Source organism: Eucalyptus grandis, chromosome 1 (assembly GCF_016545825.1).
Source record: "Eucalyptus grandis isolate ANBG69807.140 chromosome 1, ASM1654582v1, whole genome shotgun sequence".
Lineage (NCBI taxonomy): Eukaryota > Viridiplantae > Streptophyta > Magnoliopsida > Myrtales > Myrtaceae > Eucalyptus > Eucalyptus grandis.
The window spans coordinates 22205239-22349417 of NC_052612.1; the positions used below are offsets into that span (position 1 = coordinate 22205239).

Sequence of the window (144179 nt, forward strand, 5' to 3'; positions counted from 1 at the left end):
GAGAGTTGGAATCTCGACAAGGCCGCCAAGGACCTAAGCATTGGCACCAAGGTCTTGGGCCTAGCCTTGAGGAACCTTGCTCAATCTTTGTGGACCTAGCCTAGGTCCATTGCCTTGGACGCGGTAGTCACTTACCCTAGCATGAGCATCGAGATCCTGACCTTAGCCTCAAAACACTTGAGCTCACCCTATGTGGACCGAGGCACGAGTGCTGTGACTTAGGTGCAATAGTTGAGTATAGCCACCAAGGAAGTGGACATAGGCATTAGGGTCTTGGGGGGAAAAGAACCAAAAATTTCTATATTTATTGCATTGGTACTAATTTAATCTTAAACCTTTCAATTGGATTAATTTAGTCCTAAACATTTTTACATTAGTACTAATTAGTCCATTTAGCCAATTTAGACTAGAAATTGTTGATATGGATGCAAGTCGTCCTACTGGCAATATCAGCTAACACTGACGTTGACAATTTAATTTTTTAATAATTTTTTTTAAAAAATATGTTATTTTTTCTTTTTCTTTTCATTATTCTCTTCTTCTTCTTCTTTTACCTTTCCCTTTCTTCTTTTTCCCTTCACTAGCCTCTGTGATGACCAAAGAAGGTTGTCAATCACTTGGGAGAGGGCTTGCTAGCCACTGGCAAGGCCGGCCCTTACTAACCTTTGGCAAGGGCCAATAAGGGTTGGCATGAAGTAGGCCGAAAATGCTACCTCTCGCTTTGCCTCATGCCATCTAGGTGAGGCTATCGCTCGCCAAATCCAATGTGGGTACCCTCGTCCAACCCTTGCCGAGGCTAACAAGGGCTAAGACACCTTCGCCATCCCTAGAGGCTTGCTTGCCTAAATAGGACCGCCCTTCACCAAGCCCTTGCCAAAGGTCGGTGGGGAGCAACCTAGTGTAGATGGCATGAGACCTCGCTAGGTTTGGGGGCGCACTTGCCTAGCCCTCGTTGGCCCTCATCAAAGGCTAGTAAGGGTTGCGAGGGCTGGCCCTCACCCTAGCCACACGCCCTCGTCGGTGGCTGGCAACCTTTGTTGGCCATCATAAAGGCTGGTGGATGGAAAAGAAGAAAGAAAAAAAGGCAAAAAAAAAAAAAGGAAGGAAAAGAAAAAAAATTAATAAAAAGTTCATGTAATTGTCAATGTCAGTGTCAACTGTGTTATATAGGATGGCCAATATCCACTTTAGCAATTTTTAGCTTAAATTGACCCGATGGATTGAATTGGTAGGAATGTGAAATGATTTTGGACTAAATTGATCCAATTGAAGATTTATGACTGAATTGATGCCAATATAATATGAACTTTTTGGTAATTTTCTTGGGTCTAAGGCCTAGGTTTTTCCTACTTGGCCTCAATAAACGTGGACTTGAGTGCTTGTAACTTGAAGATGGGAGCCAGGTATCCCAACATGGCCATGGAGACTTGGTCATGAAACTAGAGTTCCGAGATCAACCTCTGAAGAATCGAGCCCAACCTCAACGGCCTCTATATGGGCACTAGTGACTAATGCGTGAGAACCGAATATTGAGAGACGGCCTCCTAAGACTTTGGCATGAGCATTAAAGGTCTTGGGCTTGGCCTCGAGGGACTTGAGTCTCCAACCTTTGTGGACTTAGGCCCAACTAATGGTGACTTGGGTGTAAGTGCCAAGTAGCAGGTGTGGTTGCCATGGACCGAAGCATGGCATTGAGTTTCCAAGCATGATCACTGAGGACCCAGGCATAAGCACCGAGGTCTTTGGCCCAACCTTTTGTGGGCCGAGGCCTAATCATTGGTGACATGGATGAAAGAGCCAAGTACAACCATTAGGAATTTGAGCACAAGCATTAGGGTCTTGGGCCCAACCTTTATAGACTCTGAGTTGGTGTTGATGGACCTAACTAAGGCGCAAGTGACTTAAAGACAGAGGCAAGAGCCAAGTACTCAGGCATGGCCTTAAAGGCCTAAGTTTAGTCTCTATGCACTCGAGCTGTAACATCCTAGTATATGACCTCACTAACGTGAGTTATTTAATCTTTTCACTTATTGCACAAATGGAGCAAGCATAAGAATCAAACCAACATGACAACAACAATGGATGAACACAAAAGCAAAACAGGAAATAAGCTTTCATTTCATTATCATATTTATAAATATGGGCGATTAACGGAATTACATCGGGAGGTCAAAAGGCTGTCTACTCCCATTAGCTATCCATACAAACGACATAATGAGCCCATGGCTATCAACATCATCCATTACCAACTACATGATCTAATCCCACAAAGTGACAACCGTGTCTCAAAAAATGGTTCCCTACCTCCAACCTATCTCCTCTACTCCATACCACCCGCACAGGCATGGCTAAGGATCTGTAAAAAAAATAGGAGTGAGTACACAATATACCGCGAACCATTTCCAATCACACAAGTAGTGCCAGTATGCATACAAGACCTATGATATCACTTTAATCCAAATATAAGATACATATACATGACCATGATTGCTACACACATCATTTCATGTGTAATCCAATCACTGAACAATAAACAAAGTAAGTCATATACCATTAATTTAGCAAAGGCAGCAACACTCATACATTATCAATAAGGCATAGCACACCTTATCAATTGATCAAGGCAAAATGCATTCATGCACTTTTGGCACCACACATAGGAATTCACAATGCAATTACCACACAAAACTATACATTTACACACTAACTCATATGCCATATAAGTTATTTAGTAATCTCATGTGATCACATTGTCCACTTTCGAGTCGGATTTACACTGGGTTGCTGGGCGATTTGCTTAAGTCACTTCCGGAATTTCCATAGGAATTGGCCTTAGGTATCTTACTTCGAGGCATCTCAATATCAAACGGTTGAGGCATCTAAGGGTCACTAACCTTAGGCATCTTGACTCTCCCAGGGCATCTCGGTTTATTATCCAAGCATCTAAGGGTTGCTCGTCTTGGCCATTCTAACTTCTCTAGGGCATCATTCAAGTCACTGGCTGATGGATACTTTTATATTCATTTCATTTCACATAGTTCGCACTTCCACACCTTGAATTAATCACATCACACTAATATATCGAACACTCATGGAATTCACAATCACAAATGGAGCTAATTCTCACAACATTCACAAGATAGCAAGTCACTAGTCGACTTTCACATCACACAAGGCTCAAATTCCAGAATGTGTGCTCACACTATACTTTAAATTTCCACAAGTAAATGATATTTTATTAAAACCAAATACACTAGCCAAATTAATGTAATTTCTACCATCAGTAGACCACAATTTAAGATTCCATCATCTTCCTATAAAATTTAACTAAAGTTGGACCAAATGACGAAATCGACCACAATTACATAGTAGCAGAAATTGAAGCCACAACCATAGTAAATAAACTTGAAAAATTCTAAAATTTTAGTATATTATAGAAAAGACCTTAAAAAATTTTAATGTAAGAGACTAAGTCTAAAACAATATGTGTAAAGAGCAGCAAATTGCACAAAGTCACTCAAAATCTAGTGCATTGGAACATAGTGAGCAATCCTCAAATTATACGCATCTCATCGCCTTAAACATTTCAAAACATCTTGAATTTTGGATATGTTATAGATCAAAATGTCCTCTACAACTTTTATGAGGAAGTGATCCAAAATCTAAAAGGAAAATTTCATAAAAATTCAGAAAGGCAAATGGGGTCACTAGTCCTGCTACGTTGGACAAATCAAGCACGATAAAAGAGAAGTCCATTGTACCATCCATATCATCTCAGAAAATTCCAAAATTAAAATATGTTATACTTCAAGATATTATGTATAACTTTAATGAAGGAAATCTCCTCAAATTCGAATGACATGAAACTCCACAAAATTAACAAACCTAAGAGGTTTAGCAACTCCAATTTCTAGAAAGCCAAACTGAAGCTCCAAATAGCTTATTATTACGAATGCATAAGTACACAGCCCAAGAATACAACAAGACCGGACATTATAGACAACATGCAACAGAGGTCTTCAATCATAGATCATTAAAAAACTTTTACAAGTTGAGTACAAGCATTGAAGCTTACATGCAGCACAATTTGAGCTATAACAACAACATGCATGTCCCTCATTCCTTTAAATCCTACTACTGCAGCATCTCAACAACCATTTCTTACCATCACTGAACACATGCAAGGCCATAAACACAAACAAACACCAAGAATAGCAACAATCTTCCATATTCTACAAAATTAAGCCTCAAAGATATTAAAGGGTTTCGAAGAATGTCATTTCTCCTTGCCTCACTTCCTTGATCAAGTTGGTCGTGTCTCTTTAGCTCGCTGGCCAATTGTCCAAGCCAAATAGAATCACAACTTGGAGAAGATGAAGAGAGGTGTGGCTGGGAAAGAGAGAGTGAAAGAGAGCTCGGTGAGAGTGAAAGAGAGCTCGGTGAGAGAGAAGGTCAGGCGATAGGGAGACATTCAGGAGAAAGATGAAAGAAAGAGAGCCAAGAGAAATTGAAAGAGATGGAAGGGGAAAATGAGGGCCAAGGAAATAAGAGGGAAGAGAGAGAGAGAGAGATAAGTCAAGATGAGTAGTCTGGGGGATGTGACCTTGCATAAAATAGGATTGGTGGGAGAAGATGGTGCCATTTGGCCCATCTTTGTTGCCACTTGGCAAGGGAGAAGGAGAAGAGGGGGAGACAAAGGGTGGTGGTCTAGCATGAGGAGGAAGGAAGGAGGAAGAGAGAGACAGTTGTAGCCATAGAGGAATGTTTGGACCGATTGTCATTAATTTTTGCGTAGAATAAATATCTATGAACGAGTACCACGCTCTCGACTCTTTTAAAAATAAAATAAAATAAAATTTATTTACTAATATAAGGGGCAAGACCATTATTCTAAAATTTATAATTAATTAAATTATAATTTGTGCCTATTGGCATAACCTAATTATTGATACTTAAATTATTAATCTGGCGAACGGAAATCTAGATGTCACAAATATTCCCCTCTTAAGAAATTCTGTTCTTGATATTTAAGTTCGTATATGTTCATTCAAAGAGATAAGGATAATGATTTTTCATGTTGTCCTCACTTTTCCACGTCGTTTCTTCCATTTCTTGACGTTGCCATAATACTTTGACGAGAGGAACAACCTTATTCCTAAGAATTCATTTGCTTTAATTCGTTATTTGCACTGGGCCCCCCTCAACAAACTTTACTTGCTCATCTACCTCAATTGTTTCGAAGTCCAAAACATAGATAAGGTCGGGTTGACATTTTCTCAACATTGACATGTAAGAGACGTTATGCACCTTAGACAACTTTGTTGGTAATGCCAACCTATATGCCAATTCTCCTATTCTTTCTAGCATCTCAAAAGGTTTGATGAATGTTGGGTTCAATTTTCCTTTCCTTCCAATCCTTAATGTACCCTTCATTGGTGATACTTTCAGAAACATGTGGTCTACCACGTTAAATTCAAAGGGTCTACATCATCTATCAACATAACTTTTCTTCAGTTTTGGGTAGTTCTTGTGATGGGGTGAATAGGTGATTTTACAAAAATAAAAAATTTAAATAAATATTGCAACAAGACAACTTCTGATGAAGTGGTAAGGTCTTACCGGTGTACAATTCTTTCACAATTAATAAATTGAGTGAGGGATAGAGAATTGTACACTCAAGATTATAGTGGTTCGGCTTTTGCAAGCATACATCCACTCTCCCGCACTACACCTAATTGGCTAAAATCCACTAATAAGAACCGATTCGAGGTTACAAGATTTGAGCTTTGAACACTCAAGCTCGTGTATAACTCCTCACACACTCTCAACCTTTAAATGATTACTTTATGATGCCAACAGAGACGAATGTATAATTAAGACACTCTTTAGACTTTGGAATTAAAAACTTCAATTCTAGTGAATGCTAATTCTGATTCCTTTAGCTTCGAGATCTTCTCTTATACTCCTCCTAGTCCAAGTTAACTGTTGGACATATCTCTAGGAGGACTTATCTAGCCAATCTACCCTTTGGCCTGGATCTGGTTGAGAAGATTTGATCGCTTTAGGATCGCAGAAGTTGATACTTCCCATAATTTCTGCCACCCATACAATAGTTTGGGTTTCTATAAATCAAGTGCTTATGAATGGAAAGAATGTTTCACCTCAAATAAGTCGTTCCAAGAAATCCAAATCTTTGAGAGACACTTTCCTTTGGAACTCCTTATATATAAGGCAGGAAATCCAACCAATTGCTACTAGCCGTTGCATGAGGAGATTATCTTCTTTTTAGCCATTTGACAGAACACATAAGGAATGAAATAATTAAATCACAACCCTAGTTCTGATTGATAGCGTTTGATCACATCGCATCAGACTTTCAATCGTTGTCCTTGATTATCATAACATAACAAAATATTAATCATAGGCAACCAAAACGTCTTGATAAGTCTTTGAGTCTGGTTCTTTGAGTCTGATGAGTAATTTTTGATGATACATATCAGAGTTTCCATCATAACTTCTTGATCGACCAAATTGCTCCAAGAATATCACCAGGAAATTATTTCATCAGAATCATTGAACACTTATGGAAATGTTTTGTTAATCTTCAAAATCAATTTGGGAAATTTCCTCAACAGTTCTAAGTCTATCTTTAATAAGCTTCATTGTATCTAATGTTAGTTGTACCAATTCAGGCCTAGTCAACTTTCTTTCACCTACTTCCTTCCAACATATAGGAGTCCTATAGGCTCGTCCATATAGTGCCTTAAATGGAGCCATCACTGTACTCGGAAGTTGTTGTACGCAAATTGCAAGTTTTTTGTCCCAACTACCCTTGAAATCAATTGCACATGTTCCTAACATGTTTTCTAATGTTTGAATTACTCTTTCTGATTGTCCATCTGTTTGTGAGTGAAAAGTTATGCCGAAATGAAGTTTGGGGCCTAATGCTTCCTAAAGACTTCGCCAAAAAGTTAGATATGAATCTCGAGTCTCGATCTGAAGTTACCGTCAATCGGACTCCATGTTATCTTACTACATGCCGTACGTACAATTCTGCACACTTGTCAAGTGAGTAATCTACTCATACGGCCGGAAAATTGGCAGACTTGGTCAAACAATTTACTATTATCCAAATAGTGTCGTAACTACTTGATGTCCTAGGTGATCCTTGGATAGAATCCATAATTATGTGCTCCCATTTCCTTTCAGGAATTTCCTAGGTCTTAACATTCCTGCTACTTATGATGTTCAACTTTTACCTATTGACAACTTAAACATTGCGCTATATGCTTCGCGATATCTGCTTTTATCCCATTCCACCAGAAATGTTGACAAAGGTTCCGATGCATTTTTTCGTATTTTTGGGGTGGATACCATACTTACTTTTATGTGCTTCTGACAAACTTTCCTTCTTTGACTCTTCATCATTAGGTACACATATGAGTTCATGAAATCTTACAATTCCTTCGCCCATAACTTAAAAATCTAACTTTTTCCCTTCTAATGCTTTAATTCTTTATATAATTTCAAGTTCTATCCAAAGTGTAGCCATCACACAAATTTGAGCCCAATGATTCCACCTCTGAACTTAACCAAACACACAATCTAGCCGAATTATCCCTACACCTTCGTCGCCACAAATTCAAGGCTAAAACCATCAAAATGGATACCACTAACAACTCATCTGGCTTAGTCCAATCAAGACATTTACTACGCCTTTGCCGCAACATAGATTCAAGCCTAAAATCTGATACCATTCATTTGGTTCAAAGATCAACAATCCACCAAGACTTATTCGACTCAAAGATCAACAATCCACCAATATAAGAATTTATCTAGTTTGCACCAAGTACTCCTGAAGTTCCCAACATGAAGGATCATCACTTAGACTAATCATTCGACGTGCGGACCCCTCAAATCATCACTTAGACTAATCATTCGACGTGCGGACCCCTCAAGTGCCATAACTTTGCACAAAGGGACACTTAAGTGCCATAACTTACGAAAAGTACATTTAAGTGCCAAAATCAGAGTAAAATGGATCACTTAAGTACCAATCCAGCCAAAGTTCGGCCAAAATGCCGACGTTTCATTTTTCGAGCAAACCGAGCCCAAAACGACGCCGTTTTGCACGTTGACATGGCCAAATAATGCAAAAATGGCGTCATTTTGGGCTAACATGGTAAAATAATAATAAATTATTAATTAATTAAATTTAGTTAAATTTTTTTTTTTTTTTAATGGAATGGAGGGGAGGCGGCTGCGGGAGGAGGGTCGCGGCCCTTGCTCGGCCGGGCCAAGGGCCGCCGCCCGTTGGAGAAAGTTCCGATAAATAATAATGTCTAAAAATTCCGATAAAAGTACAAAACATACACCACACGACAAAAAATAACTTTCATGAAGGAAAGTTCCTCCAGAAATCAACACAGGAAGCTACGCAAAAATAACAAAAATAGAAGGCAGAATATGAACATAATTGAAAATTATCCTAAATTACTATAATAACACTCATCTTTGGAGGTGTTTTTCAAAGGTCAAATGTTGTTCGATCGGGGCGTGTGACCTATCAATTCAAAAATTGTAACATGTATTATGAAAGTCAAGAGGGACTTGAACTCAAATAAAGTCGGTTCATACCTCATTTTGATCAAAACAGTAAGCCTATTACAAAACCAAGAAAATGTAGATTAAGGCCAAATCAAGTTTAATCATCAATATCATTCAAGAACAATCAAGCATGCAAATCAACATCCAAATTCTTCAATCTAACATCTAAACATAGTATATTTTCCTAAAATTGAGCTTTTAGCCCCAACCGATTTTCTGGTTTTGCTTCCTGAGGTTGGAGAACGAGATTGTTACATTTGGATGCATTTTTGTTGATTTTGATTGCAATCGATCGAAAATTTCGCCGAAACTTCGATCAAACTCCAAGGATCAAATCTGTATAGCAAGGATCAACTTCAAACTAGTTGGATCGCCGACTTGGATCAATATCGAACCGATCCAAATGGACCGGTTTGTATCACCAAGAGAGTTTATTTTGATTGGAAAAGTTCCGATCAAAACCAAGCTGATCATTGACTTGCAATGGCTAGGACAAGAAGGTGTGGTCGTCGAGGGCTGAATTAGTGACCAGTAGCTCGTCGGCATGAGGTTGGCGGTAATAGATTGATAAGAATTGGTTCGGCATAGAGAGAAAAGAGAGGAGAGAGAGAGGCGGTTAGCTTGGAAAATAGAGAGAAGTGAGAGAGAGAGAGGTCTGGTAGAGAGAAGAAATTTCATGCACAATGAGCCCCTCTCCAAAATGGATGGAAAATTGGACTTATATATTATCCCAAGTTATGTAATTTCATTAGTCGATTCAATCTGACATTCGAAATTTCGATCCAACAATTAAAATTTGGTTTCGAAGGTTGGATTATGATCTTTAGGTGTCATATAATCTATCCAATGAGTTTGATTTGCAAAAACCTAAGCCAAAATTGAGAATTGCGTCGAAATGTTCAATTAGGGGTTAATTTGCAATTTAATGAAATTCGAGAAATAATCTATAAAATTTCGAGAAATAGAAGATGCAGAAGTGAAATTGACATTGACAGGATCCCGGAACCGATCGTTGGGGGTTAGGATCTAGCTAACAAGGGGCTAAATCGGCCATCCCCGCTGGTGACTAGTCAGACTAGTCAGACCGGTTTGGTCTAGTTTGGCCAGTTTTTTATCGATTTAGTCTGATTCTGACCATTTTGCACATTTGGGACCCCTGTGATTTCAAAATTTATGTAATTTGATCCACAGAGGAGACATTTATCCCATTTAAGAAGAAATTGGCCGATTAAGATTTAATTAAGCTAATCAAACCTTATGAATGTGATCTAGAGGTCTTTTATTGACCTAATCGAATGATTATTGTGAAATATAATAGGTCAAAACTATATGTGCTTTGAATTGAGCCTAAAGCACTAAAATAGTCTAATTTACAATTCAATGGGCAAAATTGCAAATTAACTAAAATAGAATTCAATTAATATCACAATTGCCCTATCTAATGACTTGCCCATGTGTAAGCTCACTTATCGCATTCAAATTGACATTGAATTAAAGCGCTCGAGCTTATGTCAAGAATGAATCTAGGCTCAATATTAAAATTGGACCTAGATTTATGAAATTAAACCATAACCATGAATGGGTCAATTGAAACTTAATTGCTTGACTTTCTTATGTTTAGGAGGATAAAATTCTTCAAATTAATAATTTTTTATGTGAATTTCTAAAAATTGATTTTGAATTTGGACTTATATTAAGAAAACGAGTGAAGAACAATCATTTCTTCGCAATTCATGAATAATCGATTTTGGTTCCCTAATTAGGGCTCAAAATGGCAATTCGCATTTCAACTTAGGAATTCGCAAAATTGAATGCACAAGTGGATTTATAATAGTCTCTAAACCAAATGTCGAAGAAGGAACTATGCCTAATTATGACTAAAATAAAACTAATTTTATTTTTGGTTGATTTAGAACTTAAAATCTAAAAATTTGAAAATCAAGGTTCTTAATCAAATTTTGTGAAATTTTTGACACGAAAGTCAAATTGACATTAAAAAACATATATTTGTGAATTTTTATTTTTTATTTTTTTGGTCAAAGGTTTGACCAAAAATCAACCATTTAAATTTTATTTTTTTGGTAAAGAAAGTCAACCATTTAGTTGACTTTTCCTAAAATGCTAATTTTTTTATCAAATTTTTGAATTTTTGAGAAATTGATTTGATAAAAGTAAAATTAAAGTTAAAGTGCATCTTTTTGGGTAAAAAATCAAGTTTTGACCTGGGGTTGACTTTTGGTCAAAATGTACCATTTGACTTTTCGGGTTTTCCTTGAAAATGAATGAGAAATGGCTTTAAAATGATCAAGTAAAAGAAAGAAATGAGAAATGACATTTTTTGGTCGAAAATGGGTTCCATCATAATCGGAAACTCTAATCTCAATTTTTTAACCTTTTAATGATATGTCGACTAAAAATCAAGTGTCAACAATAACCATGATTGCTACACACGCAATCCAATCATACAACCATGAATAAAGTAAGTCATATACCATTAATTTAGCAAAGGCAATAACACTCATACATTATCAATAAGGCCGGCACACCTTATCAATTGATCAAGGCATAATGCATTCATGCATTTTCGACACCACACATAGGAATTCACATATGCAATTACCACACAAAACTATACATTCATACACAAACTCACATGTCATATAAGTTATTTAGTGATCTCATGTAATCATATGGTCCACCTCCGAGTCAAATTTACATCGAGTTCCTAGTCGATCCACACGAGTCATTTCTGGGTCGCTAGCTAGACTTTCATGGGAAGCTGGCCATGAACATCTCATTTTGAGGCATCTTAGTATCACAAAGCCAAGGCATCCAAGGGTTGCTGGCCTTAGGCATCCCAACTCCCACGGGACATCATCTGATCACTAGCCGATGGATATCTTTTATGTTCATTTCATTCAAATAGTTCACACTTCCATACCTTGAATTAATCACACCATACTAGTATATCCAGCACTTGTAGAATTCACAATTACACATGGAGCCAATTCTCACAGCATTCACAAGTATAGCAAGTCACCAGTCAACTTTCATGCCACATAAGGTTCAAATTTCAAAATATGTGTTTACACTATACCTTAGATTTCCACAAATAAGTGATATTAGATTAAAATCAAATATACACCAGTGGGTAGCCAAATAAATGTAATTTCTACCATCAATAGACCATAATTTAAGATTCCATCATCTTCCTATAAATATATTCGGACAAAAGGATAGAACCGACCAAAATTGCATAGTCGTGGAAATCGAAGCCAAAACCATAGTTAATGAACTCGAAAAGTTCTAAAATTTTAATATGTTATTAAAAAGACCTTAAAAAAATTTCATGAGAAAAATAAGTATAAAAAAAAATTGTAAAGAGCAGCAAATTGCACGTAGTCAAGCAAAATCTGGTGCATTAGAACAGAGTAAACAATCCTAAACTTATACTCATCTCACAACCCTAAACATGTCAAAACATCTTGAATTTTGGACATGTTATATATCAGAATGTCCTCTACAACTTTTATGAAGTGAGAAAGTCCACAATCTAAAAGAAAACTTTTATAAAAATTCAAAAAGTTAAATGGGGTCACTATTCCTACTGCCCTGGACAGATCAAGCACAATAAAGGAGAATTCCATTGTACTGTTCATATCATCTTAGAAATTTCCAAAATTAAAATATGTTATACTTCAAGTTATCTAGTACAACTTTCATGAAGGAAGTCTCCCCAAATCCGAACCACACGAAACTCAACAAAATTAAAAACCCGAGAATTCCAACAACTCTAGTTTCTGGAAATCCAAACTAAGGCTCCAAATGGCTTATTATTTTGAACCACACACGTACACAGCCCAAGAATACACCAAGACTAGACATTATAGATCACATGCAACATAGGTCTTCAATCATAGATCGTAGAAAACTTCAACAAGTTGAGTACAAGCACCAAAACTCACATGCAACACAATTCGGGCTACAACAACAACCTGCATGTCCCTCATTCCTTTAAATCCTACTACCACAGCATCTCAGCAACCATTCTTACCATCACAGCACACATGCAAGGCCATAAACATAACAAACACCAAGAATAGTAACAATCCTTTCTATTATACAAAATCAAGCCTTAAAGAGATTAAAGGGCTTAGGAGAATGTTGTTCTCCTTGCCTTGCTCCCTTGATCAAGCTAGCTGTGTCTCTTTAGCTCGTCGACTATTCGCCCAAGCTAAACCAAAGTTCACAGCTTGGAGAAGATGAGGAGAGGTGTGGCTAGGAAAAAGAGAGTGAGAGAGAACTTGATGAGAGTGAGAGGGAGACATTTAGGAGAGAGATGAGAGAAATTGAGACGGAAATGAGAGAGATGGAGGGAAAAATGGGGTGTCGGCCAAGGAAATAAGAGGAAAGAGAGAGAGAGAAGTCGTGATGAGTAGTCTTAGGGAGGTAAACTTGCATGAGATAGGATTGCGCGTGGCTGGGGAGAAAAGAGAAGAGGGGGAGAGGAGGGGCGGCAGTCTGGCATGAGAAGGAAGGATGGAGGAAGAGAGAGAGAGAGAGAGAGAGAGAGTCACGGCCATAGGGGAACATTTGGATCGACTGTGTCTAATTTTTGCATAGAATAAATATCTATGATCGAGTACTGTGCTCGTGACTCTTTTTAAAAAAATAGAATTAAATTTCTTAGCTATTATACGGTTCAAGACCATTGTTCTAAAGTTCTATAGTTAACTAAATTCTAATTTGTGCCCATCGGCATCACTTCATTATCATACTTAAATTACTGATTTGGTGAACGGAAATTAGGATGTCACACAAGCTAGCCTCAATGGAATCGGGCCCAAATGCTAGTGAGTTGGGCACGAGAGCAAGGAATCAAGGCATGGCCTTGGAGTACTCAAGCATGGGCATTAGAGTCTTGGATTCAGGCTCGAACTCGATGAACCCGAACTTGAATGCCAGTTAAATTGGGTTTGGGAACCATGTACTTGGTCGTGGTTGCCACAAACCTAGGCAAGGGCGTCGAGGTCCTAGACATGGCCACCAAGACTTGGGCACATGTATTGGGGTCTCAAGCCTAGGCTCAAAAGAGTCTAGCCTCTTTGCACCTAGGCTTGGCCATGATGGCCTCTATTGCAAAAGACAAGGGCAAATAATTAAATAAACAGAAAATTAGACATCATAGTTACGTGGTTTGATTGGTAAAACCTAATACATGAGAAGAGCATATTGAATTCTCAAGTGATATAATAGATATTATGTCATGGTTGAGTCATTCATATACTCTCAGTATTTCATAAATCCCAATTATACTCAATAACTCACACAATATTTTGCCTTCATGATGACTTTCAAAATAATCTCTCAATCATATAAAAAATAATCATAAATTTTACCACAAGATTCATTAGTTGCAATACTTTGGATTGCTTCATGATGTAATTCATGAAGAAGCGGCCTCTTGAATGCTCTTCACAACAAAGAGACTTATATAGAAAATAATTGGATCAAAAATATGAAATCTCTATTAAGAATCCTAGGCAAGCTAGGAAATCACTCTAATTTGGAGACCTACTTGAATGAAGAAAATTCCCTTTCCAGACTCAAATTCAAGACATATCTCAACACTGGGCAGGGCATTGGTATTCCCATACCTAAGGGTAAAGTCCTCATGCCCAAGTGTCGAGGTCTTTGATTTAAGTGCCAATGTATGGTCATATCTTGGGAATTTTTCTGATTCTTAGAAGAGCAAAGTATTTTTCTGAATTTTTGCATAAGTTTTTGGTTGGCTCATTTTTCTTAATAATTCAAATGCCAAAAAATGAGGAAAATTTCCATCCAACAGACAGCTTGAATATTAACCAAGGAGCGACAAATGGAAAATCATTTGTATGGCTATACTCTGTACTAGTCCTTCCCATGTGCCTTGTACCTTGATGGGCTTGACAGGTTGGTTGGTGTGAAGACCAATTTTGATGGGCTTAAGAAATGATGCTAATCTATGAAAGTCCAACCCAATGTCCTTTCTAATAAATTTTGAAGAATAAGGTCTTGTTTCAATACAAAAATTTATAAAAATTGGAGTTTATTTTACGATTGATTTGCAACCCAAGATCACTTTTCAAAGACCTGGCAAAGCTCATTGGGTGTCCAATCATTTGCTCCTGCCAATCTACTACACAAGCAAGCTTCGTTTCCTTCCCGTACATCGCCACTTTCAATGCCACCTCAACCTCTTCTTTCCTACCGGGTTATTGTAGTGGAAGATATTAAAATTTACAGTTCGGCTTTCAATCACTTACAAAATTACAACCAAGGTGGACGCAAGACATTCTTCATTTCTCTTCCTCTCTTATTATGTTGTTACATAAATAGATGGGAAACGGGTAGGCTTTCAGATATATAAAAGACCAGAAATCATCAGCCAAAGGCGGTGGCGGGGTGAATTAAGGGATGTAATTTGAATCAAAGGTTGGGAAATTGGCATCGTCGAAGGAATGAAGCTACGGACAACCGTGCATCACAGTGGGTTTGCATGAAGAAAGAATGGAAAAATTAAACTCAATACATAACAAATAGACAAAGCGTGCTCCACTTCACCAAAAAAAAAAAAACAAAGACAAAGCGTGCCCCAAGTACTTTCGGTCCTAACACTGAGGCAGATCAGGAGGAGGTGGAGGCAACGTCGACGATGGAGTCGGCCCGTTCTCGACAACAAAAGCCGTCGCCAGCCCCAGCGGCAAGTGGGCGTCCAGGTGGCAGTGCAATATCCATACACCTGTATAATGTACAAAAAAAAAAAAGAGATACAATAACCTTTTTGTTCGGAGTGATAAAATATAATTATATTCAGTATGTTATATTTTGAATTCATCATTGAAATGGTCTAGAGGATTTGTTGCACTGTCACTATCATTCAACTCGTTCCATCTAATGTACCCAACACATTCCTTTACCTACTTCCTCCCCTGAGAAACATCCATGCTTGCAAACACAAAAATGTAGAAGTTCAAGCCACATGATATCATATGTTACATGTGATTGTAGAATGCATATGGTTCACGAGTTAACTTAAAGATAATAATTAGATTGCCTGATGTTTCGGGGACTTTGTCCCTTCTATCTTGCTTAATTGATGTGTGTTGGTTACACTTGCAAGTGATCGTTGATCATGTTTGGACTAAATCCTATATAATTATTCAATAAAGATTGCTATTTCTAGTTTCTTTTTTTTTTCCGAAGTCAATCATACTCTTAAGAAACAATAAATTCTACTCAATATGGTATTTACTTTTCTTTTTTTTTTGACAATATGGTATTTACTCTTCTTCTTTTTTGACAATATGGTATTTACTCTCTTTTTTTTTTGACAATATGGTATTTACTTTCATAGTTCATAATATGGAAGAGAGAGAATAAAATTACCCGGATTATTTGCTCGGAATCTGATGGCAGCCCAACCTCCCACAGGCACGGCGACCGTGTTACGGATCACCGGGTTGAAGAGATTGTACTTTTTCGGATCCTTGACCGGGTCGAAATTCCCGAACCCTTGTCCCACCACATGAAAATTGAAGCCGTGCAAGTGCATGGGGTGGTTCTCTGCGCCGATGACGGTCGTGTCCTGGAACACGATCTCGACCGTCGCGTTGTACTTCACTTGCTTCACACTCGTGCTCTTGAGCGCGAACAACAATGCCGAGTTGTTGCTGTTGGCAGGGTTCGTGTAATCGAATTTCAGCGGCGGCTGGTCGGGGAAATCGGTGGTGTAGATCCCTTTCACGTTGGAGAAATGCGCTTGCAAGAGGGACAGGCTCTTGGGGAATTGGAACGACGCGTTGTTCATGTTTGCGGACAACCGGAGGGTAGGGACGTTGGGGACGGCCCTGCAAGTGGCGTTGGGTCCGCACGGGGAGACGCTCAATCCGATGGTCACGAGCATCTGCTCGTCCAGCTTGGTCGGCACCGGAATCCAACTCGGGCTGCCCACGAGGCTGGTCAAGGAGGAGTAGAACTTGTGGGCCGTGGGGGTGTCGTTGAGGGCCGGCAAGAGAGGCATGATCGGGCTCGTGTAGGGCAGCTTGTCATACATGAGGATCCCGGTCGTGGTGGTGTTGTCTGGCGGTGGAGCATTCTGGGCGCTAACGTACGGGCGGGCCGCCATGTAGTAGGCCCCCGGGGTCTGGTCTGTGGTGAGGAGCACATCGACCGTGTGGCCTGGGGCGAGGACGACAACGTCGGTGATGTAGGGTTTAGTGTATGAGGCGTCGACAGCGACCACAGTGAACTTGTGATTGGCTATCTTGAAGAAAAGTTGGCTATTGAGTGCAGCATTGATGATGCGAAGCATGTAGGTCTTTCCATGCACCACCTTTAGCTTGTAGGGATCTGCGCCGAGAAAAAAGAAAGTATCGAATATCAACAAACCAACAATAACCAAAGCAATAAAAAATATCGAATTTCCTCTGATTCAAGTTGAACTAATTCATTAAAAGAAAGCCATCGTTGTAATATGAAGGAAAAATCGCAGTATGTTGTTGTAATTGCTTACGCTTTTTGGAGCAAGGATAGAGATCTCCGGGCCGTCCATTGATGGTGAATGCATCTGAATTGTTAGTCGGCACGCCGAGCGCTTCTGCCTGCGTCTCCATATCGATCACATTTCCGTTCCACCACTCTCCTGCAGTACCCTCGTAAATCATTTTACAGCTTAAAGAGTATCTACAGTAAATGGTTTTACCGGTTCTTGTAGATCCATTTAATGATATAGGAAGGCATTACTTAGATAAAAACTACTTTTTGGGATATACATTAGAAATTTGGAGAAGAGGGATACCTAAGATGATAGGAAACTGTTTGTGAGGCGTGGGAAATGGGTAGCGACCCGACTTGGGGAGGATGATGAGAGCACCATGGACGGTGGCGCGGAGCAAGGAGAAGTGAGCATGCCACCAAAGCGTGCCTTCCTGCTTAGTGATAGTAAATCTATAGGTATAACTATGTCCGGGACGTATGGGGCACTGCGTAATGTAGCTCGGCCCATCTGCCCAACCGCTCAATAGTTGAAATATCCCATGCCTACATGAATTGAGCTAAGTATCATCATTAGCAACTTTAGAAAGGGAGGGGGACATATAATGAAAATAAACGACATTTCGCAAAGTAGCACTTGGCAAATTCATCAAGACAAAGTTTCTTTTTTCTTCCCATTTTTGTAATTTTCGTTTAATTTAAGCACATGTAGTTGACAAATTCGTTGGCGAGGTGAGGTCTCATAGTCGCATGCCATCATCAATAATTGGTCAAACAGCAATTGCTAATTGCATCTTGTTTAACTATTTAAAACAGCTTGGATGGGCATGTAAGAAAACAACGAAGGAAAGAAAATGTCGCCGTTGTACCATGTAAAAGTCAAACTTCCTATGCGAATTTTTTTTTTTTTTTTTATGCAGTTCAATGGTCAGGATTAATCACCAGTGAATAGTGACGTTGTATGGGGAATTGTTGAGGACATGAACAACGAGGGTGTCGCCCTCCGTGACTCGAATCATCGGGCCTGGCAGAGTTCCGTTCACTGCCGTGATCACATGCTTCTCGCAAAATTTACTCACCGTCACGTTTTCCACCTGAAACAGATCACGTTTTCCATGAAAACCACCGGACAAGACAGGAACATAAAACGGGCCCCTACGCCTAAAACCATCGTACGTTAAAGCACAAGTTGCGTACGGTCGGAAAAGCAGCACTAGAAGGAGGAAAGCACGTTACATTGAATGTGTGTTCCACAGTTGCAGCTGCAGCCATGGCAGACGTAGCTACAAGGGCAAAAGCCCACACGAGCAGAATCCACGCTTGTCGTCGCCCCATCGCTTGGCGCAAGCTTTTCGAAGGTCTTGGAATTTGCTTCGACGGTGCACGAAACACAGACGACACGCCCGTATTTAAACCGCAGTTCTGTTGTTAGGTTTCTTCCAGGGGGCGGGAAGCGCGCGTCCTTATTTTATATCAATCGGACTGTGGTGTGATCGTGAAGCTTCGTTGGCGATTTTCTCTCTACTTCTTTTTTCGGGAAGTATGATGTAATGCGGGTCGTAGGACTTATTCTCAATCCCTCGCACGATTGCGTGAGGGACATTATATTAAAGGAAGAAAGGGTCCCTGAGGGTAGGTTTTGCAAAGCGACAGCGCAAGCTTCGCTGTCTAGCGGTTTAAATGGCTTCTATCACTTGATAATAAATTAGAATATAGAAATATAAGCAAAGAAGATAGATGAATAAATGGATAAGGAGAGAAGCAAGGAACTCATGTTATGATTTCTTGGCATAGCCGGCCCTTTGAATTGTTTAATTCAACTACGACTAAAGAACCTCCGAGTTCCAATTTTGTCATTCTGTTTTAGTTCATTCGAAGGGTCGGATGCAATAATTTGGTTAAATAAGCTGTTTCCTTTTCTTCTTTTTTTCTTCTTTTTTTTATTTTTTTTTATCGATTTTCTTGAATGGAGGATGAGATCTCATAGTGGCGTGGTGGATGTACAGATGTGGGAGCCATGTTGGAGTTGGAGATTTCAATACGAGGATGATCATGACTATTGACAACCATTTTAAGGAAGAAATTATTTTGAAGGGATAATGATATGGGGTTCCTCAACTTTTTGTAATTTGGGACAATGTCGTTCCTTCAATTTTTCTTTTCTATATGTGCAATTGGTTTATTGAACTGTATGTTTGTTCATGTTGGCCCCCCTTGAAAATCCAATGGATAATAGGGTCATAGTCCTTTAGTGTCACAAAGCCCACATGGTAGAAACATAGCGCGTACATAGCAATCAAAAACTCAAATGGCACCACTTGATCAACGGCAAGGGTTGTGGACCCTTGCCACTCAACTAAAGATGGCCTCGACCCTCCTCTGCCGTCAATTGAGACAATGGCGGTGACGGCAGGTAATTGTCAAGCTAGCGAAACTGGCGATGGCTGGAGGCAAGCCAGGAGGCGACGGTATTAGAGCTTGATAGCATTTGAAGAGAATGGAGAAGAAGAGGAAAAACAAGGAAAAGAAAGGGAAAAATAGACCCCATCTATCCAAAATCATTGGTGCTTATGTTTTCATTAAATTTCGAAGTATCTCGTTTCAACTAACCTATTAGGGAAAAAGGATGCTAGAGGGGCTTCATTTTTGGCTTTTTCCTTCTTTACTTTTTGACTTTTTCTTTTCCTTTTTCCCTTTTGGCCTTTCTCCAAATGTGGCCTCAAGCCACATCGGCATCACATGTGCTTGAAATATATTTAATAATGGGGCTTTATATTGCAATCCTTAGACTAATATAGGTAACAGTTTCTTATGGGCCACAAGTTATTGAAAGAATAAACTCACAATAATTTATAATTATTTGTTATTTGATTTTTATGGTCCAAAAACACTATTATTTTCATAGACTATTAAAAAATGTCACATAATCATTTATCTTAAAAATGCAAGTTAGTATTTTTTTTTTTTCCTCTTTAGCATACTTGTCTCTCTAAAAACCAAATGTTGTATTTTAAAAAAAAATCGAATATTAATGATAAAGAACAGAGACGATAAATTAAAAAAAAACATTAATATAATATCTATTTCCCCTCTCCCTTCTCTTTGTGATTTCGTCTCTTAGAAATGTCATCCAAGACCACCACAAGGGACCAATTGCCCCGCCGCTGACGCGGTCGTTCGCCATGGCACAGACGCGTGATCATCAAGCTCCATCAAGAGATGTAAGTCATAGGCCCACAAAAAGGATGGCAACCTAAATAAATATGTATTTTATAGTTGGTAGGAGGCTGTCATAGTAAGTTGCATTGAAAGCTCATGTAGATCATTGACCTTCGGTTAAATAAGAATAATGGAATACAGTTGTTCATTCATGCATTGAAAGCACGCATGTATAAAAAAATATAGTGATGGATACTTCGAATGGTCAATCAAAAGTTTAGCTAGGGAGTATCTTTCACTAATCTTGGCCCCAACCGAAAATATCTTCTACAAGTCCTCAAGCAAAAAAAAGAAGAAAAAAAAAAGAGGGGAAAGAATTGAAAAAGAGAAGAAGAGAAAATACTTTTTTTTTTTGTGAAGCCAAGCCGATCAAACACAAGAAGTTTTGAAGGTGAAATCACACAAAAGATTTACGTTGTTTACAAGTTGATACAACATTTTTACGTTATTTATGATTGATGTAATTTATGTTCTTGGAAAGAGACTTTTCAAATTTCGTTAACGATTAATAATTTCACATGCAAGTTATTATTATAATTTTTTTTTTTTGAATCTCACAAAATTCAGACAATACTCATATTGTATAGAACCGCCGCTGTAGACCAAGTCAGACTCAAACTTACCTTTATGGTCTTTGCACGCTTTACCGATGTGTCATTCTTTACCAAATCAAATCACAACTAGGCTTGCTAAAGAAAAGAAGCTGAATATTCACAAGTTGACTAATACCTCGATTGAAAATGACTCTTTGAATTATAAAACATCTTCTCAGCGGGGTGAAAACCGTGGGGAGCGAGTCAAATTCGGTTCATTTTTATCAAGATTTGACCAAGACATTGGATGGCAACATCTTCTCAGCGGGGTGAAAACTGTGGGGAGCGAGTCAAATTCAGTTAATTTTTATCAATATTTGACCAAGACATTGGATGGCAAGGATAAATAGTTGGAAATGATGAAAGATCCAAGCAAGGTAGGTTGATGGAGAATGCAAAAAGCTTAGCATAGTCCTGTTGAATCCATTGGTGAGGTGTTGACTTAAGTGATCAAAGAGAAAGATGTTGCAAGATTGTGGGCAAAATTTGAGTCGGCCTATACGATGGAGGGTTTGAATAATCACTTGTATATGCTGAAAAAGATCTTTAAATTCAGACTTGTTGAAGATACATCTATCAAAGCTCATTTAGATGAGTTCAGCAAATTCACTGTAGGTTTGAAGAATGTCAATGAAGCCTTTCTTGATGAGGAAAAAGGCACGATGTTGGCGGAATCTTTATCAAATTCTTTTGAGTACTCTATTGATTCATTGATATAGGGACTCCCTACAATTAAGAGATACAGCCGGCCTGGTTCTCTTAGCATAGACCAAAGATACCTAGCGGAGAATATGGCATAGACTTTGCTTATCCAAAGTAGAGACAAATGTCAAGGATCTAGAGTTAGCCAATGGAAGAGCTACCCTAAATGGAAGTCCAATTTAGGAATCATGGATGTTATCACCGCAAAGAAGTAGGGCATTATTGGAGAGCTTGTTTGAAGTACAAGGGTAAATGAGTTAAGGTGAAGTCTACAAGTGATTATAGTGTAGTTACCACAAAATTCAAACGTGACATGTTGGTTTAAACTTGCACAAAACTAATCTACCGGCATAGTAGCCTATATCTAATCAATCAAAATGAAATCTTTAGGAGAAATTAATGAAAGGATATCTGTTCAAATCCTAGATTTTCTTATATTCATAGACACAATTCAATTCCATGTGATCTTTTATTCACATTTTGTTTCCACTAAGACGTTTTCTAAATCTCTTAGACCCCTGAATTTGGAGTATCCTACTTCAATGCAATTCACAGGGTTGATATTTCATGATCAAGAGTGTAGTGTTACTTGTGATAGCAGTCCTTATATATCATATTAACAATCGAAATATGATTGAAAGAAGAAATCTCTATTTGATAGGACTTCTTCTTATACCTATGAATTCTATTGAACCCATAAATGATACATTGGAAGAATCTTTTAGAAGATTCTTCCAATATCAATAAATTGATTGTTTTGCTCCTTTATTTTCCAAAAGGAAAAAAGATCTCCGCAAGCTTTTTCCTCAGGGATCAAAGGCATGCGCGAAATCCAACAAACAAATTCAAAAATCGATTTTGTTTCACAATCACCGTGCGGACCGCGCGAGCTTCATAGCTCTGACCGAAAGGAGTCACTTTTTTGTGATTGCGTGCACTTCATTGCATTCGCGTCAAGCTTTTCATGCGATTTCAGGTACAAGTGTAGAGAATCTAGATGATTAAATTATTGGTGATGCGTCCTTTTAAGGTTGAAACCTTCAAGAGGAACTGTTTTAAGGCTTTCCTAGTATTTTTCACGAAATTAGGTACCCGAAAAGAAAAGACAACCAGTTGACTAGAAATAATCTTTGTTTGCTACGACATTTGCGTATACATTTAAACATGAACTTTTCCCCTTGCCTTGCCTTGGGCTCGAAGGTTTACTTCTAATCTTGCATGGACCCGGTTAACGATATATCTTTTGGGTCTGCATTCATAGGTGGGACATTGAGTAATCACCAAGATAATAAGAAAAACGAGTTATCAAGAGCGTCACTTGTTTTTTTCTTCGAGACTTCATGACTTCCTCTTAGTCTTATTTTTTTTTTTTTTTTGTATATATACCACAAAAGACCCTAAACTATAACCATCATGACATAAGTATCCGGAACTCTTTTTGTGTCATTAAAAACCTCAAACTTGTCTATTGTGACATAAATACCTCAATTTTTTTGGTATCATAAAAAGCTCCAAATTTATACCAATGTGACTAGTATGCCTTGGATAAAACTGAAATAAATGGTATACAATGTGCAAAAGTTGGGGATATTTATATTAGAGTGAGCAAATTTAGGGCTTTTGGCGACACAAAATAAAGTTTTGGATAGTTATATCACAATGGATGTAATTTTGGTTTTTTGTGATAGATATTTTTCTTTTTAATTGCTTGACTTTGTTCACTTTTTTTGGGACCTTCGTGATTTCGGTACACATTAATAAATAAACTCCCTACTTACTCACACCGCATTCATCCCCACTCTTTTCCTTCTTAGTTTGTGATCTTCAGCTAATTAATGTTATTCTCCGGCCAAGGTCAGAATGAGTTTGACTTTTGAGTGCCCCCTACTTTATATCAGCTAAGAGAGCAATATGGAGGTAATTCATCGTAAAGAGATGTATATGCCTCCATGTCTCCATGGTCTTTACAAGCAAATGGTGAATTCCCAGGGGATCCTTCGGTCGCGTATACACACAACAATTATCACGACAAATCAGGTTTGTAATTTTTATGGTGTCCCTCGTAAAAGTACGTCGTCGTGATTTTTGAACCCGAAACCTCGACCAAGAAAGGCAGGCACGCCTGCCCCTCGAACTAAGTCCTTTCGCGGATTTTGTATCTGACATTAAATGATGCTGTTAAGGTGCATTAGATTTGGTGCAGAGTCAGAACTTATCACTCTCTGCCCGGGTATGAAGTTGGCTTGGTGCATTCGGACAGAAACTGCTTGCGAGCAAAAGCCACTTTTTGCGCAATTGCACTCGTTTCTTCTCTTCCCCCGTTCTCCGGCATGATAAGTCAAAGCGTATTGGTTGGCTCTGGACGGACTAAACTATATTACGGCCTAAAATCTCGCAGATCCATCTAATCTAAATCTTCAGTGTGGACCAAAAAAAAACGCAGATTTGACATGAAGTTGCATTACCATTGATTTCTTGAAACCCGCTTCTGCAATTAATAGGATAATACCGTACAAGAGTCGAATATAAAATGGAAAAACTATTTAATGAATCGGTACATATACTAAACTGAATCCGAACTGTCAAATATTATAATATCCTATAAAGAAATCTACATAAAATCCACAAAGGGTTCATCATTTCCATTGGTTTAAATCCAGTTTAGTATATATACTACACCCATTTAACAATCTTTCTATGAAATGAGTAAAACGAAAGAAATTGTTCGATGTGAAGACGCCAGGTATGAGTTGTTCATTTCATACCGAACCTAAATAACTTAACCCCCGGAGCACTCACGAATGCAGGAGGGCCGGGGGAGGCCTGGTCCCTCTGCAGAAAAAGGTAAAAGCAAAGCCCACCTATATAGTTTGGGTATAAGGTATTATTACAAGCCCATATGAACTTTCCTAACGTGACTTCGGCCCTCCAAGCCACTCTCTCGCTCCTCCGGTCTCTCCCAACTCTCTTCTTTTCCATCTTTTATAAGTTCAAAGGGAAGGAGGATCGATAAGCGCGAGGGACACCCGTCGAGCATTGTCATAATGGTATCACACCCGTTATCGTACATTTGGTTTGAGCCGTTATTACTTCTTCACCACTCACAAAAGTTCCAAGATGAGCAAGCTTATCACCACAGCCCACTAGAATACTAGCGATCAGAAAATGTATGCAAGCAAGGTATGACGCGGTTGAACCAACATAACATGAGCCATCCAAAGATTTGCTAACAATGTAGATTGAATTCTTGATCTTGTAAACAATAGGTGACCATTTTAACTTGTGGCCAATCCTATTTTGTCTCTCTCTCTTACTATTTAGGTTACATTTGATTGTTTGAAAATAGATTTTTTTTTCTTTACCAAGGATGGTTGCAATACATATGGATTAACTCATTCAAGGTATTATTCTCTTTGATCCATCACATTCCAAGTCTCATAGTTTTACCTTTGGCGTTTATGGTACTTTTCCAAGAGATCGCCTATCTCATTAGTAATCTCACCCGTGAACGCTTCCAATGTTAAGCATCATCACTACATCAAAAGGTGCATTCCATTAATTAATTTCAGTTTTACATGTATATTTTAAGAGTGCACTCCTCTTTTAAGTGAATAATTCGGTTCATTCATACCTTTTTTTCGTCATCTTAAAAATCTATCAAGATCCATTTTTTTGTCCGGGCCCCCTATCTCAACAAACACTCCCCACCCTCTTGGACCAAATCATTACAATGGCAATGTTGCCTCAACTCATAGGGCCAGCTCTGTCCTACTCCAATTAAGGCAATCTTGAGACGGGGAATATGATATAATTGCACGAGGGGTGAGCGAGGGATGGGGCAGGTTGTTGGGGTGCAAGGGACAAGCTTGGGGTCATTGATCCCGGCCCCAACTTGGCATCCGTATTCTACTAAACTTATGGAAATATTCAACTTTTGGTTTGTTTGTCTCACAAAAAAAAAAAAAAAAATCGGAGAAAACATTTTCATCGTTTTCAGCATTTAATTCGTTTAAGAAAATGAGTAAACGGATAATGAAAAAAAAATTCATACCAAAATTTAAATTTGGGAAAATAATTTCCCCTTGAAAAGAATCGGAAAATATTTTCAAAAATATAACTATGTGTGGTGCTTGGACTCAACACTTTACCAAACCCAAAAGTTCCAAACCTAGACTATGGCTGCTCTAATCCAATATGTAAGTCGTGAAGACAACACCCCAAAATCTCCATAACTAGAATTTAGAACACATTAATGTAATAAAAAGATATTTACGCATCTAATTTGGAATTCATCATTCTTGATACAAAATAGCGATGATTTAGAGCTCAAGTGCATCTCCTGTATTGCGTTTTGTATCACTAGGCTCAATGAGATTGCCCATCATGAATTATATTAAGTAATTGCTCTTTATGTGAGGTTATTTGTGCATCAGGATTAGAGAAAAAAAATTAAACACTATTTATAGATTTTTTAGCTATAGACCCTCTCATTATAGGCTGAACTTTACTTAGCCCACATAAGCCAGTCTCATATTAAACTAATTAAGAATCTTTATATCTTACCTTATTAGACCAATTCCGTACAACAATCAATTTTAAACTCAATTAATGTGGCCTACATTGGAAAAGCTCTAATGCAGACTACAAATGTTATTCCTAAATTAGTCTTCAGCTTGCATGTTTTGTTAGAAAAATTCAGTTTCTTTCCATTATCTTAACTTCATTGTAATTCCTTTAATTACTTGTTTCCTTGTTCACTTTTTTCCTTCTTTGGTACCACATATGAACCCACTTAAGGACCTAAGCAGGTCTTTAAAAGGCTCATGGAAGAAACAGATGGGAAAATCGCCCTAGGGTGAGAGACTCCACGCTGTCCTCCTATTCTCTCTTTGTCGGGAAGATAAAGATAGACAGGGAATTAGAAGGTCTCATGGTGGTGAAAGTAGACACCACATCAAAGTTTCGATTCTGACTGCTACCGAGTAGGCAGGTATAATAGCCTCCCGCACCTAGAGTGAGTGGGCTTAGGTTATTGTATTGCAAGATATTGAAACATACATTTGCTAAGTCACAACAAAGGTGGACACAAGAGACTCTTCTCTTTATTTCTTCTTTTATTATGCTTATACATAAACAGGTGTAAACAGGTAGACATTCAGATATATTAAAGACATGAAATTGCCGGCCAAAGGCGGGGGATGTATGTGAACCGAAGGACCGGAAAACATGAACTCTCTCCATTGAATCGGCATTGTCGAAGGAATGAAGCAATGGATAACTGAGTATTATAATGGGGTTGCATCCAGAAAGAATAAATAGACAAAGCGCGTTTCGTGTGCTGTCTGTCCTAACACTGAGGCAGATCAGGAGGAGGTGGAGGCAACGTCGATGACGGGGTCGGCCCATTATCGACGACGATGACCGTCGCTAGTCCCATCGTCAAGTGGGCGTCCAGGTGACAGTGCAGTATCCATGCACCTGTAAAATGTATATTAAAAAACAATGAGATGCGATAATCTTTTTGTTTGGGGTGATATACTGATCGTCTATTTCCGAAATGTCATATTTTGAGTTCATCATCGAAATGATCTAAAGGATTTGTTGCCCTGTCGCTATCCTTCAATTCGTTCCATCTAAATTCCAAATCCATTCCTGTACCTAACTCCCTCCCCTGAGAAATTCACGCTTGCAAATTCAAAAATGTGATTTCAAGCCACATGATAACAACGACAAAAAGTAATGGGGATTATAGAATGCATATGGTTGACGAGTTTGCTTAAAGATAATGATCAGATTTCCCGATGATTTGTGGACTTAGTCCCATTTATCTTGCTTAAATAATCACAAGAAATGGGTCTGCGTGTTTGCTACGCTTGCAAGTGATCGTTGATCGTACTTAGATTATCTTCTTTTTTTACTAGACTTCAACAGAAGAATCGCCTACTCATGTATTGTTTTTTTGTAAAAAGATAATCATATCTAGTCTTTTCTCCAAACCCTAGTCAATCATATTTTAAGAAACAATAAACCCCACTTGAGACTTCAATAATAATATTCTAACATTATGATTGGTTTTGTTTCCCCATATCTTGATGTTAGGATGCAATAGATTGATTCTCTATAATATTAACTATCATAATATATGATATGAAACAGAGACAAGGCTGGCTTGTTTGTAGGGATAGACTACCGCCAACAAAAGCCATATGGCGGTGGATGCTTCTAGTTGATATTTAGTGTAATATTTGTATGGCCGATATCGAAGACAAAACTCATTTGTTCATCCAGTGCAACTGGACTAGAAGTATATGGCGTAATAGCTTTGCACAACATGGGATCTGGCATTCTTTAAGAGGCTAGACTGATGAACTTCAATAGTTGATTGAGGCTACTAAAGGGCAAAGACACGGCGGTAAGGCTCCTCAAGATATCTTTCCTAATGACTATATAATCTATTTGGATAGAGCACAAATGTGGACAATTCAATATAAGTCAACTGATAACCACATTATTTTGGCTAAGGGCCGTAAAATCATAAGAGATAGAACTTCACTTTACTAAAATTGTAGACTTTCCTAAGCAAATGTTGTATTGGCTACTATATGGAGATTTTTTTATTTCCTATTTCTTGCATTATTAATTTTATTTGTAATGCTGAGATACCCCAACGCTTCTGTACTTCATCTGATTAATAATACTAGCAAAAAAAAAAAAAACAATATTACCTGGATTATTTGCTTGGAACCTGATGGTAGCCCAACCTCCCACGGGCACACCGATCGTGTTGCGTATCACCGGGTTGACTAGATTGTATTTCTTCGGATCATTGACAGGATCGAAGTTCCCGAACCCTTGTCCCACCACGTGGAAGTTGTAGCCGTGCAAGTGCATAGGGTGATTCTCTGCACCGATGATGGTCGTGTCCTGGAACACGATCTCGACGGTCGCGTTGTACTTCACTTGCTTAACCCTCGTGCTCTTGAACGCGAACGCCAATGCTGAGTTGTTGCTGTTGGCGGGGTTCGTGTAATCGAATTTCAGCGGTGGCTGGTCGGGGAGATCGGCGGTGTAGATCCCTGTCACGTTGAAGAAGTGTGCTTGCAAGATGGACAGGCTCGTGGGGAATTGGAACGAAGCGTTATTTATGCTCGCGGACAGCCGGAGCGTAGGGATATTGGGTACGCCCGTACAGGCGTTGGGGGGGCCGCATGGGGCTACACTCAATCCGACGGTCCAGAGCAGTTGCTCGTCCAGCTGAGTCGGCACCGGCCTCCAATTCGGGCTCCCCACGAGGCTGGTCAAGGAGGAGGAGAACGTGTGGGCTGTCGGGGTGTCGTTGAGGGCTGGCAAGAGCGGCATGATTGGGCTCGTGTAGGGCAGCTCGTCGTAAATGAGGATACCAGTCGTGGTGGTGTTGTCGGGCGGCGGAGCATTCTGGGCGCTAACGTACGGGCGGGCTAACATGTAGTAGGCCCCTGGAGTTTGGTCGGTGGTGAGGAGCACGTCAACCGTTTGGCCTGGGGCGAGGACAGCAACGTCGGTGACATAGGGATTGGTGTATGAGGCGTCGACGGCGACGACAGTAAACTTGTGATTGGCTATTTTGAAGAAAAGTTGGTTATTGAGTGCAGCGTTAATTAAGCGAAGCATGTAGGTCTGTCCGTGCACCGCATTTAGCTTGTAGGTACCTGCGTGGAGAAAAAAAAAAGCCTAAGTATCGAATATCATCAAACCACCCATTGAAATTTCTCTGAACTTCGTTCAAGTTGAAATTATTCTTTAGAAACCAAATCATCGAGGTGATATGAAGGAGAAAGGCGCAGTATGTCGCTGGTGGTTGCTTACAGTTTTTTGAACAAGGATAGAGATCTCCGGGTCTTCCATTAATGGTGAATGCATCTGAATTGTTAGGCCCCGTGCCGAGCGCTTGCGCCTGGGTCTGTAAATCGATCACATTTGCGTTCCACCACTCTCCTGCAGTACAACGTAAATCATTTAACAGTTTGGTCGAATTTCTGTTAAGAGAGATTAATTGCGGGATAATTGAATCTAGCGAACTTAAATTTGATTAGCATGTTGACAAATCATTGGGTCATGGAATTCGGGTTCCATGATTAGTCTGGGCTGGTTGATTAATGACTCACGTATCCATTCAAAGATATAGAAAGAGATTTACTAAGATTGGGATATATACGTTAGAAATTGGGTGAAGAGTGATACCTAGAATAATGGGAAATTCTTCGTAAGGTGTAGGAAATGGGTAGTGACCCGACTTAGGGAGGATGATGAGAGCACCGTAGACGGTGGCACGGAGAAATGAAACATGAGCATGCCACCAGAGTGTGCCTTCCTGTGTAGTGATAGTAAAGTTGTAGGTATAATTGCCTCCAGGAGGTATTGGGCATTGCGTAATATAACTTGGTCCATCTGCCCAACTACTCAATAGTTGAAACACCCCATGCCTACATGAAATCAATTGAGTGTCATCTTTAGTGACTATAGGGGAAAGAAACAAATAACGAGGAAAAAAAAAATTCCCAAAGTTGGCACTTGAGAAGTTCACCAAAGTCAACGTATTTTTCTCCCTTTTTTAAAATTTTCGTTTGTTGTAAGCAAACGTAGTTGACAAGCTCATGGGGGAGGTGAGGTCTCATGATCGCATGCCATCATCAATCTTGGGTCAAAAAGCAATTGTTCATTCCATCTTTCCTTCTTTTGTTTAAAAAAAAAAAAAAAAAAAAAAAAAAAACAGCTGGAAGGTCATGGAAAAATAAAACAACAAAATGGAAAAACCTAACGTTGTCCTAATCAAAGTCGAACTTCCTATGCGTATGTCAGTCTTTTGATGTAGTTATTGTTAATTACCAGTGAATAGTTACGTTGTATGGAGACTTGTTGAAGACGTGAACGACGAGGGTGTCTCCCTCCGTAACTTGAATCGTCGGGCCAGGAAGAGCTCCGTTCACTGCAGTGATCACATGGTCGTGGCATAATTTTCTCACTGTCACATTCTCTACCTGAAACAAAACATTGCATCCACCCTTAAGTGAATAAACGAGAGGAAAGCTAATTCTAGATAAAGGAGCATTAATGTGATGAACAAAATCGATCATTAAAAGGAAGCGGATTAATCCCATGCCGTGCATCCAAGTTTAATCCTTGTTTTTTTGCAGTTTAATCAATGAAAAATGAGACTACACAGACTCCGAATGCTACTTCAATATAGTTCATTCCCGGAGATCTAAGAGATAGATAAATGAGAATCACATTGTGCACGACTAGCATTGGATCGAACAAGAACAAAAAATGGGTCGGTGCATAAAACCTTTGTATGGTATGTACATGGTTGGAAAAGAAGCTTTCAGAGGAGGAGAGCAAAGCACGTTACATTGAATACGTGTTCCACGATTGCGGCTGAAGCCATTGAAGACATAACTCCAACTCCAAGAGCAAGAGCCCATGCAAGCAGAAACACGGCTTGTTGTCGCGCCATTGTCCGGCGCAAGCTGTTCGCAGGTCGTGGAGTGTCTCGATGATGTGCTCGTATTTAAATCGCAAACCCTCCTACATTTCTTCTAGGGAACGAGAAGTGCACATCCATAATTTATTTTGATAAGACTTTGTCGTGATTGCGATGCTTCGATAGTGACATGTTTTTCGGTGTCCTGTCTAGAATAATAATAATGCAGATCGTGGACTTATTCTCAGCCTCTCGCTCGATGACTATTTGTTGGTTTGCTCATATTGGCGCTACTTTAAAATCAGCGAAAAATGGTGTCAGGGTTGTTAAGGGTCACAGCACCCTGCGTGGCCAAAAATCAGTCTATTTGGTTATTCAATTTTCTTGAACTCAGTTTGATCGTCCAATGTTCTTCGAGAAATACACGTCAATTTTCGCCAATTTCCTCTTAAACACAAATTAATATACGATTTACCTTTGCATACTTCCATTAATCTAACTGCCTTGCAACCGAATTCTCGGTGGCCTACTAATTATCTTGTCATTCTCCTCCTCTAATGTGAGTGGCTAAGTACACTAGGGCAGGAGTGCTTTAGTCTGATGGCCATACCTCTCTCTTTAGAGTCTTGCCATCCCTGAGTAAAGGGACAACCAATTCTTGATAGCACAAGCAAATTAATTTCGTTTCCGATTCACGGCATGTTTTGTGGGGAATAAAGAGAATTAGTGGTTCTTGCCACGTTACTACCAATTTAATATTTTAAACATTAATAACTTGTTTAATGAAATATTTCCTAGGCATGCTAAATTAGAAATCCATATTCTTGGAAGATAGGAACAAGCTAACGCGAAGATGTAAGGAATGGGTCCACAATACAGATAGCGACCTAAATACATGTTGTACAGTTGGTGGGAGGCTATCATGCAAAGTTGCTTTCGGTGCTCATTCATGCATGAAACCGAGGTAGTAATGGACTCGTGAAATTGTCAGTCAAAAGGGGTTAGTTAGGGAAAATCTTTCCCTAATCCTCAAGCTAAACAAGAAAAAAAGGAGGAAAGCAAGGAAAAGAAATGATAGAGTGCATTTCTGTTGTCAAGTCAATCCTACCAAACACCATAAGTCATGAAACTAAAATCCCACAGTATATTCATGAAGAGAGGCTTTCCAAATCTCGATTGCATATAATGAATTCATACGCAATCTTGTTATTTTAATATGATCTCACAGAAAGTAGACCTAAAATACTCATATTTTACATAGAATCCTCGCTATTTGATCAAATCATGGGTCAAACGTGGGACACAGTTTGAATAGCTTTTACGCTCTTTTGCACGCTTTACTGATGTCATTCATTACGAAATCAAATCACATATAAGCTTACTAAAGAAAAGAAGCCGAATTTTCACAAGTTAGCTTATAACTCGATTGAAAATGACTCTCTTTCTACTATAGAACATCTTGGCCGGGTGAAGACCGTGGGGAGTGAGCCCCATCTGGTTCGTTCTCCTATTATAATTATGACTTCAATACTAGCCATTGTTCAACATTTTTTACTTTACAAATATTTCAATAGCTTCCACTGAATTTCCCCGGCTGTGACTTAGTAGAAATTCAAACTCAAAAGGAGTATTACTCTACGACAAAAAAATTGAGTAATACTTTAATAGCCCCCTCATGCGCCCCCCCCCCACCCCCAACACCATATAAATTGGGTAAAACCTGATTCTGATGCTATTGTTGAAAGGTCAAACCTAAATTTGTAAGTGTATAATTACAAGAAGACAATGTGGATATAAAGAATATATAAACCTCATAGACGATACAAAATACTTTAATATTATGGATAAATTGAAATGAGTTGATATCATGTGAATCGATGATTTAATTTATGTGCACATATTGATGGTCAATTGATCTCATGATCTTTCCAATAACAAACAAGAAAAATTGACATTTTGGAAAAATCTATGGAGCCTTAAAAGCTTGAAAGTTTTTCAAATTCCATTTTGAAAAAAATATAAAGCATCCGAACGAGGTGTTTGTTTTATGAAAAAGATTATTCATGAAATGACTATTCAAATTTTCATGTGGTTGGTTCCCCGAAAGTAGATAATCAAGGGAAATTCAGAGTCATGGAAATAATCATATTTAAATTGAGGAAAATAATTTCTCCATCATTAATAGAAAAAATCATTTTAACAAACCCCTTTTCCACGCGCATGCTGACACAGACTTTCATGACAGAGAAATTAAACTTTTCAATTGCTTTCATTTTCTGTTTTTGGTGTCTTTTTTTTTTTTTGGGGGGGGCGCCTGGGGTGGTTGCTTTACTTTGAAATAAAAAAAATGTACAATTTCATACTTCGTATATTAGTAATATCTTATACAAGCGTTTGATATTATTTGAGTATCTTATATTAGGAACATTATATAATAATAACAGACAACAATTTTTTAAGTAAATCCAAACATCGAACCTTTTTCCATCTCAATTGGCAATGCACCATAGGTTGGTGAGCTTGAGCTCATCGACCTGTGGCAAGGCTCGAGCTCGTCAATTTGGCCAAACCTTGAGCCTCGCCAACCTATGGCGAACTCAAAGCTTGCCGATCTAGTAAAGCTCAAGCTCACATGTGATTGGTTGCTCACCCTCACCATGGTTGGTGATTGGATAAGGAAGAAGCAAATATAAAATAAAGAAAAGAATACATATAAAAATAAAAATAATTTTAAAAATACAATTCTTATATAATTTTCCCCATCAAATTATTGTACTAAACAATGGAAAGTACTTTTTGATTCTTTTTTAGGTTTTAGCTAAATATTGAGAAATAAAGTCATTTTCCTGCTAGAAATAGAACATTTTCTACAAAACAAAATCGACCGTTAATTTAAAAATAAGTCATTGTTTAACCCAGAAAAAAAGTAACTTTTCCTTGTAAATGAATGTCGTTCTTGCTACATTAAATTTTTCAGTTTATTGTTTCTTAATTTTTTTTTTTCGCTTAATTTTTGCTCTTTTTTTCCTTTATCTACTTTGGTTAGTTGCAAAAACAATTTCTATTCCCTGAACAACTATTTCTGTTTTTTTATTCCAAAAATAAAAACAAAAAAATAGAAATGTGTTTGGTAAAATTTTTGTTCACAAGAACAAAAAATCTGTTTTTTTGTTCCCTATAATAAATTTAAAACAAAAATAAGAAATAGAAAAAAGTAACTTCTTGTTCCCGAGAACAATTTTTTTTTCTCTTCTTTTCTCTTCTCTTTTCTTTTCTTTTCTCTTTTTCTCTTTCCTTTCTTTCTTCTTCCTTTTGGCCGCCGTTGGCCTCGGCGATGTATGGCGACCTTGCCGGAACATCACTAGCCCCCGGCAACACTGAGCCATTGCAAGGCTTATCGGCCCGAGCCTTGCCGTGGCGAGGCGAGGTTCAGCCTTGTTGGGCCACCGCTAGGTCAGCGTCACCCAGCGGTGGCTTGGCAAGGCCAACCTCGTGTAGGCCTAGCAAGGCCGAGCCTCGCAGTGGCCAGGCAAACTCATCGGCTCTCACCCAGCTGATCATCGGCCGCCGCCATGGCCGGTGACCGACCACAAAGGAGGAAGAATGATAGAAAAGAAAAAAAGGAAAAGGAAAAAGGAAAAATATAATGAAAATATTTTTAAAAATTAAAAGGAACAACAAAATTATATAAATTTACCAAATGCATTTCTATTCCAATAATAGAAATTTTATGCGAGTTACCAAGCACGTTCTTTTATTTAGAAATTGTTCCCGGGAATAGAAACAGAAAAAACCATTTCTGACCAGAAATTGTTCTCGGAAATAGAATCGTTATCAAACGCGTCCTTGATGTGTGATTTGAAGGCGTTTAACAGTCACGAGCTTGTTTTACAAGTTCTTGTAACGTATATAAGATATAATTTTCTATATAAGTGGGTAGCTTGTTTAAGAGATGGAGAAAATGGATATTTTTCTTTTTATTTTATGGTTGGCGTGAGATCTAATGTCATCATGAGGTCATCATATAGATTAAACATTCCACAAGTTTCCTTTATCTCTATCCAAAGTCAAGTCTCTTAAAGTAATTTATTAAGGAAAACGGTGGAGTCGCATGTGATATATTTGTAAAGGGACAATTCCCAAAAAAAAATAAAAATCTTTTGTCAATTCAATCTTCAATTTTTTTTTTTTTGCCAGTTCAATTTTTAAACCTTTTGTAATTATACTAATTCAGTCTATCTAGCCGAACTTGGCTGGCTGGCACCAGTCATCCAGCAAAAAGTAAAGTGAACAATTTTTTTTTAATTTTTAATTTAAAAAAAAATTAATTGTTTTTTTCTTCTTCTTTTTCCTTCTTCTTTCTTCCTCTGACCAATCGCTAGAGTGAGGCAACCGGCCAAAGGCAAGGGCTAATTGCCAATCTTGCCTCACCACTGGCCAATGCCCTTGCTTACCCTTGGCGAGGCTCGACCTTGCCTAACCATTGGCAAGGCAAGCCCTTGCTAGATCCGATAAGGGCTAACAAATGTTAGAATATTTATTAAATCACGCATTTATTTAACATCTTGATCTTCTTTAAAATAGTTAGTAATGATATCGCAAGATTTAACATATTGAATCATCAAGATTTTGACACACATACGAGCTTTATCTGGGACCAATCTTAGTCATGTAAACTAACCAGGCGATTAAATAAATGGCGATGAGTCCTTCCTTGGTTGAAACTTTTAAGACGCTTTCCTAATACTTGTCACGAAATAGGTGCCCAAATAGAAAAGGAAAAAAAAAAGTTGACTAGAACATCCGCGTTTACGTATTTATATGAACTTGGCCACCTACCTTGGCTTAAAGTTTGACTTCCAATCTTGCGCGGCCCCTGGCCTCTGTGTCTTTATCATTGAGTAATCACCAGCATTATAAAAATAAAAGTGATCAAGAGCCTCACTTGCTTTCTTTTCTTCAAGATAGTTTGAGGTAATATCAATTATCGCCGGCCGTTGTACATGACTTCATCATCCGTCTGATTATGAAGTTTGGTTAGTTAAGTTTGAAATTTTAATTAATTGGTTAAAAAGGGTTGTGATACCTGAACTCTTATCTTTAGAGTAGTTAGAACCAAATCTCCAATTATGATAATTGCCATCTTGGCAATAGATAATGATAGTAACTACGTAGGACAAAACCCAATTCCTAAGTGGGAATTGACCAAACGCCTGACCGGTTTTGGACAAGGACTGCCTGAGGGCCGAAGCAGCTGTTTGCACAATTGCACTCTTTTTCAGTTTTTTTCTATCTTCCTTATGCTCATGCATGATGTATTAACGCGAATACTTTGGCTCTATTTGGTGACAGACCAAACTAAATTACGAGGTACGATCTCACAAATCCATCTTATTAAAATTATCTTTAGTGTGGACGCAAAAAGCGCAGATTTAATTTGAAGTTACATTTTCATCGGTTTCTTTTAAACGCGCTTCCGCGATTTATAGAAGGAAAAAGAGTAGATAATGACCCCGTCAATCTCCGTAGAGTGACCGAGCCTTAGCCACCACTCATTTTATGCAGAAAACTGGACGACACCTGTGTCCAGCTTTTAGCTTGCAGCGTCAAAAGCCACTTGCGTGGGATGGCACACATTAACCAAATCCCACTATTTTATTATTTTCAACAAGTAGACAAGAAAAAAGAGGACATGTAAAAAATCAAGCATCGGACACCTTAAATACCAAAACTTGGTACAAATGGACACGTAAGTACTGAAACCTCCAAAAAGTATACTTAAGTGTCAAAATCAAAAAAGAAATAAACACTTAAGTGCTAACGACAAGAATTTCCCACCAAATTATTGACGTGACTTTTTTTTATTAGATTTTTTTATTAATGTGGCAATTCTTTAAAAAAAATTATCCACATGTCTAGAAGCGTAAAACGATGTCATTTTGCCCTCGAATTTGACTTTTAGTACACATATTAATTAAATTAAATTAACAAAACTAAATTAAAAATAAGTAAAAAACAAGGCAGCATCCAACAAGGGATTCCATAACACTCACCGCCACTACCTCCCTAATCGTTGGAAAGGGCCGACGATAGTAGGGCGAGGGTTGACCGAGGTCACCAATGTGACGACCCCAGCATGTTATGGTTATCATGACGCCCCATGGTTATTATTATTTTTACATGGAAGCATATAATGACAACTCAATTATACTTTAAATCGATGCAAACCAAAATTATAGGACCATGCACTTTTATTTATTTATAGATTATAGACAACCTAGGTCGGTACATTAGGGTCAAAAAAGTTCATTCTTCTGGCTACATCCAAAATACTGCCCCGACCATCCTACTGCCTATTTACACGGCCACCTGTGTAACATGTCCTAGTCTTGCCAAAAATGCTACCCCCATCCCCCAAGCCCTCCTTCTACTCGACCCCGCTGTCGCCATCGTTGTCATCGTCTGGAAGTGGGAGTGGTCCCATCGTATGCCCATTGACCGGGGCATAGAGTGCGACAAACCCCATCAGTACGAGGCCCAATGGAAGATCAACGTCCACAGTCAAGATCACAGTGATCTGAATGAATGTAACCTCAGGAAAATCGGGGTCGACTTGCTCCACTTGGTCCCACATGAGATTGATGGGGACGCTGTAGAGCATCATGGAGGACACAGGTTGCAGATGCATATTTACGTGTCTGAAAAAATATAGTCCACAAAGGGTGAGTACAACCACTTAGCAAGTAAAAGCCTATTAGACTCTACATGAGTCTACCACTACCCATCCAACGAAATTTTAAATATAAAATATACGAGATTGAAACAACTCAATTTGCAATGACTCTAAAGGAACTTCACAGAGACAATACACCAGGGAGTAAACAGATATTTGGAGAATTTCAATAATCATATCTAGTCTAGATCTAGCTGTCACCATCTTCTAAAGGGAACCGCATTGCACCCCTCCAAGCATCTCGCACCCCAACTGGCATCACGAGGACCTCCGGGTTCCTTATTTCCCAGGCATCCGAAGAGCATCATGTTACGCCCCTCCAGGCATCTCGCATCCCAACTGGCATCGCGAGGACCTGGGGGCCCACCATAGCCCCCCAGCCAAGCATCTAGAGGGCACTATGTCACACCCCTCCAGGCATCCCGACACCTGGGGCATCGTCGCCACGGTGGACCGACGGTATCCATCAACTCAAACCATGGAGCAACAATCTAAGAATTCTATTTGAAGTCATCGAAGCATAACTAGATCGACCATCCACTCCTTAAGAAAATAGTGATCTCTTCTAGTCTCAACCCCACTGAGCATAAGTCTATGGCCATCAATCAATCCATACCCACACTATTCTGAAATCGACTTAGTTTTATTGATTTGTCTAAGGAGTTCTAACACACGAAACACTAGACAAAACATGTAGAGTTGTCCTAGCACAACAGTACACGTCTAATACAACTTGAACCTTGCATGGCCACGTCTCACTAAATCGACCATGGCCTTGACTAATCCAGTACCACATCAATGCAAATCTCCTCGGGTCCGAAAAGGATCTGCACCTAGACCAGACCGACCCACAACATTACGTCCTATTGAAGACCGATGCTGACTTCTCTAACTGTCGTCGCAGCTCATCGCCTTACAACTCGAAACCAACATTGACCATGCCGATGGTCATTGCGACACACAACTATATGAGTCAAGATTGAACTCAGCTTAATCGACAAGAAGTAAACCATGATACAACAGCAACTTGACGCATTCGAGTCCAAATTCGTAGATTTCTATAATGGAAACTCAAGTAACGGCAACACCACATAATATAGAAGAATAGGACTTCCAGTTGCCTTGAATCCTCGGTGGTGTGGGCTGGTGGCAAAGCAGCGAGACGAAGCGAGTAGAATGAAGGCGAAGCTGTGAGGTTTCTGGTTAGAGGCAAGAATAAATTCAAATGGTGGTGCGGCGAGGCGGTGCAAGTGGCCGGCGTCGAGTAGCAAGAAAGGAACGCAGCTGTGAGAGTCTTGATGAAGATGATTCTTCGTTGAAGACGTTGATGAACGAAGGAAATTGTGAGGTGAGGGGAAAGAGAGAACGGTCTTCTTCTATGCTTCGGCTTCTCCGCCTGCTTTGACTATCTTGGTCAACATTTCTTAGTTCTGTGGCAGTCCAAAGGAGAGACGCGTGGAGTGGACGTGGCCATTAACAATAATCCTCATTGCCACTTTGAGAAAATCACAAAAACGTGGCTGAATTCTGTGGTCAAAGTCTTCATTTGTGGCAAGCTGAGGAGGAAGCGGATGGGGGTGGACGTAGGTGATGGTGGGAGTTCTCTGCTCCTCTCTTTGACAAGTTGCACGGATACGTGGGGATGAAGGAGAATTTGCATGAGAGAACCAGCTTGGCAACGTAATGAAGAAAGTAACATTGGTGGGAGAGGAGATGTGGCCGATCTGGAATTAATTCTTTTTGAACATCTCATGGTCGTGATCAATCTTTGAGGTCACATTAATCTCGCTCGTGGCATTTCATGAAGAAGAAATTTAGTGAGGTAGTGGACTAGGTGGCGGTCAAGTTGTCATGGTGTGACGGAGATGTGGTGATGGGGTGGTGTCGTGGGTACGTGATGAGGCGCAATGGTTCGGTGAGATAACGATGGTGACGACATGGTAGCCATGAGTGGCGCCAACAGCATAGTATGATGACAAGCTTGTCGACACGGCATGGACCGTTAAATATTCGAGTTTCGAGCAAGGTCCAGATATCACAACCAAGCCTTGGTTAGTGGCCAACAACCCTGGCCGACTGCAAGCAAGGGCCTACAGGCCTCACCCAGATCTTGGGTGAAGGGTCGTCGGCCCTTACCCAATCAGGCCAAGGGTCGCCTAGCCCCCGCCACAGCTAGTGACAAAGAATGCAACATATTGATAAAGGCTTATCTAACCAATAGAAATCTTCAAACCATTGAGTTTAATTAAAACATCTCAAAGCACTCTACAATCTGCTATGGAGCATTCCCATCTCGATAAAACATAAACAAATCTTTTGTCACGTGAACAACTCCCAACACATTGGTTGTTGTCGCAGCCTCTCTATTTCAAGTATCTTGGTTTATTAACCTCCAGAACATAAACCCAAATATATGTGTCATCGAATGCTCCTAAGCAACCCTAGAAACTTGAAATTATTGAAATAACCTTATCTTTAAAGCATTAAATTAATCCATGTAATAGCATAGCAAACATACTTTAAGCCATTTCTATCTCTCATCAATATATTCCTTTGGAACTAATTCAGGTGAGACAAGAAGCACACTATGTTTTTGTATCACTGCACCAAAAACTAGGTTAAAATACGTACTTATTGTCTCCCCAAACCTCATAAATTTGAACTTGATGACACGATATTTGACATGATGGGCAAGTACGTGTAGGAACATTGCTACACCTAACTCGCACAGTAGAGCTGTTGATACCTGATAGGGTTCCAATCACGACGAAGCCCATTTCTCAAATAAAATGTATTTTTTTTCATTTATTTCTTTTATCTTGCATTGTTAAGCAATTTCCCATTCATTTTTATTAAAAACCTCAAAAATTCAAACGATTGACTTTTGAGTTGACTTTTTTTATCAATCATTTGACAAAAAGTCAACCCTAGGTTAAGAATTGACTTTTTGCATAAAAAGATCCTTTTTAATCTTAATAACGCTTAAGTCACATTAGTTTTCAATAATTGTAAAGATTTGATCATAAAATCAACATTTTAGGACTTTTGGTCAAACATTTGATTAAAAAATTAGAATACACAAAAATCCATAAATGATTTTTCCAATCAAGTGAAGAACCTCACTCCCATAGCCCCTGTTGCTTCGACATCTACCCCTATTGCGCCTGCTGACGCACCGGTGGCGGACCCTACTGAAAAAGGGCCTGTTGAAGAGGTCCCTATTACCACCTCGACTGTTATCGATTTGGAGGCTCCACCCAAGGAATCTCTAATTACCTATCTGGATGAAGAGAGTGCATGATGCCTCACAAAAATGGAGGAATGCCTATGCATGCTGCAAGGCTACCAGCTCCAAAGTTTTGACAAGTTGTCTCCGTTTGTTAAGGTGAAAGTTTTTGAGTTCTATGAAGCGCCCAAGTTCTTAAGAAAGTACAATATGACTGGATGCCTGAAGGTCTACCTCAAATATTGTCTGGGCACGATGTTCCGCTATTTTGATAATCCCCCGCTACTAATCAACACGTTCCAAGGCAATTTCATTGGGCCTACCCTGACTTGATTCATCGAGCTCGACCTGGCGGACGAGTTTCTCCAACAATACGAATTTAATTTCGAGATTGCTCCAACTCGTGAAGAGCTGGTCTGAGTCGACGAAAGAAGAAACGAAACTTTTAAGGCATACATACAGAGATGGAGAGCTACTGTGTCCTAGGTGAAACCCTCGCTTACTGAGAAGAAGACTATGCAATTGTTTCTGCGAGCCCTGCCTCAGGAGTGTTTCGACAAAATGTTCAACAACATTTTCCTCATTTTCCCTACAATGATTGAGTTGGGAGAACATATAGAGGGAATTATTCAAGATGGTAGACTGTCCGAGACGACAACTCACAAATTTATCTCGAAGAAGGACAAAGAGTCAATGATGGAGGTTGCCAAGGCTGATGTCCTAGTTACTCCCTATGTTGATTAAGCACCGATTGGTGACAAAGGAGTTCCAAGAGATAATCCACAGAAGTTCGCTGGGTTCAATATTAATAAGACCTATGAGTACCACATGGGAGAAAAATGTCATAATGTCGATTATTTCTAAGAAGATGTTGTCTTTCAAAGACACCATGCCCAACATCCAACAAAATCCGCTCCCTAATCATGATGAGGCTATTAATGTGATTTTACAGGAAAACAAACGCCCGTTTCTTGTGGATACTCACAAACTGAATCAAATCATGGCTTTCACTAATTATCGAGAGAAAGGCGATAATATTTCCAATGAGGAGAAAATAGCTTGTTTAGCCAGGCTATGACACCTAGAACATCACCTAACACGTGTTTCTTATACTATTACTCTCTTTTAGTATGCGAAAGCATAATCAAATATTTACAAATATTCATTTAACAATTTAAACCTTGCAAATATAACCAACATACTTAAACTTTTTTTTTTATTTATACCACATATGAGTTCACAAGTTTATTATATCATGAGCAAAAAGACAAAAGTCTAAGTAGGAGTAGGGAGACCTATCTCCATACTATATTATACTTCCAAAAGTTTGCCTATACAAATGTCTAGACTGAAGTCACAGATTGGTAACTTCTCCATCTGTTGCATCTCCATCATCTAGATTGAAGCCACTCAACGAACCAACTAACTCATTGTCAAGGTTCTAGTACCAAGCAACAAACTGAAAAGAAACCCACTCCCCGAAACCTCCTCCATCAACCCATAGAATAGAACTATATTTGGTATATATTATTCCAAATTCTGATTCAAGTACACTTTCATAAAGAGTTTCATTATACACATGGACTCTATAGCACAAAGATTAAGGGGTGTCCATCCTACACATCTGAAAAATGAAAAGAATAAGCTGAAGCCCAGCAAATGAAATCTCTAATTTTAAGTTAGCAAGATCCTCTTACCACTTCACTTAATATACACAAAATGAATGTATAATCATCCAGTAAGTGTGATAAAACATAATTAGGTTTTACCTTTCCCATTTTATTTATTACATAAATTGGTAACCAACAAAACGTCTTTCCAACTTTACCAAAAAAAACAAAAACAAAACGTCTATCCAAACTCACGCATATGCACATCATATTTCACATAAACAAACAATTTAAGTCATATTTAATTCTACACATGGCAATACATTTTATTCATTAATGTTTCCTCTTCCCGAACTCTCCTAAGATATCTCAACTTACGAGGCATCCCAATTATTGGGGCATCTCAACTTTGAGGCATCCTGTAAACTTCCACTATATGGCATCCTCACCATAGGGGCATCTTAACTCACGAGGTATCTCGAAACATTCCCTAGAGCATCCCAACCATTAGGACGTCCCACAAACTTCCACCACAAGGCATCATCACTCACCACTATTAGGGTGACGAATCACATTAATCTCATTTGAGTCATAATATATGCATACTTACAAGCATAACACATATATTTCAACTTAATTTAATGCATTAGTCAAATAACCATATATCAATAACATATAATCATATTATGGGTGTCAAAGTATGGACATTCAATGAGTATATTATGAGTCTAAGGGTCCATTCATTTCACGGAAAATATCACATTTTCGGAAAATATTTTCTAGAAAGTCATTTTCTTGGAAAATAATTATATTTTCCGATATTCACTGAAACCTAAACTTTGAGAGGAAAATATAGTCCACCGTTCGTTAGCTAATTTAATTGTTTGGGAAAAATTATCAAAAATTGAATTTTAATATTTTTAATTGAGCAAAAATTAGTTTTATTTTTTTAATAATTTTTTTAAATGAAATTTTAATTATTTGTATTTTTAAAAAATCGATATTTTTATTTTATTTTTTATTTTTTCTTTCTTTTTCTTTTTTCCTTTTTATTTTCCTTCCTCCTTCCTCCTCCTTCTTCCTCCTCTTTCCTCTGCCGCCGCAGGCCTGACGATGGCATTTTAACAAAAAGGTTTTTTGATAGTAAGTAGCACAAAAACTTTAGCTTGTGGGAATAGTGGGATAAGGGGGTAAGTACACTATTAGTGCCAAAAGTTGTGTACGGCACTCACTTTCGTGCCAAAAGTTTATTTTGGATCACTTAAGTACCAACAAATTTGAAAAATGATTATTTTAGTGCCAACGCCGATCAAATTGGCCAAAAATCCGATGTGACACTTTTTTATTAATTTTTAAGCCGATGTGGCTCATCGGAGAGTATAGTCAGCATTTAAACAACAAAACGACGCCGTTTGGTGTTTTTCCCCCCAATTCAAAACCCTAATCCCCAAATTGAGAGAGAGAAGGCGTCGTCTTCTTCCCCGAAGAGTAGCACCAGCAACACCAGTAGCGCACTAGCACAAGACCAATAGTTTTCCAGAAAAGAAACCACGCGCTCGCCTCCGCCCTCCCCCAATGGTTTTCCCCCATTTTCAATCACCTTGTCAACCTTTCAAATCCCCAAATCTTAGCCCCACCGCTGCCTTTTCCCAAGGAATATCGTCGAGCACAGAGGAAGCGCAAGCTCGAAGAATCTCCAGAAGCACGAGCGATCCGACCAATGGTAGCCACGAAGATCTGGAACGCCATGGAGGTCGCTGGCGAAGCCAGCTGCGACGACGGCGGCGGTTGTGGCCTCGCCCTCCCCTCCTCCGCCCTCGTCGTCAACACCTCCCTCTCCCTCGGGATTTTCTATTCAATTTTTTTTTTCTTTTATCTTGCTGTAGCGAGCAACTACGATGGAGGCCGAGCGACGGTGGCCGAGCGACGGCAACCAAGCGATGGTGGCCGAGCGATGGCGGCCGAGCGATGACGGCCGAGTGAGCTAGGTCAGCGTTGGTCGAGGATCGGACAAAAAAAAACTCGAATTTCAATCTCCAAATAAAAAATAAATAAATAATCCTCCAATGAGTTGTGTGGCGTCGTTTTTGTGAGGCTCCACTTAGGACGGCAAAACAACGTCGTTTAAAAGCCATTTCAATTTTTTTTTAAATATAAAAGCCACGTAATCATTTTGGCTGGAATATCTTGTTAGTGGCACCAAAATGATCGTTTTTTCTCCGATTTGGTACTTAAGTGATCTAACGGAAACTTTTGGCACCAAAATGAGCATCGTACATAACTTTTGGCACTGATAGTGTACTTACCCTGTGGGATAAGTATACAAAAAGTGCCAGAAATTATGTAAAGTGCTCACTTGTTAGGTACAGTGCTCACTTTTGTGCCAAAAAATTTTTTTGATCATTTAAGTGTTAATTTTTTTGAAAAACAATCTTTTTAATGCCAACTCCAATTTGATTGGCCAGGAATCTAACATGGCATTTTTTTATTAATTTTTGAATCCGATATACACAACTTTTAATACTTCTAGTGTGCTAATCCCTAAGAATAGCAATCTCCATTCCGTTGTACAAACCACCCTATCTAGCATTTTCTTCACAAAATCATATTTTTCGATTGTTTGCTCCGGTGAATGTGCAACCCACTTATTGTCCAAGTCCATCTAGGAACTCGTCATCTTTAGGAACTCTACATACATAGTCGAGAGAGGAGCCGTTTTGCGACCCAAGGTCACTTTTCAAAGATCTGACAAAGTTCGGGGTGTCCAAACACTTTCTCCTATCAGGCCACCACACGAGCAAACTTCCATTCCTTACCGTACATCCCTACTTTCATTACCACCTCAACCTTTTCCTTCCTACCATAATAACTCACCAGATCCATTTAGTTTTGGTTCCTCCCGTCCAAACAACAAATGTCATTCCTAAAATTTCTTCAGCTTGCATGTTTTGTCAGAAAAATACGGTTTCTTTCCATTATATCTTAACTTCACTGTAATTCCTTTAATAACTTGTTTTTTTAATATGAAACCATTAGGTTATTTTATTGCAAGATATTGAAATATATATTTGCAAAGTCACAATTTAGGTGGACACAAGAGACTCTTCTATTTATATCCTTCCTTTTTATATTTTTACATAAATAGATGAAAATAGGTGGACATTCAGATATATTAAAGACACAAAATCACTGGCCAAAGGCGGAGGATGTATTTGAACCGAAGGACGGGAAAACATGAATTCTCTTTATTGTATCGGCATTGTCGAAGGAAGGAAGCAATGAATGGCTGTGCATCATAATGGGGTTGCATCCAGAAAGAACAAAAAGACGAAGAGTGTTTTTGTGCTCTCAGTCCTAACACTGAGGCAAATCAGGAGGAGGTGGAGGCAACATCGACGATGGGGTCGGCCCGTTCTCGACGATGATGACCGTCGCTAGTCCAAAAGTCAAGTGGGCGTCCAGGTGGCAGTGCAATATCCATGCACCTGCAAAATAAAATAATAAAAAATAAGTTAAGAGTTACATTAGTCTTTTTGTTTGGGGTTACAAACTAACCATCAATTTCCAATATGTTACATTTTGAATTCATCGGTCTGAAGGATTTGTTGCGGTGTCACTATCCTTCAACTCGGTCCATTTAAATACCTTTTTTTTTTTTTTACTTGACCATGCTCCCCTGAGAAACAGTCACTCTTGCAAATACAAAAATTCGAGTTCAAGCCACATGATATCGACATGTGAACCGCACGTAGGAATTGGTAAAGGACACGAACAATGGGATGATATGTTACATGTAATTCTAGAATGCATATGGTTGACAAGTTAACTTAAAGATAATGGTAAGATTGCCCGATGTTTCGTGGACTTCATCCCTCTTTTCTTGCTTAATTTATCACAAGAAATGGTTCTGTGTATTCGCTACACTTGCAAGTGATCATTGATCGCACATAGATTATCTTCTTTTTTGGCTAGGAAATAATCATGCTTAGATTAAACCCTATATAATTATCAATTACGATAATTATGTCAAGTCTTTTTTCTAAACTCTAGGCAATCATACTTCAAGAAGTAATAAATTCCATTTTAGAATACGATAGTATGATTGCTTTTGTCTCCCCGTATCTTGTTTAGAATACAACAGGATGATTCTATGTAGTTTATGCCCTCATAACTAACAATATGAAAGAGAGAATAATATTACCTGGATTGTTTGCTTGGAATCTGATGGCAGCCCAACCCCCCGCGGGCACGCCGACTGTGTTACGTATTACCGGGTTGAAGAGATTGAACTTCTTCCGATCCTCAACCGGATCGAAGTTCCCGAACCCTTGTCCCACCACGTGGAAGTCGTAACCGTGCAAGTGCATAGGGTGATTCTCTGCGCCCAGGACGGTTGTGTCCTGGAACACGATCTCGACCGTCGCGTTGTACTTCACTTGCTTCACCCTTGTGTTCTGGAGAGCGAATGACAACGCTCTGCTATTGACGTTGGCGGGGTTCGTGTAATTGAATTTCAGCGGCGGCTGGTCGGGGAAATCGGGGGTGTAGATTCCTTTCACGTTGAAGAAGTGTGCTTGCAAGATGGACGGGCTCTTGGGGAGTAGGAACGACGCGTTGTTCATGGTTGCTGACAGCCGGAGGGCAGGGTTGTTGGGGACGCCGGTACACGCGTTGGTGGGGCCACACGGGGAGACACTCAATCCGATGGTCACGAGCATTTCCTCGTCCAGCTTAGTCGGCACAGGCTTCCAATTCGGGCTCCAAGCGAGGCTGGTCAAGGAGGTGGAGAATTTGTAGGCCGTCGGGGTGTCGTTGAGGGCCGGCAAGCGAGGCATGACTGGGCTCGTGTAGGGCAGCTTGTCGTAAATGAGGATCCCGGTCGTGGTGGTGTTATCAGATGGCGGAGCGTTTTGGGCACTAACATACGGGCGGGCCGCCATGTAGTAGGCCCGTGGGATCTGGTCCGTGATGAGGAGCACGTCTGCCGTTTGGCCTGGGGCGAGAAGGACGACGTCGGTGACGTAGGGGTCAGTGTACGAGGCGTCGACTGCGACCACGGTGAACTTGTGTTTGGCTATTTTGAAGAAAAGTTGGCTATTGAGTGCAGCATTGATTATGCGAAGCATGTAGGTCTTTCCATGTACCACCTTTAGCTTGTAGGTATCTGCACGGAAAAAGAAAGTGCCTAAGTATCATCAATAAACCCAAAAATTAAAATTTCTCCGAAATTAGTTCCGGTTAAATTATTCATAAAATTAAATTCATGAAGGCGATATGAGGGAGAAAGATGCAGTACGTCGTTGGTGGTTGCTTACGCTTTTTGGAGCAAGGATAGAGATCTCCAGGCCTTCCATTAATGGTGAATGCATTTGAATTGTTAGGCGCCGTGCCAAGCTGCTGTGCCTGGTTCTGAATATCGATCACATTCCCGTTCCACCACTCTCCTGCAATATGACGTAATTCATTTAAGAGATTGTCAAGTTTCTACGCAGAGAGAGTAATTACGGCATAATTGAGTCTAGCAAACTTAATTTGATAACCATGTTGATAAATCATAGGTTCAAGGAATTTGCCTTCTGTAGATCCATTCAACAATGTAATAAGACATATACATTTGATATCAGGTGAAGAGTGATACCTAGAATGATAGGAAATTGTTTGTGGGGCATGGGAAATGGGTAGTGACCAGACTTGGGAAGGATGACAAGGGCACCATAAACGGTGGCACGGAGAAGGGAGACGTGAGCATGCCACCAGAGCGTGCCTTCCTGATTAGTGATAGTAAATTTATAGGTATAACTATGTCCAGGACGTATTGGACATTGCGTAATATAACTAGGTCCATCTGCCCAGCCACTCAATAGTTGGAACACTCCGTGCCTGCATGATCGAACTAAGTGTCAATCTTAGTTATTTCTAGGTAAAAAATAAACATTGAAGACAAAGAAACATCTCCCAAAGTAGGCACTTGGGATGGGAAGTTCATCAGGACAATGTTTATTTCCTTCCCAATTTTCAATTTTTTTGCTATATGCGAATGTGGTTGACAAATTCGTGGGTGAGGTGAGGCCTCAGAATCGCATGCCGTCATTAGTGAATGGTCAAAAAGCAATTCCTCTTTCCATCATTTTTTTTTCTTGTTAAAGATACAAAAAAAAAAAAAAAAATAACAACTGGATGGTCATGAAAAGGAAAACAACAAAAAGGAAAAACATAACGTTGGGACTTTGTCAAAATCAATCTTCCTATGCATATCAGTTGTTTGTTCTTTTATGTTAGTTCTACAGTTAAACTTAATTACCAGTGAATAGTGACGTTGTATGGGGACTTGTTGAAGACATGAACAACGAGGGTGTCTCCCTCCGTGACTTGAATCGTCGGGCCAGGAAGAGCTCCGTTCACTGCGGTGATCACACGCTTGTAGCATAATTTCCTCACCATCACGTTTTCCACCTGAAACAAAGCATCGCATTGTATATTAATAACACTTAAGTGGTTGATTGAAAGGAAAGCTAATTCTGAATAAAAGAGCATAATCGCGCAATCTCATTCAATTACTTCCATGTCGCCTATGTATCGTGATGAACAAAGTTAGTCGTGAATATGAGGGGGAGAATTATTCCCGTGCTGCTTTTCCTTTTTTTGCAAGTTAAATGCTTGGTAATCAAAAGTGAGACTATACGACAATAATATCCATCGCCTGAGAATGCTACTTCAATATAGTTCTTTCCCGGAGAACTAAAAGATAGATAAATGAGCAATCAAATAAGGTCTTGCATGTATGACAAAATCGCGTCGTGCCATGAAAACCATTGACAGAACAAGAACACAAAACGGGTCAACCCATAAACCCTAGTACAAGTTAAACAGAAGCACTAAAAGGAAGTGAGCATATCACATTGAATGTGTGTTCCACGACCGCAGCTGAAGCCATTGAGGACATAATTACAAGAGCAAAAGCCGATGCAAGCAGAAGGGCAACTTCTTGTCGCACCATCGTTCGGTGCAAGCTTTTTCGAAGGGCTTGGAGTGTTTCGAGGATGGATGAAACGGAGAGGAAGCGTTCGTATTTAAATCGCAAGCCATCGTTAGGTTTCATCTGGGGAACGAGAGAGGGCACATCCATATTTTATCTCGATAAAACTTTGCCGTGATTGCGAAACTTCAGCCGTGAGAATGAAAATGCAGATCGTGGACTTATTCTTAACCTCTCGCGCGACTGTGGTAGGACACCAAGTATATGGAGAATGAGTCCTGAGCGTGACTTCCCAATGGCGGCGGTAGGACAAGCTTCGCTGTCTTTCAGTTCAAAAAGCTTCTGTAAAATGATGACTTAGTAAACGGAAAACTAAACAAATAAAATAGATAAAGTAAGCGAATAAGGAGAAGAGAAGCATTGGATTTATGCTATAGTTCTCTAACTTTGAATTTGGTTTTGTTAATGGCTGATGAGATCTCACAGTGGCTTGGCGGGGTATAGATGAGTGAGCCATGTCAAAATGTTGATGCTTATCCTGACACATTTCTATTTGCCATTCGAGATCCCAATATGACGATTTTCCATTAATATTGACAACCATCGTTAAAAATATTTTGAGGGGTTACTAATAGGGGGTTCCCCAACTTTTTCAATTTTGACAACCTGATATTGAACTTTTTTTTTTCATTTTATGCAAACGATTTATTTGAAAGAAATGTTAATGGAACTGTCATTAATCTACTGTAAGATTTACGACATATTCTAGGCCACAAAAAAATAAATGACAAATAATTAGAAATTATCATAAGATCTACTTTCAATAAATTTATGGCTCGCGATACATTATTATTCTCATAGTAACCAAAAATTATTATGCTAGCAAAATCCTTTGTTAAACTATATGTACATCCGTTCATATTGGCCCTACTTGTCATGAAGTGTCACGACACCCGAATGGCAAAAAGTTCGATCATTTTGCTTATTCAATTTTCTTACGCTTTGTGTGATCATTCAAGTTTCTTCGTACGAGCAATGCGTGCTCCTTCAATGTCAATGGATAAGTACAATAGGGCAGGAATGCTCTTTTATCGTGTATGCGGATTGCTTGATCGATTACCTATATGCACCACTCTCATAGTTATAGCTATGTCTTTAGCTTCTTGCCATTACCAAAAGTAAAGGCACGACCTATTTGTGATAGCAAATTAATTTGGTTTACCATTCATGGCATGTTATGTGAGGAACTGAAAAAAAAAAAAAAAAGTGGTTTTTGCTGCGGCACTGCCAATTAAATGTTTTAAACATATTTTACACATGATAACTTGCTTAATGGAACATTTCCGCTGTATGCTAAACTACAAACGAGCTAAAGCGAAGATGCAAGCAATGGATCCCAAAAAATGAAAAAGTGGTACAGAAGAAAAGAATTGATAAAGTACATTTCTGATGTCGAGTCGCGAAACTATAATCACACAACATATTCACTTTGTTTATAGGTTGGTATAACCTGAGTCTATGGAGATAGACTTTTCAAATCCCGCTTACATTTAATAGATTCATTGACATGTTTATTATTTTTATATAATCTCATAGAAATCAGACCTAAAGTACTCGTATTTCACATGGAATCCTCGCCATAGAACAAGTCAAGAGTCAAACTCGAAACATAGCGTGAATAGCTTCTGTGCTCTTAGCACGCTTCACTGAAGTCATTCATTACGAAGTCAAATCACTTACGAGATTTCTAAAGAAAAGAAGCTGAATGTTCCCAAGTTAACTAATAACTCGATTGAAGGTGACTCTTTTAACGGAAAAATTATACAAAAAATCTTAAATCAATTATATGGCGACCCATTCAATCATAAACCTTTCAATTTTGCCAATTTATCAAACATTTTAACAACTTTCTCATTCAATCCTAAATATTTCAATTGTACAAATTTCGTGTAAACCTTTTGAGAATTTACCAATTTAGTCTTGAACATTTTTCGATTGGAAATTATTGACGTTGCGGTTTAGTCAGCATTGAACGTCCTATGTAGCTCGGCCGATGCTAATGTTGACAATTTATAATTTCTTTAAAAGAATTCCAATTTTTTTTATTTTTTTCTTTTTCTTTCCTTTTCTATCTTTTCCTTTTTTTTAGTTTTTTTTTTTCATAGGGCCCCCCGCTGGCCACTAGGCGAGGGCCATGAAGCCCTAGAAAAATTGCAATTCCAATGATATAAAATTACACAAATGAAGTAGCAAACCTCTATTGCAAGTTTCAATTATTAATTTTGCCCCAAATCCACGATTTTAAGGTTAGGTCTGAGTAAGAGGATGAAGTTTTCCCCATATCATTGTGAGGTTAGGGTTTGAAGAACAATTGAATTTAGGGCAATTGTGTGTTAAATAGCGTCGTTTAGGGCTATTAATGCTAACTAGACATGCTAGCAAGCCATGTCAAGTTGGTAGAAATGTTAGAATATTGCCACATTAGATTGATAACATTCCAAATCAAAGTTGTCACTTAAGTTATAGAAAAAGTAACAATTAATTGATCTGATCTAAAATTTTGGCACCAAAATGAGTATTGTGCAAAATTTATGACACTTCTAATATCCTTTTTTTCTATTTCTAGATGATTGATGTTCTTATTTAAAATTAATTTCAAATGCTAAAGACAAAGTTCTTAACTTTCTAGTTTGTCATTTCAAGTAAACATAGCTTCAATTTTTTTACTCAATAAAATTGAGTCATCATTAGAAATGTTAAATTATATTTTGTGAGAAACAAGAAGAAGAACAATTATATTTACCAAGTACAAGTTAATTTTACCACAAACACCTCATTCTTTACGAAGAACAAGTTGAATTTGTCAACAATAAATAAGGTCTACAACTATTTAATGTAAAAGTAACTCATTGTTCACCCAAGCAAAAGTAACTTTTCCTTGGTAAATGCATGTTCTTCTCAGTGAACGCAAATTGTTCTTGGTCAGTACGAGTTATTCTTGGTAAACATAAGTTGTATGTACATACAAGATGTTTGTGGTAAACATAGCTTGTACTTATTAAATATGAGATTTTCTTTTTCTGATTTGATACGAAAAAAATAACTTAATATCATTGACTATGATGACCTTGATTAAACAATCAAAAAACTTATTTTAAGTTTTATTTGAATATTTACCATGAATGAATGAAATTTGCCATATATATGTTACCATGGATAAATTAATTCATCACTATTGCAAAAATGACTTGTTCTCCGTGATAGCAAGCTATTCATGGTAAATGAAGGTCGTTCTTGATATATGATATTTTTTCAATAAATGTTTTTAATTTTATTTTATTTTGGTGTTTCTTAATCTTTTCGTTTAATTTTTTCCTCAGTTTTAGATTTTGTTTTTATTGACTTTGGTCAATCGGTGTGTGATTTGGAGGCGTTTAATTCAGGATTGCTGCAACTCATGCGTTCGATTACCGTAAATGAGACTTTGTACCAGTCACAAGCTTGTTTACCACAAATGAAGCTTTTCACAATAAACAAAGGCACCATTTGTTTCGTGGTAAATAATTTAAAATATTTTCTTAAAAATAATTACTTATATCGCTTGAATAATTGATCGATGAAATATGTTTTATTATTGATAAAAATTTATGTCTAAATATTTTTGCAGATAATATAATCATTTTTAGAAAAATATTTTACAGATCATATATTTTTCATAAAACAAATGGAGCTAAATAGCATTTGACAGATACTTATAACAAATACAAGATATCTTTCTATAAGATTGGGTAACTTGTCTAACAGATGGAAAAAATGGACATCTTTCTTTTTTATTTCATGGTTGGTGAGAGATCTTTTCTTGTGGTGAGGTCACCGCCTCATCAGAAGCCAGAGAGAGTCAATACAATTAACATTTCACAAGCGCCACCTTGTCTCTGTCGAAAGTCACGTTTCTCAAAGAAACTTAATTAAAGAAAACACAGGAATTTGAAGCGAGCAGGGCTAAAGATCATCACAGCTTTTTAATTCAGAGTAGCTTATCGTGATAGCGTCCATTGCATTGAATTTGCGTCCGATATCGATTATGTAAATGTAGAGTACCTTATATTAAAGTACGTCTTAATCTAATTACTTAAGTTTTTTTAATAGTTGACAGTGATTCAACGGAATCTCATATAGTATCAGAGTAGGAAGTCCTTAGGCAAAAATTTAGTCTAAAATGTGGAGGAATATTAGAATATTTAAATATTAAATTATGTTTTCATATAACAGCTTAAATTTTTTATACAATTACCAGTAGCTTCACATATTCTCACATCTTAAATCCTTGAAATTTTGATAAATATCTAGCAGGGACCAACCTTAGTCATGTAACCTAGCTAGAAGATTATATTAATGGCGATGAGTCCTTCCTAGGTTGAAATTTTAAAGTGGGGAAGTGTGTCATTGCTTTCCTAATATTTTTCACTAATTTAAGCAACCCAAATAAAAAAGTAAAAGAAAAAAGCAGTTGACTAGAATTCGTCTTTGTTTGCTACAAAGACTATTTGACTTCTTCCCAGCCCTTTTTTCAGGGGCCTTCGTGACTTCATCGGTGCTGAGAGCATAAGAGGCCGCCTCCTAATCCTCACTTGGTTGTCACTTTCCAAGCCTCTACCGTACAACTAGCCCTAACCAAGTCAATAGGCATTGATATTTAAATTTCCCCTATATTCACATCGCATGCTCTTCTATCTTTTCCTCCTGATTTTTGTAGCATTCAGTTAATTAATGACATTCTCTGGCCAAGGTTAGAATGATTTGACTTTTCAGTTGCACTATCAAAAAAAAAAAAAAAAAGATATCACAAATATCATAACTTTTATACGGCACTTATTTAAGTACTCAAAGTGCCATAATTTCTAATAAATAAATAAAAGCCTTCACTTGAATGTTATAAGTTTCAATCAATCACTTAAATGCCAAAAAAATTGAAAAATGTTCACCTAAGTACTGGAAATCTTACGTTACATAACACTTATGATAGACATTTTTAAAATATTATAGCACTCAAGGAATCAATTAAAAAGTTATATGACACTCAATTAATCGGAAAAAATATTCTTGGACTCATATGAGCACCGTATATAAGTTTTGATACTCAAGTGAACACTGTATAAAAAATTTGTCCTCTCCCTTGCCCCCTTTAATATTAGCTAAGAGCAACATAGAGATGATGAACATCCCGTGAATCCTTAACTCGCCTTTGCACTCGGCAATTATCACAACAAGAAGTTTTGTATTTTGTCTGGTTTCCTTGGGAAATTGCTTCATTGTGATTCTTTGAGCTTAGAGCCTTCAGCGAGAAAGGCGAACAGGTACACCTCTCGTGCATAATCCTTCGGTAATTGTATATATATATATATAGCTGACATTCTATACGAGCATGTGGTATTAAACAGTGTCGTTTAGAAGCATTAGACTCGGTCCAGGGTCAGAATTATCACTATCTGTATGACTATGAAATTGACTTGGTTCATTTGGGTTAGTTGAAGGTGAAATATAAATCACTTGGTTAAAGAAGAGTTGACACCTAAACCCTGTCTTAGGAGTAGTTAGAACCAAATCCACAAGTATCATCATTGCAACTTCAGCAAAAAAATAATGAGAATGATCACATAGGACAAAACCAAATTACCAAGCAGGAATGGGCCAACCGTTTGACCGGTTTAGGACAAGGCCTCCTTGAGAGCAAAAGCCACTGTTTGCACGATTGCACTCCTTCTTCTCTCTTCTCCATGCTCGTGCATAATGCATGAACGTGCATTGGTTGGCTCTATTAGGTGACGGACCAAACTAAATTACAAGATAAAATCTCACAGATTCATCTAATCTTAATTATCTTTAGTGTGGACATAAGTAACGTGGATTTGACTTGAAGTTGCATTTTCATTTACTTTTTTGAAGCTAGTACAGTAACGCTATACAACAACCGAATATAAAACAGAAGTTCAACGGACCTAGTATACGTACAAAAGTAAACTTGAACGGTTGGATATGATCGAAACCATGTGGGGTTCACATAAGACTTACAGGCTTTAACAGTCAAATTTTAGTTTAGTACATATATTACACCAATGTAAGAATTCTTTCTCTCTCCTTTTGTCTCACCCTCATTTTTAGTCCTTTTGTTAGTTCAAAGGGAAACAGGGGGATTAGCACTAGTAATCTCCATTAAGTGTTGCCCTAGGGGCATCACACTTGCTACAATATGTTGTATTTGAGTCATCGCTACTTCGTATAACTCATGACTCAAAATCTCAAAGTTGGCAAGCTTGTCATCCCAGCCTAATAAGACACTAGTAGTCAAAAAGTCTTTCAATATGACTTAATTAGGGGGCATAGCACAAGCTGTTCAGAGGTTTCCTTAATGCATGAATCGAACTTGTGATGTTTTGACTTTGGTGACCACTTTAACTTGTGGCCAACCAATTTCCATCTCTCCATCTTATTATTCAGTGGAGATAAGTATATTAGGAGTCCTAAAATTCATTATAAAAGTGCAATTTAATCCTAAAACTTAACAAAAGTACAATTTATTCCCAAAACTTATCAAATTGTTGTGAGCGAGTCATTTCATTAACTCTGTCTAATAAGACTAATAGATAATGCTAACATAATTTTTTATTATTTTCTCTCCAATGAGGCATTGACCATAGTAAAACATAAATTATAAGACAAACCGTTTTTTTTTTTTTTTTTTTTTGCCTAAATCCTAATTTTTTAACCGAAATTTTAATTATATTAGATTAAAAAAGGCAATTTAAATAAATAAAAAAAGGCAAGGGCAACAGGTCATTGCCACCACCACTGCCCCACCAGCGTTGGAAAAGGTTAGTGAGCACTCAACAAGGGCTAGCGACCCTTGCCAATCACAAACAAGGACCCAACGACTTCTACCTAGATATGGGCAAGGGTTGTCAAGCCCTCACCTACGATCAGCGAGGGTCATTGACCCTCTTTGAGCCCCTGTCAACCCTTTATGATGATAGTGGGCTGATAGCAAGCCCTCACCACCCTGGCATTTCTTTTTTCTCTTTATTTTTTCCTTTATGAGTTCTTTTTTAAAAAGAACAATTATCTTTCAAATTTTCTTTTCTAACTTAATTAATATTTTGGTTAAAAATTAGGATTTGGGCATAAACAATGTTGTTTTACTCTTATATTTCATGCTTTCATAAGGTCAATGCAACACATAGGAGAGAGAAAATAATTATAAAAAAAATCCACATTAGTATTTTATATTAGTCTAATTGGACAAAATCAACAAAAAGACTCTATTGTGCCAACCTGACAAGTTTTAAGACTTATGTATATTTGTTTTGTAACTTTTAAAACTCATTTACACGTACAATAAGTTTTAGAACTTTCAGTAGATTTATTCCTTACTCAATCCATCCTTTTTCTGATTTTACAAAAACTGACTTCATCATTTACCGAATGACGGCGGCTGGCCTGGGATCACTGGTTCCCACCCCTCTGGCATTCTCCACTCTTTGCTAAACTTGTAAAACTGAACTTCATCTCCATTGCGAGCAGGATTGAGTAAGAATCTTAAATTACTGTTTTTGAAATGTTGTCGATAGGTAAGCGTTTCCTTGAGAATTTGCTACTAGAAGAAGCCCCATCCACCAGAGCGCATTCTGCATGCAATGGAAGCGGGTAAGGCTTTTCATTTTCTGGATAGGTTACATGTATCAATTACATAATCCGCGTGGTGTAATTGATCAATGTCACTGCTTGCATAACGAGGCATGTCAAATAAGTTTTGCCTTTGGAATTTAAGCACTTTTTCTTATGAATTTGCTTTTCCACACGTCATTTTTAGGTGGTGCGTTCGGTACATATAACGACTTTCCAAGAGACTAGAACCACCTATAATCTAATTTGCATCAATTTAGCTTATAACAATCACATTCCCCCTTGCATAATATGAACTTGCCACATAAACTAAGTTATTGTGATGTATCATTAAGCTCAGCAATTTCATGATTAAATTTGATAAAAGTTAATGAAGAGTAAATAAATTATAAGTGCACCAATTTGAGATTTTTAATAACCCAAAAATTATTTTTAGATAAATTTATTACGGAAATATAGGAGTTTGAAGTTATTTGTGTTATTAATCCTAGGTAGATTTATTACGGATATATCAATTTGAAGTTTTTTATGTTATTAATCCTAAATCATATGTGAATCCATGTCTCAATAATCATATATTATGAAAATTGCAAGTGTTTAAGAATATAAAAAGGTTTAAAAGTCCGGACGCCGCAGCCAAAATACTTTCCTAGAGAATCTCGAAATGCGTGCTGGGCTGTTGTTATGACTCTTGAATCTTCACTCCTGACCAATCAGTCCTTCATGCATTGAATATGATGGTGGCCTAGTGTTGGGGACCTGACCGATTTAAGGACAAACGTTTAACGGTTCATCAAGTGATGGATTGTCCTTGTTGATATTGTGCTTATATATTGCATACGAATCGCTCACACCTAGCTTGGGGAGAATACGGTTGAGCATGAGATTGACTAATAATATGTGCAGTAAATGAAGCTGATTCCGAGTAAAACCCCTCATTATTCAACCACCAACTCATCATCTGGGGTCCGCATGCCCTAAACGAAATATTTTGCCAGTTCAAATCTGGAGATGATTTTCTTGAAAGCACAGAGGTTGCCAGCAGATTTAGGAGAATTCAATGCACCCACAATAAGAGCAGGACCTGTATGACTAATGGATTCACGGTTGGAATGGAATGTTACCATGGCGTGCCACGACTTGCACCTTGCAGCTGTCTCTTATAATTGATCACATGCTCAAGCACGCTCAAAAATAGGAGAGAACAAATTTCCACTCTCCAAAACAATGATCTCTAACTTGGCACTCAGAATTCAAAACAATGATCTCTAACTCCGCACTCAGAATTCAAATCAGGCAATTGTTCTCTTTGCATATAACTCTAGCTTGGTTTGTTCGTTTTAGTAGGCTAAAGAATCCCAAAAACAACGTACCTGAGCTATTTTCAATGCAGTACCATACTTGATCCTCACTGGACCTCTTCAGAACAGCAAGACTTATTTTAGGCAATGGCGCTCAGGAACAGCTACCGTATCCAATCAAGTCAGCAGAGGGGTGACAGGGAGACATTATCTCAACGACATAAGCATATTATGCTCCACATAAAGCTTCACATATACATAGAAAACTCAGACACGGCAACTGTGATATGAAGACAGTCATGTTCATACAATCACAGTGCTTCAGTCTCATTCAGCAGCAGAAAAGGGTGATTTTCCGAGTGAAGTTCTGCAAAATCAAAGGGCTCCCTAGACTACAAAAAGCCAGACAATTGAACCATGATCCAATAACAAGTTACCAATTGGAAGAAGATAATTTAGATGATAATCATTGTCTACAAAGTGATAGCTAACCGAGCTTATACTTCAGCATCATAAAAGTACCCCTATAATCCAAAGGGCACCCATTGGACGCAGCATGAACACAAATCCTTTTTCAAGAATATACTTGTAAATACCCTGTCAAACCAGAAATGAAATCAGAAAGGACCCCCACATGCAGGGAAATGGAATTGAGGATCGCAACATGTGGTAATATCTAATTAGCATTCCAATTCCAATGAATTCTCAGACTATGCCATGCAAGACAAATTCCAATCAATTCAAGAACCATGCCCGCTATGGTTGAGGTACATTTATCCACTAGCAGTTTATTATTGATGTTCATTGGAGGAAGAGTGGCTAAGTACTCTCACTTAAGACAACCTTAAACTTGGAGGTAAGAGTACTGAAAATTTGCACGAATCACTGCTCCTAGACATGGCAAATTTGATCATTCTTTTCATCTACAGGGATGAAATGGGGTCATGGCAGGTATGATGAGCAAGAGTGGGCTAGCCAAACCACATAAGTCTTATTCTATAAGAGAGAGTCTATATATTCATATAGTGGCAACTTCACAAATAGAGGAAAAGAAGGCTTTTGAAGACAAAAATTATCTGTGTTCTATTGACAAATTTAGAGACATATATGTTTGAAAACTAAATACTTTTGAAATACCAGAAAGATGTTTAAAGAAGCAAATCTTTGCTAGTCATTGCAAAATCTCTCTTGTAGATGAGCTCTTTAAGGTTTGAACTAATTTTCTGTGTATCCAACCCCTCTATTATTTGAGACACTCAGGTATTCATCCCACATTCAGAAACTTCATTCATACAAGAATGAACCACCTATAGTGCAATTATAATAGATGATATAGCCTAAAGAATAATAAAAGATATCTTTCTTTACTATCAAAAAGAAAAACTGCAATTTAAGAACGAAAAATACATACCAGAGCAAAACTAATGATTAGCATCAGGAGCTTTAGCATTAGCATTAAAATTGTCAAAGCCTCCACTAGTCGGTCCTGCTGGATTCATTTGATAGGCAGGAGGTGGAACCATTGAGGGGGCACTACCAGAAGAGGTTAGATTCAGTGCACTTCCAGGACCTGAAGGAGGGACATTCAATGTAGGAGGCCTTGGCATGCCATTCATCTGAGGCATAGAGGGAGCACCAGGGGCTGGTGCCATTGCTGGCATCCCTGGAGGAGGAATGTAGCCTGCCAAAAAAATTTCAACCAATAAAATTAGGTCCATGTTTCTACTCTGATAGCCATCTTAAAATAGAAAGTACTATGTGAGGAAATAAAAGACATCAGTAGAAGGCAGCAGGCTCTCTCAATAAATAGATGAGAATATACATGAAACATACTGCGCGCTAGATTTACAACGTCCAAAAGAAAAAGTCGGTCCCCTTTCGTGCACTATCACAAATCTGAAGGGAAAAGAACAGGAGAAAAGCAAACCATAACTCAAGCTTATAAAAGAAACATGGCACTGTATGAAATACGTGAAGTTTGTGCCTAGAATAAGGACTAATTAAGTATGACAGAATGTCTTTTCCCACCAAATAATGACTATGATTTGACAACTGTCACCATTAGAAACAATTCAGAGTGAATTAACTTTATGCTTATTTGTCGTTGCCTCTCAGAAGTAACGGTTTACAAGGTTGAGTTAAAGAAATAACAAAAGAGAAAACACAAGAAGTCAGCATCATGTATCCATCTATGCCATTACATAGCATGCAGCATTTATCCTACCACGACTTCTACACCCTGTCTTATCCATGTTAACAAGAACACTTCCACAAGGACATTTACTCAACTCATAGCAACATCCACACTGTCAATGTCCAATCAAACTAACTTTAAAAGATCTTTACCTGATTTATTTTTTCATATGGGAGCATGAAAATACTGAAAAATTGACAGTAGACCAAAGGAATGAAAGAAAAATTTCAGTGTCCAAGATGGTACGTGTTTCATTTGGAAGATCTAACAAGAGAATTAGGCAATCCAGTGAACAATACTAACAATTTCATGAAATGCTGTGTTATCCACAATGGATGTTAACCATTTACTACATTATCTGCCAATCTATGTTCAGACAAAGTGTCTGTAAAAGATAGGCTTTCTTATACCATTCACAAAATGAGATGATGAAGCATAGAAACTAAGTGGATAGGCATTCTTTCAGTAAGGCTTTTCTTGGGAATGGCTGTAAAGCTTTGATATGGAGAAAGATAGTTTGTGAAGGAGTGTATAGTTCCAAAATTGGTTTTGGAAGATGTATAGTGAAGAACAATGTCTAATCGAGCGGCACACAAGATTTGGCTTTCAAAGCAAAAAATGAAAGGATGAGATAACTTCAGTAGCAGAAATTTAAAGCAGGCAATTATAGGAAAACGGTGTCATTGGATGACAGATGGTGGGGAGATGATGCCTTAAACAATATATTTTCCAATTGGTTTGCATTACAAGGATCATGACAGTTCGTGCAGGTTCATTGGCAGAGATATAGTAGACATATGGGGTGGAAGGTGGAATTTTTACATGGGACTCAAAATAAGCAGCTCAATGCTTTCTCTTAACTTTTTTGAGCTACTAGCTTAGATGGCGCCAGGTGTGGGAGAGGACGATAGTCTATGGTTGAAAGTTTTGTGCATGTAGAAACTAATCTATCAAATTCTACTACTCTAATCTCATCTCTAGACAACTGCAAGTACAACGGAACACATTCTCCACTTGGCAAAGTAAAGGTTTCTTTTTCTCTATGGAAGCAGCTCAGAGACATAATCTCGATTGAGATAATCTTCAAAGAAAGGAAAACATTGGTAATAGATGTTTTAATGCAAGACTGAAAAAGAGAGTGTGAATCACTTATTGCTACATCGTCACTGGAGAAGATAAGTTAGGACTATGAATTTTGCAGTTTCGGAAGCAAAGTGAATCACTTTAGGCAAAGTGCAAAGTGAATGTTGGGCTTGGAGAGGGACCATTAAATTCTCCGTTGGAAAGAAGAAAGTAACTCAGATAGTTCCTCTCTTCATATTTCAGCTCATTCCAAAGAAACAATAGGCACATCATAGGTAGCTTTTTGTTCTTGGAGGCATTCTTTGGAACTGTTGTATCTTTGAAGTTTTGTATCAGAGTTTTGTGTCTCGTCTGATCTAAGAGTTTTGTTTCTTGTCTGGGTTGTAGAGCTATACCAACTGTTACTGCAGTTTGCTTGTGTATTTGATGATGGAGGATTATGGCAACAACCAGACTTGCAAAAGGTGTGCCAAATGAAGACTTAGTGTTAGATAGTAATCTGCTTAATTTGCCTCATTAGATTAAGAATCTCTATTAAGTGTTTAGAATCGTTGAGCAAATGGAACTTTAAGTTTCTAGTTTCTAGGATATTATCTGTCCTTTTCTATTTCTAATTTAGAATAGAGACTATATGAGTCTTTTAAAATGGTCTTCCTTTGGCTTACGATGTATCTGTCTGTGTATCTATCCAATGAGTAAATACAATTTCAGCATTTCTTTGCTGAGACTTGTGCAGTGCAATTCTCCCCTAGGTGTGAGCTTAGGCACTTTGGAAGTAAAGCCTAAAGCATTTTTTTTCTCTCCTAACCTTTCTTACAACATCACCCAAACTCTTACCAATTTCTCTATCATTCACTTATCGGCCGATAAAAACCCTGCATTGTTCACTGCCTTAAAACAGTACTTCTAGATCTGATTCAACCAATCAGATTGTCCTACATCATTTGAGCTGTAGGTTTGCTAGTTCATTGGGGTTGTACACATATTTCACTTGTATTTGTTCATGATTAGCAAAGCTGGCTGATGATTATCAATGACGGCAAAAAAGAAAAAGAAAGAATAGGCATTTCAAAAAGTAGATCCCCCAGGATTCTTTTAGGGATAACTAATTATATACCTCTCACTTTTGGTATTGTAGGAAACTTCGATTTTCATACTTATCTTTTGCTGGAAATGTTCAAAACAATCGTATTGGCATAACTTTTGGCTTCCCTTGTAAAGCCATTCTGCATGGGGGCAACACCCCACAGCACCTTTTTAAATAGAACTTTCTTTATCGTTCAAAGAAAGTGCAAGTAACATCCAGATCTCAGTTCTGCATATACACAAGTAAACTCTCATTGCTCACTATGGGTACAGAGCATCCATATCATTTAGAAAAATCTACAACAAACTCACGCCAAAAATTTCCATCATAAAATTCAATACTTTAACGAAGCCCAGACACAGAAATGACAAATTGCAGCCCCTAGTCAATCAATATAGCAAAACGCATGGAAGCTATTTGCTCAAAGTATGTATCAGAAATCATGTATTAGCCAGTTTGGATATCAACATAATACCTGGTGCACCGGGCGGTGGCCTTGGCAAGACAGGTGGCCGCATTCCAGGAGCCAATTGCATATTTGGTCCCATGGGCATCATAGGCGTTGGTAGTATAGGTAACCGAGGCCTCTGAGCCATAAGATGTTGATTATATGCGGCACCAACTTGTTGGAAAGCTGCTGCTTGCCCCAAATGTTCCTTGATCCTTTGATCAATTAAACTTTGAGTTTGCTGCTCCTCAAATTGCTGATAGTAAATACGCACATTTGCCTAAAACCAGTTGCCAATTCAAGTTCAAACCCGTAATTAAGAACATGGCTTCTTCAAAAAACCAAAGATAAATGCACCGAAAGGCAACGTGGTAAAAACTTGGAGCCCATTCAAAATGTTACAATCAAGAATGGAAAGAAAGGAACACGAAGCAGGTGCCGGTAAGATAAAGTACCTTGTGCTTGTACCCTGCATTGTGCTGCTTTCTGACTGACGGCTGAAGTGTCAAAAGACATAATTAGGGACAAAAATCTTTCAACATTCTAAGCCTCTAAGGGATTAAAAGTCTAGTACATGCTAATCACGATTATAGTTTACCAAGAAAGTTAATAAAATTAAACAAGGCATGTAGTTATCTCAAGCGAAATGAACCCCATCTCATGAATAGAGGGTCAAAAGGCAGATGTCATTTTACACACCTTCAACAAGATAGCAACTTGGAGAAGCAGGCAGCATTATAGCATATCATTTCAAAGCCCTTTCTTTCTTGTCCCCAAGTACTTAACACTCCCAACCAAACTCATACACCAGTCGAGATTGCAAATTACATACAGCAAAAAAACCAAAAGAAAAGACCCCAACGCCACCAACACCACTCGCCAATCGTAAAGAACCGAAGCTTTGCTAACGAAAGGAGCGAAATTGGCGAAGCAAGCAGGCTTACAGAGTCGTGCGTCAAGTAGGTATCGCAGTAGTCACAGTAATACCTGCCAATTATCACCAAGAAAAAGACAGAGGTCAGCAGAAAAACTAAGCAATGCGCGACGTCGGAGACGAGAAGGCCCGAGCGAATGGGACGCGTCGGACGTACCGAGGCATGGCGGCGGCGGCGGCGGCGGACGGACGGCGAGCGCGGTCGCCGATGCGTGAGACAGAGAGAGAGAGAGAGTTGAGCCGCGCGGGCCTGACGTTGTGTTTGGGTTTGGGCGATTTTTGAGTTATTTCACAAGAAAATACGGGCGAATCACCAAGTTTGGAGAATTTTTTCTTACATTTTTTTTATACTAAGAATAATAACACCAAAAATTTCAAATTACTAATCGTGTATTACCTTTTATCAAACAGATTTTCATGTCACAAGAGTTCCAAACTAATGTATTTGTAGTAGATTACCAAAATATTAGGAATTTTAGGAGATTTTTGAGACATAGAAAGCTCTTAGAGCCAAAAAAGCAAATTCTCCCATCTCCTTTCTTTTTTTTTCTTTTTTTCAGATCTAGTTTCTCAAAACAAGGTCCTTTTCTTTTCTTTTTCTTTTTTGGGAAAACAACGTTGTTAAAAAGACGCATTTATATTAAACTTTCATGTTGGAGCCATGTCACATTCTGATCATTCGAGCCGTGTGTCAAGTGTATTTCCCTATTAGCAATTTACATAATATTGTATGAGAAGTAACGGATGGTAAATTTGTTACCAGTTATCGATACAGGATTTTTTTGTGACACAAAAATCAATTTGAGGCTAATGATGCGAGGGTAAATTAGTTTGGAAGTTTAAGTAGTACGAACCCAATTTAATTACCATACCTCGAGAAGCGTGATGCCTTTTAATTCCTTTTAATAGTATGTAACCCTATAAATCATAGGGCCTCTAATTGTCATGTCATTTTTTGTGTCAACGTTCTTCATTTATGTGCCCAACATTTGTCATTTGTTCTCATAAATCTTTATAAGCATGCGATTATTTCAATTTTAAAATTCTCTATAAATTCATTGATTTCTTACCTTGATCCTAATCATATTTGCTATTAGTGTCTTGTACATGTAAAGATGGTGATTCTAATCAAAATAAGTAATGTCATAATTTGTTAGGTAATTTTATTTGAGCATTCTTTTTTGGAAAATTTCAACTGAATTATTATGTGATGTCTAGAATGTCACCCGTAACGTGTGTTTCTTATAATATTATTCTCTTTTAGCACGCAAAAGCATAATCAAATGTTTACAAATAGTCCTTTTACAAAGAAAGTCGTACAAGTATAGATAACGTATTTATACTTCTTTTATTTATATCATATTTTAAATTTGCAATTTTACTACATTACAAAGAAAATACAAAAGTCTAACTAGGGGTTAGAGAGAACTACCTCCATATCACACTATACTTCAAAAGTCTGCATGTACAAACGTTTAGACAAAAGTCATGGATTGATAATTTCTCCCTCTACTGCATCATCGCCATCATCAAGGTCATAGCTGTAAGTGCTAGTATGAACACCTAAAGAAGAGTGAATAGGTGTGAAGACAATTTTTCGCAAGGAACAGTAGAAATATTTCGCTTTTAAAACCGAGTCTAGAAAACAATAAATTTTAAGTAAGTTCAAACTTTAGCAGTTAAATAGAATTACGAACAAAATAAAGAAGTTCGAGGAAGAAAATAAGAACACAGAAATTATAATGGTTCGGCTTAAATCAAGCCTACGTCCACTCTCCACACCGACAGCCTATTGGCTGGATTTCACTAAAAATCAAAAAAGATTTTATAGCCTTGCATTCTCGACTTCACAGTAAAGAGTCTCTACTGGTCTCTCACGAAGTATCACAATGAGTCTCTCTCTTTTAAATAAAACTTTGAGCTAAGTATATTGAATGACAAGAAAATGGTAAACTTTAGACTTTGAAATTTCTCTTTCACGCACTATATCGAACAGCTAGAGAATCTACCTTAAATACCCATTCATGCCTTCTCGACCGTTGGCACTTTCCTAAAAGAATTCTCCCAATCTACCCGTTGGACAGAATCAATCAAAGAGATCTCAAGTCGTTTGAAGATTGTGATGAAAGCCCGTCAATCATGTTCATCCATACAATCATAATCTTGGTCATAAGTAGATTCTTTCCATATTTACTTGCAATCCGAAAAGATTTGATTTATCCAAATTGATTCCAATAAAGATAATCAATCTCGTAGATGATATATCCATCTAGAAAGCCATCCATAAACCATATGAATCGAACTCCTGAAGAAATAAACAAAATCTCGCATCTGGATAAGTTTTCATTCTTCACTAACGTTCAGTCTGTAATTTGTCAGTATAAGCATACTTTAACACAAAGTTTGGGAGTCTTCAGACTTTGACATAAAATCTGGTCATCTTCAAACTTTGACATAGAAATATGAAAATCTTTATAATAGACTTTGAATAAGTTTTGTCAACTTCAAAACATTCAAGGAGTTTTCTCCAACAATCTCTCCCTTTTTTATGGTGACAAAACTTCCATGTAGAACTTATATTCTACAAAACAATACTTTAGCAGTACATGATATCTATAAGAGAAATAGATAAGGATCTATGGATGGCATCAATTCTGCAATCATAGAAAACATGTTAATCTTGAAAAATAATCAAACACCAAGATTAAAACATCCACAACCATCCACATCCATAATCAAACACCACAAAAGTTTTTGTAGAACAGTCAAACAGAATAATCAAATTTGCAATGAACATGAACAAAGGTCAAGGTTCAAATCAAAAAGTTTAAAGTTTAAATATGCACACTCTCCTCCTTTTCGTCAGCAACAAAAAGTGGAGAAAAACAAAATTGAAAAGAGATAGAATAAAATCAGGTTTGTCTTGGAATCCAAACGAGCTAGAAATCCCCCATAGATTGAACTATCTCCTCTAGCTTTCGCACGTGTATCCTTCAGCTTCTCAATATCTTCGATATCTTCAATCTTGGCAGTCTTTGAAATTTGTTGTTGTAAAGCTTGAACTTGTAAGTTTAGAGATTGTACCTTCTCATTGAGAGAATATGAAATAGATTGCAAAGCAAAGTGAAGCTTCTGCATCTCAAACTCCATTCCATATTGTTGTGCTTTTAACTCCAGAAGGAGCTTGAGCAACCTTTGAAAGTCTGCATTGGGTTTTGTTTGTGCACTAGCCTCGGCACGTTGAATTCGTGGAAGTGTTGAGTGATGAGGGAACATCAACTCCTCTACTTCCAAGACTTGGAGTAGATTCTCCAATATCAGCTTCAGGAAAATGAGAAGCATGGACTTCTTCTGAATCAGCAGGAGATCTACTGACATCATGACTTGCAAAAAGAGGAGAAGAAGTACCTATTTTCTAAAGAACTCCCCATGTTTTCTTGCCTATAGGTGGAGAAAAGAAAAGTTCTTGTTCTTTCTCAATTCCAGCACGGAAGTGATGTTCTTATTCTATTCTTTCTCCCACTTGAATACTCCTTGGACAATCTCATTCAAAGCTTTCTCAACCTCTTCAAAAAGTCTTCTGTGATGCTCCCCTTTCTACTTCTTTGAAAAATAAATATAACATATAAGAAATCAAAATATATAAAACAAAAAGTCTACAACAGGACTACTGATCCGAATAGGTGTGCGCTTACAAAGGAGAGACATTGTTCTTGCAACAAATGCATAATAAAAAGGGATTACTTATAATCCATAGGGACTTAACTGAAAAAGAAACACATTCTTCGTTTTTTTTTTTTTTTTTTGTCAAAGGTCAACAGTCAATGGAGATTGAGTCGGGTTAGAAAGGGTTGGGTCGAGTCAAACTGATCAACATGGCTAGGTGACGTCATCGTGACGTCACCGGCACGTGCCCTGTGCGTGCGCGGGCAACCGCCAGGCTGACATCACGATGACGTCAGTTGGCGCATGTGGTGCACACGAGGGGCAGTTACCCCCGCATGTGGCTTGCACATGCTAGCGGTTGCCTAGGCACGTGGGGCTCATGCACCTGCACAAACCTTCAATGCACACGCCGACGAGACCGTTTCTTATGGCCGTGCATGGCTGCGCATCTAGCAACCCTTGGCAACAGGCCACCTGTTCTTTTTCTCATCTCAACGAGAACTACGACCTTGCACTATCATAAAACAAGTTTTGATTCACCAAAAAACAAAAGGTGGAGGTGGAGGGGGGAATAGTAGGGGTGTCAAGATTTCCGTCCGATGGCGGTGTTTCTCGAAATTTCAACAGATTGCCACATTAATTACCGTCACATTTTTAGGAATTCTTTGAAACCCTGGTTCCATTTCATCGAGAGAGTGCATACTATTTCAAAAAAGGAAAAATAGAAAAACGTATTTCTCTTCTAAAGATGCAATTGTACTTCTTATTTTCCCCATTTTTATTGTTTATTTTATATATTACAATGACTACACTCTTTTGTGGGCCCTTCACTTACGGGCCGGGTTTTGGCCCAACATAGGCAAACGGGCTTAAGTTGACCCATCTAACATAAAAGAAACCATCAGTTCCTATGGCGGTCCCATTCCCCAAAATTATCACAAGAGATTCATCAACTCTCGCAACTAAGTTGCGAGTATCAACTCGTGAAATTATATGGAGAAGATTTTCATTTCAGCATAAGAGTAGATTTCTTTTTCCGTTTTCATCCGAGATTCCAACGTTTCTTTTATTAAAAAAAAAAAAAAAAAAAAAGAACAAAACTAGGCAAAATGCAGTAGGAATAAAAGAAATAGTAGTATTAATAGGATAGCAATAAGAGGGTTCGACCAAAGAAAGGAAAATAAAAAAAATAAACAGTGGGACTACTGGTCCTAGTAGACTAGAGTGAGAGGGTACCGTAGGGCACTAATCGAACGAGTAAAACTATAAAAATAAAATAAACTACTGCCCAGTAGCCAGTAGTAATTGCAGTAGCGGTAGACTACTCACTAGTACTAATAGTAGTACTAGCTGTAGCTGCATTTGCATTACCAGCTAGCGGAGCAAGTGGGGTAAAACGATAAATCGTATTTGTTAAGTACAAATTCGCACCTAAAACCTTGTGCATGGACTTCTTGATTGACGGGGCCAACTCCGCAAACACCTCAACTTGTTCTAATTGTCTACGGTTATGAAAATATGCCGGCATCATTTTCATAAATGCCTTGGCATCCTCCACATTATGGAGAACCTGGGCACATTGATTTTTCACTTCTTGGACAGTCTCATTCATAGCCTTCTCGCCTTTCTACTTCTCTGAAAAATAAATATAAACATATCATAAATCATTAAAAAAATAAATATAAACAAAAAATCTACCGCAGGACCACTAGTCCTAGTAGACTAGAGTGAGAGGGTACCATAGGGTGCCGATCGAACGAGTAAAACTAAAAAAATAAAATAAATTAATGCCCAATAGCTAGTAGTAATTGCAGTAGCGGCAAACTACTCAATAATATGAATAGTAGTACTAGCCGTAGCTACATTTGCATTACCAGCTAGCGGAGCAAGTGGGGTAAAATGATAAACCGTATTTGTTAAGTACAAATTTGCACCTAAAACCTTGTGCATTGAGGTCTTGATTGATGGGGCCAACTCGACAAACACCTCGACTTGTTCCAATTGGCTACGGTTATGAAAATATGCCGGCATCATTTTCATAAATGCCTTGGCATCCTCCACATTTTAGAGAACCAGGCACGTTGATTTTTCACTTCTTAGACAATCTCATTCAAAGCCTTCTCAGCATCTTCAAAAAGTCTTATGTGATGCTCCCTTTCTTCTTCTCTGAAAAATAAATATAAACATATAAGAAATCATTAAAAAAATAAATATAAACAAAAAGTCTACAACAGGATTACTAATTCAAATAGGTGTGCGCTTATGAAGGGGAGACATTGTTCCTACAACAAATGCAGAACAAAAAAGATTACTTATAATCCATAGGGACTTAATTGAAAAAGAAACACGTTCTTCATTTTTTTTTTTCAATGGTCAATGCGATCAATAGTCAACGGAGATCGAGTTGGGTTAGAAGGGTTGGGTCGAGTCAAACTGACCGACCTGGCTAGGAGACGTCATCAGCACATGCCCTGTGCGGGCTACCACCCGCTGACATCACGATGATGTCAGCTGGTGCGTGTGGCGCACACGAGGGCCAGTTACCCACGCACGTGGCTCGCATGTGCTAGCGGTTACCAAGGCACGTGGGGTGCACGCGCCTACACAAACCTTCAACGCACGTGCCGACAAGACCATTTCTTATGGCTGTGAGTGGCAGCATGTTTGGCAACCCTTGGTGGCGGGCCACCCGTTGATTTTCTTGTCTCAATGAGAACTACCTGCACTATCATAAAAACGAGTTTTGATTCACCAAAAATAAAAAAGGGGGTGAATAGTAGGGGTGTCAGGATTTCCATCCCCGAGCGTCCAATGGCGGTGTTTCTCAAAATTTCAACCAAAAGCAATTTATAAATATCAACAATGATCGGAAAACATGAACAACATCGTTCTAATACCAATGTTGGGAAACAAATTCCTAAAAATCAATCGAACCGATATCCAAACGATTGAACAACAAAAACGAAAATGTGCTCGAAAACATGTTATACCAATCAAAGGCATGTCATGGAGTCGAACATACCTTAATTGCCATGGATTAAGTACCGTCACATTTTTGAGGAATTCTTTGAAGCCCTGCTTCCATTCGTCGAGATAGGTGGATACTATTTCAAAGGGGGAAAAATAGAAAAACGTATTTCTATTCTAAAGATGCAACTGTACTTCTTATTTTCCCTATTTTTATTTTTTATTTTATATATATTACAATAACTACACTATTTTGTGGGCCCTTCAATTATGGGTCAGGTTTTGGCCCAACATGGGTGGATGGGCTAAAGTTGGCCCATCTAATATAAAAGAAACCATAAGTTCCTATGGCGGTTCCATTCCCCAAAATTATCACAAGAGATTCATCAACTCTTGCAACTAAGTTGCAAGTATCAACTCGTGAAATTATATGGAGAAGATTTTCATTTCGGCACAAGAGTAGATTTCTTTTTCCATTTTCATCTGAGATTCTAGCGTTTCTTTTATTTAAAAAAAAAAAACAGAATTAGGCAAAATGCAGTAGGAAGAAAAGAAATAATAGTATTAATAGGACTAGAACTAGAGTAATAGCAAGCAGAGGGTTCGACCAAAGAAAGGAAAAAAAAATAAAAATAAACAGCAGGACTACTGGTCCTAGTAGACTAGAATGAGAGGGTACTGTAGGACACCAATCGAACAAGTAAAACTATAAAAATAAAATAACTACTTGCCCAGTAGTCAGTAGTTATTGCAGTAGCAGTAGACTACTCACTAGTACGAATAGTAGTACTAGTTGTAGTTGCATCTGCATTACTAGCTAGTCGAGCAGGTGGGGTAAAATGATAAGCAATATTTGTTAAGTACAAATTCGCACCTAAAACCTTGTGCATGGACTTGATTGACTAGTTGCTCGACAAACACCTCAACTTGTTCCATTATTTTCAAAAATGCCATTATTTTCATAAATGCCTTGGCATCCTCCACATTATGGAGAACCAAGGCACGTTGATTTTTCACTTCTTGGACAGTCTCATTCATAGCCTTCTCAGCCTCTTCAAAGAGTCTTATGTGATGCTCCCTTTCTGCTTCTCTAAAAAATAAATATAAACAAAAAGTCTACCGTAGGACTACTAGTCCTAATAGATTAGAGTGAGAGGGTACCGTAGGGCGCCGATCAAACGAGTAGTTATAAAAATAAAATAAATTAATGCCCAATAGCCGGTAGTAATTGTAGTAGCAGCAAACTACTCAATAGTATGAACAGTAGTACTAGTTGTCTGCATTTGCATTACTAGTTAGCGGAGTAGGTGGGATAAAATGATAAACCGTATTTGTTAAGGACAAATTTGCACCTAAAACCTTGTGCATTGAGGTCTTGATTGACGGGGCCAACTCGACAAACACCTCGACTTGTTCCAATTGGCTACGGTTATGAAAATATGCTAGCATCATTTTCATAAATGCCTTGGCATCCTCCACATTTTGGAGAACCAGGCACGTTGATTTTTCACTTCTTGGACAGTCTCATTCAAAGCCTTCTCAACCTCTTCAAAAAGTCTTCTATGATGCTCCATTTCTTCTTCTCTAAAAATAAATATAAACATATAAGAAATCATTAAAAAATAAATATAAACAAAAAGTCTACAACAAGACTACTAGTCTGAATAGGCATGCGCTTACGAAAGGGAGGCATTGTTCCTAAAACAAATGCAAAACAAAAATGGATTACTTATAATCCATAGAGACTTAATTGAAAAAGAAACATATTCTTCGTTTTTTTTTTTGTCAACGGTTAACGTGGTTAACAATCAACGGAGATCGAGTCGGGTTAGAAGGGTCAAACTGAGTCAAACCAACCTAGCTAGTTGACGTCATCGTGACGTCACCAGCATGTGCCTTACGCATTTGTGGGCTACCGCCCACTGACATCACGATGATGTCAGCCGGTGCATGTGGCGCACATGTGGGGCTATTACCCACACATGTGGCTTGCATGCGCTAGTGATTGCCAGGGCACTTGGGGTGCAAGTGCCTGCACAAACCTTCAACGCATGCGCCGATGAGACCGTTTCTTCTGGTCGTGCGTGGCAGGCATGTCTAGCAACCCTTAGCGGTAGGCCACCCGTTGTTTTTGTCGTCTCAACGAGAACTACGACCCTACACTATCATAAAAACGAGTTTTGATTCACCAAAAATCAAAAGGGGGGCGAATAGTAGGGGTGTCAAGATTTCCATCCCTAAGCGTCCGATGGCAGTGTTTTTCAAAATTTCAACCAAAAGCAATTTATAAACATCAACAATGATCAGAAAACATGAACAACATCGTTCTAATACCAATGTTGGGAAACAAATTCCTAAAAATCAATCGAACCGATATCCAAACGATCGAACAACAAAAACAAAAATGTGCTCAAAACATGTTATACCAATCAAAGGCATATCACGGAGTCGGACATACCTTGATTGCCATGGATTAAGTACCGTCACATTTTTGAGGTATTCTTTGAAGCCCTGCTTCCGTTCATTGAGATAGGTGTGTACTATTTCAAAGGAGGAAAATTAGAAAAACGTATTTCTATTCTAAAGATGCAACTATACTTCTTATTTTCCCTATTTTCTATTTTTTATTTTATATATATTACAATAACTACACTTTTTGTGGGCCCTTCACTTACGGGCCAAGTTTTGGCCCAACATGGGTGGATGGGCTAAAGTTGGCCCATCTAATATAAAAGAAACCAGTTCCTATGGCGATTCCATTCCCCAAAATTATCACAAGAGATTTGTCAACTCTCGCAACTAAGTTGCGAGTATCGACTTGTGAAATTATATGGAGAAGATTTTCATTTCGGCGCAAGAGTAGATTTCTTTTTCCGTTTTCGTCCGAGATTCCAGCATTTCTTTTATTTAAAAAAAAAAGAACAGAACTAGGCAAAATGTAGTAGGAAGAAAAGAAATAATAGTATTAATAGGACTAGGACTAGAGTAATAGCAAGAAGAGGTTCGACCAAAGAAAGGAAAAGGAAAAAATAAACAGCATTACTATTGGTCCTAGTAGGGTACAGATCAAATGAGTAAAACTAAGCTATGTGCAACGCGGAGACGAGAAGGCATGGGCGAATGGGACGCGTCGGATGTACCGAGGCATGGAGGTGGCAGCGGCGGCAACGGAGGCGGATAGGCGGCAAGCGCGGCCGCCACTGCATGAAAGAGAGAGAGAGAGAGAGAGAGAGAGAGATATATATATATATATATATATATATATATATATATATATATATATATATATATATATATATATATATATATGAGAGATTTTTGAATTGTTTCACAAGAAAATACAGGCGAATCACCTAAGTTTGGATAATCTTTTTCTTACATTTTTTTTATACTAAGATTAATGTCACCAAAAATTTCAAATTGCTAAACATGTATTACATTTTATCAAAAAGATTTTCATGTCGCAAAAGTCTCAAACTAAACTAATGTATTCGTAATAAATTTACCAAAATATTGAGAAAAATTGGGGGAAATAGGAATTTTAGCAGATTTTGGGATAGGATGAAGCTCTTAGAGCCAAAAAAGCAAATTTTCCCATCTCAATTCTTTTTCTTTTTTTTCGAATCTAGTTTCTCAAAACAAGGCCATTTTCTTTTTCTTTTTTTTTGGGAAACAACGTCATTTAAAATATGCATTTATATTAAACTTCCGTGCCAGAGCTATGTCACATACTGATCATTTGAGTCATTTGTCAAGTGTATTTCCTATCAGCAATTTACATAATATTGTACAAGAAGTAACGGATGGTAGGTTTGTTACCAATATATTGATATAGGTTCTTTTGTGACACGAAGATCAATTTGAGGCTAATGATGTGAGGGTAATTTAGTTAGGAAGTTTCAGTAGTATGAACCCAATTTAATTACCATAGCTCGAGAAGCGTGATGCCTTTCAATTCCTTTCAATAGTATGTAACCTTATAAATCATAGGGCCTCTAATTGTCATGTGATTTTTTGTGTCAACGTTTTTCATTTATGTGCCCAACATTTGTTATTTGTTCTCATAAATCTTTATAAGCATGCGATTATTTTAATTTTAAAATTCTCTATAAATTCATTGATTTCTTACCTTGATCCTAATCATATATGCTATCAGTGTCTAGTACATGTAAAGATGGTGATTCTAATCACAATAAGTAATGTCATAATTTGTTAGGTAATTTTATTTGAGCATTCCATTTCTCAGGGTCAATGTATTTTGTTGTGATAATAACTATCAGTTTTGTATAAAGTTGAAGACATGTATATTATTAAACTCGTGTGATTGTCTTATAATGGATGTTTGGAAAATTTGATTGTGCTTCCACATGCGTTTGAGTATAAATGGAAATGACACATATCTCGTGTGACATTCTGATGCATCACAACATTCCTTATAATAGAGTTTTCGTGTACAATAATAATTATTATAGCCCACAATAGTATTTTTGTGAACAAACTGTAGGTCCTTGTACATTTCTTAGAGAAGAATTCTTTTCGGATAAATTTTTGCATGTTAACAATTATGTGATTTATGGACATTTTTAGGTAATTTCCTCTTTTTTTTTTTTCAAATTACTGATTTTTTTTCCTGATAGAACCATGATTGAACAATAATTAACAATATGCTCCACCACTTGTACGGCCCCCATTTCAAATTTATAAACTTTAATGCTTTTATATTGATTCAGCCTTGTCAACTTTTTTTTATTCATAATGTAAGTTATAGCAATTTAGAGGTAGACTATAGTTGGGCCAAGCTTGTGAAATTCTTTGTCCTTTGTTCAATTATTTGTGTAGGTATACGAACATAGCTATGTGATTACTCATCAAAATTGGGAAAATTGTAAAAAAAAAAATCCTAAACTTATTGTATGGCGGTCAATTTAGTCTTAAACATTTTAATTATGTCAATTTAGTCCTAAATCATTTGATGATTTATTAATATAATCCTAAACATTTTGATGACTTGCTAATGTAATTCTTCAAGTCAATTATCCAAATAATACGTTTAGGGCTAAGGCTGCGTTTGTTTTCATTCTTTTTTTCTGTTTTTGAACAACTTTTCTGTTTTTTTGTTCCAAATAAAAAAGGAAACAATGTGTTTGTTTAGGGCTAAATTGAAGAAAAAAAAAAAAGTCTTTAAAAAATTCAAAAACACTTCTCTCTTTTTTCTTTCTTTTTCTTTGGCCGGTGCCGCCTCGGCCATGGCGGCGACCGCCGTCAAGGGTTGGCGACGCCGTCGAGGGCCGCCGACCTCGCCGGAGCGTCGCCGCCCCTGGCGAGGCTCAACCTCGCCTTGGCTAGGCGAGCTCGAGCTCGCCTAGATCCGGCGAGACCGACTTGGCCCGGCGGCCGAGGCGGGAGCTCGGCATCGCCGGAGCACCGCCGGGCGACGCCAACCTAGCGGTGGCTCGGCAAGGACCGAGCCTCGCCGGCGGCCGGGCGAGGTCGGCCTCATCGGATCTCGGTCGAGCTCGCCCGGCCAAGGCGAGGCGACCTCGCACTTAGGCTAGGTGAGGCCGCAAAAGAAGAAAAAAGAAAAAAAAAAAATAAGAAAAATAAGAAAGAAAATAGAAAAAATAAAATAAAATATTAAAAAAAAAAATTATACAAATTTACTAAACGTGTTTCTGTTCATTTTTATTCCCGGGACAAGTTTACCATATGTGTTTTTTTGTTCAAAAATTGTTCCTTGGAACAAACACTTTTTCTATTTTTGTTTCCTAGAACAATTTTTAAACAGAAATGTTACCAAACGCGCCTAAATTGGCAAATGATCAAAATGTTTACAATTAAATTGGTACAATTGAAAGATTTAGAACATAACTAACTATCATATAATAAGGTTAAGAACTTTTTGGTCAATTATCCCATTTGAAATTTTATAATTTTTTTTGGAGATTGTTGTGTACTATTATGGTGTTGAAAATAGAGAGTAGATTTTATGTGACATTGGGATGTAAGAATAACTTCTACGCATATATACAAAAAATGCCATTGTTATTCTTGACCAAAACTAATATTGAGGATAAATTACCCAAAATTTTCTTTTAAGCCAAAAGAGTAAAAGTATTCAACTTCAATTGAAGAAAAAGAAAATTTTACATTGCGGAAGTAAAGACGAAAGAGCAAAAAGAAGCTCCATCTTAAAATAAGCGAATCTAATTATTTCCGGCAACTTAATCAATTAAGTAAAAATTCTGAATTTATTTCACTGATTGTAGACTCCACCGGAACCGGAAGGATGATAGCCCTTCTTTTTAAACTAATCAAATGGAAAAATTAGGAGCAATTTAAAAGATTTTTCCAACGAAAGAAGACCAGAAACAGTGTATATTGCATTTATGCAACCAAAAAAAAAAAATAGTGTTAAGTGTTTTTGCAAAATCACTTTATTATGAAGAAAAATGGAAATAAGTTACTGAGGCAATATAGTATGGACATGTATATATACGTAGAGAGAAGATATTTTAAGATTTGACATTTATGGTGAGATTCTTAGAAGATAGAAAAGGTCAGATTTTGAAACTGAAGTAAGGAAATAGAATTATTAATTTATGCAGCTGCCCATAAACAGAAAATTCCTAAAATTAGCTGGCGGAAGGTATTAAGGGAAAGGAAAAAATGATTATGGTCCCTTAAAAATAGTGCACCCTTTATTTCCATTTATATGATAGTAGAGCATAACTGAAACATTCTACCACTAAGTTTTATTTTCTTTTTCGGGCCCCAATCCTACTATATACTTTTTCTTCGTAAATCAAACGTTCCCAATTCTTTTACTATTTCACATCACAACATAGCAAAAAGGGGGTAAAAAAAAAAGGGTCTTTAAGATCGTCCCAAAATTTGACCCCAAAAAAAAAAAAAAAAAAAAAAAAAGCCCAAAAAGATGGACGGCCTGTTAAAGTTGGTGAAAACCGCTTTGGATACCCAACCCAAGCATTGAGTTGATTCCTTTTAAAATCAAGTAAATTACTCGAGCAAATCCCATCCAATGCGACCCCTTATTTTATATCTCCCTCAAGACTGACTACCAAATGCATTCCAAGCACACAGGGTCACCGATTTGACCTCCCTGCCCCTCCCGCGCCACCTGGCGGAGCTCCTTTGGGGGGAAAAAGCCGGGGGGGTTCTCCCGTCCTTTCACCGAAAAAAGCAAGTCTTTTCTTTATGATAAAATAAAGGCAAAGACATGGAAAGCCAAAGGAAACGGACCGAGTAAATCCGTGTAAGAAATTCTGCCCCCATTGACCGATCTCAGTCCGGAGTCTACACGCCACCTCGACCCTCCTGGACGCCCGATCACGATCACGATCACGATCCATGTTCCACGTCTGAAAAGCGCACGGGAGGCCCGAGCCGCGTACCGTCCGACGCACGACAGATCGTCAATGATTCGGGGACTCTGCTGAACTGAACCGAACCGCGTCGCACAGTACGATCCCCGGTCCTCCTGTCAGGAATATAATAAACCAGGAATCGAGCTGGAATCCTCCGTGTGAAAACTCCTCCGAACGCGAGCGAGCGACGAACTGAACGAATCCGACCCGTGCAAGTTTCCTCGTTCCCCCCTGTGACTGTGACCGGGTCCTTGTCCCACTGCCAAAAAGCAAAAGCGGCCCCCCTTCTCAAAAGACAGTTTCTTTCCTTCCTTCTTCGTGTCGCTGTTCTTATTCTGTCTCTCTGTTTCTCTCTCTCTCTCTCTCCCTCTCTCTTTCTGACATTATTATTCTCCTCCTCCTCGTCAATCCCAAACCCCACTTAGATTTTACCAATTTTTTTCTTTTCATTTTCGCCGAATGCACTAATGGAGTTCGCAGCGGAGGAGTAGAGGGAATGCCACCTAATCCATCCAAACCCAACAGTCTCTTCCCCCCCTCCTCTTTAAATCGACGGGTTCAGTCGACGCTGCTTCTCAAGCTGTCCGGAACTCGCCGGTCTTCCTTCTTGAATCTCCGAAAGTTCCGAACTTGAGGCCTCCCCGGGATTCTTCGTGCTCAAGAAACCGTTCTTGAGCTTCTGGGTATGCCCCATGATGGCCTCCCGTGAAATGTCCCACGTCGATTTGGAGCGGGGCGAAGCCCACGAACACCACCGCCACCACGATGTCGGGGGCAGCGACGACGACGACGACGACAGCGTGTGTTTCTCCGACGCCGACGACGGCAGCGGCTCGTGCTACTCCCAGTTCTACTCCACCGCCGGGGGGTCCTACGACGAGTGCGCCTTCGCCGGCGTGCTGGACGAGGACTACGACGTCGAGGGCGGGTCGGGGAGGCCGTCGTCGGCGTCGGATTGCTCGGTGGTGGCGGAGGGAGGAGGGAGGGTGGTGAGGGTGCATCTGGCGAGAGCGGAGGGAGGAGGGAGGGTGGTGAAGATGCTTTTGGCGAGAGCGGAGAGAGAGAGGGATTGCAGGATTTGCCATTTGGGGTTGGAGAGCAACAGCCGCGAGTCCGGGGCCCCGATCCAATTGGGCTGTTCTTGCAAGGGCGATTTGGGTGCTGCCCACAAGAATTGTGCAGAGGCCTGGTTCAAGATCAAGGGAAACAAGTAAGTACCCACAAAAGAAAAGTGACGCGAAGAGCCAAAAAAATTTAAAAATTTAGAGGCTTCATAATGTTTTCTGATTGCTGTTTGTTCTGTATCTGGAGTCGTTCTTAATGCAAGTTGCAATTATCCGTTTCATCTTCTAGCAAGTCTAACAGGGTAATTACTAGAAATTTGTGGAGTTGGAAATTCTTGATAATTGATTGATTCTCATGTATTTTGAATTTGGGCTTCTCAATATTCCAGTTGAGGGATCATTCCAGGTCATAGAACGTCGTGTGCAAGTGTGATTAACTTTAATATCAATTTTGAGTGTCCTGACTTATAAGTACATGAATAAATTCATTCATGATCCAATGATTATTATTGCTTTAAGAGCGGTTCCCTCAGGATCTTATAGAGATTCCGAGAAATATAGCAGTTGAATCTGATGAAATGGTTGGATTAGGAATGGGGATGTCATCCTCTGCCATGATACCTGTAGGCAAACACGTCAAAAGGGGCACTGCCCTTGTAAGTGGGACAATCAAAAGTTTCCTTGCTCTGATCATAGAAACTACAAATTCTCTTAGCCAAAAGAAAAACGGGAGGGATATAAATATGAAAAGGAAAAAAAGGGGAAAAAGAAAGGAAGAAGATAAAAGATTAAAGCATCGAAGTGACCGGATTGCGTGTCCAACGGCACCGCCCCATTGTGCTTTTTTTCTTATTTTCATATTTAGAAGTCCTTATAGTCTCTACTGTGTTGCTCTCTCCAGATTCTGCTGCTTTTATAAAAGTGGAGGAGGGACCCCATGTGATTTGGTCATTTTCCCATGGCTGAAGATTGTTGTTCTTAACAGATTTGATCAATAACACCCGTCACTTGTTCGTTGTGTAGATTCCAGTTATTCACATGGTCCTTGAAAATGATGTTTCTGGCATGGATATTATAAGTTTCGAGTTTTTTGCGGGCATCATATCATGATATGATTCTTTGTTCTCTTGTTTAAAGATGTGGGATGCATTAACATGTCACTCTCATCTTTGCTGATGATGCATCTTTAGGTCTTTTCTATGTGTCGCTCCTCTCAAGTGTTGAAGCTTCAGCATGTTCTGTGGCTTCAATTCAATGAGATTAGTGCTCATTTGTACTTTATTATGCTATGGTTGAGGAGTTATATTATTAAGGATAAGTTAGTTTCTTCTAGGGTGAAGAACTCTCACTGATACTTCATGTTCAAATACTATAGAGGTCTAAAGAAATCTTTAAATGCAAAAGCTGTGGAACTAGAGATGCAGGACTCTAAAGCTGCTAGTTTAACTTTAAGTGCTTGAGCTTTCATTTACTTCTGTCTCTGTGGGTTGGTGAGATGCCACATCTGGCCTGTAACCTTTTGAAGAGCTTTGCCAATTAGCAGTGAAGTCTATTTAATTCCTGGGCTGATGGAATTTAATCACTACAATGATTCAGCAGAAGAAAAAGATGAAAGGACATCAATTCAAATTTTGGATTTTTGAGTTGAGAGTAGTTCCCCATTTGTTAGATACATTGATGCAATTCAATTCAACTTAATGGGATCTTTCATTAGGGTTGATTTCGAAAATCATGGTGTACACCTAAGCTCCCCAATGTTTACAGTACTGCACAAATGGCCTTCGTGATAGAAAAACCAGCTTCTTCTCTATCCAATAGACATTAACATACTCTTTAATCTCTTTCTGCTGCCCAGTTAGAGCCATCTACATAACGTACTCTCTAAGACCATGCATGACATACTCTCTCCTCTATTTTCGGATCTTCTTTGATTGGATTTATTTTGATCTCCTTGACTTTCTAGGACCTGTGAGATCTGTAACTCCATTGCGCGGAACATTGCTGGTGTCAATGAGGTAGAGTCTGCCGAGCAGCCGACCAATGAGATTGACATTCCCCCAGCCCCGTCGGCCATCCCAGCCACCCCAACATTGCCCTCGGAGACCCGGAACTTCTGGCAGGGCCACCGCTTCTTGAATTTGCTGCTAGCTTGCATGGTATTTGCGTTTGTCATATCGTGGCTTTTCCACTTCAATGTGCCATCATCGTAGAGACTCGGGTCGCCGCCGCATTCTCTTCACACGTGAAAAAATCAAGGAATGTAGTAGCAGTCGCTTTTACAAGTAAAATTTACAGAAAGTGAAAAAAGGGAAAGTAGGGAATTTTTCCATTTACCTCATCTTCAAAGCAATTTACATATGGAGTTGTTTTGTGCATTTTTAGTGTGTTCCTCCATGGACAATTGGACGTGCATGTTTATGGGAGTGTTTTCTCATGATTCAAGAGCGTACGAGCTTATTGATTTTCTTCCTTCCTTGCCTTTGACATTACACGTGGTTTGGCACTAAAATGGAGTTTCCTTGTTAAGAGGGAAAGGAAGCGTGCAACTGTATATGTCCATTATTGCTCTGGTACTGCCTTTTGATGATATCTTATCATCATTGAATCGCTGTTGTAAAGTCTTAGCCCCCTTTTATAAGCCATTCATTGCGAATATTTTCTGTTGTATGTACTATGATGCCTTCTTTCTTTCAATCAAAGCAGTAGAATAATAATGTATGCCTAGATTAATCAGCTTAGAAATAATTTATCTCTAGTTGAAATTATGTGTTTGAGATTAATGTAAAATATTTAAAGAGATATTCAAATATAGAAATTCTAACTCGGATTTAATAATTGGGTTGTGTTTAAATTTCATAGATAATACAATTAATAAACGTGTTGTGCTAAGTATTTTTTTTTTTTTTATTGTCCTTGTGATAATAAGAACACAAGGCTACGAAATGAGTGAGATTTAAGGTCTATTTAATAACCATCCCTTTTTTCTGTTATTTTATTTCTCAGTTTAGAAAAAAAGAGAGTAGAAATCTGTTTAATTATGTCAGCTAATTTATAATTTCTCATAATAAAAAAGTGGTTAAGGAATGAATTTGGAATAGAAACAAGAAAGAGATTTTTTTTTTTTTTTTTTTTTGGGTTCTAGGAAATAAGAAAAGAAATGAGATCATTTGATCATTTAAAAAAAAATGCTCAATGTAACTTAATGTGTGTCTTTACACAATCAACACAAGGTCCGGTTTCTTGACTCAATCCAAGTCCCTATTTTTCGAAATAAAAAATAATAATAATAATTAAAAAATCAGAAATTTAGGATAAAATTAGAAATTAGATTTTGAGTAGTTTTACAAGATTTTAGTGTTTATTCTAGTTTAGAATTAAGTTAGCATAAAAAAAAGTAAATCTTCTTATGAAAATTGAATTTAAAATTGAATAAGCTTCGAGTGCTTTACTAGATGAATTTTCTAAGGCCATTTTCTTTTAAAGACAATGCTAGGTCACGGAAGCTTGATGATTTCAATCTTCTTCTCACAAGATTCTATTGGAGGCATCCTTTAAGATCTCTAGTCATTTCTAACCAACCATCTCTAACTAATTATTGTGAGGCATTTTAAGATCTCTAGTCATTTCTAACCAACCATCTCTAACTAATTATTGTTCTGGATTTTCTAGGGCCATCTTAAAATATCTTGATCAATTAAATTCTTACAAAAGTCCAGTTTTATCAAAACATGAATTGTTAAGTCTCCACTAATATTTTTATAATTCAGTGAAAAAAAATTGGGAATAGAAATTTTTTAGGGTTGTAGCAAATGCATTTTTATTCTTTTTCTATTCTAAGAATAGGGATTTTATGCAATAACTCGTCCAGGAAATAGAATTAAAAAAAATTATTTGAATAAAAATTATTTCTCGGAACAAAAATTTTAGTAAACGCACCCTTGGCTCATAGACTCAAGAAACCAAGGCAATATACGTATAATGGCCCAAGCACCTCAAAAGAGGAGGCTAGAAAATCTCTACTTTCAAGGAACCGTGCATATAAGCAGGATTGTTTATTCACGCTGGTGCCCCGTAGGACAAAGTCGCTGACCCAAAAGAAGGTTCAAGCTAGGAAAATCAAAGCTTGATCCACACTAATTTTTTGTTTCTTGTTTTCTTTTTCGTTCCGCTCGAAATTAAAAATATTCCTGATCAACTCTTGATAAATTGCCAAAATTGCAGCTGCACCGTACTTAATTCTGCTCCTGAGTGTTTTGATTGATTTGTTTGGTAATACCTGTTTTAAAAACGCAACAGGCGGGTAGGAAAATTTGTCGAAACTTGTTGTAACTTTTTTAGGGCTTTTGTTGAGATGTTTGCTAGACGCCTCTAAAAGCCGAACCACATCACTTCTTTTTACAGCTCAAATTGTAGCGAGAAAGTCGTACTGAGTAAGCTCTAGGATTAGGAGGGAGAGGCGGTGTACAATCTTCTCTATCTATGAATTATTCCTAGTCTGATAATGAATTTCAGCATATCAACCAAATGCGAATAAAATAATATGTAAAATCAAGTTTTCATGTTTGGCGCCAACTCTCATTACTATTGGTACAAGCATAGAGTTCCCACCAGTAATAAAAGATAAGCATACACATTTCAATGTTGTTCTGATTTCCATTATTAATTTCACGAGAAATGAATGACTTAGAAAATATTTTCCTAAAAATAATCGTTTATATCACTTACTAAAATAAATTAATAATTTTTTTTACTGTGCACAAAAATTTTAAACATAAATTATTATTTATAAGAAAATATTTTTATTAACTAATTATTTTCAAATATATGGGCGATCTTTTCCAAGAAAGTGTTTTTAAACAAAACAAATATGGCCCTCATTTGGTTCTGTATTCTGCTTCAATTCAACTTAGTTCTTCGATTTAAGCAGATTGCTGGTGCATAACACAGAACACTGTTCTAGGCTAGGGTGGTAAATTAGTGAGATTGTTGGTAACTTTCCAAATACGTATTTAACTAAATTTCGATAGACAACTTATTGTTTCTATAACAAGTTAGTAAGTTCAATAGGTTAAAGAAGAGTACCAACATTTATTTGCACATCCAAAATTACCAACTGTTGTAATAATTTATGGACATGTAGTTTGGTAGCTTACCAAAACGTTAAAATTACTTACTTTTATATAAATTTACCAAATTCAATTTGAATGATTGATTAATATTCCTCCCATTAAGTTATCAGTTAATTTAATTTTAGCCAACATTATTGAGTCACTTAACAACTTTTATTTGATTATTTCAACATTATTAACCATTATCACAATTTACTAATATTTATTTTCGGAGCTTACAATATGTTAAAGCTACTAATCATTTACAGGAAATTACCAACCGTAGTTTGAGTTTTTTTACCAACTTATCTTTGATGAGTTACCAAATAAGTTTATTTATATGAGCTCTCATTTAAGTCACTTACCAACTTATATTTGATTGTATTAAAAACTATTGCAATCATTTACTCGTATTTGGGTAGATATCCAACTTACCAACCCTTAATATCTATTTCCATATCTACTGATATATAATTTTGGATTTTAGCAGTACCAGCGTGTTAAAATTACTAATAACGCTTATTTGACTACTAAAAAGTATCAATTGTATAATGATCTACCAACATTCATTTGCGGAGCTTAAGTTACCAATGTATATTATCAAATTACCAACTTATTAAAGTGGCAAACTTCCATAAGAAATTATCAACTCTTTCCATAATTTACTTGCTATTACAATAATTTACTAACATGTTTTGCGGGGCCTAAGTTTGGTAATACTCCCCGGAATAAGTATTTTTGTTTTTTTGTTCCCTAGAACAAAAATAGAACAAAAATGATATTTTTTCGTTCCCACGAACAAAGTTTTGGAATAGAAATAAGAATTTTAAAAAAAAAAAAAGTTGCTTCTTGCTCCTAGAAACAACTAAAAAAAAAAAAAACATTTTCTTTTTTTCTTTTCTTCTTTTTATCTTCCTCTCTTCTTCCCCTTAGCCGGTCTCCGGCCCCCAACAAGGTTGCCTCAAGCTCACCAACCATCAGCGAGATCCCCTAAGTCTCACCATTGCTAGGCGACTCCTCGCCAAATCTAGGTGAGGTCGTCTTGCCCAACCAGGATGAGGTCAAGCCTCGCTGAGCCATGGCAAGGCTCCCCCGAGTCCGACAACCTCATCGGCCATGGCCAAGGCCAATGACTAGCTTGAGAAAGGAGAAGAAAAAGAAAAAAAGAAAAATGTAATAAAATTATTAAAAAATTTAGGTTATAAAAATATTTGCGGTTGTACCAAACGCATTTCTATTCCTAAAATAAAATTTTTATGCAAGTTACCAAATGCCTTAAATTGCCTAGAAATAGTTTGCAGGAATAGAAATAAAAAAAGTTTTTCTAAACAAAAACTGTTTCCAAAAACAAAAATGTTACTAAAATTTTAAATTGTCATTTCTTATACAAAACTAGCAACTCTTATTTGTTTCAGCTACTAACTTTTATTTGAATTTTTTTTTTAATCACGAACATTTTCCAATTACTTATGCACTTATTTCTTATTGTTTCAGAAGTACCCACTTTTCCGATAACTTATCAACAATCATGGAGTTTACGATGGGTTAAAGTGACCAAATTTTACACGAAAACCATCGACACTGTCGAAAATTATTGATTGCCTCAAATGATTCACCAACATTGATTTGCGAATCTTCAAGTTACCAAGTATATATGAAAATTCCCCAATTCTAATTTGAATTATTTACCAATTATGACTTACTAGTCTGCCAACCAGACACACATCACAGCTACATCGGATGCTCGTGCAGATAGATCCTTTGCCAAAGAGCAGTTACAACCTTCCCACAACTCCTGCTAGGGAGATGCATGATTTTGTCCCAAAGCCGACCAGACCTCTCATGAGCTTTGTACCTATTTTATCTATTGCCAAGATGGGGTCAGACAGATGACCTGAAAATTTATATTCGACACCTTCGAGTCCGATATACACGCATATCGCCCTTCCCCAGATCATCGTCTTGGAAATATGCTTTTTAGAGGTTTCACTTGAAAACTTTCGAGCTGTTAGTCGCATTGCATTGGAATCGGCTAGTTCAGATAAATAGACAAGTCTGTTGAGCTAACAGCGTTTAGAACGCGGGTGTTGACTGTCGAGAGAAGTGAGATGAAACGTTAGAACGGGGAGTTCGACGAGAATGGATGGTGTCTGAACAGGTGCCTGACATGAACGACGAGCACAAGCGAGTCGGGCAGGATTAGCTCTTCGGATAAGAGGACTGGCCGAGACCCGGTTACGAAGGGCATGGTAGATTTTGCGTGAGAAAAGATGACATTAGATCTTGATGAAAGAAAGGAAGAACTTTCAGACATTACAAAAATGCAAAGCAATCAAGATTTTTCCAAAAGGAAAAGGGGCAAAAAAGAAGAAGAAAGAATCTCATAGTCGGTCGCTCCGATCGAAATCAGAGTAAATAAATACAGGAAGACAAGCATTACCACGGAAGGAAGCAAAGGGGGGCTCGAGTGAGGTGGCGGAGGAAGAAAAGTAGGCAGGAAAGGCGAAAAAGAAGAAAAAGCTATACAGTTATTTAATGTTTGGTCCTTTTTGTTTCTAAGCTTGTGGCGTCCTTGAGAGACTCCTGCGCTTCGTTTTCCATGCCGAGGATGAACAGGCAGGCTGCTTGAAGATACAAAGCCGTGGGCCACTCAGGAGACACCACCAGGGCTTGCATCGCGTCCCCGAGAGCTTCTTGGGCCATCTCACTCATCAAGTACGATAAGCACCGCCTAGCATAGACGGTCGGCGAAACCATGGTCCCGCAATCGATGAACTACAAACAAAGAGACAACATGAAGTCGGACCGTTTTCTGTCAGAAAGAGGAGCTATCCCTGCCTTCCCAGACAAAGTGCAGTTGAAACATAGCTTAAAGTAACTGTCTTGCAATATGCTTATTCTGCAGTTGGGCCCATTCCTTTTTCTTTTCATTTCTGTGGGACAAGCAGAAACAAAGGTCTAAACTGGGAAGTTGCTTTCTCTTTCAAGTTGTTATCTCATTTTGTAACTAATCACCAGAAATAGATCTGATTCTTTTTATTCCAACCCTTAGCTGTCTATCTACATTGATGAGTCTACTAACAATATTATAAGTAACAAGGTTCGGTATCAGAATACTTACTTGGCTATAGCAATCAATAGCAGTTCCAAAATCCTTTGCCCGAAAAGCAGTATCACCATGCTTCTTTGAATTCAAAGTCTCCTGCATTTGATTGGTCCACATTTGAAAAGACAGCTGCAGGACAGAACTAGGCATCTCAGAGTTGGAAGTGGTTATCGATCCAAAAAAAAAAAAAAGAGTTGGAAGTTATCAACAGACAGTTGGAGAAAAATGATTTGTTTCGAGCTTTTATCTTTATGTTATTGAAAAAAAATAAACATAAAGTTAAAACTGAACAGATCACACTTGGGGGAAAAATTCTCAAAATCGATTTCTAGGTCATTAATCCCCAACACGAAATGATTACACAATTCCAACTAATGTTTGGTTGGTTATGTTCATTTTGCAGGGAATGTGTTTGAGCCACCTGAAATTGATAAGCAGGACTGGGGATTTTTCTAAAACAGCAACCAGATGACACCGAATAGATGAAACATAATAATCCTCTGTACAACCTGAAGCAAGCACACAAGTGTTGGATGCTTCAACTAAGTTCTGGAAAGTACATTAAACACTTGCACGAATTCAATGACTCTCTTGAGAACTACTGAGAACTAAAGCCTGGTTGCCTCAAGCACATGCTTTTCTAGATTAGGTCAAAATAGGAAGCTATTCCATTCTTTCCGGACAGACAGAGACGTATGGCGAAAATTGTGTTCAGTGTCATCAAGGAACATAATTCAAGCAGGAGTAAGAGAAAAGTTGATACAGAAAAAACAGGGATTTACCTCATTGGCAATTCCTTCATCGTCCTTGTATCCAATCTTATCCAATATCTCATGAATTGCAGTGAGATCCATTCTCAAGCAAGCTTCACCAAATGGTGTCAGTGACAATGGTTGTGCAGGAGACTGGGTCTCCCTTTGGATACCCATAAGTACATGTGATGGAACCTGCCAAAAAACTCTTGGGATGAGAGACAGCTTGTGCATAGACAGGGAGTGATCAACTTTTTTTGCGAAAAACTGAAGTCAAGTCTCTTAGTGAGGCAAATAAAAGTTCGTGGGACATATTTTGGTCAAACAGAGAAAAAAAAAATCATGGGACATATTGCAAACTATTAGCATAGCCACAGGATGCTCAGACCAGCAGCCATTGGGCCAGGGTGGAGACTTGGTTTTTGCTTGCCCTTAAAGCAAGAAACAGCAATTTTTGCACAAGCAAAAACTGTTGTCTTATGCAGGTAACGTGTATGAAAGATTTCAACATAAACATAGAAGAACCTTCTTGGTACTGAAAAAAAAATGATTAGAAGTGAAAGACAGTGTGCAATCAATCATACCTCCGTTTCCTTCTGTAGTGACATAAGGGCTGTGACAAGGGACTTTGCATTTGGCCTCTCCCGAGCTTCATATTGCAAACAGCGGGAAGCTAAACGAACTAGCTCAGTCCCATCATCATTGGAAAAGTGACCCTCTAATGCAGAATCCATCAGCATCAGGAAATTTTTGCCACGAATCAGATCGAGTGCCTAAAATTAGGCTCTATGTTAGTAAGCCCAAATTTGGGAGTATCATGCTTAAAAAACAACAGAACAGAAGCAGCAATAAGAAAGATTAAGCAGAATCCTAGTGGATGGTGAGGAGGAGGAGGAGGAGAGCAGGAAAATAATGTGAACAGATTCACCGAATGCCATGGCCCATTGTTGTAACACAAACCTCCAACCCTGGAAGAGAGAAATTCTTGAAATTTGTGCAAGAAGTCTTTTTTTTTTTTTTTTTTTTTTTTTTTTTTGCCACTTTGTTACACCAAGGAATCAATATGAGGATCAAAACCTAGTACTAACTCATCCACTTTGTCCCAAATGTTGACCATTTTGATACTGAGATGAAGGTGGTCATAAAATGAACCCTGACGCTAGAGTCCAGAGTCAAAACCAGACATAACTATCGCTTCAAAAAAACAGTAGGATCAAGTATATCATGGACAAAGCAACCACAACACAATGACATATCAGATGTGATAGCAAAAGATATTTAAAGATTAGTTCTTGAGACGCAGCATAACCAGCTTATTCTAAACTTACGTGGCTTGGGGGTATATGTTTGCCACTTAGAAGATCAAGTAACATGGTCCCAAAACTGTAAACCACACTTTCTGCTGTCACTCTGCCTGCGAAACGTAAAAAGATGAATGGTAATTCGAAATTATTCAGATTACAACAGGAATAAAGAATTAACAATATCCAATCTTGGACATATCTTTCAGAATGCCGGCAGTATAATTAAATGATATAACTGCACTGAAATGTTTGTTGTTCAGATTGTTTATGTGCTTGTAAACCCTCTCAGTATAATCAATGAACATGGAAACTGAGATTAGGCAAAAGGACAACATACATATTTCTTTAATATCCATTAAGAAGACAAGCTGAAGGCTTTATTCAGAAATCAGAAAGAAGTGCTAACACCAATCTAGATTGCCAGCTAAATCCAAGCTATTTGCAGACCAAGAGCATAGAGGAAGACATATTTATCACATCAACTAAAGGGCCTTCATTTAGCACAATTTTCTTTCCCACTTCAGTCTAGGGTGTTTTTGGACCATTCAACGAAATACAGTTTAATATTTGCAATTTGGACAACTGTTCAAGCCTAAAATCCCTAGGAGACCACATCATCTCAAGCAAGAAGGTTGCACAAGCACAAAAAATTGGGCATAAGGAGACCTTCCAAAGTTCCAAACCAGTATGAGAAGAGAGGGTTAGGGAGAGAATATTCTTTTTCACACGGTTCAACAGCATGAAATTTTTTAGTTGCCATTAATGTGCACAACTATCAAACTCAAGCTACAATCACATGTCCTCACAGCAATTGCAGACTCGTGAGGAGAAATGCATATACCTGTCCTCAAGTATTCTGGAGGTGTGAAGGCTAAGTTTGTACTGTAACTCTTGCCGTCTCTACTGTTTTTCATAAGGCCAAAAGAAGACAGACGTGGATTTGCATCCTGTCGAGAAGATCAAAGTCAAAAATCCTCACAGGACAACCAAGAAGAATAGACTTGTGAAGGGCTGTACCTGATCAAACAAGACTCTGTAAGCATTGAGATCGTGATATAAAGCCCGGCCTTTACTGCTGCAGTAATCCAGCGCTTGGGCCAAGTAAAATGCTACTCTCAGTCTCATTGCCCACTTCATAGGCTGGTTCTCCCCTGGAATCAACCAAAAAAAAAAAAAATTCAAGTCAGAACAAACAGCAAAATAGGTTAAAAATTCAAAATTTGGACAATGCAAGTGTTCCATCTACAACAAAATACCGCATTGAATTTGTCCATGCATGTGATTCTTTTAACTTGGCACGGTTCAACAGCATTTTTTTGAAGTGCCAATGTGCAAAGAAAGAGAAATAACAGCTCTGCAGCAACCACTAATATCTTTAACACCAATTTCCGGGAGCCAGATCCAATCCCTCATTGATGAAAACAGAAATTGCAATTACCGAGTTGTTATGAACACTCAAGGCAATCCAAAATTAAGAAATTACAATGGGATGGATACATCGAGCCTAAAATGCATGCTCAACGCAATTAGCAGTACCCATCCACTGGCTTGTCCTAAAACGACAGAAGTATGACTTACTGTCGAGACTCGACATATAGATCATCAGCATTTCACTCTTCCAAGACCTTTTCATTACCTTTGAATCCGAATTACGACATAATACCATCGCCGTCATTACCAAGCTCGAGAAATTCAGGCATCGAATTAGCAGAATTAAATAAATAAATAAATATGGCGGCATACAGTGAAAGAGATGCTTCGCAAGCGTCTCATTCGGCATGAACTCCGCCACCAGCAACCTCTCATCTCCCTCGCAGCAACACCCGATCAGATTCGCCAGCCGCTCGCTCCGCAGGCTCCCGACGGATCTCGCCTCCTCCTGCAACCACACATTATTCCGATCAAAAGCGATCGACAAAGCCTCCGCAAAAGAAGAGCCTCTCGATTCGGCCCGATCATTACGAGGAACTGGCGATTGTCGGGCCAGGCGAGGCGGTTGAAGCGCTTGACGGCGATCGAGCGGCCGGCGTCGAGCTGGCCCTTGTAGACGATGTTGGGGGCCTTGAGGCCGTGCTCGGAGACGATGTTGTCGGGGGAGAACCCCCCGGTGGCGGCCTTCAGCTGGTCGAAGCTGTACTCGGTGAAGCTGGGCCACGAGCTCTCCTTCCTGTCCCCGTTCTCTGCCACCACCAACAACAGAAACAAACCCAACATTCGAAAACGCCACTCGATCACACTCCACGAAAAACCCACCTCCAAAAACCCGCACAGTGACAGAAAGAGAGAGTACCAAGATCGGAGGATTCAAGAACGGACGGCTTGAGGTGGGAGTGGAACCAGCAGAGAGAGAATTTGGAGCAGCGAGCTCCCATCGTCAGAAACAGAGTGAAGAAGAGAGAGAGAGAGAGAGAGAGGGAAAGAGAGGGAAAGGAGATCAAGCGGCAGGGGAGGTCAAACGATCAGACGGAGCGCATTGCCGCTCCGAGGAGGAACAACCGGAGGCTGACCAGTTGCAGAGAGATTGGTGCTGCGCTTGTTTCAGTGGCGAGAGAAGAGAAGAGAGCAGAGCAGAGGAGAGCAGCAATGGCGATGCAACGGCTGTTCTCTCTCTCTATCTCTATCTCTATCTCTTGCGCTTGCTGTGTGGACAATGAAATGAGGAGCGAAGCGAAGCGTGGTGATGGTGGCGGTGGTGGTGGTGGTGGTGGGAGGTGGGAGGTGGTGCTTGCTGTTCGGCTAATAATAATATTACTTTATCATTGGAGGACACATTATTGTTCGGGTTTGTGTCTCCAACATCATGCGTGTTTGTTTCAAAAAGGGCCTCAAAAGCAAAAAGAACAAAAAAAGGGGGTTTTTTTTAAAAGCCCCTCATCTTTTCTAATTTCGCCTTTTTCAACCCTTTCTGATCTCAGCTTTTCTTTAATTTGTGTGTGTGTGTTTGCTTCATTTCTGCAGTTCCCATCATTTCCCCGTCCCTCTCCGTGCCTCGAATCAAGGTTTCATTTCGCCACCGAGAGAGATAGAGAGAGAGAGAGAGAGAGAGAGAGACTGATGGGTGTGCAATGTGCATGTAGACCCGTGATGGGCTGCATCAGCAAATTTAGTATATTATCATGGGTTGTAAATGGACATATAAATAAATAGTTGTCATTTCTCCTTAGGGCCGTACTATTAAATATTTTAATTTGGTACCTCCTGGCATATTTACTCCCCCACAAATTTACTTCTTGCAAAAAAAAAAAAAAAACAATCCCAAATTAAGCAACCAATTGACGTATATGTAAAAAAATTTATAGATTTGACATGTTTGCATTTTAGTGGAGGGCAGAATTGGGTTTTATGGGTAATTGGGTTGGGATTCTTTTCGAGAAGGAAAATCAATTTGCTGTAAGCATGCTTGAGAAATTTTGTACGGCGAAAACTAATTCTGGGACACATATATCGGGTGAGTACCAATATAAGATTTTCAATCAGTATCGATCATTCACTTCGTCAATTTAAACGAATTAGTCTTAGTACATCAAGCATTTTCATTATTACCCATGATTAGATCTGAATGCCCATAAGTTCGGGAACGATCTAGCTAAATTGGACTTGCTGACGTGGAAATTCTTGTCGGTCCAAATTATTAGTTTGAGTGGGGGCGTGGAAGAGTTCCACATTCTGTCAAAGTCAAAGGAAACCCAAAAAGAAAACAGTTAATTAACTATCGCATTGCCTGAGGGTCAGGTAAAGCGGCACTGTTATCGGATTAAGTTAAATATTAATTACGTGTGTGGACATGTCCTAATCAAGTTTGACAACGACTCGACATCAGCCTTGTTTGAATTGTTAACGTTATTCCCATGAATAGATAATGAAGTTTGTTAGCACGGTCTGGCTGGGGAGACCAGAAAAGGACCAAAGACATTAGGTTGTTAGCATGTCAAATTGTTAAACGGGAGGCCGGAGGTAGTGTTGGGATGAGCACAAAACAAATCTAGAATCACATTAAATATCTCACGCACGAGTAGAAACTAAAAAAAAAAAAAAATTGAAATTAATGCAATGACAGAAATGGGTTTGAGGCAAAAAGAAAAAGGGTTTTATTTTGTTTGGTTCAATAGAACGAGTTTATCGATTTGGTATGAAGAGTCATTGAACAGGTGAATAGGATCGAGCTTGTGTGAGACTGACCCATTTGATCCATACCAATAATTTTTTTAATATAATTTTAATAATTCATTTTGACTTAACCTGAGCTAAATTGATGCCCAATACAATCCAAGTTCCAATTCTTGGCCCTTTTTCCTCTTAATAATGGAAAATAAAAACTAATCAACTAAAAAAAATAAAACTCGAAAAGATCGACCAATAAGAAATTACTAATCCTTTTAATGACTCAAGATACTATAACATATCTTTTGTTACTTCGCCGGTTCTGGAAATTTTATCTAATTTTTTTTCTAAAAGAATGATGTTCTTTTACTTAGTAGAAAAACACAAAACAAAAAGTTTACTACACTATAATAATGAAAAAAAAAAAAGAGGATGTTTTTGTTTTGATATTTGAGGACGCATACCGAAGATTCATAAAAATTAAAATACAAACATGAAGATAGTACTACTTCGCTATGGGTCGGTCATCCAGGAGTATTTAGTCTCGTGTAAATATGTCTATTTGCAAATCATATTGTTAGACTAAAACCAGGTTTATATTGGCAGATGAGTTGGGAATAATCACCGACCGAAAAGAAAGGTGGGGGTAATTCAAGATCAAAATGGATTTGAAATGGGTTTATGTTCCCAACACATCAAGACTCATATGCAGTTAGATATTTATTTATTTTTAGCCAATTTCCACCCGTTTTAGAATTTATGCAACTATTTATGATCCAACCCATCAAAATATGATTTAAAAGATGGATGTTAGACTAATATTGCCCACCTCCGTATATGACGGACCCGTAACTTTTATGGGACAAAAAGTGACTTTTATTTCGTCTGGTCTCAATGTAAAACTCCGAACGAGTTGTAGCGATTCGCTACGGGAGGCCCGTACCTTTCCCGGGACGAAAAGTTACGGCGTCTTTACTCGAGATTACGTGAATTCTTATCTTGAGCCCGCCTTTCCAATTTCTGCTAATCCGAACTCCTTTAGAAAGTCTCCATGTCCACATCAGAAGTCAAACATTCTGCTGAAGGTGGGTGTGGATTGCATGCCCGTCCTCCATTCTCCAATTGGTAAAAAACATGTTTCTCCCTAAATGCTATTGGCGTTCTCCTCGTGAAAGACTCGATTTCTGCGTGACCTGACCAAAGGACCGAGGGTCACTTTCTAGCTACGGCAAGGGTCGCTTTTCCTTCACAAGAATCACTCCCCAATCAACGCCACCTACGCTATTGCATGCTACGTCCTGTCGTTTCGCGTGATGTGAATTCTAAGTTCTCAATACATGCGGTTTTCAATGGCCAAAAGCGCACAGACACATCTTCCCTTTGGCTCATGTTACTCCTCTTCTATTTTTCACTTGACGATGAGATGCTGAGTTTATTTAGAGAAATGATAATTTTCTTGAAAAGTACTCACAAGATCCTTATTTTCCGTTCAATGCTAAGGCATACTAACTTTCTATTTTCTTTATAAGGGATAAATGAAGTCTTAAAACTTATTCAAAAATACAATTGAGTTCTAAAATTTTTAAAAGTGTAATCATGTCTCTCAATTAAACTCATCCAATTAGGCTCTTGAAAAAATTGACTAGATTTTTTTATTAGTTTTTCAAGACACATGACGCCTATGTCGCACCTACCAAGCTGGAAAAAAAAAACTCGAAAAAAAAAAAAGATAAAGAAATTTTAAAAAGCAAAAGAAAAAAGAGGATGAAAGAAAAAGAATGAGAATTAAAAAAATAAAAAAGCTTCAGCTGTCATGTCTGGGAGCTCCAAATTTCCTTCGCTCTACTACGAGCCTGATGGAACTCAGATAATATTTTTTTTTTCCGTAGTTCTCATGCGCCTGTTGTCATTTGTCGTACCATGGACCATCGTCATCAATCAAATGCACAAGATTCGGACACGAATTCCACGGCTCACCAACAGCTTTGAAAACCAGCCATATAAGATTAGTTTGAACAAACAAATACTAGACATCGTAGGCCAAGTCAATTAAGTATGCATTATATATAATTATAATCCACCTAATATAGCCGCTACTATTTCCAATGCTTAAGTTTAGTTAGGACATAATCGCTGACGCTCCCACCGGAAGGATCAATGCTCTTGTCTGCGAGTGACCTTGGCGATTCCATTGGGAGCTCGGAGAATCAACAAATGACAAATGTGAGGTTTTTTTCTTTTCCAATTTTTCAGATGCAAATTGAAAATCAGTAGTTCCATGCACAAATCAAAACATTCACAAGATGAACTGAGATTGATAATTAAATATAGCAGCACGAGCTTCACTGAGCTCGTGGAGGGAGAGCTTCTTTGAACCCATGGTCATGGCTACTTAATCTTCATTGAACCTGGGGAGCGAAACACATTGGAGCTCGCAACCGTAGCAAATGGAGCTTCTTTGAGCTCACAACTATGGCTGCTCAAGCTTTATTGAGTTCGATCACGGCCAATCAAGCTTCCTCAAGCTAGTGGTCATGGTCACTCGAGTTTCGCTGAGCTTGGCCATGGGCAACTGGAGCTTTGTCAAGCTTCCTCCACACAAATGACGTTTCGAATCGTCCTCGTCGCGTGCAACTGAATCACCAAAGAAATTGATGCAGCAAGCCGAGGATCGGCAAGGTCTTGCCTTTTCTTTTTAACTTCATTTTTAGCTTTTTTATTTTTTGAATTCTTGTCCTTTTTTTCTTTGCTGTATTTTCTTTATAATTTTTTCTCTATTATTCTTATTTCATTTATCTTAAGGAAGTGACGAAAATAAGCCACATTATCACTTTTTGTTAGTCAAATTAGACGGAATTGACAAATTGACTCGATTGCATGCACCCATTTGACATGTTTAGCGACTTAAGTGCACTTTTTGAGAGTCTTATCACTCAATTATATTTCCGTGACAAATTTTAAAATTTTTGATATGCTCATCCTTATAATTTAATTGACTTTGAAAGTCATTAGGCCACTTAATAATGGGTCTCTTGCTTATAGTGCCCTTGACAAACCTATCAAACATACTTACATGAGAAGGGCAAATTTATAAACTTCTCCTAACGAGCTATACAGCAAGTACCCTGAGCCGAAACACTTGTAAACAAAAACCCTAATAATAATAATAATAAACCCATATCAAAGGACAACCCTTTTCTCTCCTTTTCCTCTATTAACAAATGTTTAGCATTATCCTTCACTAAAACGCACGTAGCATCATTGCAATAAGGAATTAAGGAGAGAGGGGGGAGATGATGATGAGAAGGATGGGGGCAAGAATGTGAGTCATAATTGCTACCACCTCAACAGGGGTCAAGAGGCCCCCTCTTTCCCCCCAATTCCACTTTTTTTTCACAAGGGGGAAAAGGATGGGAGGGAGGGGGGAGCATGCAAAAGGCAAAGCCCCTCTCCCTCCCCCCTCTCCAAGACATAGGCATGCCTCGTCTCATGATCACGATATTCCCCCTCTCCCCCCTATCATAAATCCCCACACAACTTTCCATCTTTATTGACCAACTTTACCACCACCACAATTTCCGCCAACATTATTTTCCCGGGTCTTTGTCCACGGGATCTGCCCTCGCGTGTCGCCTTTTGGCGTATTTATCCTTTGCTCGATTTCACCTGTCGTTTTCGGTCCCGCCTACGCCCCGAAGCGTGTGTGTCAAAAAGCATATCTCACATCGCCCGGTCGTAGAATTTCAACGGGTCATGTGATCTCCCTTCACCCGTGTACTGAAAACTCTCGGGTTAAACTTCCTAACGTGTGAACGCCGCTTAAAGGATTAGGTCTGCTCTGGCCTTGAAAGGACTGGTGAGCACCATATTTTCATCTCTCAGTGACCGACTTTATTAGCACAAGAATGTCAGCTTAGCATCATGATAGCAACAGGGAAGATTGAAATTTTTATTGACGACAAGATCTATTCTTATTTTTTTCAATTTTCTTTCGAATTTTCTCTTTGCCTCACGGAATAAAAGCCTGCCCTACTTCACAATCTGGCTGGGGGACCTCCTTTTTGTTATGAAGCGTGGCAACACAACGATTATATGTCGTTCTCCCTGGAAATGATCCCACAGGCCGGGCAACAATTAGCTGTATTACAGCTAATGGGTCTGCATCCCACGGAGGAAAACAAATCCAGAAGACAGTTCCCCTTTGGCATTTAATTCTTTTTTTTTTTTTTGGTGACAAAATCTTTGGCATTTAATTATCGAGCCGATTATATGGTGGCCATGAATAGGTACAATAAACAAGTGGTTCACTTTAAGTGAGCATTTGATTAGAAAGTACCATGGGTGGAGTACTCGTTAAGTAGCCGAATACAACTGCAATTTCCAATGCAGTAATTGTCCTTGTGATATGAACGACCAATATGTCAAAAAAATCTTATAGTTACTCATTAAGCATGTTTGACAGACACTCATTAATAAAATCTAAAATCAATGTATAATATTAATTAGATCGAGTGGTTGAGTGATTTCTTACTCGATTCAAGTCATGGCGTTTTCTAGTCAAAATAACAGCATTACTGTGCCTCTTACCCAGTGAATTGAGTTTCATTTTATGCGCGGGGACATGGCATTTTGTGTGTATTAATGGCAAATTTTCAATTCAAAAGTTTTGATATTTTGTTCCAATATATATTTTTTATTTGAATAATTCGCTATAGAAAAACTACTTTCAATTTTCCCCAAGGAGTTGGCTAAGTAGTTAGACATTTAATGTTGACATGGCAAATTTCGTGTACATATAATTGAAGTTGAATTCCAACATCATAGAGAGACCATTAAGAGAGAGTTGATGTCTTAATCCTTTAATATATTTGGTTTGATATTTCTTCCCTTAAAAACTTAAGCTAATAATTTTTTGGCCAATTACGATTTGTCAATTATCTCACACCATATCAATTCTACAATGTGGGACTTGTTGAGTATCGCTCAAACGTATACCTCAACAACCTCATCTTCACTTGTGAGTTGTTCCTATGTTGGCCTACTTCCACTTAAGAGAGAGCCCTAGTTTGGCCATTGACATATCTAATTGAATTAACATCTATTCAAAAGTTCAAGCTAATAAGTTATGGTCGAACTAAAATGTAGTAACATTCCACAATACGAGACTTAAACCTCTTCACATAGGCACCTCAACAACTCAAACTCAAAGATATCTTCGACAGCCACTTAGAATAATCTTAGGAGTCACACTCACTTTATGATAGAGATTTACATAATGACCGTGAATAAAATGATTTACATGCTTTCATGAGGATAAATTGGTATAAAAAGTTTGATTGTCCCATAGTGTAGATATAAGGTGCCTATAGTAAGATTGCTATAAAAGTAGGCAATACTTGCATGAACTCGACTTGCAATCCATTTGAGCTGTCATATCATATGGCTCCGTCGAATTTGATGATTCACGTGAATTTGACTTACGTGGTGGTGTAGTGCCGACAATAAATTTTGGTAGAACTGTCGGAGGAATGTGTATTTCGACGATTTAGAGAAAGAAAATTGTGCATGCATGAGAAGTAATTTAGTCAACTATAAAGTCATGAACTTCCCTTTGTTTTGATGTAAAGCTCGGATGGAGCGGGTCAAGAACCGAAAAAGAGGGCACACCACATGTCTATGCCTCTTGTTTCTGGTAAAGAAGATACGTTGTACAGGTTCATGTCCTAGGGACAAAATCTGTCCCATTCTTACTTTTCTGAAGGCATTCTAAGCAGGGAAATAAAACAACCTTTGGGATAAAAGCTATCTTGTCGATTCTTCAAATACATGCCACCTACATACATCTCTTTTGGGAGAAAACTATTAGCTTCATTCAGATCATACGTGCGTACTCACCGCAATGATTTAGACAATGTGAACTTCATGTAGGACTCACAAGATTCAATGGATCACATGCGTTGAATTACTGCACCGAACGCATTCAATAACTTTTCATTTTCAGGCTTGAATTTGTGCACAACTTCAATCTTATGATTTAATGTACACATGTAAACTCCATCAATTGAAATGTGTATTATTTTCTGACCAAAATAATGTTTATTATTTTGGTATTCTAACTTTCAGATTAATCGTTTTGATAATCTTACATTAAGTATGTAACACGGCAGCTCTTCCTTTTGCATTGTGTGGATTAGTGACGATTAAATATACAAGTACATGAACAATATGAAATTTGAAACAACTAATCTGTAGATGCATATTTGATCGATATCATGCTTTTTGATGCGCGATTTGGTCGGCAATGTTTGACGCGACAAGCTCCTGTGATCGGATCTGAGCACCACAAAGACAGTGGTCCATCTAAATTTTACCTCAGGAGAATCCCTCGATGCAAAAGTGAACTAGGGTTTCTGGGCCATGCCTTTGCAAGGAGTTGGTCTCCAGCTTTGGACCCCACATCGACAGATTATATCCACAAAGTACAATAATTTAGGAATTGGGTTTATCTAAATGGGCCTTAAGTGGAACATCAGCCCAGTTAATTTTATCCACATCGGTATTGGAATATAAATGTTACCTTAATAATAAATGAACTTTTTTAGGAGGAATTAAATAAGAAAATGAAATATGAAAAGACTGGACGAAGGATATACGAACTTTTTTAGAGGAATTAAATAAGAAAATGAAATGAAGAATAAATGTATAATAACGTGAAGTAAAATATTATGCAGTAAATATTTCGAGCAACTTAATATAAGTTCATCATTAAATATTATGACAATAGATAACATAAAACATCATGCAGGCCCCCGTCAATTCCTTTGAGTTCAAAGTACACATTTTTTAATAGTGTTCTAACTATTTTCATCGGAAAAATTGTTTAGAAAGTCTTGGACCTATTATAAAAAAGTCAATTTAGTCTCGAACATTTTAATTATGTCAATAGTCCTAAACATTTTGATAATTCGTCAATTTAGTTTTTCTGGCAAAATTTGATTGGAAATCATTAACATGGGTATTGGTTGTCTTACGTGCCATGACCAACACTTAACACAAACAATTTTTCCAATTTTTGTTTTGTTTTTTTTTCATATTTTGTTTTCTTTTCTTTTTTCACTATAGGGTTGATAAAGAGTCACTAGCCACTGGTTGAGGCCCCTTGGCCATTGGGGGAGGGTCACGGCCCTTGCTCAATCCTGTAGGGGGTCACCAACCCTACAAAAAAAAAGAAAAAAGAAAGAAAAGAAAAAAAAAATTATCCGCGTTAGTATCGATCATGTCACATATGGCAATCAATGTCCAAGTTAGTAATTTCTAGTTAAGATTGGTTGGAGAGACTTAAATTGACAAATTATTAAATGGTTTAAGACTAAATGGAAACAGTTAAAATGTTTAGAACTTTTTTGAACAATAATCCCTATTTTATTCTATATCTCAAATACTTTTACTTCTTTTAATTTCTTTCAATTTCAATAACACTTTTATTTACAATTCCATGAATAATAAAGAGTTACAAATAAAATGATGAAACGGTGAAGAGAATGTAAGGGTTAAAAGTTAAAATAAATGGACGAAATGTGAGAAGGAGAAAAACTCCACTATTGCCAGTTGTAAAATGTCATAATGAGTAGCAAATTTACTAGGTTGCATTGGTGTCAACTTTTCAATAGCTTATATTATATGTACGTATAAATGAGCTAAGATTTCTTCAATGTCCTTTTATTAAAAGAATACAATGGTTATAATTGAATATCAGATTCATATGAGATAAATTCACTGTGGTCACGTATTCACTTTTGATGGAGGTGTTGTATGTTGGAAATCAGCCAAACGACTTATGGATGTGAAATCTACTTTTTATTTAGAGTTTATGGCTCTTGAAATGGGTAGTGATGAGGCTGAATGATTGAGGGATATCTTAGCAGAAATTCCGTTGGGTGCAAAACCAACATCTTATGTATCTATGCATAGTGATTGTAAAAAGCTACAATGGCCTATGCTAAGAATAAAATTTACAATAGTAAGAGAAGACGCATCCGATTGAAACCTAATATCTTAAGGCAGCTGCTGAAACATGGAATTGTATTAATCAATTATGTAAAATCAGAAGTGAATTTGCTAAACCTTTGGGAAGGAAACAAATAGTGAAATATAAAGGGAGTGGGATTTAAGGCAATTTTAATATAAAAAAAGTTGTTAACCTGATCTATGTGATTGTAGATCCTTTGAAGTTGGTCATATGGGTAATAATAAATCACTAGTTACTACCGTAGCAACAAATTTTATTAAGTTCCCTCCATTGGTGCGAAATTGCATATTACACAAGGACAAATTAAGTTCTTAACAAATTCAATATCTATTATAAGTGGTCTATTATTTTCAATGCACGCTTGATGGAGTCTTCTATACTTATGTGGAGTAGGGCCACTTCTATAAGATTCATGGCCGAATCTGTATTACACTCATGACTAATAAGGTGCATGCATGGGCTATTAGCACAAACCCATGTTCAACAGTTGATTGAAATTGTGGATTTTGCTTCCAATAAGAATGTGATTAACCATTGAGAAGTCTTTTTTCTATGTTAGGGTCATGGTCCAAAAGATGCCGGATTCGATACATTGCCGTCCAATGTGAAAATAGTTTTAATTCCTTCTATACTTTGATAAATATTTTAGAAGTATGCAAATAATTGTTGTAGAAAAGCATTTCAAGAAGCTTGTTCCCCTTTTCCTTGCCACGCATTGCTTAACAAGCTCTCTCTTAATCACCATATTAATAAGTTCACCTTATTAGTTTAGTAATAACAAGAAAAAGGTGTTGGACTCACGCACATGAGCTTGGGCCGAACCAAGTGTGAAGTTGGAGCTTGCCCTCCCCACTTTCGCACAAAATACCCGTGAGACCCGGTCCAACATTTCTCTCACACAATTTTTATTTTTGTCTCCGAAGGGCGAAAATTATTATTGAGAACAACGCTTGCACGGCTGGTTGCCACCATCGACTGTACAAACACTATCTTGTCGGCATCGTCCAACGCGTTACGCCACTGTCGGCGGCGGCTCAAATAAATGAATACGGCATAGATGTAGGGTGTTCGCCATGAAGATATTATTGAACAATAAATTGCCCTAACTCGATTGAATGACCTTATGGCATAGATGTATGTGTTCGCCATGAAGATATTATTGAACAATAAATGGCCCTAACTCGATTGAATGACCTTATGGCATAGATGTAATGTGTTCGCCATTAATTCCGCTACCTAAAATGTCATTTAATGATGTCTTCCCCACCCCCACCCCCGGGCGGATGTCCAACAATCCATCACAAGACATTCCAACATAATATACCTTCGACTGTGTCAACCGACAATCATGTGGGACTTTAGATCCATTGATTATCGATGTTATATATCTCGAAGACACACATTTAAACAAAAATAAACACATATATCCATCATATCGAGTAATTTAATAGAGAACTATACTAGATCCGAACCATGTTAAAACTAAAGAATCTGTCGTTTTGAACTCTTGCCATATCTAAGATCTATGCTTTCATCATAGTAACATTATAGCAATCGTGTTTGGATGTCCATGTAAGAAAGAGAGACCAGGACGTGCATGCATGTGATGCAAGATAAAATATCTTAGAGTCTAGAGGGAAAAAAAATAATATAAAAAATCATGAGATAATGAATTGTCTTGTTCCTCGTATTAAATGAACATGGGGACAATAATTCTTGTGAAGCGCAGACAAAGGAGCACATAAGTTACTCCAACCGACCGACACATTAACAAGAAAAATGCAAAAAAGAACAAACGAAGACTTGTTCACATGCTATGTCGTGAATCGAATGCGTGAACGTAGACGTTCTCAACATCAATCGGTCAATTAGATCATGTTAGTCTCTTTCCTGTTCCAGCAAACATGTCTCTCCCTATAATAGTGAGATTCACATTTATTACATTGATCACGGTCCCTTTCTTGTTCACTCAATATTGAGTTTATTTCTCTGTTTATTTTCCCCTTTTATTTTCTTGTGGAAAAGGAAGAAGACCATAATATTTCCCGATCTGTTTCTTCACCAGACAAATCGTCCATCAATTCAATGCCGAGTTTGCAAAGATGATGATTCCCTTCAAAAAATTGAATAAACAAATTAAAGTTTCTAACTTCATATAAAAATTAGAACCTTTAATGCGTTGATTACTCTTTAAATAAATGTTAATAAAACTTTGAAACGGCTGGTGGAATCAAATAATTCCAATACCTTTCTAGGAGTATTGGTAAGTTACAAACAAGTGACAAACCGAGCAAGGTGAAGAATTGACTTTTTGCTACCAACAAGATCCATCTCTTACTGGTGTTTTTGAGAATCTACGATAGTGGAAAAGATTTATGATTTTACATGCGCGAAACAGGGGAATGGTCCTCCTTCTAGAGGTGATAAATGGGCTGACCTCACCGTGCCATGCCCTGGCCAAAACCCGAGCTCGAGTCCGAGCCCTTCAATTTTTTGGTAATGGCCACTGGACAGGTTGGTAACACTGTTCAAGGCCTAAAGGCTCTTTGGGTCCAAAAAAAAAAAAAAATCGCAAAAATGACCAAAAGGGCCTAGAAAAGGCTTGACATGAAATGGGCCCGTCTCACTAACAAAAAGGGTTCTGACGCTCCCAGGCCGACCGGGCCCATTTGACATCAGGGTTAGGTTTTTTGAAGGGGGTGTTATGCGTAATTTTTGAAAATGTGGGGGCTGTTTATGGCTACGCGAGGGATGCGATTTTGATTCTTGTTAGATTGCTGATGCATCAACTATTTAGAGGTTAAAATACTTTGAATTCTCGATGAATCTACATCTAATGATCACTTATTTTGGAATATCTTCGATGTTCAATATTTTATGAAATCAGATTATTAAATCTGAAAAATTAAAAAAAAAAAAAAAATTAGCAAATCACTCCTTACACAGGTTTGTTTGTCGAGGAGTCATGGTATTTGTCATAATTTGGTAGATTATATTCTAAATTTAATGAATCAGAGAAATAAATGTCTGGGAAATGAGATATGCATAGAAAAATTTAAGCGATAGTATGAGTGTAAATGATAAAAAGAGGTAAAAATGAAGAGAATTTTGAGAAAAAAAGAAAAAAAGAGGATAAATTTTGAAATCCAGCAACGCACTTGGGACCCTCAATAGAGGCCTTTCATGGAATAGTGGAAGTATCCAAGTCTAGTCAATATAATTGATTTTGATAAACTGTGATGTCAAATTCTTATGGAAGAGTCGAGTGGCTTATAATTTGATTTTGTGATTCTTAAAGTGAGTTGATTCATCTCAAAATGGTGTGTGAGGCCGTAGAATCTTGTTGATTTATTTTAGATACATGAGTCTAGAGACAAGCTAAGAGTTCCCTTTAAAAAGTTATATGAAGCCCAAAAGACATGACTATCTTTGAGCCCAAACTCACTTTCATTTGGCATATACTACCTTCTCTCTCCACATGTGACTTGATACTTTCCTAGGCTATTCTTTCTTGGGCCATGAATGGTAGCTCGGATGACATACAAAATATTTTATCAAGTGTTTGGTGACATTCTTCAGAGTGGATAAATCTAGATTTGTAACGCTAGGTCCATTGGGTGAGCTGTGTGGAGAGGTGATAGTGACAGTAGTACCAATTTCTCGTGGTCAACAAAATAAAATTGCTGACCACCACAATAATTGGCCTTCTCTCTCTTAATTCAAATTTGGGAAGTTATACCATGTCTCTATCTCTTGATTCAAATATATGAAACAACGGCCACAAGGTAGCTAGTAGCCTAGTGATTACAACATAGTGGTCACCACACTAAGGCAACCATCGTGCTATGGTCATTGGCCCGGCGGCAATCTCCATCATAGATAGCCACTGGAAACACGATTGAGGATTTGTTTGAAACATCAACCATTCTCTAGCGAAGTCAACCACCATACTGTTGTAATGTTTAAATATTAAGCCACTTTTTTATTTAACAGCTTAAACTTTTAAAACAAGTAAATATTAAGCTAAAGCCTAGTCTATTCTTGAGAGAGAGTGTTAGATTACTTACATATTAAACTACATTTTTAATATTAAAATTTAAACATTTTGAATGGTTGGCAGTTTTCGATCAAAAAAGAAAACAACATTTAACAGTAATGTCACAAAATTTTTACATATAGTGTGGCTTGGTTCAACTTTGGGGAAATGCACTTGGGAGAATGCAAATACCTGAGATAAAGGGGTTTCCCCGAAATCTTCTGCCGTTTGGTAAATTACAATTTCAAGTAGCTTTGAAAATAATTTTAGCAAAGACACCATTTGGCAAAACTTGCATTTCCAATTAGCTTTTGCTATTTTTTATTTTTTTTAAAGTCTGAAAATAAAATCCGGTGGCGGCAAACCTCCGTGAAGCGCCGTGAGGCAGACTGGCCAATCGGCCGCCGGACCGCCGATCTGGCGGCTCGAGTCGCGGAGGCCGAGATCGGCCGCCGGACCGCAGATCAGCCTCCCGACGGCCAGATCGGCCGCCGAGGACCGCCAGATCTGCCTCCCGACGGCCGAGATCACAGCCACCGACCGCCGATCTGCCTCCCGACGGCCGAGGCGTGACCTCGAGCGGCGTCGCCCGGGTCGCGCGACCCGGCGGCGCCGCCCGAGGTCGCACGGACGCGCGACGGCGTCGCTGGTCGTGCGACCCGGCGACGCCGCTGGAGGTCGCGCGGACCCGAGCGACGTCGCCGGCGCGCGGGATTCGGCGACGCCGCCCGGGTCGCGGTCGCGACGCCGCCTGGGTCGCGGGTCGCGACGCCGCCTAGGTCGCGGTCGCACCACCTGGGCGGTGGTCACCAGGGACGCGCGACCCCCGCGGTGGTGGTGGTTGCCGAGAAGCCGAACTCGAGGCGACGGGAAAGAAGATGAGCCGAGCGGAGAAGAAGATGAGCCGGAGAAGAAGATGAACAGGTAATTTTTGCATTTACGGAATGCCGAATGCCGAATGCCGCCCTCCCCGGCTTTCGATTCAACCTTCTAATGAATGCTCATATTTGGGCAAATGGGCTTTCAAATATTTTGCCAAACACTAAAAATTTCCCAGGGGCTTTGGGGGCTCAAAGGCTCGCTTGGGAATCCCAAACGGGCCCATAGTGTGGCCGCAGCTCTTGTACAGCCACAGGTGGTGGTTGCCACCCCCAAGATGCCATTTGCAGTAGTCACTTGGCCGTGATTGAGGGAGGTCTATGTTGCTTTTATATATATAAAAACTTTTTTTTTTATGTCTTTTCAACTTAATGTCCTTTTCATTTCAAATAGCCATTCTTATAGTCAATCGAGTAGTGAAGAAGTTCTAAGATATAAAGAATCCGAGGGGATTTCTTGTTTTATTTTCCAATTCTATCCTTATTTTGTCTTTACGACTAAACGTGGTCTAGTGTCTCAACTCTCCTTTTGAGTTGTTCTAGGATGTGTTTAGTAATATTTTTATTTTGGGGAAAAATTTCTTTTCATGAATAGTATTTTTCTATTTCTATTTTCTGAAATAATTTCTAAGTAAAAAAACACTTTTCATAACTATATAAAATTTTTATTTTCGAAAAAATAAAAAACATAATTGTGTTTGATATGATCCATAAATTTTGTAATGTAGATTTTTTTTTTGAATTTTTTTTTTTTTTCTTCTTCCTTGCCACCACTATTCGCCGATGCTTGCCGCCGGCTGATAGCCACCCGGCGGCAGCATGGCGAGGAAGAAGAAGAAAAGAAAAGAACTTATTTTTAGAAATTGCTCTCAAAAACAAGAAATTACTTTTTTTTTTTAACTTTTTGTTTCTATTACAAATGTGTTCCTCAACCACTTCTCTATTATGAGGAATAGAAAAATTAATGAAATTATTAAACGGATTTATATTCTTTTTCTATTCCGAAAAGTAAAAGAATAGAAAAATAAAATTACGAAACGTTACCATGTGGTACCCTAACGAATTGAGTCCGTTCTTTCTTTCGAGGGTGGCTGCTTCTAAACACGGTCTCCATCTACCACCATGGCCAGGGGACACAATTCCACACTCACCAAGTCCATTCCATACCGAACCGGCCTAGGATTATATACATATAACTATAATATAAAATTAAACAAATATATTAATAATATTATATCTGATTGTATAGTTTATATAATGTGTAAATCTCCATTCCATATGTAATGAAAAACGAGTTAAGCTTGTCTTTTAGAAGAGATGGGAGTGGGGCCGGGGCAGGTCTCGGATGTCGGTCCAATTGCCTTCTTAGTAAGGCGATGGTTGCTGCCAGTCGAGCGAGACATGTTAACATACGGAATTACCGGTGCAATCTTTCGGATTGCGTTGAACGTCGGTTATATTTCTTATCATTAGAGGAAGGTTTTCGGTTCTTTTCTATTGAAAATGTCATTAGCAAAAAGTCCAATGGCCAACCTATTCGATATAATTTAATTATGCCCAATTTTTTTGTAATTTTACTCTCATAATATAAAAGTTCAAATTGAGCAATTGATTTATTACTTTTTCATAATTTCATTAGAAACACGATGCGTTTAATTTTTGAGAATCCTGCAAACGATTATTCAGAAATATGTATCTTCTACCCATTTTCAAATTTAATAAAAATTAGAGTAGAAATATCTATTTTTGCTGCAGAATTGGACCATATTAATGTGTGTTTTGTTTAAGATTTTTAATCTAATTAATTTTCAGGTTGACTAAAGTTCAGGTTAAGCACGTTTCTTTGGATTCGTCCCTACTCAAGTTGGCTTCCATCAATATGCGCACTTACTTGTCTCATCTTCATTTTATTTATAAAAAGGAAAATCAAATATGAGATATAGTGATTTGGCGTCTCTAAAATAAGAAAATACAATTCCCTACATACGATGCAATTTTTCTTTCCAGCACAAATAATCTGAAGTTTGAAAAAATTGACTGAGGCTCTACATCATGTCTTGTCTGATCAATGGGATGAATTTCATAGAGGAGATATTGCTTCTTGTCATCGAAAAACACAAAATAAGAGAAACTAGTATACATAAGTGTGCTAGTTTTCATTGTTCCGAAGCGGGCAATATCACCAAATTTTCGGGAAAAGCACCTACCTAACTCGTTCTAACGACAAAGTATTATGGTCTGCCGTCACATAAAACATCAGATAACGTAGTTTACTTTGCAAGGAGATTGAAAGACTGCAAATTTGCCTGCATATTGAAGCTCTTCTTATAGGTTGGCCATCTCTTACTGGCTCTTCGGCATGCTCCTGGTTTCCAGTTCTGTTTGGGTTTTGTTGAATCTGCAACAATGGTAGAAGCATCTGTCGCCTTGAGAATGTCAATGTTTTCGTCCTCGTTACCGCTGCAATGAGTAGGACTTAGGATACGCCTTTTGTGTATGAGGAAACAAGCTAGTAGTTTTCTGCACAGATCAAGCGGAGGCTTGTCCTAGACTGTTTATCGCAGACTGGAAAAGCCAAAAATTAGAACTATGGCAGGAAACTATTTAGCCCTCCAAAAGCGAGAATATTCTTGGTACATCAATATCCAAAGTTAATTCCTCTTGCACATGGGAATAGCCTGTGCAACATCAATCACTTAGCCAATTTTTGGCCAGAAAAATGTTCTCGACCATAAAACTTGGATGTGAACCTATCGTATTAACTGCTATCAAGAGTATATCCAGCTCAGACAAAACAATATCCAGCTCAGACAAGACAAGTTTCCCATGATTCTAATTCAATCTAGCAACCTCGTGGTTAACATGCCAAATGAAGAAGCATAAAACCCCCAGAGAAAGCAAATTTGAAAGATGACAGAAGGCAAAAAGCATAAGATTAGACTTAACTTTCATGGTTGCCTCCTACCTTTAATCGTGTGCAATCATAAAATTGTGACGATAGTTTTAATATTGTATTGTAACTATCGTTCATCCACATCTTCAAACTTGAGGGTAATAAGATGCCGACATCTCAGTACAAGGAAAACATAGTTTGCATACTGTTAATTTCCCCTGGTTTGCCCCAGTGAAAGAGATTGGACCGAACTTTTCAGGTTTTTCATAATGCAAACATCATTTTCTATGTTCTGGTACTGCAGCTAGTCAATACAAGACCCATAACGACCTGAGTCATCTGCCGTGGAACTAACCCCTTTGAAGGGCATGCAGTTCATTGCAATATCCAGGTTCTACCAGGACTTTGCCGCCAATCCTCTTGGTAATCAAGGATTTTAACCATCTGCCTGCAAAATCAAAGCACCCTTGCCCCTGAATTAAACTCTATCGAGTGGTGAGAAAGGAGGATATTTTGGGGGAACTTCAAAATGCGGCGTCATGTTTGGCAGATTCACATCATTTCCGTTTACTGAATGTCCCCGTGAAGTTCTAGATTTGGAAAGTTGATGCCGATCAGAGGGCTCGGAAGACATCTGGCAGCTTATTACAGCTATGCAAGTGGCAAATGCTTGTAATGACGAGATTGACCGATTGAATTTGACCAGGTAGATTCCTGTTCTATATAGTTTCAAGCTGAAAATGGCATTCTCTTGTTGAGCTTCTCCCTGTAAACAAGAAAATAATAGGTAAAAACCAGAAGCATTAAGTGCACAATGCAATTACCTGAAAAGATGAAGTATACATACACACCTGAACAAAAAGTTCAAGGTGATCTGACATCGAGCAAACACTTGATGTTTCATAGAAGTCCTTTAGGGGAGAAAGAATGCGCAATTTGCAACCGACATCCCAACCTCCACAATCACATGATCCACCAGATCTCCATCTATCGATCAACGATGAAGGTTCTCCGTTACTCGGCATACTATGATCTCCCCCTGGAAGTATAACCATTAGATGATTTTTATCTTCATTTGAAAGTTTGGATCCTTGCAAATCCCCTCTTAAAAATTTATGATTAGTAGCCTGTGCTTCGCAGTTGCTAGGCATGTCCATAGAAATCTTGAAGATGATGGCGGCAAGTTCCCTGTTCATTGGTGGATACAGTAATTCTTTGTCAGCTTGACTCAATCCGGGTCCTGATAAAACATATTCTCTCTCAACAGTCGGCTCATTGCCGTTGTCTGAACAAGCATCACGAAATGTCAACTGACCAACTACATTGTGCACAGGGCCGCCACTTCTCGTCTTACTTCCTTGTCCAATCCAGCCATTGCTCTTCTTTATCATTTCGTCCACAGAATAGATTGTGTATTTTCTCGCACAATTGCTCTTTCCAGATAGTGTCGCATCTTTGGTGGCAGCAGCAACAATGTGGCCATTCTTGCCAACCACAAATTTGAATAAGGGGAGTCCGTCAGCAATACTAACTTGGAGAAGAGCTTCAAGTGTTGATACCTCATGGTTACCGATTTGAAGTGATTCAGTGGAATATTCGTGGCTCGAGCTCAGGGAAGCTACGCTCTGTTCTGGTTGCCGAATGCTTTCAGAGCGATGGTATGAAATTGATGACTTGGACCTCAGAAGTGGGTCTAGTAATCTTCTAATGCCAGACCTAACCTTGCTAGCAACGTCGGGCTTCTCTTTAGTGAGACTGCCACCGCAAGGAAAATCCTCTGGAGCCATCGGACCAGATCTATCAGTCACAGATGCTGAGCTACAGAGAGGAGCAGAAGCACTTTCTCTGAAACTGAAACTTCTGCTTATCCTACCTAAACTGAAGCTGAACCGGTGGCTGGGTGATGGATGCCTACTTTTCTTGCCTGCGGAGTTAACAGCTTCTTGAGTCAGACTTCCCATACCCTCCCTTCTGCTTGAATTTCTAGTCTTGTCACTATCATTTGGCTTTCTCATATTATAAATTTTACTGCTAGACAGGTCATACCCTGACCTGCTGCCGCCAGAGAAAGTTGAAGATTCGTCAAATTCGAGCTCTGAACAACTCCTAGCAGTCTCTCTCTGGGAATCAACTTTCAACGACATTGGACATGAGTGTGGTAATTCTGAGCATGGTTCTCTTGAGCGAAGCTCCTCGGAAAATAACACATCTGAGAAATAATTCTGAGTTGCACCCGTCAAACTGTGATCAAACAATTTTCTGGTGTCACTTTTCTGGGATGCATCCATTGAGCTATTATGTGGACGTTTACTGGTAGAAATTTGAGCTAAGGTTGCTTTATTCCACGAAGATCGTCTGTTGGATGTTTCTCTATTTAATGACTTTTCAACTTTTTTCTCGCTCTCGTCATTCTCAGCAGTAATCATCTCCTTTAAACTGATTGGTCCGGCATCGATACTCAGCTTTGATGATGAAGTTCCAGCCACGGACATGCATTTCTGTTCTCTATTATTTCCTCCGGTGCCTGATTCAGCCATTTTCCCCACTCTAATATTTCCTTCGCCACTAAAAACTCTCCTCTTACTCTTACCACGCAAGTCCAATGAACCACCTAACTCCGACACAATCATCTGATTCAATGAGTTTCTGTTGTCCTTCTGGAATGCAATGTCTGTGCACTCTTTTCTCGAAGATCTGTAAGTTCTATTTACCTTTTCATGCCCATCCAACATACTCTTAGAAGCACTTTCAACATCTTGAGAGAGCACAACTTTGCAAGCACTTGGCTTGACACGTCGAGAAATCCCATCTATCTTGCAATAACTAGAGCTAGGACAAAGAGATGCCCACTGCTCACTTTGATGATTACAAGTTCTGGTATTACAGTTGCGAGTGAAATTCTGTAGACGACTCCAGTCCAGAACTCCAAAGTTCAGAGCTTTCCCCTGGAGGTTTCCTCTGGTTTCAACACGCTGGAGATAATCGGGCAAATTGGTCATGTGCTTGACAAGCTCATCTTCTTTAACGATCTCCCCGCTAGCACGCTGTCTCTGTTGATCTGTAGAGGATTTCAGCTGAACAGCATGGGCATTCGCATACTTCTCCCCTGGGTAACCCTGCTTTAAGGTTGGTTGACCCTGACAACTTTGTACCATTGATCCGTCAGGATAACCAATCCGATCGGACCATCGTGGTTTCCTGACACTCTCGTTCACTTTCTTGGAGTTCTGGTGTGGCTTTAGACTCTTTCTGACCAATGAGTTGGATTTCCTATCCCTGTGAGGAGGGAAGACTTCATGCTTTGATGGGACATCAGACGCCATGGCTTCAGCTGCTTTCACCACCCATTGTCACTGCAAAAAAACGGTTCAGATCATTCTTCATCAGCATCATTGTTATAAGTAGTCTGAATCTCCTCAACACTATGCTAAGAATTGAAAACAAAATAATATTAGCATTTCATCTGAAAATTTTGGATGAAACAATGAAATGGTTATACATATAGTGCAGGTCTTTGTCAATTGCCACTGCAAGCTTGAAGTGGAATGACCACAAACATTGTCAATTTGGCATGAAAACTCACAAAACTCCAATAAGGAGAAGGAACATGGTTTCGGCGCAAAAGCAGATTCAGGATTACCAGTTAAGATGTTAGTTGCAAGCAACGAAAACATAGAAGGAAAAGCAAAATCAAGGTTCTTTGTCTTCACCAGCAGTTCCCCAAATGTCCCATAGCAAAATGGTAGCAGGCAACACTTTTATCAATCTATCAGCTTATGCAAACTGCAAAGAAATCATTCCTTCTGGTTAGGACAGCTCGAGCAGAACCATCTTCACTGTACATGGACAAGTAGAAGTTACACGGTTAATGGAATGGAGCATGGAGTTCCACCCAATAAGCCCTGCTTCTGAGTTCTGTGTGCTGCAATTTTTAACCTCAAGGCTCCAACTTTCAGTTGTGGAAAACACCGATGAACGAAACAATGCAGTGCCGATGATTATACAATGCTTTCCTCTAAACACGCTTACTCCGAAGCAACTTCACTTTAAATTTTGAGGTGCCAAAAAAAGATTTCCTGCAGATTTTCACTGTTCACCTTCCTCCCTCTACTGCTCAGATCTAAGGTCATCCTAGACACTGAAAATGACACAAACCGATCACAAGTTCTTGCCAAAAACACCAACGAACCAGTTCTTAGCCACACGGTGGGGAAGATAATAAGATAACACAAGAAGTGCTGTGCTTTGCTTTGCTTTCTATCCAAGAGAGTAAATGCCAAAGCTATTAATGGGGGACTAAGCCACTATACCAAGAAAGCAGAGAATCAAGACTAAGGGAAACAGACAAATGGGGTTACCAAGAAAAGCTTTAGAGCTCGCTTGGAGTTGAGAGAACGTACGGGTACGAGGAAAACCCAGAGAATGCGCGGCCCCTCCAATCCCGATGAAGATGAACTGAAGATGATCACAGTAATAATAAACCCGGTAAAAAGAAGAAACGGAGAGGGCGGAGCATAGGACTCAAAACGGAGCGTTTCCTATCGGGCGCGAGATTCTTATAATAACGCCAAAGGAGACGATCGCTATCATCGATCTTTTCCACCGATCAGAACAAAAAAAGAGAGCGGCAGACCAAGCAAGAAGCTACGTAGATTATAAGCAAAGAAAGGAATTCACAGCAATCCACATTACCCAAAAACGAGGGCAGTCGAGAATGATCACCCCATTTAAGTATATCAAAAAATCATTTGTGGGAAGCAAAAGCAGAGACATCAGTGGCAAAGAAGATGGATCTTGGCTCTCCTCCTTTTTGACTCTCTGCATCAACTCCAGTCAGCACTGCCAAGAAAAGAAACCAGCAAAGACAAATTCAGCAGCTAGAGAGAGGGAAGGAGTGCGCCTTTCGGGGACGTGGGTCCGATCATGGAGACTTCTGTCCTCCGGCGAATCCCGATGCTTGGCTGTGGTGGCGGGGCCGACCTAAAGCTCCCTAATGATTTTCTCTCTCCTTAGCCATGAGAAAGCAATACAGGAATCTGGCATGCATACTTAAATTCAACTTGCAGGACAAACCTGGTGGGCCTGCGTTGGATCGACATGCCATCCTTTATTTTCTATTGCACATTTGACATGTCTTGGACCAGAATTTCCGGCCTTGCTATAATACAGATTCTCAAATATGCAATGAGGATGATAAAGTTTGGCGCGCGTGTGTATTTGTTGCCTGGGATCCACCACGACATTTGATCTAGTGATAAGTGGGTCATCTCTTTGAACTGATTGTGTTACATTTGCCAACCGCAGACCTTCGAGTCACTAGTGCTGCAGAGTAGTTATGACTCCATTTGAATAGTTCACGGTGGACGTGTGATTCTTATGGCGACGCCCACAAAGAGTTGTCAGCACGACTTGCCCACCTCTACTCTTTTACTTAAGCAAAAAATGTTGTTTGGAAAAAAAAAAATTTGAGGGAAATTACAAGAGTATCTATATATTGTTGTCTACCTCTAATTTTGATATTGCGTATATGACAAATCTTGGCATAAATTAGTACGACATATATGCATAGGATGTATGGAGCCAATGGATTGCTGATTCCGTGTGTGGGCACACGACTGTCATGTCCATATTGAAAGTGGCAGGGCCTACGTGCCGTGCTTGGATCGACAATGTACAGGTTTTCGTGAACTGTTTGTGATGTTTAATAATTTAAAGCTGAAGCTTCTGTTTGGAGGGATGGTCCTCGCGCTTAAGCTTTACACGTCAACACTTCCACTGAAACATGAGTAGTAGAAGTCTAGGCCTATTCTCGAGGTTCATTATTGCCGGAACTCAGGTTTGGATCTCTTACAAGGTATCGGGGCTAGGCTGTTATGGAGGAACAATATGTCTGTTTGACGGTGGAGTTATAAGGTGTGATAGATTTACTGTTGCATCAGGGTATGGTTTATACCCCCTTATCGACAAGAAAACACGGAGGTCTTACTTTTCGGTGAGCCAAGTAGTACCGAACACTCGATATGCGACACGATAAAACACGACACGTCGACACATTGTTAAAGAATAAAGAATTTCAAATACGTTAGGATACATTGAAAATTAAATGTATATTTTTATATACATGTGATTATTATAATCAAATTAATTTGATTTAATTCAGCGCAAAAAATAAATAATAGAAAAAGAGCCTAGAATGAATTTATATTAAAAATATTAATCCATCATTTGCCAATATTATTTATTATTTTAATTTGATAAATTCAACTCCACTCCGGTAATCCATAAAACTTAGGAAAAAAAAAGCATTTCACATTCTGAACTCACATATTAGAGCGTGTTGGAAAAAAAAAGAAAAAAATAAACTTGGGAGTGAATTGTGTATCATAGGAAATGAGAGTTAGAAGAGAAGAAAATACTAGAGTTTTCTTCTTTCTCCATTTATTATTTTGACTATTCTTTATTTTCTTATATATTTACATTTTGACTTCTTATTTATTGAAAATTTTTAAAATTAATCTCATGCATGTTATAATCACATGTCGAATTCCAAACTCGCATGTTGGAATTCCGAACTCGAGTGTTAGAGAGTGTTGAGAGAGTTGATTATGTGTCAAATTTTCTGACATGTAGTGACCGAGTGAGAGTATCAAAAAGTGTCGGACACGTGTTGGAAAGTCAAATACGATATAAAGACTCTTAGAAAGTATCAGTACTTTCTAGCCAATAAGTGGGCGAGGGTCAGAGGTCACCTTGGCAAGATCACGAGAGCAATGCTCTCGAGCCACTAAAGGACTTTCATAATTTAAGCTATATTTTGTTAGTAGTTTGGACTTGGGCTTTTAAATAATTACTAGGTGTATTTAATCTATTTCTCTTGTAATTTGGAAATGTAATAAAGATGTGCAATGTACTAATTATAGTGGAATAATCTAGTGGATCTCCATCTTCTTTTTCTCACTTTTATTCTCTATTTCCTTGTTGTGACATTCTTTAGTTAACTCTCTTAAGTATTGTCCACTTTGTTTCATTCTATACCGAGCCTTACAATTTTGTCTTTTGGCGTTTAGGCATGCAATTTCATAGGAGGTAACCCTTCCTAATAGTGCTCTAGTTTGGAAGTAAGCTGAGAGAAAGTTTTGAAATTCCAAAGCAAAGCTTGTTGTTATATCAAAAGATGCACCCGTAAATTAATTTCCATTTTCACACACACATGCACACGTGCACACATTCTAGAATTGCTCTCCCCTTATTCAATGCATAGTTCGATTTATTCATATTCCCTTCATCATCCTAAAAGACTGCAGAGAGTTGCTTCAGAGAGTTGCTTCTTGTGCAGACCCTCTAGGTTTAGCAATCACTCTCTACCCTCGGTAGACTGGGTCGTTTCATTTGTGCGCCGAATCCTAACATGCTGTAATTAGGGTTTGATCTTCAGGCTTTATAAGAATTGGCTTTGGCTTGTCTTAAAGCACATGGGACGACCTCCTTTGGCTCCACAAAAGAATCTGTAAATTCACAAATTTCCAATGCTGCACTTGTCTTCGTCTGACACCCCGTTCCTGGAAATAATTTGGTCATGAATTTCCTTGTCAAACGTTGTACCAGACATTAATGTGACAGCCGACCTACCCGTGGTAGGGGCCAAAACTATAACAGGCCCAGAGTTTAGAGTAAGCCGAGAGAAAGGAATGTCCTAAGGTTTGTCGACCACACAAAGCATTTATCTCTTTTGGCTGAGTCGTACAGATGAATAATGACAGAGAATGCGTATAATAGGCAGAAATTGAATGACACTATGGTCCCTAATCAAAAGGATTGGTGAAGATATATTCGTTCCCATATGTTCATCAGCTGTGGAATTGATAGGGCAAAGAAATGGATATGGAAACTAAACTCCCCCCAAGAACATGATTGATACTGTTTGATAGCCCAATCATGTCATGAAAATTGAAAATTCGGTATTTCATGATATTAAATTTGTTTTGATTACCATAACTAACGATGACTTAAGGATTCGATTAAGTTGATAAAGTAATTGATGGCAATTAAAATCCTACCAATTGTATTGCTAAAGCATGTCGGTAATGATCACAATGCCTTGTATGAGAAGCATTTAAGAATATTCAGTCATCAATTTTTACTTAATATCAAACAACTTTAAAGTTCTAATTTCAACACTTGAAATTCAGTGCTTAGATTTTCAATTTTTATCAAGTGAGCCCTTATGCATTTTGCTCCAAATCACTAGGGAATGATCATAAAAGCATAAAGAAGTCTGAGTCACCAGATCAAACATTATTCAAACGCTAATTTAACAAGAGATATTACGTGTTCCATCAATATATCATCTTAAGATGGGAAGGGATCCTTTTACATTGGTTTAAAATATGTGGTTTTTTTACACCGAATTACTCAATTCATTCACTGTACGTTGAAAGGAAGGGAGATTGACGCAGTTCGTCGGCGTGCCAAAAGAGACTTCCAGCTCATAAACCGGAGGTTATGTCGTTTCCATGCACTTGTCCTAGATGGGGATTATCTACCTAGATCAAAGGTTTAAAATTAACCAATTCATGGGGTTTGCATAATGTTCTACGGATTTTTAGGTCGCCAGACATCACGTTTAGGAGGCCTGGCTGCAGACATATGATTTTTGTTCACGAAATACTCATCGTGGTCTATTACCTAAAGATGCAAGACAACTAAACCAGGTTTTGTGTACGTACTTTCAGCACATGTTACGCAACATTTCACTTATAAAAGAAATACTCTGTTCATATTAAAAATTGCAAGAACGATTAATCGGGCAGACGCTGCTTCCCAACTGTAGCTAAACCTTTCCCTTTTTCTTTTTCCTTTTCGTACGTTTGCTCTATTTGATATGATTTGAGCGGCCGGCCTTTACTTTTCATGGATCGATTGGAAATTTCAACTTAGGTTAGTCCTCGAATGTAATGACAGAAAGGTTCTGAATAAAATATGGGACATCCTATGATATCTCCAGACCAAATGTATCAAGAGAAAGTGGAAATGATAATCTTATACCTTGTACTTAAAGTTACTGAAAGCTTAAATTTCATACTTAGTACTCTCTGGACGGCACATCATTCATTCTGATACAATATATGGGAACTTGCATTATTACAGAGCATGAGGATGTACGCAGAACAACGTCTGATGGATCACAAGATCAAATTATAACCAAACCACCCACACAAAATTGTGACCATTTGAGATCATGCCTTATGAATCATTTAACAGAGAGGTTTTCATCCAATAAGTGAAGTGACGTCTTCATTAGCGTTACTCCATGTCACCCGCAATACTCCTTCAATGCAATGCCTGATTAGATTTAGTTCCTACCCTCTGAACCACGTAAAAAGTCTGTTAGAAGCCGCATGTTCAAGCTACCTCGCCTAGCTATTGCTTTGGTCTCATTAAATCAATGTATGGGTCTACTCCATACATGAACCACACATCCACCAGTGGGAATCTGCCTTTGATATGATTACCAATAATTCGGCCGATTTCAATGTGGGTCGGCACACCGAAGGGAACACTCAATCGTAACCACACAAGTATGGTGACCCTCTGACTGTGGCTTGGGTCTTATGAATAACTTAATGAGGTCCATGGCAAAACAATACGAGACTTTGGAATGTCACTCCGACAAAACACATCTCACTCCATAATGATTTTCGGCATCCTATCAAATGGTAAGCGAGGTGTTCGCAGTTAGTTTGCCAAGAAGTATTAGCTTCGGTCTTTACGAGCTAAATAAAGAGGAAAAATGAGCATTAGTACTATTTTTTTTTATTCATAAGATACCGTCATATAATACCCAGTCCACGAACACCGCGGGGAATAAAGCTCTTGCGCATAGGGCAATAATCAGCCATCGGGATCATACTTTAGAGGCTATTCTAGTTCCAAATCTGGGCGTGGATCTTTTGCTCTCATAGCCACACTTTTTCTCTGAAATAAGAAAAGCATTTCGGCTCGTCATTTTTGCTTTAGCAAAGGTGAGATGTTAACAACAGAAAAAGAAGCAAATATCAAAGTTAAAAAGGAAAAGCGGTACCCCAAGAAAAAAAGGAAAAGGCCTCTTGCAACACCGTTACGAAAAGTGTAGATATACTAAGAATGCCAGATGAAGTGTGGGAACAGGATTTAACTTCTTAGCCGTTAGTCACTGAAGAAGTTATGATTTTATTTTGGTCAATTGCGGATTAAGATTTTCAAAAAGGCCCAATTAGTGTTCAAGCTCGCTGTCGATGAAATTCAAGCGTCGGAATATCAACGAGGCCCTCATGTGGAATATTTGGTCACTTACTTAGTACGTTTCATATCTGACATTTGATTACTATCAATGGTGAGGTCGAAATCTGATCTTTTAAAAAAAAAAAAAAAAAAATCCTTAAGTCCTCAATTTACCAACATCCAAAACCTTAAGTCTTTTTTTTTTTTTTTTTCTGGACTTATTCTCTAAGATTGCATATAGTTTAGTTTAAGAAGTAATGAGAAATATGTTGGCCAAAAAAAAAAAAAAAGAGAAGAAGAATATTTGTGCTTTGTTGTAGAAATTGTCATCATTTGATCAAGTCCATTGATTCTGATCACGACCCTCTTGAAGTGAATCTTGAGGAAGCTAATAGATTACTAAACGGCAAACAATCCTTTTTGAGGTGTGCCCATACTTTGCACAAACTCTTCCAAGCCTTATCAATTTCAACATGGTTTCTCTTTGTTAGAATAATTAAATATTAAATTACGTTTTCATCTAACAACTTAAGTTTTTAGAATAATCGACAGTAATTTTACAAAATTTCACATGATATTAGAGTATACCACTGCGAAAGCAAACACAACCTCTCAATGTTGTCTTTTTTTGAAATCTCCATAGAAGATTCATCAATCACAGCTTCTGAACCAGTTGGAGCCTCTGAATTAGCTCCCGCATCCTTACCAATCATGTCAATTCCACAATCTACTCTAGGAAATCAATCCCACATCATTACCCTTCTAGCCATTGGAGTAAAGCTTAATGGTAATAACTATGTTGTACGAAAGCAAGGCTGATTCCACTTCTCCGGGCAAACAAACTTCTGCCCATTGTTGAAGGATGGTCAACAAGTGCAATTGTTTCGAATCCTACCTATGAAGGATGGTCAACACATGATCAAGTTGCCCTGAAATGGATTCTTAACACCTCAGCTGACACGATTGTCGGACGGCTCCCAACATTCACCTCTACAACAGACGCATGGCGATTTATAGCCACATCCTATGTAGCAGAAAATCATGCCTGAGTAGCTCAACTTCGGATGTATCTGCAAACTCTTCATAAAGGTAACCAAACGGTTACAAAATTTCTTCAACAAACAATAGCAATTGTAGATCAGCTCTCCTCCATTAATGAAGTCATCTCTCCTCAAGGACACCAAACCCATGTCTTTCGTGGGTTGGGTCCATAATATCAAAATCTTGCAATCTCTATTTCAGTTCAATGTCAGTATCAAGACGTGACCAGTGAGACACTCCACAGTTTGCTTTATCTTGAAAGGCTCGGCTTAAGCTCATGGAACCCTTAGTGCAAGGTTCGGCTACATTTATAGGGAAGGCCGATGATGTCTTTCCTCCACACTCAACACGATCTCCACAATTTGGTATGGACCGCTTCTATAGATCAAATTCTCATCAGTTCCCCAGGCGTGTACATGAGAATAGTACATTTGGTGCTAGGCCACAAAACGCCAACAGATTCTCAAACATTCGCAATTTTAGGAGTGGCAATGGTGGTAACAGATGTCAAATTTGCAACAAATTTGGCCACATAGCCAATGTTTGTAGGGAAAGATATTTGCAGTAGCAACATGAGCAATCCCGTACATCATCACAGCTCAATTTGGCGGAAATTCCTCTTTCGCCGTTTGTTTTCTCCTTAGAGTCATGGTACCTAGATTCGGGTACTACTCATCACGTGACAAACAATACCTTTTAGCTATCTGATATTCAGCACTATCATGGTAATAATTAGGTCACCGTAAGTAGTGAATCTTGCTTACCCATCACTCATATAGGTAGTTATATTTCCCCAAATTTTTGTATTTATCATATCTTAGTTGTTCTTTCCATTAAAAAGAATCTCCTATTAATTCATCAATAATCTGAAGAGAACAATTGTGATTTCATATTCTCACCTACTTCTTTAATTGTGAAGTGTCGCCATCCAGGGAGAATCATACTTCAAGAAGATCTTGATCATGGTCTTTACTCTACTCCCACGTCTTCAAACTTGTGTTCATCGTCACCACTTGCTTTTCCAGTGCATAAGATAGATTCCATCCACAAATGACATTTTCGTCTAGGTCAAGCCTCCTACAACTCAGTCAGTCAAGTGTTAAATAAATCTATAGTTTTTGTTTCTCCTTATCCTGCATGCCTCTCTAGCAAGAGTCATAGTCATGCTCACCCACTCTCCAAAATAAGTCTTCGGCCCCCTACAATTAGTCCACTTTTATGTATGGGGACTAATTCTAGTGACATCCTTTTTGGATAACCCTTATTATATGTCACGCCTCGAACCTTGAACGTGCACACATTCCTTAGTGGTTGATAAAATTGTGATGTTCCTAGGATGCGTCGCCGACTTAAAACGATTTATGCACATGCGGAAGTGAAATAAACAATCTCCAGATAACAATCAAACACGGGATAGAAAAGCAGGATAACAAATTTCACAAACACACTTTTATAAATAAACCGAGTTTATACACAGAGGCCAAAAATCAAAAGAGCAGCCAGGCTAACCCTACCCTAGACCCTATCTACTTGAGATCCAGGTCCATCACGACACCATTCGGGATGTCGAGGTCTAAAGGGTCAGCTACCTTCTTTGTAGGCTCCTCACCCTCAGGCAACTGGTTCAACCCGATATTGGCTATGACATCGGCATCGAACACAGGGTTGAGTATCTCCCCCAATTCGGCACCTTCGATAGGTCCGTCAAAACCATCCATGGGACCCTCCTGAACCCCATCAGGCCCGTAATAAAACCACGCTTTAAATCGATGAGGTACCAATTGAGGTTGGCCCTCATCGACCTAAATTGTGGTCACGACGAGCTCATGGGTCCAAGGATTCCTAGGGATTGGAAAGACGGTATGTTGAGTCTTGGCCTCTCGTGGCCACCTAAAACGAACGGGTCTCACCTCTATCTAAGGACCTATAAAAAGTTAAACCACAACGGGGTGAGGCAATGTCTCAGCGAGTTCACGCCCTAAATGCCGATTAGGAAGATAATACACCTAGAGGCAGCCTAAGCACACATCACATCAGATGAGACTTGCCTTGCCTCTGCACTTTTCTGCACGTTAGTACAACTCAAATGCAGTAAATGTTGCGATTAACAATAATATAGACAAGAAAATAAATCGGACACCTAAAGACCTACGGCAGCCACTATAGATCAAGCGATACAAGGAGATTACACACTCAAGTCACTCAAACACTTGCCTTGTTTCCTCCAATTACACCCAATTTTTAGCCCTGAAATTCCTCAAGAAATAATCTCTCAATCTCACGAAGGAATTAGTAAATCTTACCACAAGATTTAATTGGCTTTAACACTAAACCTTCTTGGATGTAATTCATACAAAGAAAATCCCTCCCAAGCACTCGACAACGAGACGGCGCTTCAAGATCAATTCTTCATGATCAAAACACCAAGCACTCACGCGGCGCTTCAAAACAACTTGTGATCCACATCTATCACCCATGGCCTCAAGTCTATATATAATTAAAACCCTTATTCTTTTGCCAACTTCTCAATTTTGTTTCATCCAAAACATATCTTTGTATATTTTAAACAAAAAAAAATCCAAGTCCTAGTCAAAGTTGGACTTTCCTATTTTAGCAACTTACTCTCCAAAGATTCAAATTCGGGAAGTTGATATTCGGATCTTCTTTGCTCGATTTCGAACATCCACAACATATCCAATTCAGAATATTCGTAATTTTGCATTGGGCTTAAACTCGAGACATATTTTAACAATCTCCACCTTGGCTCGACGTTTGAGCTAAGTCGCAATCGCCGTAAAATTCAAACTCTACCGCTACTTTCCCCTAGCCCCGATGGGCTCAACCACCACAGATATTGTGCAAGTCCAAGCCTCGCTTGAACTTCGCCATAACCGAGGACCTCATCGAATACCAACTCCACATGCACCTTTAACTGCTCCACAAGGATTTTCCGACATAACCTCCTTAACCGCAGATAAAGCAAAACCATTGTTGCATCCATATTTGTCGGAGATTGAATACATACCTTGTTAATTTCAGCAATAGCTTACAGCAACCATTGGCTCTATAGGCTCCACCTCGCTATGAGCACCATCTCGCGTGTCGATTACCTTGCTAGTACTCGTACTCGCTACCTCGGAGTTTCTGGTTGCAACTCCACCTCAAGCTGAACACCGTTCGGATCCGAATTAACACTGCTATAATCACTCTTGGCCGAAGTACTTGAGACTCATCAAGGGTAACTTCTCTGCTTTGTTAACAGTGAATTTATACCTGGGCACCACAACCGATCGCCCCACTCACCTTGTGCATAGCCATGGAATATGCACCTTGCCCTCCCATCAAGCTTACCATCACTCACTCGAAAATAACATGGGCAACCAAACATTCCAAGAATAGAATAATCAGCAACAACGTTACTGACCACACTTCTTTAGGAGCCCGCCATTCAATAGCAAATTGATGGGGATCTATTCACCAGGTAGCTTACCGTACTTAGCACATCGGCTAGGATTCTCCTAGCCATACCAGCACTAGAGATAATTTTTCGGGCCATCCGTAGTAATGTTCTGCTCATCAATTCTGCAAATTGTTGTGATTTACTAGCACTAGTGCGGTGTTTCACTATGCCCTCTTTCATGCAGAATTTATTTGCCGCTCGAGCAAAACTCCATGCTATTGTCAGTCCGTACATGTGATCGACTTACTAGTCTCCGTCTCGATCAAAGCTCTTGACTCGTGAGATCCCGACACCAGCATCAAACTTGTGCCTTGGCACAAACACCTGTGTCTTCTTTGAGCAAAAAGACTCTCGAATGTATGCATCCGACGTCTCAAAGAACGAAATTTATCACTATCTCACCTTGAAGTTTATACAGTGCCATCATGCTTGATTCCTTTCATTATCACCAGGGCACCTCGAACAATCTTCAGAACTCCACCTTTTGAAGAATACCTGCAACCAGCTGAATCTAGGGCACCCAAGGAAATTAAGTTCTTCTTCAACTCTGGAACATGCCTCACTCCAGTCAATGTCCTCACAATGCCATCATGCATTCTGATTTTAACATTACCAACACCCACAACATCGCACTTAGCGTTGTGAACTTTACCACTACCCGTGCACTGATAAGTGATAAACCAGTTTTTATTTGGTGTGACATGAAAAGAACAACAGAATCCATAACCCATCCATCAAGCGATGAATCATTAGTGATGCAGACAAGACATAATCAGCATTATCTCTACAGCTGCAACATTATCTCGTAGAATCAACCATAATTCCCTTACCCTTCTCATTCTTCAGCTTAAGGCAATCCCTTCTAAGATGCCCCCTCTTGCCACGTTCCAACAGACAACATTAGCAGTCCTAGATCGACTACGTCTCGTTCATATTGGTACTACTATTACCCACACGTGTTACAGCTCTTCCTCTATTTTCACATACTAGAGCAGTAGATGCAGATTCGCCAGATTCTCTTCTACGAATGTCCTCGCTCGAATCAAATCTCGAACCCCATCAAATGTCAAACTTGTTGACCCCCGGAGGAATTACTAACAGCGTAACGGTAATATTCCAACTATCGTGCAATGAGGATAATAGAATCAAAGCACATACCTCATCTTCAAAATCAATCTCAATCAACTCAATTGACTAACAATCACATTGAATTCATTGATATGATCTCGCAACCGACGCACCTTCTTTCATCTTCAAGTTAAAATGTACGTCGCATCAAACAGACCTTGTTGATCGCGAGAGGGCTTCTCATACATATCCGATGGGCTTGCATCAAATCAGCAAAGTGGTCTTCTCCTTCAGGATGTTAAACGCGACGTTACGAGCCAACGTCGCCCGAATAACACCCATAGCTCGTCTATCCAGCAAATCCCAATCATCTTGCTTCATCGTCGGGGTTTCTCCCCCCTGCACAAGGGCAAGTGCGGTTTCATCCGATAAAGATAATCTTCAATCTGCATCTTCCGAAACTAAAATCCTTCCCATCAAATGCATCGATTCTCACTTTTACTTCTTACGTCGCCATCGATTCGCTTCAACTCAGCCAAGCCTGGCTCTGATACCACTTGTTGCGATGGGGCGAGCAATCGAACAATAATATAGACAGAAAAAGAAAATAAATCGGATACCAGATTTACGTGGTTCAGTCGTAAAGACCTACGTCCACGGGGGAGAGCAAACGGCGAATTTCACTATAGATCAAGCGATACAAGGAGATTACACACTCAAGTCACTCAAACACTCTCTCGGTGTTTCCCAAGCCCTAATTACACCCAATAACACACACAGTGTTTAGCCCCGAAATTCCTCAAGAAATAATCTCTCAATCTCACGAAGGAATTACACGCAAATCTTACCACAAGATTTAATTGGCTTTAACACTAAACCTTCTTGGATGTAATTCACGACAAAAAGAAAATCCCTCCCAAGCACTCGACAACGAGACGGCGCTTCAAGATCAATTCTTCACGATCAACGGCGGAACACCAAGCACTCACGCGGCGTTTCAAAACAACTTGTGATCCACATCTATCACCCATGGCCTCAAGTCTATATATAATTAAACCCTTATCCTTTTGCCAACTTCTCATAGGATTTTGTTTCCTATCCAAAACATATCTTTGTATATTTTAAACAAAAATCCAAGTCCTAGTCAAAGTTGGACTTTCCTATTTTAGCAACTGACTCTCCAAAGCGATTCAAATTCGGAAGTTGATCTTCGGATCTTCTTTGCTCGATTTCGAACATCCACAACATATCCAATTCGGAATATTCGTAATTTTGCATTGGGCTTAAACTCGAGACATATTTTAACAGTAAATGCACTCAACAATTGGAACGCCTCACTTTCAAATCAATCAAATACATGGGTCCTGATTATAAGGCCAAATCGTTATGATATGTCCCATTCCGTGCCACACAATTTTGTCCCATAATCAGACATATCTATTTCAATCATTCATGCGTTTCAATTGATTATGACCCAATGGCCACGGCCGACTCAACAGTCAGCAGTCATTCGGCATAGCCGCACGTCATCTCGCCCCATTGAGCATGGCAACGTCTACCTCTAGACGGCATTCCCGAAGGAGTATTGACCCAGCCTTCATTGCTACCAGCATCCGTTGACGTGGGGCATTCCCGAAGGAGCATCGTCCGGCGTAAAAGCTCGTGACGGGTTCTCATAATGATTACACACACATCCAATCCCAGCCAAGGATATCGTGCTTTACATTTAAATGTCTCAATTTAAATAATGTACTTGACCTATTTTCTTCATATTAAAAACACCTGGTAAAATAATCGTGTGTGGGTAAACGGTTAGCTTGAGCCATAAAATGCGATATTCTCACTTTTAAAAATCATATTATTTGATATAGTACTTAAAAACATTTTTGATGTCTAAAATCGACGCCAAATATTTTTCTAATTAAATACCAAAAATCCATAATTTTGAAATAATAAAAAAAATTCTCAATTATCATCCAATTGCATAATTTAACACTAAATTGACAAACTAATTACACCACGATGATCAGCACGAAATTCTAACGACCGGCTATCCTGGTATAATTTTCAGAAATAAATAAATAAATAAATAAATAAATTACAAAATAATTAAATAAATCACTAATTAAGCTATATACACTGATCTAACCACCTAATTGGACTTAAATAAATAATGTACTAAACTAACTAAATCACATAATCTAATTAACCTCTAATTAAACTAATCTAACCACATAATTAATCTAATTAACTAACTAAATCACTAATTACACTAACTAATCCTTCTAACCCAATCTTAGCCTAAAATAATCATCTTCTGAGTATAATTAACATCATAAGTAATGTTTAGCAAGTAAACTCACTGGTTTAACGAGCCAATGAGTTCACGGCGATGGTAACGCGGAGGCAAACGAGACTTGGGCCTACGGCGACACCCGAGAAGGTTTGGAAAGGCTCGGAAAAGGCCCACGAAGCCTCAACACTAAGCTGAAACTTTGGTTCTGTGGCTGAACCGAAGAGGCTGGTCGGAGGCTTAGCTGGCATGGGAATAGGCACGACAGGGCTAGGCGGCGACGATAGTAGCTTAGGGATGGCTACGGTGGCTTCCAGGTGGACGACGATGGATAGCTAGGGGTTGATGGAGTTGCGACGGGCTTGAGCACTCGGGCTGGAGACGCTGATGTGGGGAGGTGTGGGTGGTGGCAGGCAGTAGCTCGGGCGTTCGATGGCTGAACGGGCCAGGCGGGTAGAGCTGGCTAGTCTTGGCTTGTTCTCTGTTGGTTCTCTGGTTCTAACATAGCAACAATGGAGGCTAAGGGAGTGAGGAAAAAGAAGATGGAGTTGCTATTGGAGGAGAGGGGACAAAGAGCCACAAAAGTCTTGGAAAAATATCTTAAACACTCAAGTAAGAGGCCCCAAAGTCCACATCCTTATCAGTAGCCATTTTCCTTCACAATCTTCCCCAACAAGCCACTCTTGATGCTCAAAATGTTGTAGCCCTCATGGCCTACGAATTTCACCAATTTCCCCTTCAATTTCACACTAAAGTTCTCCAATTCAATCCCATTAAGTGGCCCAAAAATACCAGCTAAGGTACCCACATCAATTCCATGATTTCCCTCACCAAATGATCCAATTAGAAGGCCAAAAGTGCACTCAATTTAGCCCATCCGAATTCTTGAATCAACTTCGCCGAATCTTGATTTTTCGCCGAAAATCCTAGGCTCGCTGAAAATTCTTCAAAGGATGAGTCGATGTCCTAAATATAAATCATGACATGCCAGAACTTTTGATTCTTGAAATCGGGTTCAATTTCGTGATTAGTTTCAACCGGACGCGATTTTAGCGTCACCTAACCTACCGAGTAGCTTTTAGGAACTTTTAGTGCAATTGACCCATGGTCAATTATTTTCAATCCACATTGTACATTTTCGACTCATTAGCGACCCTCAGTTATAGTAAAAATCTCAAGATTTCAATTATGGGCACATGGTACAAAATTGATAGAAAAATTGGGTTAGTGTCGTTCGACAAGAATTTTGCAATTAGGTGGAATCACCCACAATTTAATTACATGCCTTTGTCGAATCAGCCCATCTTCGATTTCTAATTGATTCTAACGGTGCTGTACTGACCCTTGTAGATTAGCACGGTTGAGTAGTCGATTTCTAATCGAATTCTCAAATTAGTCGTGTTTATATTTCTTAACGGCTTCACCTGATAGATTAGTTATCTCGTGAGTGATCAGCTTAGAGAAAAAGACTATAAGCGCGTCGATGAAAAGCCCAAATCATTTAGTCGAAAGTAGGGTTGAAAATTAGGATGTCACATTATATATGCTCCACCGATGATTTCTCTCAGTTTTCCTGGATACATCTTTTTCAATTCTTTGATCAATTTTTTTTCATTTTCACAACATTTATAAATTTGGTGGAAAATCAACTTAACACTACGATAAAAGCCATTCAAAGTGACAATGTAGGTTCCTTCTCTTACTGATGGCCAATGACGAGCGTACTCTCTCTCTCACCTTGTGTGAGCTTCCCTCTATCCCTTAGGTGATAGATTCCCCTTTCTAAAACCCTAGCTACCCAGATCTTGCATCCCCTCTAATGGTTGCTTCTATTCCCATTTCCAGTCGAGGGATTTGGCTGAGCCCCATTAGTTGATAGTTTTTCATTCCAAACCCCAAAAACCCTAACCCACTTCCCCTTCCCATGGCTACTACGCTTCCTCCATTGATGCTAACCTAGCGGCAGCATAAAATGCCCACACTTCATCATTCTTCTCCCTTGCTGCCCACCCCTAAATATCCGAATCAATCTCCAGTCCAAATCCCCATTCAAATACATTTCAAAAGAAAAAAAAAAACCACAGGCAAAAACCATATGGATCGCAATACCTAAGCTAAGCTTTCCAAGTTTTTAGAGCTCCCTTCACTCCAGAATCAAAGAAATTTACATGGCTGGAAACTATGACAACCAACTGAGGGTGGTGGCATTGTGCAGAAAAATGGGCGATCTTTGGTCTGAAGAAGACATCACAACGCTGGCAGCAGAGATTTCTGAAGAGGAAAAACAGGAAAGTGAACTCCTTCTCTATGGCAAACTATACTCTAAACCCAATATCAACTTTCAAGCTTTCATTAGTACGATGAGGAGGGCATGGAAACTAGAGTTAGTGAAATGTGAACAAATAGAACCTGAATTTTTCTCGTTCATTTTTAGCTCTGTGGATGATAAAATAAGAGTGCTGGAAACGGGACCTTGGTCCTTTGCTAGTAACTTACTTGTTTTACAGGAAGGAAACCCAAATACTCTCGAACATTGTTATGAATTTACACATTATGCTTTTTGGGTTCAGACTGTGGGGCTCTTTCAAGCTCGCACAAATGAGGCTTCTGTGCGGCAAATAGCAGGAAAATTATGGAGGGTTGAAGAAGTAAAGATTGAGGCAAAAAACAGCACCTCGAGTAAAATGGGAAAGGCGAAAGTGTGCTTGAACTTGGCAAATCCGCTGAAAACTGGAACTATCATCAATGTGGGAGACAAAAATGGTGGTTAGACTTCAAATACGAAAGACTTCCCCACTTCTGCTATTCGTGTGGGCGGATAGACCATTATGCTAATTATTGTCCAGAAATCCCTTATTAAGAAACTAGCCTACCTCAATATCTCCCTGGAAAATATGGGTCGTGGCTCAAGGCTGAAGTGAGAGAATCAAGCCTATTTTGGAAAGTCTTTTATAGGAAAATAGAAACCCTTACTAAAGAAGGGAAGACAATGACAACCACTTCAACAATTGCTGTTGATGGCCCTGAAAGGAAGGAAATCACAGAACCAAGTGAGATGGCAATAATTCCATACAATGCAGTAAATGCTCTGCTAGAAGAGGACAGTTCAACAGTAAACATTTCAACAAGCTGGGGAAAGCAAGCGCAACTAAAACAAACCTAGCCACTTAATTTAGCTAGGCTAGGGAAGGTTACAAAACTGCTGAAGAAGGAAAAAACAGGGCATAAAATCCCGGTAGCTAAAAAACAAAAACGCATCCAGACTTATGAGAAGAGGGTATTATCAATAGCGTTGCCAAATCAGGAGAATCTCTTGGAAACTCCTGTCCAAGAGTGGGAAGGGGTTTGAGGACGGGCTTTGGTGGCTAGCCCTAATAAGCCACTCATGCATACATGAAGATATTAAGCTGGAACTATTAGGGATTGGGCACACCCTTGATAGTCCAGCATCTTAGAGCCTTAGTGGCTCTAGATAGGTCCGATTTGGTTTTTCTCATGGAAACCAAGAATAAGAATAACATGGTCAATTGTATAAAACATCAATTGAAGTTCACAAAATCAGTCATTACCGATCCTATTGGAATTGCGGGAGGATTAATGCTTATGTGGAATGAGGAAGTGAAGGTGGAAGTGGAATCTAGTTCAGGAGAATTAATAGACGTAAAGTGCAAGGATCTCAATAGTGGATGCCTAATGAGAATTTTTTTTCTCCATGCCCTTACCAACTACCAACAAAGATTTCAGCTATGGCAGGCCATTTGTTCTATTAGCATGGTCAATACCCTCCCATGGCTTTGCATAGATGACTTTAATGAAGTATTGTTCCAATGGGTGAAGGTTGGACGGCGGGAGGCCAACTGGTATAGAATGGTGACATTTCGGGAACTATTGAATACATGCTCAGTTATGGACATTGAAAGCAAATGATGCTCCTACACATGGACAAATAATAGGGAGGGAGAGGAGTTAGTGAAAAAGAGGCTAGACCGAGCCATATGCAACCTAGAATGGAGAGTCATATTCCCAAATGCAGAGGCCTTTGCATTACTAGCAATAGGGTCAAACCATTGTCCAATTTTTCTTTCCTTGGACTCTAATAGGGTAAGAAGGAAGGGAAATTTCAGATTTGAGGCATTTTGGCTAGAAAATGCAGAATGTTCAGAAGTAATACATCAAGCATGGGAGTATGAAAGCTTTGATCACCTGAATATTAATGCTAAAACAAGGCAGGTTGCAGTAACCCTAGAGAAATGGAGCAGGAAGACGTTCCAGAATGCCTCCAAACAGATCCAGTCACGTCGAAATAGACTTACTGAGCTCTCTAACTAAGTAGAAGATGGCCTAAACAGTGAGGAATACAGAAACATAGTAAGTCAAATTGAAACTTTATGGCGACAAGAAGAAATGTTCTGGTTTATGAGGTCCAAGATAAACTGGATGAGTTGGGGGGATCGAAACACAAAATTTTTCCATGCCACAACAGTGCAGAGGAGACAACGGAATACGATTTCCATGTTACAACTTGATGGCCAACAATGGAGCCGAGATTTTCCGACCAATTAAACAGCATATCAGAACTTTCTACCATTCATTGTTTACCTTAGTGGGAGAGAGGAATTACCAGCCCATTTTAGATCAATGCACACAGGTTGTAAATGTAGAAATGAATGACTCTTTAATCAAGCCAGTGTCAAGAGAAGAAGTCAAATAAGTCGTGTTTCAAATAGGAGCTACCAAAGCCCCGGGACCAGATGGGCTAAACGGACTGTTTTATCAAAGCCAATGGGCACTTCTCCAGGAAGATATTTTCAAGATGGTTGATGATTTCTTCACACAAGGTACATTCGACCATCAAATAAATGAAACCCATATTGTTCTTATTCCCAAAGTGAACAAACCAAAGAATGTCACTCAATATAGGCCAATAAGCCTTTGCAACTTTAACTATAAGATCATAGCAAAGGTTATGGCCAACAGGCTGAAACCTTGGCTTCATGACCTCATATCTCAAGAACAAAGTGCTTTTGTTAGCGACAGACAAATTCAAGACAATATATTCATCGTCCAGGAAGTGTTGCATCAGTTAAGGGTGAGAAAAAGGAAGAGAAAATTCCAAGTAGTCCCAAAACTCAACATGCAAAAAGCCTATGACAGGGTCGAGTGGGACTTCTTATGTGACTATATGCTTAAGTTGGGTTTTAGTGAAAGATGGGTCTCCTTAGTAAAACAATGCATCTCCTCAGTCTCATTTAGAATCAATGTCAACGGAGAACTATGTGAACCGTTCCTTCCAACAAGAGGGATCGGGCAAGGGGATCTTCTCTCACTCTATTTGTTCATTATCATGGCCAACCTACTATCCTTTCTCATGACTAAAGTGGTGGAAGATGGAACTGTTAGAGGAATCAAACTAAACAGCAGCTGCCTAACTCTGTCACACCTTCTATTTGCTAATGATGCCATATTCTTCCTAGACGGCATAACCCAAGAAGCACACAATATCGCATCTATCCTGAACCAGTATTGCTTTGCCTCAGGTCAAGCGATAAACCTTAACAAATTAGGTATTTTCTTTGGGAAAAATTGCCCTCAAACCCTGAAGACAAATTTGGCAGCTGAATTGTAGGTTCCAATTATAGAAAAAACTGGGAAATACCTTGGAATTCCTTCAGATTGGGGTCAGACCAAAAAACAGATGTGTGCCTGGGTTCTTGCCAAAGTTGACAAAAAACTAGAAGGCTAGAAAGGGAATCTAATATCAAAGGCGGGTGAAGAATTTTTAATCAAAACAGTTGTTTAAGCATTGCCACAATATGCCATGTCCATCTTCAAATTACCAATATCAATTTGTAGAGCAATCGAGAAGAGAGTTTCATCATTTTGGTGGAAACAAAACACAGCAAGGAAAGGCATCCACTGGAGGAAATGGAAAAACCTGAAAATGAGGAAGGATTGTGGGGGTTTAGGCTTCAAAGACTTGGTACAGTTCAATAAAGCGATGTTGGGGAAACAAGCTTGGCGCTTGATCAATTATCCAAAACACTGTGGAGCAAAATTTTCAAAGGTATCTACTTTCCAAAAGAGATTTCTAGAGTGCACAAAAGGGTCCCAAACCCTCTTGGGGATGGCAAAGCATTTTAGTAGGTAGGGATGTTATAGAACCAAAAATTAAATGGGAAGTTGGGGATGGGAAAACAATTCGAGTGAGAGAATATAAGTGGCTGATTTCTAGAAAGATTGGAGGACCAGCAAATCAAGATGACCCCTACTTGGTCGAGGGCTTAATTGATAACGACTCAGGCCAATGGAATATGCAAAAACTCAACTCCATTTTCGATGGAAAAATTGTCAAGGAGATTGCAGCAATCCCCCTAAGTCTTAGCCCCGGACCTGATAAATTAGTCTGGACAGCGAACAATGCAGGCGTCTATCAAGCCAAAAGTGGCTACAATGATATACATACTCGGGACAATACCACAGTAGAGGAATAGCCTTCCACATCCTACCGACCCCTTAAACAGTTATGGAATAACATTTGGCAGCTACAGATATTCCCAAAGGTACGTTTCCTATTGTGTAGCATATGCAATAATGCAATTCCAACGAAGGAAAACCTACATAGAAGGAACATCATACCTGACTCGACTTGCTCATTGTGCGGCCAAGTTCCGGAAACGGTGGAACACCTTTTCACTCACTACAAATGGATAAGAGAATTATGGTCGAATCCAAGAATGGCGATGCAATGCTCCTCTACAATGATAAGTAGAATCAACAAATGGGCGTGTGAGTTCTTCACCTCTAACCCTGACCCACAATTGAAAGCCCTCTTCGCTGGGGTTCTTTGGTAGATCTAGACTACTCGAAATAAGTTTGTTTTTCAGGGGAAGAGGACTGACCTAGGATCTATCTTCGAAGAAGCCACGGCTATGGCCCATCTTTATGTGCGATGGAACCCCAAAGGTAAAGGAGGTGAATCGCAACCAACAAGGAGATGAACACACTAGAACCCTCCACCACTGACCTCCATGAAGCTCAATGTAGACGCGTCTTGGTGCAGCACATCCATGGAGGGATCCGTAGCTAGCGTATGCAGAGATGAGTGGGGCAAACTCGTCGATGGCTTTGCGAAGAAAATCCGGGCTCCCACTGCGCTAATTGCAGAAACCCTAACTATTCGGGAGGCACTCTCGTGGCTAAAAGAAAGAGAAAGGTAGTCGGCAAGTACAACACTTCAAGTCCACACACAACTCCACTCTGAACTCAACTCCACGAAGAAGCTCCCCCACGTGGTGATTTCCTCAGATAATTCCTTGGCTGTTGAAAGTATAATGGGCCACCTGCCAGCTCTATGGGCTGCTCAGTCAACAGTGAATGATTGCAGAAGACTAATGGGCCTTCTTCAAGGGGTAGATTAATATATGAGCCCAGGAATGCTAATCAAGCCGCGGAATGGATCGCCCAAGGCCCACCGCACGGATACCCTACCATCGACTTGGAAACAAAATCTCCCACCTCCATTATGCTCTATTTTATGTCTTGATCTTGGAACATTATGTAATCCATCAAATCGTTAGTATGAAATACGAATTTCTAACACCTCTTGTCTGACAATTCATCACCAAAATGGTATTGCTGAAAGAAAGCATTGACACATTGTAGAGATGGGATTGTTGATGCTCAACCATGCCTTAGTTCCAACTCACTTTGGGGATCTTGCATTCGAAAATGTTGTTCATAACATTACTAGGTTACCTTCAGCAGTGCTCAACCATAAGTCACCTTGGGAGGTTCCCTATAATGTTAAACCCTCAATTCATCACCTATGCGTCTTTGGCTGCACTATCTATCCAAACCTTCGACCTTACGCAAAGAACAAGCTACAACATCGATCTCATCCCTGCATTTTTTTGGGTTATGCTCCCAGCTTCCATGGTTATCCATGTTACTCTCTCAAGGATAATTGATTCTATATTACCACTGCTGCTATTTTTTATGAAGACTTATTTCCTTTTATTTTTGCTGCATCATCAGTTCATGCTAGCCCATATCTTGATTTATTAATAGATTCAAAATTTTACCCCTAGCCATGTGGTATTTCCGTCCTTATCAGTCCACTCATGGCCTCCCCAAATCAAAATCATTCCACCTCAATTTCGCAGAACTCTTTTACTAAATCAACAGCACTATGTGTTATCACACCACCAATAAAAAATGCTTCATCTAATTCCACATGTTTTATCGTATGCTCTACTGATTAGTCTTGTCCCTCTACTAACTAGGCCATCGACTCTTTGGCTTGGTCAGAGCCCTCTCCTAGTTCACCCATGGCTCCTACATACCCCATGGTGACGCAACTTGGAGAAGATACTTTGGCCTAATGTTATCTCACTAAGGACCACACATAAGCCCTTCATTCTATGGTGCAACCGATACCCATTCCAACTTGCTTCAGTCAAGCAACTACAAATCCTACATGGAGGGCTGCCATGGCCACGGAATATATAGCCCTTATGAAGAATCAAACCTGGGTTCTAGTCCCTCGTCCGTCACAATTTAAAGTAATTGGATGCAAATGGGTGTTTTACATCAAATATCATGCAAATGGCTCACTTGAACGGTATAAAGCGAGATTCATGGCCAAGGGATATAATCAACAGGAAAGAGTTGATTTTCATGAGACTTTCAATCCCATTGTAAAGCATGTACCTATCCATACAATGATTTCACTTGCCTATAGTTAGGGTTGGACACTTTGACAATTTGATGTTAAGAACACGTTCCTTCACAATGACTTTACCGAGGAGATTTATATGCAACAACCACCAAGTTTTGTTGATGCTAATCATCCCGACTATGTTTGCAAACTTCAACAGTTGCTTTATGGATTAAAGCAAGCACCACGAGCTTGGCATCAAAGGCTAAGTTTTTTCCTCTTATCTATTGGTTTTCACGTTTCTTGTGCTGATTCTTCCTTGTTTGTCCTACATACATCAGCATACAATGTATTTCTCCCTATATATGTGGATGATATCATCCTTACAACTCTCCCTAGGCACCATTATCCACTTTAATTGCATCTCTACACATTGCCTCTGGCCTTCTTTTGTATCAATGGAAATATGCCTCCGAAATTCTTAAGAAGGCCAGCATGGACAAAGCATGAGCTGTAGCTATACCACACCTAACCAGTTCGAATCCTTGTTCTCTTTATCAATGTGACACCCCGAACCCTTCGCAGGTCGTCACCAGCGCCGATGTTACACTTTATTACATTTTCCTATCTTGCACTTAGAACAAGCGTCGTTAATCATGGGCATTTTTTTTTTTTTTTTTATAAATGATCTGTCCCAACACGACTCATAGCGGAAGCAAATTAAACATCACCATCTATCCCCCTACCAATCCATGATACCAATACACACCAGCTAAACATCATGATTTAAAAGATAAGCCATGCCACTTTTATTTACATATTAACATGATGGGTCTTTCACGGGTCGATACAACAAAAGAAGGTCAAGATTTCTAGCCACACTCGACCTCATCCCAAAAAGATACTACGACCCCTAAAGAAAATCACATGACATCCCCCATCCAACAGTGGCGGCTAATCCCCAAAAAGAAACATCAGCTCTCTACCCTTCACGTAGCCATCACACCCATCCAGGTGTGCCGGGTGGTGGTGGCGGCAACATCCCCCTAATCACTCCGTCTCGGCAAACATGAACGGACAAAAACTCCTGGATGACTGGGCCCCCAGCCAGGCCCACATCGTACATAACCAACACACGCACTCGCACATATGTCAGTCCAGGGATAGTGACGCAGTCGATCTCCGTACAATCTACTTCTACATCCGATGGGAGACCATAGAAGGTACCTCGCGTGACGGTAGGAAGCGGCATCTTTCTAATCTGAAATGTTATCCCCAAAAGAGGTGAGTACAACCACTCAGCAGATAGGGAAATCCAATAACAACTCAATGCACCATGCATATCATCATACGATGCAAGCATTGCTTACCTTTGATGTCATGCGCATTCATGCATCATCATATCATACAGGTCATCATCATGGCATCGTATATATCATTATCATCATCATACATTTCATCATGCATATCATACCATGGATGATCATCATATCACATCACGCATCATCATCATCACATCATGCATATCAACATGCATATAATATCATGGGTGATCATCATATCACATTACATATCATCATCATCACATCATGCATTTCATCATGCATATCATATCATAGGTGATCATCATATCACATCACATATCATCATCATCATTGTCATGCATATCATCATGCATATCATATCATGGGTGATCATCATATCTCATCACATATCATCATCATCATCATGCATATCATCATGCATATCATATCATGGTTTAATTTTCATCTTTATCTTTCAATTTTGATCACCACATCACCCATTCATCAATCTCATCATCAACCCTTCGGGCGTAAACCTCCGACAAGGCTCCCAAAGAAACTCAGCCATCCCATGGCCACCGGGCTTCCGGTCCCCCACATTCCGGGCATCTCGCATCTCAACTAGCATCACGAGGCATTCCCTTCGGGCAAAGACCTCCGACAAGGCTTCCGGCATTTACACTCCCTGGCCGGGCATCCCGCACCCCAAATCCTAGCATCGCGAGGCATTCCTTTCGGGCAAAGACCTCCGACAAGGCTTCCGGCCCCCCACATTCCGGGCATCCTGAATCTCCCAGGGAATCACTGGAATTATGCCACTAGGCCACCAGACATCATCATCCACCACAACCTCTTACTCATTTACCATCATCCACATATACCATTTCTTTATCTCAATTTAACATGGCAATTGGCATGGTATCAAACAAATCACACTTGACATGGAATTCACACTTGCATCTCAATTCATATGTCATACACATGCCAAAACTTTATCCCATACACATCTCAATTCAATACATGTACAAGGACCATGTCATACGCATACCAAGACTTTATCACATATACATCTCAATCCAATACATGTGCAAAGACCTCATCACACATATGCCACACAAATAGAATTGAATCCATGGCCAAATAAAAATCCATTTTATTTTATTATTATTTTATTATTATTTTATTTATTTATTTATTTTCATAAATAAATATTAAATTTAATATCTATGATTTTCCCAAAATCATAATATTTAAAAAATCACTAAACAAATCAATAGGATCACAATTTCATACAAAATTCATGGCCAAATTGAATTTCTCATAACTTCGCAATTTCCACAAATTAGCACATGATATTCGGATAATGACCAGAATTGCACAGTTTCCAAATAAATTCGATTAAAATACTCATATGGCCTCCCAAAATTACGAAAATTTACAGGGTGCTAGCCAACACATTTTCGTGCACTTTTCGTGAAGAAATCTAAGCCAAATTCCTTATATATTATTTTATACAACCTCACGAAACTTCTGGAACCACTACCGCATCGTCCAGAATATACCTCTCCGAAATATTAATATTTCACCCATCTATTCTTTTTAGTTTCTTCTGAAATTAGGATATGTCATGTATCAAGGTGTCCTTTACAAGTTTCATGAAGGGATCTAGGTCAAATAACCATATTATGGTCACCATTTAAGTCCATAAAGTCTCGGGTGTCTCGGAACACACCACCAGAATCAATCATCTCCAAGATCTAGCCGATTCACTAGGCTATACTCGTTAATTTCTCTTAAAATTTGATTATTTTTTAGTTTAAGGTGTTACCTACAACTTTCATGAAGACATCGAAGTGAGATCTTCAACAGAAATCAACATGCAACCAGGAAATCAACAAGAGGTCAGTGAAGATTTCGCAGATCTAGGGTTTCCGTATGATAGAACTTTTGACCCCTCAAATCTCCATCGTTTTATACGAAATTTCAGTATGTCATACTAAAAGATGTTAGCTTCAACTTTGATGAAGACACCGAAGCCAAAATCGAACTCCAAACACACATGCAAACTCAAACAAGCTACTGACTCCAGCAAACCGAACAAGAACAGTCACACGGTTTACAAATAACCAACTCTTACCTCGGTTTTTCGCACGAATCATACCTAAAATCTAACATGCAAACATCACAACAAACATGCAAGAGAAGTTACGGACTCCACTTGCCTTAAAGATGAACAAGCAACGACGAACGGCGACGATCGGACAGCGAACGAATGGCACACCCCTCCGGCTCCGCCTCCTCTCCTCTCGGTTTCTCCCTTCCGCTCAAACTCTCTCTCTCTCTCGCACTCTCTCTCGGCCAAATGAAGAAAGAAGAACCGGCCACTCCTCTTCTCTCTCTCTTTTTATATCCCCTAAAGCCCATGATTAGTAATGATTGATTCACCTAATGTCCAACCAATGCATGCTCTCCTTTGTGCCACATGTAATTTTCATTTTTGAATTTGAATGGGCTTGGGTTTAGGCCCATCCGGCCACTCCCTTGGGCTGGTCGAATTCTCTCCTTCTTGGGCTCTAATGGGCTGACTAGCTTGGCCCACCAAGCTTTAGGCTAATGGGCCCAAGGCCCATTCAATTTTAACCCTCTTTTTCCTTTTTTTTTTTTTTGAAATTCCTTCTATAAATATTTCTAAATTTCAATTTTCAATCTTGGCCAAAGTCTTGGGATATTTTAATTGTTGAAATTTAAATCATATGGCTAAGCATAGATTATTAATCTATTAAATTTAAATTTCCACAATCACAAGCACAAATCATCGAATTAAAAAGACTAATGGCTAAAACATAAGCCATGGAAATTTAACACATAATTAAAGACTTTAACACACCTTAAGGCTTGGCTTTGAATTTCTGGGATGCCACAATCAAGGTGCCCTGTTTCATAATCTTGCATTATATCGTAGCATGATGGGTGCATTACAATATCTCACCATTACTTGACGAGACCTTGCTTAGGCTGTGAATACTACTTGTCAATTCATGCATGCCCTTACAGAAGCCCATTGACAATATGTCTTAACATATTTTATGCTTCATCTTTGGCACTCTTAGTCACAACATCCTCTTCACCAGAGGATCTTAGGATTCCCTTCATGCTTTTTCCGATGCAAGATGGGCTGGTGACCATGATACTAGATGTTCTATGGGTGGTTATGCCATTTTTCTTGGTTCTAATTTAATCTCCTGAAGTTCTCAAAAGTAGAGAATGGTTGCTCGTTCAAGTACCGAGGTAGAATTCTAATGTCTTGCTAATGCCACTGCTAAGATCATATGGATTCAAGCTTTACTTTCTAATTTAAGAGTCACCCTGCAAGGGTCCCCAATAATATAGTTTGATAATATTTCAACTATCTACCTCTATGGCAATCCTGTTCTTCATGCTCGGATGAAACATGTGGAGATTGACTATAATTTTGTTCACGAGCAAACTCATCAACACCAATTACATGTTTAATATATCTCTTCGACAGACCAATTGGCGAATATATTCACCAAAGCTCTTACAGGATCTTAGTTCCACCTCCTTCAGGCCAAGCTTACTGTGACTACCGCCCCATCAGCTTGCGAAGGGTGGGTGTTAAAGGAAAGAAATCCCAACAGCGTTGGTTGTGGAACTACTATAATTCCTCCATGACTTGGTCATCAAGTTAGATCATTTCCTTCCAAGAATACACCCACAATTCCTCCATGACTTGCTCCTCAAGATAGATCATTATGTAGAGATTGTATCCCACAGAATCACGTCTCTTGTAAGCCTAGTGCTTAGCCTATATATATTCATTGTGTTGTGTAGCAAATATGTGTATAGAAGACATTCTTTTGAAATATACAGAAAATACAAGGCAACGTTGTGCCTTAATCTCGTTCTTCTATTCAACCCTCTTTTACCATTTTAACATGGCATTTAGAGTTGGAAATCCTAAATTCAAATCTTATTAAGCCCCATTTGCCTCATCAATTAATTTTTTTTTTGGTGACCCAGGAACTCATCAATTAAATTTCCACACTTAATACTAGACAGAAAGACTAGACTAAGTGTGAGGGAAATTGTTAGAATAATTAAATATTAAATCATTCATTCATCTATAAACTTTTAAAATAATTGGCAGTGGTCTCAAAAAAAATTTCGCACTTTCATCAATTCATGATTGCCTTAGAAGTGCTACCAAATAATTTGCCAAGTAGGTTAGGAGCTCAATAAATTATAGGAGATCATTTTTCAATTGCAAACTAGATAATTTGGATATAGAGACTTAGTTATATTAGATTAAACTAACACCCATTATTGGCACCTTTTTTTTAGGAAAACCTTTACATGCAACCTTAATTGATTTTATTTCCTAACCATGGAAGCTTAAATGATCATGCCGTACAATCAATGTAATGAAACACTTGATACCCAAAAAAAATGTTAAATACATGATAAATAAATAGATTCAACCCGATCTATCCTAGGCAACATGAAAGCAACGAAATCAACCTAAGCCATCATGCAGGTTTCTAATGCTCCGTTCGTTTCGCGGAAAATATCATGTTTTCGGAAAACATTTTCCGGAAGTCATTTTCCAGGAAAATAACTCTATTTTCCGATGTTCGGCCAAAATCTAAAATTTGAGTGGAAAATATTTTCTGCTGTTCGTTAGTTCATTTAATTGTTTGGAAAAAATATCAAAAATTGAATTTTAATATTTTTAATTGACCAAAAAGATTATTTTATTTATTTATATTTTTTTAAAAATGATTTTTTAAATTATTTATATTTTTAAAATAGAAATTTTTATTATTTCTTTTTTTTTTTCTTTTCCTTCCTCCTTCCTCCTCCTTCTTCCTCCTCCTTCATCCGCCGTCGCCTCCTTCCTCCTCCTTCTTCCTCCTCCTTCCGTTGCTTTGCCGCCTCCTTCCTGCTCGACAATGGCCGGCCGCAGCGGCCGACCAAGACCCGGTGGCCGATCCGGTGAGCTCGAGACTCGGCCGATCTCACCCGAGCTCGCCGGATCCGGCGACAGAGCTCGAGCTCGCCCGGATCAGGGGCCCGAGCTCTGCCGCTAGATCCGGCGAGCCGCGAGCTTCGCCGCCAAATCCGGCGAGCTCGAGGCTCGGCCGCTCTCACCCGAGCGCGCCGGATCTGGCGATAGAGCTCGAGCTCGCCCCCCGCGCGCCGGATCTGGCGACAGAGCTCGAGCTCGCCCGGATCGGGAGCCCGAGCTCTGCCGCTAGATCCGGCGAGCCGCGAGCTCCGCCGCCAGATCCGACGGGCTCACGGCTCGCAGCCGCACGACGAGCGGCCTGGACGGCGGCGGGCTCCAGCCTCCCGGCGCCGCCGCGGTGCTCCCTCTTGAGCCGGATCCTCCCGAGCGGCTTTGAGCCGCCGGGGAAGCGGAGCGCGGCGGCGGCGGCGGCGCCTCGGACGGAGCAGGCGGGCAGGAGCGGCTGGGTAGGGCGGAGGCTGATCCCGGAGAAGGAAGCCATTGCAGCAGGGAGAGCAAGAAAGAGAGAGAGAGAGAACGAGAATGAAGGAAAAAGGAGCTGGAGCGCGAGAGCTGCGGAAAATGACTTCCTCTTTTCAAAAGAGGAAGTCATTTTCCGCAATTCCAAAGATGAATTTTCCGTTGACCGTGTATTTTCCGCCGTCCGAACACCGGAAATTCAGGAAAATATTTTCCTGGAAGTTATTTTCCGCGAAACGAACGGAGCCTAAATTAAACCAAACTATAAAAGAAAAGTGAATATGGAAAAGTGATATGCTATGCACATATATCTATTAAATAGATTATTTTCCTAAAATCAGCTATTAAACATGATATAAATTTTAAAATAATGAACTATAAAATGCAATGCAACACTAAAAGAATGAATATATTTATTTATATTACATGAATGTGCAAATGAATATTTCCCTAAAGGGACCCCCATTTATATATATATTTATTTTTTTTTCATGGAAAATGGAACTAAAATTACTAGCATGCAAGATGTTCTTTTTCTTAGATTTTCTAATTTTTGACATGTGATTTGTGATGAAGAAAACGTGCGCATATGACAAATTTCTTGCATTTTATGATAGGATTAGATTAGCTTTTTGTTACTAGTTTTATCGTAATTCAGTAAGAATTAATTTCTCATCAAATAATTTGGGAGACTTTCTTTTCTTAGATTAGTGCAAGCTTACCTTTTATGAATAGCTCACAAGAACCCAGTCAGGGTGTTACAACATGGTCTGGTATTAACTTTGTTGGATGTGAGTCGTGTCTCTCTTTTTTCGTACTTCAATTTTTACGTACCATCATTATTGTTGTTGCCGATCTCTCTGCTTTATTGATCTCTCTTTTTTCGTACTTCAATTTTTACGTACCATCATCAT

The 144179-nt window shown here is 38.9% G+C and overlaps 7 protein-coding genes across 11 annotated transcripts; 1 reads left to right on the forward strand and 6 right to left on the reverse strand.

The window, feature by feature from the left end:
• Positions 1–15154: 15154 nt before the first annotated feature.
• LOC104433097 (laccase-7) lies at positions 15155–18580 on the reverse strand. The gene is made up of 6 exons (XM_010045741.3): positions 18379–18580; positions 18085–18236; positions 17447–17688; positions 17162–17290; positions 16036–16998; positions 15155–15388 (listed from the first exon to the last, which is right to left on the reverse strand). The coding sequence occupies exons 1-6, from the start codon at positions 18475–18477 to the stop codon at positions 15258–15260; spliced, it is 1716 nt and encodes a 571-aa protein (XP_010044043.1). The 5' UTR covers positions 18478–18580; the 3' UTR covers positions 15155–15257.
• An 8156-nt stretch (positions 18581–26736) lies between these two features.
• On the reverse strand, positions 26737–31185 carry LOC104433096 (laccase-7). The gene is made up of 6 exons (XM_010045740.2): positions 31045–31185; positions 30522–30673; positions 29877–30118; positions 29502–29630; positions 28382–29344; positions 26737–27134 (listed from the first exon to the last, which is right to left on the reverse strand). Exons 1-6 carry the CDS (start codon positions 31147–31149, stop codon positions 27004–27006), a joined length of 1722 nt encoding a protein of 573 aa, XP_010044042.1. The 5' UTR covers positions 31150–31185; the 3' UTR covers positions 26737–27003.
• Positions 31186–45852: 14667 nt separating this feature from the next.
• LOC104433095 (laccase-7) lies at positions 45853–49682 on the reverse strand. Its single transcript, XM_010045739.3, has 6 exons — positions 49584–49682; positions 48987–49138; positions 48324–48565; positions 48001–48129; positions 46887–47849; positions 45853–46170 (listed from the first exon to the last, which is right to left on the reverse strand). The coding sequence occupies exons 1-6, from the start codon at positions 49680–49682 to the stop codon at positions 46040–46042; spliced, it is 1716 nt and encodes a 571-aa protein (XP_010044041.2). The 3' UTR covers positions 45853–46039.
• A 9098-nt stretch (positions 49683–58780) lies between these two features.
• On the reverse strand, positions 58781–64634 carry LOC104433094 (U1 small nuclear ribonucleoprotein C). The gene is made up of 6 exons (XM_010045737.3): positions 64546–64634; positions 64399–64441; positions 63910–63951; positions 63482–63734; positions 60054–60323; positions 58781–59239 (listed from the first exon to the last, which is right to left on the reverse strand). The coding sequence occupies exons 1-5, from the start codon at positions 64551–64553 to the stop codon at positions 60064–60066; spliced, it is 606 nt and encodes a 201-aa protein (XP_010044039.1). The 5' UTR covers positions 64554–64634; the 3' UTR covers positions 58781–59239; positions 60054–60063.
• Positions 64635–78592: 13958 nt separating this feature from the next.
• LOC104433093 lies at positions 78593–81979 on the forward strand. Its single transcript, XM_010045736.3, has 2 exons — positions 78593–79616; positions 81434–81979. The coding sequence occupies exons 1-2, from the start codon at positions 79099–79101 to the stop codon at positions 81678–81680; spliced, it is 765 nt and encodes a 254-aa protein (XP_010044038.1). The 5' UTR covers positions 78593–79098; the 3' UTR covers positions 81681–81979.
• A 4882-nt stretch (positions 81980–86861) lies between these two features.
• On the reverse strand, positions 86862–92495 carry LOC104433092 (serine/threonine-protein kinase BSK6). Its single transcript, XM_010045735.3, has 10 exons — positions 92031–92495; positions 91703–91920; positions 91484–91619; positions 90758–90891; positions 90582–90687; positions 89765–89850; positions 89021–89209; positions 88467–88631; positions 87700–87813; positions 86862–87353 (listed from the first exon to the last, which is right to left on the reverse strand). Exons 1-10 carry the CDS (start codon positions 92110–92112, stop codon positions 87111–87113), a joined length of 1473 nt encoding a protein of 490 aa, XP_010044037.1. The 5' UTR covers positions 92113–92495; the 3' UTR covers positions 86862–87110.
• Positions 92496–109714: 17219 nt separating this feature from the next.
• On the reverse strand, positions 109715–114605 carry LOC104433090. 5 transcript variants are annotated; one of them, XM_010045733.3, is made up of 3 exons: positions 114370–114605; positions 110529–113030; positions 109715–110443 (listed from the first exon to the last, which is right to left on the reverse strand). In XM_010045733.3, exons 2-3 carry the CDS (start codon positions 112998–113000, stop codon positions 110156–110158), a joined length of 2760 nt encoding a protein of 919 aa, XP_010044035.2. In that variant the 5' UTR covers positions 113001–113030; positions 114370–114605; the 3' UTR covers positions 109715–110155. The 5 variants fall into 5 exon arrangements, with proteins under 5 accessions (XP_010044035.2, XP_039171024.1, XP_010044034.2 ...); XM_039315090.1 differs by lacking the exon at positions 114370–114605 and adding an exon at positions 114078–114359; XM_010045732.3 differs by lacking the exon at positions 114370–114605 and adding an exon at positions 114036–114359.
• Positions 114606–144179: the final 29574 nt, after the last annotated feature.

What these genes read in the sequence shown, in the direction of transcription:
- LOC104433097 (XM_010045741.3), bottom strand. Translation starts at nt 18,477, where the DNA reads ATGGGGCGACGACAAGCGTGGATTCTGCTCGTGTGGGCTTTTGCCCTT. An exon ending in TACAACGTCACTATTCACTG is followed by an intron (nt 17,689 to 18,084) that starts GTGATTAATCCT and finishes CAATTCATGTAG; the next exon opens with GCATGGGATATTTCAACTAT. An exon ending in ACAGTTTCCTATCATCTTAG is followed by an intron (nt 17,291 to 17,446) that starts GTATCCCTCTTC and finishes AGGGTACTGCAG; the next exon opens with GAGAGTGGTGGAACGGAAAT.
- LOC104433096 (XM_010045740.2), bottom strand. Translation starts at nt 31,149, where the DNA reads ATGGCGCGACAACAAGCCGTGTTTCTGCTTGCATGGGCTCTTGCTCTT. An exon ending in CTATCCTTGTTCAAAAAACT is followed by an intron (nt 29,345 to 29,501) that starts GTAAGCAACCAC and finishes TTCTCCACGCAG; the next exon opens with GTACCTACAAGCTAAATGCG. An exon ending in GTTCCAAGCAAATAATCCAG is followed by an intron (nt 27,135 to 28,381) that starts GTAATATTGTTT and finishes TACATTTTACAG; the next exon opens with GTGCATGGATACTGCACTGT.
- LOC104433095 (XM_010045739.3), bottom strand. Translation starts at nt 49,682, where the DNA reads ATGGTGCGACAAGAAGTTGCCCTTCTGCTTGCATCGGCTTTTGCTCTT. An exon ending in TCGTGGAACACACATTCAAT is followed by an intron (nt 49,139 to 49,583) that starts GTGATATGCTCA and finishes GCTTTGTTTCAG; the next exon opens with GTGGAAAACGTGATGGTGAG. An exon ending in TACAACGTCACTATTCACTG is followed by an intron (nt 48,566 to 48,986) that starts GTAATTAAGTTT and finishes TCGATCATGCAG; the next exon opens with GCACGGAGTGTTCCAACTAT.
- LOC104433094 (XM_010045737.3), bottom strand. An exon ending in CCTACTTGACGCACGACTCT is followed by an intron (nt 63,952 to 64,398) that starts GTAAGCCTGCTT and finishes TTGACACTTCAG; the next exon opens with CCGTCAGTCAGAAAGCAGCA. An exon ending in ATGCAGGGTACAAGCACAAG is followed by an intron (nt 63,735 to 63,909) that starts GTACTTTATCTT and finishes AACTGGTTTTAG; the next exon opens with GCAAATGTGCGTATTTACTA.
- LOC104433093 (XM_010045736.3), top strand. Translation starts at nt 79,099, where the DNA reads ATGATGGCCTCCCGTGAAATGTCCCACGTCGATTTGGAGCGGGGCGAA. An exon ending in TTCAAGATCAAGGGAAACAA is followed by an intron (nt 79,617 to 81,433) that starts GTAAGTACCCAC and finishes TTGACTTTCTAG; the next exon opens with GACCTGTGAGATCTGTAACT.
- LOC104433092 (XM_010045735.3), bottom strand. Translation starts at nt 92,112, where the DNA reads ATGGGAGCTCGCTGCTCCAAATTCTCTCTCTGCTGGTTCCACTCCCAC. An exon ending in CCGACAATCGCCAGTTCCTC is followed by an intron (nt 91,620 to 91,702) that starts GTAATGATCGGG and finishes GTGTGGTTGCAG; the next exon opens with GAGGAGGCGAGATCCGTCGG. An exon ending in TCCAGAATACTTGAGGACAG is followed by an intron (nt 89,851 to 90,581) that starts GTATATGCATTT and finishes TACGTTTCGCAG; the next exon opens with GCAGAGTGACAGCAGAAAGT.
- LOC104433090 (XM_010045733.3), bottom strand. Translation starts at nt 113,000, where the DNA reads ATGGCGTCTGATGTCCCATCAAAGCATGAAGTCTTCCCTCCTCACAGG. An exon ending in ACCTTGAACTTTTTGTTCAG is followed by an intron (nt 110,444 to 110,528) that starts GTGTGTATGTAT and finishes TCTTGTTTACAG; the next exon opens with GGAGAAGCTCAACAAGAGAA.